Source organism: Vanacampus margaritifer, chromosome 14 (assembly GCF_051991255.1).
Source record: "Vanacampus margaritifer isolate UIUO_Vmar chromosome 14, RoL_Vmar_1.0, whole genome shotgun sequence".
Lineage (NCBI taxonomy): Eukaryota > Metazoa > Chordata > Actinopteri > Syngnathiformes > Syngnathidae > Vanacampus > Vanacampus margaritifer.
The window spans coordinates 15,592,985-15,737,163 of record NC_135445.1 but is presented as its reverse complement, the minus strand read 5'-3'; the positions used below and the strand labels follow the sequence as shown (position 1 = coordinate 15,737,163).

Sequence of the window (144,179 nt, the reverse complement as noted above, 5' to 3'; positions counted from 1 at the left end):
AATCACAAAAAATTATCACATTAATCATTGAATTTATGTAGATTAATCACACTATTAATTTTGACCATAGATTATAACCTTTAGCGTGACAGCGGATGGCTACGTTTAAAGTAGTTTGAGCAATAAACACAACTACATGTATTAAAGTAAAGAATTGAATAAATGTTTGTGTATCACATTTAGAATATTTGTTCATGTCAAAATATTGGGGTAATTTTTTCCCATTTTAAATTATGCAAGTAATTAACTGATTTGAAAAAGAGGAGGATGAGTGTGTGCAGTGGATCCAAAAATGTTGAAGACGTCCTCGTAACATTAAATGTCGAAAGAATTAACACATAACCGGTGCTCTTCAAATTTGGCGGGGAAAAAATGTTGATAAAAAAGCCTTTTTTTTTTACTAAGCGAATAATCGTGATTAATCAAAATAGTCAAATGTGATTAATCTGAAAAAAAAATTTTTAAGCCCTAAAGATCATGTGGCTGGATAGCCTAGAGGTTAAGGTTGCTACCTTTAGCACCAGTGTTTGCTGGTTTGATTCCTGTCAATCCATCACTGGTCTTTTTACTGTGGACATAAGTGTACCACAAAACTTTCAAGTATACTTAATAGTGTACTTAAATATACTATAAAGTATGCTTAAGTATACTTATTAATATACTTAAGTGTAGTTTTAAGTGTAAGTGTTTATTAATTTAGTCTCAAGGACTTTACTTAAAGTTTACTTTTAGTACAAGGATAAGTACACTCGAAAAATAAACTTAGGTATACTAAAGTATACTCTATATTATGTACTTCAATTATAGGCCTACTACTTTTTGGTAAGCTATATTATCATTGGACCAGATCAACATTATAAGTAAGAAATTGTTGTAAATGTTCTATCTGGATAAATAAAGATTAAATTAAATGAACTTGTATACTTACTTTTACTTTTTTTTTTCTTTCTACATACATGTTTGTTTAGCTTATAGCCTAATTATCTTACCTTCATCAGTAGTGTTTTGCCATCTCCGTCAAGACCGACGGTTTTAAATTGTGGAAGTGTACGTAAGGCAGAGGTGGGCATCGAGGGCCGAAGTCCTGCAGGTTTTGCATGTTGCCCTTCTCCAACACAGCTGATATATGATCAGCTCATCAGGAAGCTCTGCATAAGCCTGATAACGATCCTGTTGATTGGAATCAGCTTGTGTTGGAAGCGAGAAACTTCCAAAACCTGCAGGACTCCGGCCCTCGAGGACCGAGATTGCTCACCTCTGACGTAAGGGGTCATTGTGATCTTCGCGGTTTGTTTTTATTTGTCAAACACACACGCCCCATCCGCCCTGCTCGTCTAAATTGGACTGGAAATGAACTTCTAGCAAGCAACGACCTCCCCTGGAAGGAGAACATAAGAAAGTGACGCTAGTTTACTGGTAATTATTAGTTCTGTTTTTTTTTTTTTACGAAGTGAAACAGAAGCTTAAGCAAAGCGTGACTCACCCTTTTGTTGGAGCTAAAAATGTGTTTAGTTTCCTTCACTTAATTTGGTTGTAGATCAATCTCGTTTCTTAGTATCCGTCTCATGCTTGATTATGATGCTATTGCTAACCGTGATGTCATAGACGTGAGAACCTGCATATGTGCGCGTCAAGACTTTTATGCTCAATTCGCCGTAGTTTTCCTCTCATAGTGAAATACGTTTGAATTGATACCGGACCATCAATTGTAGCTGTAATTTAAATAATAATAATAATATTTTAAGTATAATAAATCGACAAGCGTCATTTTTTTTCCCTTTACCAAATGGCTGAGGTTAGTTTTGTTCTACTTTGTATTATGAAAGATTAGGAGGTATTTTGTCCTCCTTGCGTGTTCAAATATGAGGGTGAGTTGTTGTAAGAAAAATACATTCTTTGCAAAAATGATTTTTAATCAAACAAGAGATCTCTTGGAACATTCAACACTCAGGTACATCACTTAAGAACGTGGAATTTCTGAGCGTCAGAATGTGTCCCCTCTTCCGGGTTGCAGACGCTATATATAGTTTCTTAAAATCCGCCCCTCTGATCATTTCAGCCAGTACTTTTCCAAAGGAGGTGGCAAGACGAAGTCTAATGTAAACAAACGTTCAGGGGCAAATTTGGTGCATAAACTGGGACATAGTTGAAGGGTCTGACTTCCCCAAAACAATATCTCGCAAAACAACCCGAACTGGACATAACTGATAGAGACAATAATGTATGTGTATGTGTATTATTTCAAAACGAATTCTGTTTTCATTGGTGAGATGTGCGTGTATTTAAAACAACGAATTTCTGGCCCAATCAGTGTCTAGGCAGACTGTGAGAGCCAAATGTGTTTTGGCAAAGAAGTGCGGAGAAGGAACTTTTTAGACAAAACAACGTCGTTCAAGCTTAAGGTTAGAGCATACGAGGTCAACATCATGTGCCCTGCTGAGACACAAGATTTCTAATTCAAAGGTTAATATGGAAAATTAAAATGTTCATATGTGTAACAATAGTTGGTATATAAATTTAGGTATTAAAAATGTTATTATATCTTTCAGTCCGCCCTTTGGGCTTACGTAAACACTAACTAAGCCCAACAACTAAATATTTAAACATTTTTACCAAAGGATTCCCACGGGATCTTCATCATCATAATAGCAGGTGCAACACAGGAAGAAGAAAAACACCCTTTTAACAAGAGAGGACGCCCGTCATATGTCAAACAGTGTGATTCATCAGAAGATATTTTGTTTTTTCAGTTTTTTGTGTTTTTTCGGTTTTTCAGCAAAATAAGCATATCACATATAAAGACAGTGGGTTATGATTATGTCAAAAAATTGTAGCAGGGGATTTCAGGAAATTGGCATGGCAGTTAAGGATTAAAAGGAGTGTCATTGTGTATGTGCAATTCGGGACGCGATTGAAGACTTGTCGTCGTTTGGGCTAGGGAGGTTTTGTTGCTTGCGTTTTGTTGTTGTTTTTTTCAAACAGAGTCCTTCAGCTCTGCGTTTGGCTGGCAACCTGTCCAGGTTGCACCTTGTCTCCTGCCCGAAGCCAGTTGGGATCGGCTTCAGCACCCCCACAATCATTGTGAGGACAAGCGGTCAGGGGAATGGATGGATGAATCCTTTAGCCCACATCTACTGCCAGAGATGTAGGAATTCATCGAATTGGGGTTTGTTTCCTGAAAGTGTGGCTCATTTTTTTTTTTTTTTGCAACGCCGGGGAAAAGGGACACATTACTCCTATTTCCATTGGGTAATGCTCAGCTCGTTAGCTGACACTGGAAGCAGCAGTCGACTGGTTTCTCTGTTGACTCCCCCTGGTGGCTCGAGCAGTTGGTCAGGTGGCTCGAGCAGTGGTCTCTCTGAAGGTAATGGTTGAGTAGGAAGTGGACCCGGCAGGTCTGAAGGCCGGATGTTGAACGAACCAGGTGTCGGCGTCATTGGACTGATTGACCCCTCCATCACCTCAGGTCTGAGTGCAGGACATTTTTATTAGTCACTAATAAACATTTTATTCACATCCCTTCTTCTGAGAGAGAGCATTTTGGTAGTGTTATTAGTTAGGGGTTAGTAAATTTTTAGTAAAGTTCTGCAGGCCCGTCCTGTGGAAAAAATTCTGTATGTTGTGACATTCAATTATGATCCAGCCTTTGGCTGTTTTTTTAATGACCTAAGCACATTGATTGCAAGGAAAATAAAGATCTTTTTTAGCCAGTTCAAATCTGACAAGGCCAATTTTGTTTACAGAATGTGATTATTAAAATATGTTATTATAATACTTATTGTTATAGATATAGCATGTCAAATGTGCTTCCGGCCATTAAACAAATGCAACTTTCGCCTCAATAATAAAATCAAAAAATAACAACTTCCCCCAGGGCCCCAGGGATTAATAAAAATAGAAATGGAACATATTCACCTTAATTTGTCGTCTCTGCCGAAACTTACTCCTTCTCCATGGTCCAAAAAATTCCCCAAGGTCCTCCTATAAAATTCGTTCTCACGGACTATCTCTAATTATCATATTAAGACTAACTTTTAATTTTATATTTATTTTTTATTTCGCAATGACATACCCAGACCAACTAATAATTCCCCCTTCTGAAAAAGATCGCTTTAGAGAATTTTTCAGACTAATATATAAAGTTTTGCAGTACCTAAATTTAGCTTGTGTATTTATTTTAAAAAGAGGGGAAAAAGTTTATATTTAACCAGTAAATTCAACAATGCATCCCAAGCCAGTGTTTAAATTTGAAAAGAGAATTTGGGAAAATATCAAAAGACCAAGTTTTAAAAAATAAAATATAATAATTAAGGTTCAAATAAATTATATCTTATCTATATTCATATTAGCTGTTTTCAATTTCTGAAACTTTAAATTTACCAATATTATCTTTTGTACTTTAAAATATTGTAGCTTAACCAATAAATTTAACAAAAAATCAAATATTATCAATACATAAAGTTGCCCTTAGTTTTAATATTACCATTAAGCTTACTAGTCCCCCTGTTTGATGTTTGTCCAAAAAACTGACTGTTTTAAAATAGCAAAATAAACAAATCAGATCAAATCAAAAATAGACATAAAAAAGTTTTTAAAATATAAAAAATTTGTATATATAAAATGTTGTCAATCAATTAGTTAAATTTACCAAATGTTTTACTGTAAATGTTATAACCCTACCCATGTCAAAATATAGATTTCAGTGCAAACAGTCAGCGTCAAATCATATGGCCCGGTATCAGCAATTCAAAGAGAGCATTGTTTGTTGGGTGTGGCCTTCGTATGGCATAGTTCTTTCGTAGGACAGTTCTGGACGCAGGAACGCTTTGAAGACGCTTGTGCAGAATATTTGGGGCAGTTTCATAGAACAGTTCATTTGGCAGTGGAGCAGTTTTTCTTTTTTCACATTTGTATATGATGGCACAGTCTTTGTGGCAATAGTCGGCAGGAATCTCCGCCCTTCCATCTGGCGTTAGCAGGCTGCAGGTGTAGTCAGGTATGGCGGCATCTTTTTCCACCGCCCTGCTGGTGGTGGTGACAGGTGGCAGTTGCAGTTTCTCTGTGGGTGAGGGTTTTAAAGAGGTCTGTGTCCCGCCAGTTGACTTTGTTCCGAAATAATGACCCTTGACCAATAATCCTCACTCGACTGAAAACACTAAAATCTGCCCCAACAGTATTTAGGTTATAACATGTCAGTAAATATTAAAACCAAAAACTTATTTTATTAAAAAAATTAAATAAAAATAAAAATAATAAAAAATAATAATTAAAACAATGAAAGTTTACAATTTTAAATAATTGCTAATTATATGTCAATATTTGTTATGGTTTACAATATTTAATTTAATATGTTTTGCATACCTTCATAAATAATACTTAGGATAAAATAGGACAGATATACTCTAACAATTTACAAATATAGTTAATTAATAAGTGTGTAGTTTTCAATTAATGTTTTCTCAATGGAGGCCGCAGCCCGTAAAGTCAGCCTTTGGTCAAACGTCAAAGCAGGAATGATTTTAATTACATAGCACCTCAAATTATGTCAAAAATGTGTTTCTTCCAGATAGCTTCCCCAGTCTGTTTGTAATGAGACTTCAAATGTCGAATTCAAAGGTTAAATATATTCAGGAGAGATTAAAATTACTTTCTATTTATAAACGTCGGAGAAAAAAATAAATAAAAAACTCCTTTTAAATTATAATTAACACATTACTTCATCCCCAGGACCGGAACATGGCACTTTGGTGCGACCCCAATTGTCCTTAATGGGTGTGTCTCCTGATTCTGAAAAGATATTTAAAATTTATTAAACAATGTTCTCGCGCACAAACAAAATCATAAGGGAAAAAACAATCATCTATATAAGAATTATTCCACATTAATTGCCATCCAAGTTATTTGTTTTTAGTTATTATTATTATTATTATTAAAATAAGAGTAGAGACTAAACTATTTAATCTAAAACAATCACACAATTAACATTACCTTTTATAAAAACATTTTATTTGACCTCATTACAAAGATTGATGGCTGTTGGCATTTTTTAACCCGAGAAAGGGAATGAGTCATAGCAACTACAATCAGTCAAAGCCACCCATGCTCTACAAGCATAAGACATGCATCTAAATTTTATAATATCTTAAAACTATACCTCTCTATGTTATTTGTGTATTAATATTCGTTCGTTTTATAGCAAACATAATTTTTAAATATGACGTATTTGCACTCTTGAAGCCAGTTTAAGTATTCAACATTAGTGCTTAAGAAATTTATGTAAGGGGCTTATAAAATCAGTTACGGCAACAATTTATATAATGTCGTTCAATTATTTAACGCAGACAATTGCGGGTTTTAGCGTTAGAAGTTTTATTAGTAATTTTACCGTCTAATTAATTTATCCCGTTTAGCGCTTATTAAACGGCTTAATTTGTTTTATTACATAAATTTGTATTATACAGTTATTTTATTTGCAAAGCAACATTTCAGTATTCATCATTTTTTCAATACACTTTTCTTAAAGATACGTCCGGGACTCTCCTCTATATAAAATTACATACACTCATAACATTATTAACGGGCGGTCGCCGTGTACGCACATTCAAAGTTAAATTGCCGTCATTAAAACCATCGAACAAATGCCATATCTTATTAGAATAAACTAACCTTTTTCACAATATAATCAAGTCCCGTCGTTCAATATTAATTACATTTTAAGTCATTATTTAAACGGTATGATTAATCCGGAAGCTTTAATTCCGACTAGCGGAAGTCATATCAGGTCAAATCATTTAGTCTTATATCATTATTTAGTTATATAAATGGTTATAACTTCACAAAAATACCTAAAGCTAGTATTCTAGCATTATTCATTATTTTGTCAACAAGCTTTCGATCATTTCTGGCTTTTCTTCCACTCGAAGAAATTACAGATGTGTGTTGCACCAGCTCATCTAGTTCGTGACGTTTTTTCACACATGCAAGTTCAACGTTCTTCATCAAAGAGATTAGACACACTGCAGATTGTAATGACGGAAAATAACCTTTTCTACAGCCGTCTTGCATCCAGTCGCAAAGTTCTTTTTTTGTTTCTCGTTTAGCCTTTGTAGGTAAAATCCCTATAGCCACAGCGCATGCGTTCCCAATTTGTTTATCCAGCGTCATCCCATCTAAACTCAACGGAATCCCATTCGGGTCAAACCACTGTGTTTTGAGTTCAAATAGAGTGTCCATGTTTCGTCTTAATTATTAACTCAGGTATTTTATAGCTTATTGATTTGTATTATATTATATTATATTGTAAATTATCATAGTTCAGTTGTATTAATATTTAAATGAAGTGACGTCTCACTTATAACAGAATTAATCAACTGTTCTCGTCGCGGTCCCTTTAAGATTTTACCGTAACGTTAGAGTTTCTTCACTGATCAGACGGCATACACACAACGGACAGACAAGACATGTCGTTTTGTACGACATATCAACACATAAATATCCGGATGTCAACTGCGCTACCCCAGCTTCAACAGTTTCTTTGTCTTTGAATTTTAATCACGAATATTCAATAGACCTATTGGCTTGATCTAAAGCGTCGTATCAAATATGCTTTAGTCAGCCCGACTTACACGAGTTGAGTCAATACATCTTATCTCTTATATCTTGTCTAAGAATGTCAATATCCAATTATTCATAGACCTATCGATTAATCTTAAAACGGCGTATTAAGTCCGTTTTATGTCAATCTGACTTCCATAAGTTGAGTCTTTTGTCCCTAGAAAATGAAGCAGTCGATCCTCCCGCAGCTTTAATCGGCAACACTTATTCAAGGATCTTCGTTATCTAATTACCCAAGAATCTATTACTCATAAAAACAAAGTGTTTGTCTCTCCCGCGCATCAGGCAGGGATCAAGACAAAGATGCTTTTTGAGCCGACTTCTCTCAACTTAAATATGTATGGACGTAAAACCAATGCCCATACATCTACCGCTTGGTTACAACAATAATGTTTCCCCAGCTGATTTACTCTCAACTTCAACAACTTAATCTTAATCTTAACCTCATATACACAGACTTCAAATCAATTATCTACGTATCTATCGTCTGTAAAAACCAAATTGTAAAGACAAAATGTTTCCCAGACTGACTTACAAGCGATCGTTATTCTTAACCTCATATACACAGACTTCAAATCAATTATCTACGTATCTATCGTCTGTAAAAACCAAATTGTAAAGACAAAATGTTTCCCAGACTGACTTACAAGCGATCGTTATTAATCTTTATAACTCCAAAAAGATCGCATATCATCTGCGCATTTCCGCATACACTACCACGTCACCACGTGTATAGTTCAAACACCGTGGTAAAATCCGAAATCTGGGACTTTCACGTCCAAGCAAACGATTTCAAAATTCATCACTATTTTTCTTACACAGACTCCAGCCTCAAAATAATTTTACACGACGAATTTACCAGCCGCCGCGCCCTGAAACAGACAGAATTCCTAAAACGTGGATTCATTTGTCCACTTACCTTAATTATTATGTGGCCGTAGAATTCTGCCCGTCCCTGAACGCCCCGCTGGAAACTGTCGAAACGTCGGTGGTCGCCAATTGAAAGATTAGGAGGTATTTTGTCCTCCTTGCGTGTTCAAATATGAGGGTGAGTTGTTGTAAGAAAAATACATTCTTTGCAAAAATGATTTTTAATCAAACAAGAGATCTCTTGGAACATTCAACACTCAGGTACATCACTTAAGAACGTGGAATTTCTGAGCGTCAGAATGTGTCCCCTCTTCCGGGTTGCAGACGCTATATATAGTTTCTTAAAATCCGCCCCTCTGATCATTTCAGCCAGTACTTTTCCAAAGGAGGTGGCAAGACGAAGTCTAATGTAAACAAACGTTCAGGGGCAAATTTGGTGCATAAACTGGGACATAGTTGAAGGGTCTGACTTCCCCAAAACAATATCTCGCAAAACAACCCGAACTGGACATAACTGATAGAGACAATAATGTATGTGTATGTGTATTATTTCAAAACGAATTCTGTTTTCATTGGTGAGATGTGCGTGTATTTAAAACAACGAATTTCTGGCCCAATCAGTGTCTAGGCAGACTGTGAGAGCCAAATGTGTTTTGGCAAAGAAGTGCGGAGAAGGAACTTTTTAGACAAAACAACGTCGTTCAAGCTTAAGGTTAGAGCATACGAGGTCAACATCATGTGCCCTGCTGAGACACAAGATTTCTAATTCAAAGGTTAATATGGAAAATTAAAATGTTCATATGTGTAACAATAGTTGGTATATAAATTTAGGTATTAAAAATGTTATTATATCTTTCAATTACTTATCAGTAAGTTGTAACACAATGCTTTAAAAAATATATTATTGAACAAATATTCATATATGATCAGCACCGTGGCGCATCCCAACATACGAAAACATGTAACTCTTTTGTAGGCTACACACAAGACCTGCTGTATTGCTGAAAGTGATTAGTACAGAGGTGTGGTTATTGTGATCTACTTGTATGTCAACAGCCATTGAGGAGACATTACTCTTGTGATCTACCAAGCCACCAGTCCGTAGACTTTTCTGGAAATAGTTATGATTTATAAGATGTGTTTGTGAGAATAGCAACATTGTGTCTCCTATATGCTATATAAAAAAAAAGACCAATTGAACGATTACTGAGGTATGTCTCTCTTGCACAGGAAGGCACAGAGTTGCAGGATGAGAAGGAAGAAGAGAATGAAAAACAGCTTTTACCTGTTGACATGTGCTACAATTATGAGGAGCTGTGCTCCAAGCCATTTATCACACCAGAGTCTGACATACCAGAGAACCTCATGTTCCTCTCGTAATTATTTTGTTAACTATTTCAAACCCCAAATATATTTATATGATTGTACTTTGATGCCATGTAATTTCTATCTTAATTTGTTTTTCTTGAAGTCATTCATTTGGCTACGACTGTGGCCGGAGAGCAAACCTGCAGCTGCTGGATGACAGAACTCTGGTCTATATAGCTGGTCAGCTACTCATCCTACTTGATGTTTGCACCAAGCAGCAAAAATACCTGCGCTCATGCAGTGGTGCTGGAATTGGCGCCATTACGGTAAAGTATACTGGATAAGCTCATATCAGACCCCATTAACAAACCATATCTATGAAAACAGAATCTGACTGAACATAACAGTGATTTATTTTGTGTTGTGGTGAAAAGAACAGTTCAGGTTTGTTCAATAAAAGCAATTATGTTGCCACTCGACTGGGGGATAGTGTTTAATAGCAAGAGTGAAAATGAGAGCTTGTTCCTGCTAGTGATTAGCATTTGTTTTCACAGGTAAACCATGATAAAGATCATTTAGTGGTAGCAGAAAAGGGGCGAAAACCCATCCTGATAATATATAAATATCCTTCATTAAAAGCATACCGCATCCTAAGAGGTAAATAGAACCACAATCCATCATTTTTATCATTTATTTCCCTTGAGGGCTTGTGACCGATCATGTGTTTCCTGTGTCTAGATGGTACAGAGCTTGCGTTCTGCTCTGTGAACTTTAATAGTGATGGGAGTCTGCTGGGCAGCCTGGGCAGTGCACCTGACTACATGCTGACAGTGTGGAACTGGATGCAGGAGGAGGTGGTGCTCAGGTGCAAAGCTATTTCTCAGGAGGTTTACAGAGTGACTTTCTCCCCATACAACCCCGGCCTACTGACATCATCAGGATCTGGACATATCAAGTAAAGGATACAACGCTTACTCCACTGAAAAGCTATATGCATAAAAAAAAATTTATAGGCAGTTATAGCCAGGTCCCACCTTGTAATTTTCATGGCTCACAATAAGGCTTAATACATACTGTACACTTCCCTCCAAAATAATTGGAACACTGAGGTCAATTCCTTTATCTTTGGTTTAGAATTAATATATTTGGGTTTGGCATTCAAATATTAATATGGAACATCAATATTTGAGCTTTTATTTCCAAGTATTAACATGAAAGAAACCATATTTTATTTGAAACCTCCAATTTTGTGAGCAGGAAAATATTTCTAGATGCAAATTAAGTTTTGTTGCAATAGAATAGAAAGAATAAGCAATCAATTGTGTGGGTTTTTTTTGCAAACAAAAAAATATTTAAAACAAAAACTATTGAATATTCAAACGCGTTTTCTATGAAAAATAGGGCAAATGGGGAGAATACTGGAAAACCCCAAAATATATATAAAAAAAATCTATATTGAAAAATTAATCAGAGAACATGCAAATCTGTGGGTGTCAAACTGCAAGTATGCATGGGTTGACTGTTTCAAGTTATCACTAGAGAAGGTCGCTGTGGTTCTCATTAGTTCTTATTAGATGGGAAGTGAAGGAGGCAGACATTTCCCAAATATATTGTAAACTTCTTTTTCATATGACCGATTATTTGCAGGCCGAAATCATAATGACATTAGTTGTAAAATTTCATAGTATGTTAATCTTTCACATCGAAATTCCTTCTCTCCCCAGGTTCTGGAAAATGGCCAGCACATTTACTGGTCTCAAATTGGAGGGGCTTATTGGCCATTTTGGAAAAACTGCAGCTACAGATATTGAAGGCTACATTGAACTTCCTGATGGAAAGGTCAGTATCCTGCTGATATTTTTATTTTTATTATTATTATTTTTTTCATTGGCAAAATGTGACTTAGTTAATGACAAATACATTTAAGATTGATTTTCACAATTCTTTGGGTATTTTGTTACTCAATTACCTGATTATTGAGCCATCCATCTGCAGTAAATGAAAGTCATACTCTACTGGGTTATTATTAAACCTGCTTTGTTGAAACAAATCGTTTGTGTGCTTCACGACAACAAATTGTTATCTGACCACTGTCCTTCTTTTCAGGTGTTGTCTGGCTCAAACTGGGGCAACCTGCTGTTGTGGGATGGAAATGCTATTAAAGTGGAGCTCTGCAGCAAGGGAGGACATTGTTGTCATGCAGGGGTTGTCCAACCTTTTGCCTTAGAAGATGGACAGCTGATGACCTTTGGCTCTGATGGAATGATCCGGGTAAAATACATAGAGAGATTACCTTTTGTGCCTTGTGTTCAATTCTATATTTAACAATGTCAAAAGCAGGCAATGCTGCATTTCACAATCTAATGTTAAACAGAAATTTCACTGCGCCTTTGACCCTGCAGGGCTGGGACTTCGAGACCATCGACGCTGCAGACAGTAGCAGCGAAAACAGCAAGTTTGAGTTGGAGACCATCAATGAGCTTGCAGTTGGGCGCAACGTTTGCATCGTTTCAGTAGTAAAAAGCTCCCAGGCCGAATCTACTGTTTGGTTTGTGCAGGTCAGCAGACATCAGACACTTACTAAAATATGTGTTTCACATGAGCTTTGCCCAAGTGAAATGACTGGTTTTCTTTGTGATCTTGTAGGATTCTAATGGAGCCATTTGGAAAGTGGATCTTTCATTTACATACTCAGTAAGGTTCCCCCATTCTTAATGATTTGAAAATTAAGACATTTTTGAATACCCATCAACATATTTGCTGTGTATGATTTATTTTTTAACATTTTTGACTAAAATGGCCAATCTGCCATCTGTCTTTCAGTTCCAGTTTCCAGTGTTTTGTCCAAAATATCACAACATACCTTATATTGTATATCATTGATTTTGTAATCTGATTTAGTCAAACTTTCTGATACTCAGTTTATTTAAAAATCCAAATGAATGTTGAATTTAAAAAATCACTTCATACAATTTACATAAGCAAACACTGACCCTGATCTAGTGGAAGTGTTTACACTGATATTAAAAGATGGTTTTAATGTCTCTGTGAACAGACTCCTGATCCTGTGTGCCTGTATTCCAGCCATGCAGGGCCTATCAAAGGCCTTGATGTCTCAAAGAATAGTTATCTCATGGCCACAACTGCTTTGGACCGTGAGTTGGTATTTCTAATCTATACTGTACAATGTTCATACATACCTGCATACAGACAAACATTGTACCTTCCTACCTGTTCAACCTTCCTATTTTTGTCCAGGTTCAGTCAGAGTCTTTGACTTTCTGGCAAAAAGAGAACTAACCTGTAGCTTCTTCACTCAAGGTGGAACTGCTCTCCACTGGGCCCCACCTCCGGTAAGTGGAACGGTGCGGGATTTGTTCCTTCCCAATAGCGAGAGACAGACACAGATTAAACTGCCTCTTTTTTTTGTGTCCATTTCTAGGTGACTCAAACTGGAAGTTTACTGGTGACTGGCTTTGAAGATGGAGTGGTGCGCTTATTGGAGCTTTATGACCCCTCAGGCCTTCAAATAGTAACCAGGCAAAATGTCGAGGCTCAGCTGCGCCTCAAACAAGCCTTCAAACCTCATAATGCCGCTGTAACCACTGTCGCTTATGAACGTAATGGAACGGTCTTGGCCACCGGGGTAAGGAGTCTTAACTTCAATGGAGCATTCGAGAGTCCATCTTATGCTGACGTAATAGTTTCAATTGTTTCGCTCATCTCTCACCTCTACCTTAATCCTCAGAGCTCAGACTGCACTGTGTTCTTCTTCACTGTTGGAGAAAAATATGAGCCGATTGGTTTTGTCTGTGTTCCTGGACCAGTACAAGTGATGGAGTGGTCACCTCCTTCCCATGTAAGTCTGTATTTCATTTTGAAAGAGAGCACAATGTTGTTTTTTTTATGCAATTAAACAAATTCCTATTTTTACCTAGGCTGAAAACAGTCTCCTAATCTTGTGTCTAAGTGGTCATATTGTGGAGGTACCGTATCCTGCCCCTGAAACTCTGCAGACAGCCAAATCATATCAACTGCTTGAACTGCCCAGAAGAACCTTCCGCTTCAAAAGTATCAAATCTCGAATCAGGGTATTACATTAATCATATTTTATACATCAAGTTAAATAACACTTGGGAACACATTTTTTTGTGGTGATATGTCTAAGCTGTTTTTAATTAATTTTTGGGTGCAGAATCCAAAACTGATCTCAAGTTTTTGAGCTATAGGATCCCAGGTTTCTTAAAAAAAGAAGGAAATGTGTATGTATGTAAATAAAACACCAAGACGGAATAGTTACAATTTACCATATTTTCCGCACTGTAAAGCGCATCGGATTATAAGGCGCACCTTCAATGAATGGCATATCTAAAAACTTTTTTTCATATATAAGGTGCACCGCATTATAAGGCGCATAGAATAGAAGCTACTGTAGTGGCTGGGGTTGCATTCAGCATCCACTAGAAAGAGCTTACTTAACCAATATTGATCAACATATAAGGCGCATCGGATTATAAGTCACACTGTTGGTTTTTGAGAAAATTAAAGGCTCTTAGGTACGCCTTATAGTGCGGAAAATACGGTACAAGCTTTGAAAACTTAAAAAAAATAAACTTAAAAAAAGCATAAAATTAAATAGAATTTACAACGGTATTCCCATAGTTACAGGGTGAAGAGAAAAGCTAGCACACCACAAATCCTCTTAATTCCTACCATGATTGCTTTCTGTTTGCATATATTGATAGTACGTCTCAGCGTCTCAATTGTGACAAGGCGCATAGAATAGAAGCTACTGTAGTGGCTGGGGTTGCGTTCAGCATCCAATAGATAGAGCTTACTTAACCAATATTGATCCGCATATCAGGCACATCGGATTATAAGTCTAAGTATGATTGCTTTCTGTTTGCATATATTGATAGTACTTCTCAGCGGCTCAATTGTGACTGCACAAACAAGTTGCAATGTCACTATAGATGACATAAGCTAATCATTGGAATTTTGCTTATCTGGAAGGTAAACTGTGGAGAAAAAAACTTAACATGCTTGAAAAAAAAGTGACTGCAATTTTGTAATCAGCATTAACATCAGTTTTAATCAGCATCAAAATCCAACTTTTTTTTTTCTTCAAATTGTTCCCCAGTGTAATCATATTCATGCAACTCTTTTCTGTGTAAAACTCAACAACAAAAAAATACGGAGTTGCATGCGTGGTTTTCAGAGAGAGGAAGAAATAGCAAGACGACAAGAATTAAAGGAACAGCGAATGAAGGAACGAGAAGAAAATGACATGATGGACGAAGAGGAGGAAGAGGAAGAGGAGCCATTGCCCCGTATTTATATACCTGACCCTCCAAGTCCTCTTTACTGTGGTTTCTTCTCCCAGCCTGGCCAATTTTGGCTCTCAGTGGTTCGTGCACAAAAACTTAAAATAACAATTGTTTTTATGACCTAAAACAGAGGTGGCCAAGTTTGGTCCTCGAGAGCCACTATCCAGCCTGGTTTCCATGTTTCTCTCCACTAACACACCTGATTCATGAACAGGATCGTTATCAGGCTTCTGCAGAGCTTGCTGATGAGCTGATCATTAGATTCAGCTGTGCTGAAGGAGGGAGACATGCAAAACAGGCTGGATAGGTGCGCTCGAGGACCGAACTTGGCCACCCCTGACCTAAAACATCTGCAGCCACCACATATTCATAGGGAAGTATAATTTATCACACAGCAGGATAAGCAGTACTGTATTCTCTTTCAGTGGTGGGGCTAGAGAGTACTGTTTTTTTTTTTTTGTGTGAGAATTATTGCTGATAGGTAGCAGTTCCTTACCGTCTGTGCTGCTGAATTCAAAACAATTTCAATGATTTGTCTGTTCTTTAGGGAGGATTTGACTCCGGTTTCTTGTACCACTGTAAGTTTTCTGAGAATCAGGATGAGAATTCAGAAAAATGTCCGGTGGAGCCGTTTGACTTCCTGGCTATCCATAATGCTGATAGTGACCCCATTTGTTCAGTCACCTTCAGGTATTTTTTAGTTAAAATTCCGTTAGGTGTGATATATGAATAGCAAGACATACTTTCTGTATTTTTCATCAGGTCACAGTTATGTTTGGTTGTTTGCGCCACAGTTCCAACAGGCAGCTGATGCTCTGCGGCATGCACTCAGGCTCCATCAGAGCTTATCTTCTGGATCCTGACGATGACGCCTTAAGCTCCATGCAGACATACTGGGAACTGAGCATTCACGACAGCAATTATGGACACCTGCGGCACATCTGTTGCAGCCATGACGACCAGTTTGTGCTGACAGCAGGAGATGATGGCAACATCTTCTCCTTCAGCCTGCTTCCTCATGAGGAGCTGCAGAAAAGCTTGCAGAGGAAAAAGGCAAAGGTTCCTTCACCAAGGGTGAGTAAACACTTTCCGGGAAGAACGTCTTTTTAATTATTCTGTAGTTAAAAATTGGAACAATTCCTTTGTTTTTGCTGTATACTGAATACATTTGGGTTTCAGATCAAAAGCTAAATATGAGACAAAATAACTCCAGCTTTTATTTCATGGTATTTATTCCTAGATTTGTCAAACAACTCAGTCAGGACAGAGCACCTTTAGTTTGAAGCTACCCGCTTTTCAAGTGAATACAAGTATTGGAACAGACCTAAACAATTGACTTGTAGTGAATAATATTTTGGCATAACTCTTATTTGCAATAACTGCATCAAGCCTATGACACATTGACTTCATACCAGACTGTTGCATTCTTCATTTGAAATGTTTTTCCAGGCCTTTACCACATCCTCTTTCAGTTCTTGTTTGTGGGTTTTCTTCCTACTAGAGGTAAAATACATTCTCCATTGGGTTAAGGACCAGTGATTGATTTGGCCAGTCTACCCTTTTCTCCCTGATGAAGTCTTTTGTTGTGTTGGCAGTGTGTTTTGGGTCATTATTTTGTCCTGATTAGTTCAGATAATTTTGGGGGGGGATAAATTGCGATACAAAATAGTTTAGTTGACTTCAGAATTCATTCTCCAACAGGAAGTTAATCCATAATTAATTCATTGGCACACATCTTTCATCATCAACAGAATCTAGCTATTTAACCCTCTCCTCTGTCATTATGACGAATGTCGGGGCTCAAACAGTCCTTTGTGCATCAGTCAATCCTAAAAACTAAACAAGGAGCTTTGTAAAAACCACGCAAAATCAGTGAGACCTTAACAGTAGTCTGGATTTTGTCTTTATTTGTTTGACTTGAATGTGTTTATGACGATGCTCCCATTTTAATACAAATAAAAATTAAGATCCTGTATCTGACAATAAAGTCTATCTATCTATCTATCTATCTATCTATCTATCCATCCTTCTGCTACTATTATGAGTTATATTAAGCACAACCCAAAAAACAGAACCAGGTTAGGATCACGTTTTGGGTCGTTTGCGCGAAATTTGAGTGTATGTGTGCGGAGTAAAATGTGCAGGTCCACCCCCACGTTCAGCCACTCCATCTGCGCTCTGCAGCCAGGAGTTACTCCACACATGTGTAAGAAAAATGGTTGAATGTTGATACATGACTAGTTGTAAAATGTTAATTAAAAGTGACACAATGTTATTCTTCTAACAGGTGGGTATGGAGAATGAAGTGTTACCCAAAGACATTGATGATCCAGCAGCATACAGGTTGAGTATTTTGCAGTAGCCATGCCCTTGTTAATCAAATTAATGTTTATTTTGTGGAATACAGCATTTCATATTTTTAAATTTAAATGATGCAATGTATTGGAATGAATCCTTAACTTTAAGGTCCCCATTTTCGTAGATAGGTGCACATGGTGCTTGGTGTAAAAACGGTTGCATTTCCGTGCCGGAGCAAATCTAGTTAACCATATTTGGAGATTTGGCAAACACCGCTGTGCCCCACTGGGTTTTTCCGGTGGACCGAAGGCATTTCAAATTACATGCCACCGACGCACCCGACTATTTGGTAACAGAAACTAGACTAGCCTTTAAACCGGGTGAACCAGGTCAAAGTTGTGGCGCAGGTGATGTAACGCAATTTGGGTGGATTTTATTCAGGTGCGGGGAGACTCTCAGATTCTGTGATCCGCTGCTATGTGTGGTGGATGTCATCGTATTTCTCAATTTAAACATGACAATGACATCAACATGCATTTAACTCTCTGAATCATTGTAGAAATCCATCCATCCATCATCTGAATTAATTGAATGCAAAATAATAATAATTATTATCATCTTAAATATATTTTTAAAAGAAAGGGGGTAGCGGCCAACTTTACATTAGCCGCAAGTAGAGAATGAGCTTTTTGCAATCCCTTACAAATATACTTTGTGCGCACAGATCTCCTGTATGAATTCCAGTTTTTCCATTATACTTCCAACATGTAGACCTCTCCTACGCTGAATTTGAAAGGAATGAGGGGAGCTGCTTTGATTGCCCTAGAATCAAGTTGGCTGTGTTTAGTCCCCCAGACCCACAACGGCGTAAACACCCATTTCCAAATGCACAGTTCACACGTCTACAAAAATACCAAAAAACTCCACCCATGCACACAGTTAGATTGCACTTTACACTGAAATTTCACTGGGCAAGACAATATGGCCCTTAAACTCAGATTCTCCCTCCTTCCAGTATAGAGACGGCCAAACAGAAGCTCGAGAAAGACCGCCAACGTCGGGAAGCTGACAAGAAGATCGTAGCCAAACGAAAAAGACTTGCTTCGCTCCAGAACAAGTTTAAAATACTACTGAATGACAACCTTAATCTGCAAGAACATATTCAACTGACTCCTATGGTATACATGCAGACACTCGCTAGGGGAACAGTTAACATACATATTTTGCATAATTATTAGACATAAATTATGCTATTATTACATGACAATAGTGTACAGAGCTTTATTGTCTGCCACTGTGTTATACAGGAATCATGGATGTACTGTATTTTTACCAGCTGTCCTTTGGCTCGCTCCACATAGGCCATTAAGAGTCTCTTGGTTTTCTTGTAAGTAGGAACTGCTGCTAGACCAACGTTTCGAAGAGCAAGCTGAGAGAGAGAAAACGCGACGATTAGACGAAGTCCAATACCAGATGAGCTGGCGAGAGGAGCATTCCCATTTAGCGCTCAAAAAGCTACAAGACTGGTAATGTACTGACTAAATCACTAATAAGGCTTGGTTCACATGAGAACCTTTCTTTCACATACTGACATAACATCCAGCCTGCAATCACAATGAAAAGCCTTTTCGGCGTTTGTTACTTCCAGGTTCGGTGACTCTTCAGAGTCCAACATTGTCACTGTGTTCGCCATTCGCACTAACCACAGTGTCTCCACCTACCGTATTCCAAGTCTTTCTTCAACCCAGCTCGAAGAGGACAGCGCTTCTGATGTTAATGGGTCCGATGTGGTTGAACGTCAAAAACCCGTAGACGAAACTGAAAAGGACAGTAGTGACACAGATGGTGAGAGAGTTGTTATGTGTTTGTGTTATATTGTAACGCGCGGTGGCTGATCAGCCATGGATGGCGCTGCTGGATAGCATAAAAATTGGAGAGCAAACAAAGGGACTGGAAGTCCACAGGTTTACTTTATTAATAATAATTTAAAAAAAGGCTTCTTGGTATCACGATTAGGCGTACAAGTCCACAACATCAAATACATTGATGACCATCATTTCCCTCTGCTCCGGCTCACCTGCTCCCAATTTTAATGCAACACACACACACACTTGTATATACACTGGGTGGGGTCACATTCAAGGTGTAGGGGTAGAGTTCGCCAGTCGGCGAGCTGGCGAACTCAGTAACAGGGTTAGCTTTCACTAAGAACGCTGGAGTGACGACCGGGGCCTTTTCCCGCTGGGCCTGGGGTTCGAGGGTGCCGCCCGTCCCCCGGTGCCCCCATCTCCCCTTATGCCCCCGGTGTTCCGTCCCTCCACGCGGCGGGAGGTGGGGTGGGCGCGGGTGCCCTCTCCGCTCCGCTGTCCGGCCCCTCTGCGGCACCGATGCCTGGGTGCGGGGGATCTCACTCTGCTTCGTCTGTCCTTCCTTCCTTTCCTCAGTCTCTCCTTTGGTCTCTTGAGGTCTCCCTGATTTGTTGGAATTTGGCTGTTACTGGGGTTGGTGAAGGACTCTGGTTGGTGGCCCGGTGGGTGGTGTCTGGTCGGTGCTGGATTTCACTTTCCTTTCTTTTCTTTGGTCCTTCCTCGGGTCTCCTGACGGCCTCATGGCTCTGGCTGGGTTCTGAAGTGTTCGGTTTAGGTGAACGGTGTGGGATTTTTTAAATAGGTTTTAGGTGAACTAATGAATACACACTTACACGCACGCACACACGCAGATGCACATGCACATACTCACCCACATACAAAATAAAAAGTAATAAATAAAAAACATATATATATAAAAATAACAATAAAAGTAAAAGAGCAATGATGATGACATGTCAAATCGGTAAAATTACCGAATGAACAATACTGAGCTCTCCAGAAGAAAGAAAAAAAAAAGAATAACAAAAAGAAGGAGGTGCCTTGTGGTGTGGTGCCATACTGCAGACTGTTACAATATGTCAAATACATATTTTATTGCTGATGTGTGCTCCCCAGAGGAAGAAGCACCTCATACCCCTGTGACCCGTGCTGCGGTACAGGTGGCAGACCGGCAGGTTGAAAGGCTCCAAAAAGCTGCAGAGAAAGCTGAACAAGCACGAGCCAAGATTGCAAAGAGGAAAGAGGAATGGGACAAACTGTGAGTGGCATCTAACAAAATTACGGCTCTGGGCTAGAAGAGTTCACCTTAAGATCATGCTCTAGCTGTATCTCATGGGTTCCTTGTGGTATCTTAGTTATGCAGAAAAGCCCCATAAGGACTGTGAAGATCCACACGATGTGCAGGCCATCTGCGAAGCAAAAGAGGGCATTGGAGACTTGAAACTTAAAACAGACAAAAACTTCACCGTGCCAAAACATCTACGAATGAGTGCAGTCAAAAAAAAAGTTGAGATGATCCACCTGGAGGACAATGTAAGTCACATCTAAAATGAAAACTAAATGACATTTACAGCAGGTTTTTCTAAATGATTGCATTCATCCCACCAGATTCGTGAAAAACAGATTGAGATGAACAAAGAGATTGTGACCTTGCGGGACTCCAAACTTCTACTTGTATCAAAACTGCAAGCCCAGGCCAAACAGCTCCAGAGGGTCCAGAGTTGTTTGCCATCACAGTTCCACTACCAGCCGACCCCCGTGCCCACTCTACGAGCTGAGGAAGTACCAGAGAAGAGCCTACGATGCACCCGAGCCATTCTCGAGAAATACAAGGAGCTGAGGGAGAAAAGGTGCCAGAGACATGTTTCACGTCAGTAGTTTGAAAGAAGCTGACTATTCAGAGAATATTTGATATATTCAAACAGGTTAAAGAAAAAAGATCTGGAGGATGAAGAGGGTGGGATGAGTGTGGTGGATGAGCTGGAAAAGGAGATTGAAGGATTGGAAAATATATCAGATTTATCAGCAGAGGAGACCGCAGGGGAGGAAGGAGAAGAACTAAGTGAGGACGAGCTGCAGAATGTGGACAAGGACGCATTGCTTGACATGCAGGACGTTCTCCTGGAGCAGGTCTGTTTACGTTTTTATTGAATCTCAAGATCTTTAGCCGTAATCCATGAATTTATTGTTTTCGCCTTTACTAGATGAAGAGCTCAGTGGATCAATTTGATAAGGAGCACATGACGTGTCTTGAGAAAGTACAGATGCTGGACTGGAAGCTAAAACTTGGCAATCTCCGCCAGTTGACTCTCTATCAGGAGCTACTGCTGCTCAAGGAGGTGGACAAAAGTGAAAAGATTCTGCAGGACAAGCTTAACAAACGTCTGAAGGAGGAGGATGAGCTACTGGTGAGAAATCATTTGAAAGGTCATTTTTATCTTTAATGCTTGCAATATTATCAGTAACCACTAGCTCGGTTGAGTTCTTGAGGGAATGTCAAAAAGATTTGAGTACACAGCTGTGGAGTTTTTTCTGCTGGATGCGGATGAAGGTCTAATCTGTCCAAAATGGTTTCTAGTACTGTCTCGGCTCTGCCTAACCCATGTGATAATGTGTGACCCGATGGTCTCAACTAGATAGGAAGATGCCATGCCAGAAGGTCAGGTTACAGCGACACTACGGCCTAGCCAATTATTAAGAGACCTAATCTAATACATTCATAAGTCATTTTCAAGTGTGGACCGTGCCTGTAATTTTAAATTTGTATTTCTCACTTCAGAACCTTTGCTAGATTTGCGAAATTTGACACAATAGTGTTTTGTTTTGTTGTGTTTGTAGCATTCCTCTGTTGGATGAACCCAAGCAAACCTTAGTATCATAAAGCAGAGGTAGCAAATGAAGCACCTGTGGCTAAAGCCAAACCATGTCAGGGGCCTAGAATTGCCTCCTCTGCCTTTAAGCACGTCATTTCCATTTTGTATAATGCAGACGTGTTTGTCCCTTTTGTAACAGTCTGAGCTGGAGAAGTCTAGGAAGGCGCTGGAACTGAAACGTAAAGATATTGCAAAACGGCAGGAGAAAGAAAAATCAAATACTGTGGCCTTCCATGCCTTGCTGGGCGATGACAACAACTTTGAAGAGTATCTGACCAAAGTTTACAAGAAGAAGATAAAACGTACCAAGAAAAAGGAGGACGGTAGTGAAGGTAATGGGATGCTTTGATCTTAGAATTTGACCTGTTTGTTAAAATTATAAAATCCGTTTGCAGATGAGGACGAAGATAGCAATGATGACTTTGACGATTATGAAAACTGGGATGATGACGACGATGACGATTGGGACGGATTAGATGGAGATGGAGCTGTGGAGGAATGCCCTTCAGGTCAGTCTGTGTAGATCCTCAGTCATCCGGGTCATGGTAATCTGCAAAGTTTGAATCAAGGCAACTGGACTGTTTGCGTTAGTTGAAGACGTTCCACCAGTCCAAAAGGACTCTTCAGTTCTACATTTTTGGTGTGGCATGCCCTCAATGTATGTTTCTGGGTGTATTCCCTGGAAGTGGTCAACATAGGGTTTTGCTCAGTGTGCTTTGTGAAATGATCCCCATGCCAGCTACAGCATTATGTTGTTGGTTTCATTGAAAAGAGCTACAAGATTTCATTGATTTAATGCGGACTATTAAATTGCTCAACTAATATTTTGATAACCAGATTTTAAGTAATATTAGATTTGACACATGAGTCTGAATGAACAAAGGTCACATGTGGGGTTCCACAAGGGCCCATTCTTGAAACATTTGTATTCACTATCTACATGCTGCACCTTGCTCAGATTATAGAGGATCACAACATCTCTTATATCATATTTATGCAGATGATACACTTTACATTTCAGTGTCATCACATGGCTACGGACCAGAATTAGCTCCAGCTCAATCCAAACAAGACATCAGGGATTGTTTTTGGCCCCAAAAATAGAAGGTCCAAGATCAGTCTCTATGTAATTGAAAGGTACAAATCAAGCCAGAAATCTTGGTGTAATTATTGACCCAGACCTGGATTTCAACAACCACTTTTAAGATATTACTAAATCTGCCTATTACAATCTGAAAAACATAGCTTGAATTAAGGGTTTTCTGCCTCAACAAGAAAATTTCTTCATGCTTTTATTTTCAGTAGGCTAGATTACTGGCATGGTGTCTTTAAAGATGTTAATAAAAAAATCTATCAACATCTGCAGTTGAGCCAAAATGCTGTTTCCAGAGTCCTTACAATTAGGAAACTGGCCCACATCACATCTGCCCTGAAATCACTATACTGGCTTCCTGTTAGTCAAAGAGTTTTTAAATCTTGCTGCTGGACTATAAACCTTGAAATGGTCTTGGACCAAAATACATACAAAATGTACGCATTAGCATCCAGACCCCTCAGGTCTTCTGGTACTATTGTGTGTTCCAAGAACCAGAACCAAACAAAGTGAAGCAGCATTTAGTTCATGTAGTCCTCACCTGTGGAACAAACTCCCTGAATACCCGAGGACTGCTCAAAATGTCAGCTCATTTAAATCAGGGCTGAAAACATTATTGCGGGGGGGCAATTCCGGTCTTCGAGGGCCGGAGTCCTGCAGGTTTTAGAGGTTTCCCTCTTCCAACACAGCTGATTCCAATGAACAGGATCATTATCAGGCTTATGTAGAGCTTGCTGATGAGCTGATCATATGAATCAGGTGTGTTGGAGAAGGGAAACATCCAAAACCTGGACTACAGCCCTCAAGGACCGGGTTTGCCCACCCTTGCGTCTCATGAGTCCCTCTTTAATTTTTGAATCCCCATTTACACGCTCTCTTTTAATTTATGTAGACTGAAGCAAGGTTTTAATGTTTTTGATAAAATATTTTTTTATGATTTTATCATGTTTTTTGCAATGTCTTTAATTTATTGTTTCTTTTTCTGTAATGATTTTAATGTTTGATGTAAAGCACTTTGAGTTGTCTTGTACATAAAATGTCAAGTCAATTCATCTTTAATGTACAAAATGTGCATTGCAAGTAATCTTATCTTGTCTTGCCTGGATTTAAAAGTTCTGATAGACCAAATCGCTTATCTGTTGATCCAAAATAAAATTAAAGATGCATTGTTGATCAAAGATAAATAACAATAGAGTATATATAATAATAATAAAATTGAATTTGATCATATCTAAATGATTTTAATTGTTTTATTTGTCTAAGTAAACCTTAATTTGTAAATGTATCGCTGAAAGTCACCATGAGACACGTAAAAAATGAAGACTTGTTGGTGTGTCCATCTAGACCTACAAATAGTAGTAATAATAATAACAATACATACGTTCTCAAAGTGCTACAATAATAAAAATGTTAAAACAAGAAAATCTAGCTAAAGGTCGCAGGAACACATAAAACAAATTTATAAATGAAAATGTCTTACATAGAAAGGTTTTAAGTGCATTTTTAAAACTAGTATAGTAGCAATAATTACACTATAAGTATTGGTGTGCCACAGGGTGTGACCCAAAACTGTTTGACGACATCCTGGAGCTGCGTGAACGTCGCCTGGATCTGGAAGAGCTGCTGGCAGAGGAGAAGAAGAATGCCGAACAGCTGGAGAAGGAGTGTGACGCCTTTGTAAAGAAGGTCAGAGCAGGGCCATGCGGAGGGCGGGGCCAATGGGACGCCCACATTGGTGTCTTTTGGTCAATGAAAGTAATGATTAAAGAAACACTAAGGAACTTTTCAACCTTCATCAAATATTTTCGTAACTCTTTTGATGAAACATCAACTTCCAACTAGTTGAATGGTACCTTTGTCATGGCTTGAGAGCGTCTGTATTGCTTTTACTGGCACTAAGCAACTTTGAGGAGGGTGGCAGGAACCCTGCCACACACACACACACACACACACACACACACAAAAAAACCCACAAATGTGCTTATTACTTTACGGCATACACCATTTCCCCCTTACCCCATTTGTTACAAAGACTGAAGTCAATCCAAACGTCTATGCGTGATTACTGTTGTCATGGCAGAAGCTGCAAAACACGAAGAAATTATAAGTTTTGTCTGGGTAAAAGGACAGTTAAGAATCAGCATTGACCTGGCTTTCATGCGCTGGCGTGAGGTCAATGACGATGCTATGCGCTGGTCCTCATGGGAAATGTGGTCTTCCTTCAAGCAAAACACTACCGCTATTGTCCATATGGAGCCGCCAAAATCTATGAAAACTGAAAGTTCTCCAGTTATGCTTTAAAATACTAAGTAAACTAGTAAGACATGTTTTTTTTTCTTATACTGTATTAGTAAAATTCCCTAGATACATTTGTCAAGAAAAGTTTCAGAAAATGTACTTGATGCGTTCCATGAAATTACAACTCGGCTTTAGTCAATAACCATTTTGACAGTTTACTGTAGTGAAAAAGTCAAGGTTTCAATAACCACTAATACTGTCTGTTATAATAGTGATCTCTTATTTCCTTTTTTGAGGAGAATTCTTATAAGCAACGCACAATATGATTGGCTGCTTGCAGAGTTGAGCAAACGAACTGCCTCTTTGAAGATAATTGGATGCGAGTGCCTTTTTTCTGCTTCTCTGCGAGCGCGGAGGAGGCGGTACAGAGGGAGGTTAGAGGAAAGAGCCACATTTACAGTTACACGGGTGCCTTTTGCATTGTCCTTAAAACCCCCCACCTGTACACATATGTGCCAGCGTGTACTAGTTAGCCCAAAGGACAACATGAGTAGCCCACCGGTTTGTTCTAAGAATAACTCACCAGTGATGAGACACTGTGACTTGCTAAGAAGTGTTAAAAGAGAAGAATATTTATTAACTCATGAATTTGTTTTTTTTTGTTTTTTTTACTTTACATGGTACATGTTTCGTAATGTACCAAATATTCTATATTTTGTTTAAAAAAAATACATTGTGTTAAATGAACAAAAAATGCTGTTTTATTTACACGCATATTTCAAAAAGGGCATTTTAGATCAGTAATCTTAATATTATGGCACCACGACATTTTTGCTCATGTCATACCATCAGAATCTAATATCGACCCATGCCTAATTGCAACACAACATTTTTTTGTGTTCGCTAATTTTTTAACTATGGACTTGCAGATGAAATCAGTGAAAATCAGTCTTAAGGCAGCAGAGGATGACTTGGAGGAAGTCAACAGAGAGAAACAGCAGAAAATGAACCAACTAGATGTTGTGGTTCCTCTTCGGCTGCACCAGGTTAAGAAAACGTGTTGTCGCAATGATTTAAAAAAAAAAAAAATTTAAGTGTTCACAGGCGTCAGCGATATTAAGTCAGCTGTTGTCTGCTGGTTTTCAGATTGAGATTGACATCACTCGCCAAGGACCTTTGGACCTCAGCTCGGCGTTGGTGCTCCCAAAGATGGAACAACGACGGCTGCAAGAGCGAGTGAACGAGTTGGCTGTAGAGAAGAATCAGCAGACAGAAGTATACCATCAGGCCCGTCAGCAGCACATCAGGCTCATCAAAGAACGCAAAGAAATGGGCAATCAGATCGTGTGTAAGACCAAAAAAAAACATCTGAAGGCCTTCAGCTCCTAATTCTGGAATATTCACTTGAATTTGTTTGTAATTTTGGTGCAGCGCTGGAGAAGCTGTGTCACCAGCTGATGATGACAAGGTTTGGCAGAGAGGTAGATTTGGAGGTTCTGCAGACCCTGTGTGTCAACAAGACGGCTACAGAGCAGAAGCAGGAGAAAATGTTGCGAGAAATTGCAAATGCCAAAGACATCAAACAATGGGATGTAAGCTCAATTTTGCTTTTGTGTACGTGAGTCTTCTTGGATAAATTTCACGTTTCTGTTTTTTTTTGTCTGTGACATTTAGAAAAAAGTACAAAATTCTCGTGAGGCTCTGGTGGTGATGACAAGGAGCAACTCGCAACGTCTCCAATCCTTGAATAGCCTCTTTGAACAGAAGAAGGAGTTGGAGATCAAACTTTACACAAGACAAAAGAAAATTGTAATTAAATTACAAATGTGCCACCCTCAAATGTGTATGCATGTTCTCATGATCAGTGCTCCTCGAACATTTTCCACCAAGTACCACCTCACATACGCACCAACACCACGACCAACATTGAAATACAGAAACACAGCAGGTGTAAGTGTTCATCAAAAGTGACACATAGGTTTTATTCCTAAAAGTAAATGTAATAATATTACACGCTGCACCATTACAGGAAAAAAAAAAGTGTACTTAAAAAAATTATTTGATTGGAATATAGTACACATAAAAGTAAAAAAAAAAAAAAGTTCAAGATTAAATGGAAACATACCGATTTGAAAAAAAATCTACAAAATTAAATGATAACATACTGAACTTAAAAAGTAAATAAAATAATGCAGTGATTCTTTTGCTTACCACTAGAGGGTGGTATTTGGGTTCCCCACTTTGAGAACTGGTAGATGTATGAAAATTAAAAACAATGTCAACCGTATTTTGATATGAAGAAAATAGCAAAAATACATTAAACCAATCAACTTGAACAAATGTTTAGATTTTTGTGTGTGTGTGTGAATTTGAATCTTAGTGCATTTTATTGTTGTCATAACAGGGATTTCTCCAGGATTTTTTCTCTCCCAGGGCTAAAGGTGGACTTAACCAATGCATAGGGGGCTGAGGAAATAATTTATAAATCTATTTTAGAAGATCAAATAAAATGCTGGAGGGGCTTAATTGAGTCTACACAGATTTCTGACAGGGCTACAGTCCCTGCTACACCATCTCTGTGTCATAACATATCAGACTGAACCTCTGTACTTGTGTGTGCTCAGGGCAAGCATCTTCAGGCCTGCAGTATGCGAGCAGACAGAGGTCAGATCTGGTGTCTTCAGGAACTGGTGAAAAAGCAAGCCGAGCAGATAGAGAAGCTATCCAAAGAGATCACCGATCATGGATCTTCTGGAGGACACATGCTTCCCGCTGGCCATGTTCATTTACCGCCAATACCTCGTCGGTCCATTCCGACAGTCCATAGAGTCAGCAGAAAAGGAAAACTTATACCTGGTACTGAGGACACAAGTGAAAGTGAGACGGATGACTAAAAATTCAATTAAATTTTTCATTATTATGGGCCTGCTTACGAAGCAAATCACTACCTTTAACTGCTCTTGTTCAGTAGACAAATGACACAACCGGAGGACCACCCTTTTAAACGGAATTCCACAAATGCTGATAAAAAAATGGTCAGATCACACTAGGTCATTTTCAGTATTTCTTCTGTCTCCAACATGCACTTTTGTGTCACACAGACCTAGATTTGACTTCTTATTCACCTTTCACCAATGGGTGTGTGCTGAAACATTAAGTCCAATGTTAATATTTGATCATTTCTATTACTTTTTTGTTTCTTTTACTTTGCACTGCCAATAATTTACTAATGAAAGGAAATGTTGGAGATATTTCTCAATGAAATATATATTAAGTCATTCTGTTAGCAGTAGCAGGTGCAATATTTTCTCCCCCCCCCCCCCAATTTAATTAAACAAAACATTGTATACAATCTTGGCATTCTGTTTATTGACCATTAAAGGTACGAATGTAACATCAGTTTCTTATACATTTCATATGTAGTCTCGAGAGTAATTTGGGACAATAGGTGCAGTATATACCTGTTCCGCGTCCCATCCAGTGTCCGTCGGGGTGGCTAAAGCTCAACCACAACCCTAATGAGGAAGTGCTATAGAAATGGATGAATATCCATGATTGTGATTTGCTGGGAAGGAGCGACAAGTCCAGGGTATACCCCGGGTGGGAGGTGGGACACTATATACTATACAGTATCCCACCTCTCACCCAAACTCACCTGGAATACGCTTCAGCACACCCGCGACTCTTAACATGCAGGTTTAAAAAAAAAGGATGATCATATTCCATAAGTCTGCTTTTGCGCTTTGAATTTTCTATAATTATTACAATACCAGCTGTTAGCATTACATATGTGTTGTCGAGTGTTTCATTGTCTATTGTTTGTATTTGTGTCATGTTCAAAATATTGAAATCAAAGAGTTCCCATCCGTATTCTTTTGTGCTTACTGTGTTCAAGTTGCTACCTGATAGAGGCCTACTGTAAGTTAGCATACCAAACAATAGCTTTTTTTCTTTCTTTCTCATTTTACCCTTGACTACAGCCATGGTGGAATTTCCTTAGAATGTTCTGAATACAGTATGAAAGTGTTTAGGAAAAAGTTAGTATAGCAGCCAGGTGTTAGCCAACATAGTTCAGTATAGGTTTCTATCACTGTAGTATCTGTCTATTGAGGCGTCGTTATAATGGGTGTGTTAAACCAATCGGCAACAGAGACATGTGAGACACAAATTATACAGCAACTGTTATTATTGTTCAATGTCCTTTTCATTTTGCAGGAGCCAAAGTTAAAAAAAACTCCCAACTCTAACAAATAAAATGTTTACTGGCTGTCAACGGGTCCATTTAATATTGCTATAATAGTGTTATTGTTGCAATTAAGAAATGAATAGAATTCTAACTAATAAAATATTCATTAGTTGTGTTAATGTGAACAAGAGAGAGTGGGTGGCCAAGGACCAATTCGGCCCAACAGGAAAATCCCTAAGTCTGTTGGTAAACATAATTGAAGAATGCTCATTTTGAATGACCTCGGATTTATTTAAGGTCAACATGTTCATTCTTGTCCAAAATATATATATTTTTTTGTGGTAAACCTAGTCAAAAATGCACCTGCATTTACCTTCCTAATGAAGTAGAGGAACTTGGCAGATTTGCAACTGTCAAACCGGTGTGCTGCTTCATTGTAATTTTTACTTCCTTCATTGGCATCCACTTAATTTGACTACAGAAAAGTTGTCATTAATGACAGGAAAATACCAAAACCTGACCTGTTGTTTATGTAAAATGAAAGCTCTGAATTTTAGATATTCATACAGTAGCCGCAATACAATTTGTCACTTTGGAGTTTACGTAAACATTTAGCATTAAGACAATTATTTTCTTTTTCTTTCCAATTTATTTAAAAACACACCTTGAAGATTTCATTCATATTTTCAAACGTGTTTTTGTTTCAAAATTTTAGTTTACAACCTCTTAATTTTTACTGATCCACCGTCCCCCCTTCATCCAATATGTTTCTTAATTCTTACTACCAGTGTTTGTTTTTTTCGGTTAGCAGTGAAAGGTGTGAAGTTTCATTTTCAAGTACGGATTGGTTTGACTTTTGTATGGTACATCAAAAAACAGGACCAAGAGCTTTTACATCCCATATTCTTTATATACAGTACGTACAACAGTGCACCCAACAGTCCAAACTCCAAATCTTTCAAATGATGCTTATTCAAACATAGATAGGTTAGAAAGTCGCTGTTTGACCACTGCATGTTAAGTGGTCTCATTTGTTTTAAAACACAAACAGAAATCCACCCAGTGGCCACCCCCACTCAGAGGGCACTCAGTTCCTGCGTCAGCCTCTCCTTCTCCAGCTGCAGCTCCGCGATGCTCTGCTTGTTCTGCTCCAGACGGTCCTCTAGCCACTGAAGCAGCGGTCCGCTCACCGCCGACATCTGGCTGCAGAGGTTCTTGGTGAACACAGATCCGTTGTGGATCTTGGTGACCGGGTCCAAGTGGGCCAAGCTGTGGATCTTGCGGTATGTATCCTGTTCTTCCTGACACAGAATCCGCGGCAGCTCCACGGCCGACTCCAGGCAAACTTTACCGATAGCCTCGCGCGGGACGACGTGGATGGGGATCTCCACACGCTCGTACTCGGAACCCTTTTGGGCCTGGACCGACTGGAAGCAGGTGTACAAGACGCGGCCCGTCTTGGTGTTTTTGTCCTCGATGAAGCAGGAGAAGATGAGGCCCACGAAGCCCTGATCAAGCATTTGGTACATCGCCTGAGTCCGGACGTCGACGTGCGAGGGCCACACGGTGATGTGCGGATGGGAGTGGTACCAGCCTACCACTCGCATTGGCCTGCCCGTCATGTCGGCCAGCCTGTCGGCCTCCGTGGAGGCGGCAGACAACTGCTCCGGAGAGATCTCCACCCGGTCTTTCCTCTTGTCTGAGCGACGGAGGATGATAACGGAGTGGATGTGGACGATCCGGGTGACTTCTACCTCTCCGATGCACAAACCCATCACTTCTTCTTTCTCCGTGCTCAAAGCGTGATTCATACACACCAGGAAGGCGTCCGACTCCAGATGTACCGCGCTGACTGCCATTCTCTTTCTTCAAATTAATGTTCAAACAAGAACGGCGTTAAATGCACCAGCCACCATAGAAATGGGAAACACGGTTTACTTCCGTATTTTCTTGCGCTACAGTTAAATAGGTCTGAGTTGACGCAACGATCAGTGAAAGGTTCCGCTCACTAATTCCTCAGAAAATCTCACACAATCCCTGTACAAAATACGGACGTGTTTATTATATAGGTTAGTTTCTTCAGCAGCAAACATTTTAACATAACCGTTGGTTTGCAACCCTGGCTGTCACTGAAGTTGAGCAAGATTAACATTAAATTAGTTGTTTAATAAAAATGGAGCAATCTTTAAAATGTATCAATTCGACATTAAAAAAAAGTTTTTCTGGTTAGACTATATGTAATAGAGTTGCATCAAACCATAAACATTTGAATAGTTAGGCTCCATAAAAATTAAATAATAAGCGCATTGTTGATGGTTGAGCTGGATAAATTTGTTTTATCATGATTTATTAACCTCGTTTTTTTAAACAACAACTACTACTAAATTATTTGCCATTTCACCCCCAAATGTGCCTAAAATCTCCTTAACTAAATTCAGCGATGATCCTTAAAATTAGTCTAAATTTCACCACTAGATGTCACGCTTGGATTTAGTGGTTGTGCATAACGTTCATTTGCCAGACTTCTAGCTCTCTTCAACTCTGGGCAGGACCAGCGTTTTTGAAAAGCGATGGCTGATGATGATGATGATTTTTATAAGGTGTGGCCTTTTTTTAAGTGTTTTTTTCCATGAGTCCCACCACAGAGGAGATTGCTGAATGATCAATTATCTGCAATTTAGTTCTTCTGAGCCCAAATCACAAAATAAATCAACAAAATAAATGCAACCAATACTTCTGTCTGTTCTTTTAACATTCTGTCTTGCAATGAGCAATGTTGTTGCTTGTCAATGGGCCCCACAAATCTGTCAGCAACCAGGAGATGTGTCCACTGGTCAAGAAATATACAGTAGACCACTATAATGCAATCACTGATTGCCATGTAAATATAAATAACAGTGTCAGTTCTCTCTTTTTTTTAATTTTTAATTTTATTTTATTTTTTTAATTATTATTATATTATTATTATTATTATATAGCTACCATCAAACTTGCTTTAATTGTTTATTCTGTGACTTGTAATGCGCACGGGCTTATCGGCCGTACTGCTGATTGTTACAGACTGACAGTCAATCAGTCCAGAGACTCCAAGGTGTATATGGAGGACCAAAACTGCCAAAATAAAAAATAAATAAATGTTATTCAAATGAGGGGGCGGTCCTAAGCATGTCTTGGGTTGGAATCCGTCGTTGCAAACTGCCTTTCATTGGTCGAGTGAGGAAGTCTCGCCAGCTTGCATGAGAGCTCCAGCAATGGGCGACTATCTGGTCCTCTAGTCTGTCACCACAACTTGCGGCTTGAGTTGCTCGACAACAAGTCGAGGTGACAGTGGACAAGTTAGTCGTCCATTGCTGGAGTTCTCCAATGCAAGCCGTCGAGACTTCCTTGTTCGCCAAGCCGCTCACTCGACCAGTGAAAGGCAGTTTGCAACGCTTAGGACCGCCCCCTCATTTGAATTACATTTCGTCCTGGCAGTATAGACAAAAACTGCCAAATTTGAAAATAAATAAATGACCAAATATATAAATGACTAAAATTGAAAATAAAAACGGATATAAGAAATATAATTCAAATATTAAATACATATGTATTTATGTATGTACAACTGTCGGACACGGGTTTTGCTGCAATCTAAAATATGTGAGGGAACTTTGAATTTTTCTGCTTTTTATTTTTGAAAAGAGGAGAAATACTAGACTGCAAAATCAGTGATTCGCTGTAGTGTCTTAATTTGCCCAATCGACCAATGATGTCATTGATCAGCTCCGCAAAATAAAACATTACATTTTATATAGGCCTATATCAGCGTTTTATTTTATTTTTTGGGGAAGATGGGTTTTATAGAGTAAGGGTATAGTTCCCAGGTCCGAGATCCTTTTTTATGCGATCCAATGGGAAAGTGTGTCTAAACTTTTGACTACTGGTAGGTATGTAAATATGAAATGAGTATGCAGTCTTACAGTAAGTCTGTGACACAGACATGCAGTAAGTCTGTGATACAATTCTTTCTGTATTAAAATAAAACACAACCTGTCAAAGCTGCTTTCATGTCTCCATGGCAATAGGGCGGTCACATTTTAACCGCGGCTTGGGATCAGCATGGACGACACACAGAAGCACACACTCAAAGGTGAATTCAGTTAAACGCACTTGTCTTCTGCCCAGCGCACACTTGAGCACACACACATGCAATGTGGTTTAGTAAAGCTTTGCTTGGACACATCATGCAAGGAAGGGTGGTATCCATGACAACGGAGATGCAACTAACGCAATTAAAAGTTAAAATATCATATGAGGAGCAGTCAGTAGAAAAAGCATGAAGAAAATATCGTGTTTGTCAGCATTAAGATACATTACATAAATACAGATTTTTGGGTAGCGTAGAAATGGCACGAGATAGGAAATGCTTTAAAGCTCAGTACTGCTAGTCGTACAAAAGCAGTAGGATGGCACTTCATGTGATGAAGTCAGAGTCAATAAAGAGTGAGTGTTCAGGACAATAAAATACCATATTCCCCATTGCCAGTACCAGTAAACAAAGTATCTGGCCTATATATACTGCATGGGTATTACACGCAGGCACACACACACATACACACATTGCACATTCCTACAGATGCATTTTCTATACCTATAATTAAGAGAAAATCAGTAACGTCTACATATATTTCCCAGCAATCTTGACTTAGAGGTAATGTGATCATACAGCACCATAACACTAACGTGCAATTACTTCCACTGCCATGCTTTGTCAATACAAATATTAAAGTAATATCATATCAAAAATGTATAAAAATACAGTTAAAAAAATCATGTCCACCTACATCAGCATCAAAATAGTTTCACTGACTGCATGTCAACACCTGTTGAACACTGAAACAGATAGAAATGACTAAGAAATGGCTGAGCACTAGGACCCTGGCAGGCCCCTCACTTTATTTCAGCTGTTGACAAATGGTATTTCCCGCTGAAAACGGAATGGAATACCGTATTATTAGTTCTACTATAAATTCTATTTTAAAACATAATTAAAAACATTACAGCTAACTCTGGAGTGACACTTCCAAAGAGGAACAATAACTTGTCTGATTGCAAACTACAAAGTACAGTAATGGTGTTCTCAAATGATTTTTCAAACTGCTTTCTGTCTATTACATTGCTATTTATGACATTACATTTCATACTATTTATTCTTACGTGAATAATAAAATTCTCAACTAATTTGCCAAGAACTAGTTGATATTTCGCACTCTACCAAACGCATGGAGAGATAACATTCAAGTTTCCGAGGTGTCCTTGAATGCGTCAACAACGTCAACCCTCCACCCCAGAAAAAAGCAAGCTTTCCTCCATAATTCGGAGGTCCACTTGTTAGTGTGTCCCTTAGTTGAGACTTAAACCGACTTCTGTGCACCTCGGCCGCTCTGTGCGCGGAATTCCCTCTCCATAAAGAACCGTGGGAGCGATGCGACGTCTTGGAGGAGGAGAAAGAGGAGACGAACTGGCCAGAGAGCAGCAGCCACCTGCGAGGGAGATCTGAGTTTGTTTCTCGAACGTCAAAGGTAAGACCACGAGACGAAACGTCTTTACAATCCGCTCGCAGCGACTCACACGCCCGATACTGCTGCCTCGTTGACGGGGGGTTGTTTACTGGAGCGTTTCCGTGTTACTTGTGGCTTGGAGCATCAGTGGAAGGCAGGCGGCAGGCTATGAGTCATAACCCGGCAGGCGCAGTGATGATAGGGGCTCAGCTGTGGAGTGGAACAGTGGCTCTGCAGCATCTCAAAGCCAGTGTTTTTTTCTTCTTCTTTTTTTTGCGTGTGTGTGTTTTTTTTAAATGCCGCACATGCAACGAACCGACGTGCTTAAAAAAGAGAAAAGAAAACAGTGATTCCCAATTGACAAATATCAGAGCAGAGTGTCCTTGCAGTTTGCTTTTTGCAGTTTATGTGGAATTTATCTTTGGACTGAGCTGCAATTAAGGAAGGAAATAGATATTAAATATTGGATCAACAGTTGGGTCTTGATTCCTTGTTTCTCTCAAAGTCAGATTTTTGATAATTAGGAATAATTTCAAATATATGTTTTAAGTAGGTTACTGTGGCATGAAAAAACAAAGGTAACTGTGCTTGATTCTAACAGGAAATCCAATTTGTTGCAATCTAGTTTTTATCTACAGGACTGAACTGTTGTACTGCATTACATTGTGGGAGATAATGTAAAATCAGCAGAGTTCACATTTAACAAATACTATAAAGTGTAGGACATTTGACAGTGACATGTATTTTTTTCCACAAACATTGTGACTGATTATTTTTGAAAAGTTTACTGCACAGTGTCATTTCACAGTACTGCATCTTCATAAAATTACAATCATGTGCTACAATGGGACTTTGACTTGTTGCGAATAGTCTAGTTTAGGGGTCTCCAAACTTTTTCATTTGAAGGCTGCATACAGAAACATTGAAGGATGCGAGGGCAGCTTTGAATTTTTTTTAATTTATGAAACACACAGAAATCAAGCTAGCAACCAAGCAATTATATTAATTTTATTTTATTTTCAGCTTTTTATTAAATGTGATAAGACAAATTAGTTCAGGATTTTGAAGATTTTAGGATGGCTGCACTGTATCCCACTAGTCAAGATCAGATCATTGACCAAATCCCATCTCTACATTCAGAACCAAAAAAAGCACAAGGCAGAAAGTGAAAGAAACAATTTTTGATTCTAAAAGTATCTTATTCACCATTGTTTTGAAGATAATTTATTATTTTAGTCATTATATTTTATTTGCATCTTTGCATATCTGGAAAAGCTCTACAGTATATCAATTAATTTATTAGTGGTGGCATCCCTTCTTACTCTGGCCACCTCCACCGTTATTTATTTATTACTTATTTACTTACTTACTTACTTATTTCAAACAAGCCTTGTGGACCGTGTCAAATGTCATTTTTAGTTATATGTTGTGCCGCAAATGGCCCCTTGGCCATTGTTTGCACACCACTGATCTAGCTCAGGTGTTGTGTGCTGTGTTGGCCATCTCAAGTACACAACACACTATAAGAACAGTAAGCACATACTTAGAACAATAAGTATCTACTTTTCTTTTGGGGAAAAATAAAAATGTCCAAATGTTCTGAGCTGGTGTTTCTGTGTCAGGCTCGCACGCGTACACACAACACAGATGTCCCCCATACGCTATGACAATAATCAGTAATTTTTTTGCATTTGTTGTCAGACTCAAGGTTTTTGTTGACTCCTAAATCTCTGGATGGAGATTGAATGGGTAATTAGTGCAAGCTTCCTATATTGGGTTGCTAATGCAGTTGGTGTCCCCTGAGCTTTTTGCAGATATGCTGTTTCACATCTCTAGTACAATTTCAAGATGGATAGTCATTAGGGGTGGGAATCTTTGAATGTCTCACGATTCGATTCGAATGGGTGTGCGATTCGATTCAGAATCAATTTTCGATTAAGGACAATTTTTGATTCAAAATGATTTGATTGACAATGATTTTTGCTTCAATTTATAGATGTTCAAGGAATTGTAATGATCTATTCCAGTCTGACTCGCTAATGCTAATTAGTGCTCTACTCGCGGCACTTTTATCTCTCAAAAGAACGGCTCTACGTTGGGAAAAAAAAACTTTTATCGGAATAGCTTGATCCAGACTTTTTCCTTCTACTCTCTATTGTTGCTACAACTTAACAGTGTATCAGACCCCGTGGAACCACACTGCCCCTAAGTGGCCAAATCGGGTACAACATGAACAGCGCTCCAAATAAAGGCACACACAAACAAAGGGAAAACAGTATAAAATAATTTAAATAAAATTGATTTTGGGACATTTAAAATCAATTCTGAATCATACTAAATGAGAATAGCGATTCTTCTGAGAATCGATTTTTTGGCACACCCCTAATAAGAATTGTAACTATAGCAAAATATGGGACAAGAGTCAGGACACCCACACACACTCACACATAGTGTAGTAGTTGGGATATTTCCTGGTTATCTTCCATCCCGAGCTTTAACCTCCTTCCTGTTGTCGTCTGACTTTGTCTTTTCTTCTTCCTCACACTACTGCCACCTGCTGACTAATGACCAGGAACAGCAGGATTCAGTCTTGAAGATGATTAATGCATAGGAAGAAAGACTTACACGAGGTTGTGAGCACATGGCCACTCTTGTACTCCTCAGGTCAAGTGCAGTCCGAGCGATAATACTGAGTTTAAACAGAATTAATTAAGAGAAATATGTATTTGAAGAACTAATCTGGGAGGTTGGATTAATGTTTCTTTACATAGGGGGCCAAGGCATAACTATGTTTTCACAAATACTGTACAGTATAAGGTCAATGGCTAGCTGTTATGTGTCTTTTAAATGCTGGACTGGCGGGACTTATCAACTACATTGATTCTGAACTGCTTCTGCACTTACCACATGTAAAGCCACTGGAAAAAGTATGATTTCCCCAATTACAATATGCTCTTTTTGCAAGTACACAACAACTTTAAGCTTTTCAACAATAGTAAAGTCATGTCATGTGTGGATGTTTACATTGCGACATGAGAACATGGTTTCTAAAGACAAGCAAAAGCAAAGAATGCCATTGAAAGTTCTTGATGGAGAACACATTTGTCCACTTTTTCTCCCAATTGGCTGCATGAGAGGCTTGCTATTTACTAGGTGCAGTTTGTGGAACTTGTGAAATGGACAGACAACGGATGTGCCAGACAGAATGTTTGTCCAGTCACCTGCCACGTCTATTGATAGCGACTGCCCACCAAACCGCAATTGGCTTGTTGAAACGATCGTGTGAAACAAACTCTAATGTTAATTTTTAGACTGAAACTGACAGATTGATTCAGGAAGTTATCTTTTAACTTTGGTTTAGAACCTCTTTCTTCACTAACATTATTCTCTATTCAAAAGTGTAAAATTTAACCACAGCACAGAATAAAATTGAAACATAAAAGTTTATGTTTTTAAATTAATTTCATAGCAGTACATTTCTATTCCATTTACGACTGATTTAAGGCTGTCAAACCATTTGGCTAAGAAAGAACCATTTCTCATGTTGCACTTAATCTTCCAAAGGTAAGTGAAAAATGGGGCCAACTTTTCTCACAGCTGATGAATAAGGCCATGTATACACGTAGCCGGGTTTTTTGCAAACGGGAGATATTTTTCTGCGGCTTGCCCTGTCATCCACACGTCCGCGGGGATTTTTTCCATTACAAACAAAGTTTTCTTAAAACTCCGGCCAAAGTGAAGATTTGTGTATTTCTCTATCTCCATGGTCACGTGTGTCCATCAGTAAACAAAGTTTTACGTTGTCCTCTACACACGTCATTCAATCACATACCTCAAGTTGTTCAAAAAAAAAAAGGGGGGCGGGGGGGAAGGCGGCGTGGAAGCTTTTTAAAATTTTGTATTTGTCCTCTTTGTTTTCCTCTATGGTCCGTTTATGATGTACTCATTGACTGTTGACAAGTATTTTTTTTTAATGAATTAAAAAAAAAAGTCTTGTGGGCGCTGACAGCACTGATCCGCATATATACAGATCAACGGATGACAGTCCGTGCTAGTATCACGTATGGAGAAGTGACGTCAAGAGATGAGCGGTATTTGGCTAACTACTGCCACCTAGAGGCTTGGCATGGATCTCATTGTAGGCCCAAGTTGTGGAAGTGGCGTCGCCAGACGGAGGCGTACTCTGATTGGATAGGATTTGGGGAACTGCTGCCACCTTAAGGTCTGGAATTGTTATATTTTTCCCTTAAAGCATTAGAAACGTTATCGAAGAAACCCGAAGTTTCCGACGTTGTGAAAGTGCCCTGAAGGCACCATTTTTCTTGCGTATCATGATTAGCAACTAGCAAGTTTGTACCGTATGTTATTCTGGTTATTCTGTTATCCCAGAGTCGCCTTTAAGCTGTTTAATGGCATCCCAGTTTGAGTTAACTACAAAACTAAACTCACGACAATAAGAATAACTCCCACTGTATATTTAAATACAAAACATGCTTCGTTTTTAAAACATCGCTAGCCTAGCGCTAATGCTAAAAGCGGAGGGAGGATCCCATCCAAATGCTAACCGGAAGTTAGCACCAACTTCGGTAGTGTTTTTCCTTTAAATAACGAATCTTCACACACAAAAGGCGTGGGAACACATACCCACAGGTAAGATAACACGACACAAAGGCACAAATTCGGTATATGCCACAAAGGAGGCGGGAATTCCGCCTTTTGTGCTCCTCGTTTGCGCGTTCTCGTCGACGTTTGCGAGTGTGTTAGTAGTAGTTACGTAGTGTGTCTGTCTCAGTTGTCTGAAGCATTTCAGAGAGTTGAGATGCGTGCGGTTGGGGGGCGCAGGAGTGGAGTGTGAGTGTTGGAACGCGGTCATCAGTGGACGGAAACGACACTGGTGTGTGAAACCCGGAAGTCGGAAGTCCGTGGCATCTACCCTATTCTTCCCAATGTGTGAAAAATTTGCTATTTTAATACAATTCAATCGTAACTTTATTCTGTACTCACTTTAAGTGTGTACAGCATGGATGCACGGCACCATACTGCCCCCAAGAGGCCAAAACACACAGGAATGGTCAGTATTTGTTCTTACTGTTTTTTTCAGTTTCTATTGTTTGAGTATATTTTATTCTTATTTCACGTTCTTATTTTTATTTTGTCATTCTCCTTCCAAGTTATATTTAAAGTTGGTATTTCATTTATTCAAAGCATTTATTTTCTCAAAATTCAAGGATGCAAACATCCAAGGATTTTTTTGTCTTGACACACATTTTCACATGACATGGCACGAAATAAATTCCCGAGGTGTACCAGGTTAGCCCAGTAAGTCCCAAGACTTGTGAAAATAACACAAGATAAAAAAAATATAAAAGAAAATGTTAATGCTTAAAATAAAAATGAGTAATAAAAATGCAAGAGGCTTGAATTTCACATAATATTTACAACATAATTTGTGCTTAACAAAAAGTGCAGGGATGAATGCACATGATGCTACCATGACATTTTAAAGCAGTTGAGCAGCCTTAGTAGTTGAATCAATACTAAATTTTGAATTCACAAATTGTTTAATCAAATAATCGTGATTGCTATTTTTCCAGCCCAATAATGTACTCTAACCATGTACAGTATAGCAGTTGTAAAGAAGTCAGAATGGTTTTATTATTGACACACATCTGTGGCGGCCGTGGCTCATGGTGTAGAGACGATTGTTCAGTAACCAGAAGGTTGGCTGTTCCATCCTCGTTCTCCCCAAGTCATGTGTCTTTGTGTCCTTGGGCAAGGCACTTCACACACATTGCCTCCAGTGCTACTCACGCTGGTGGATGGAAGGTGCGAATGTTTGGTGGTGGTCGGAGGGGCCGTAGGCGCACATTGGCAGCCACGCTTCCGTCAGCCTGCCCCAGGGCAGCTGCTGGCTACTTAAGTAGCTTACCGCCACTGCAGTGTGAATGTATGAGTGCATGAGTAATGTATCCATTCCATTGTAAAGCGTCTTTGAGTGTCTAGAAAAGCGCTATATAATAATAATAATAATAATAAATAATCCAATGCATTATTATTATTATCTATACAATAACCTTACATACTTCATGAAATTTGTTGATAAGGTCATACTATGCACTTGTCATTCAAAGCAGAGTAAATCTTAATAGTGAAAGTTAGGAAGGGGGGGATAGTTTTAATATATATATATATACAGTATATATAATCCGCCAATTAATCGGTAATCAGCATTTTTTTCTGCCAAAAATCTGTATCGACATCGGCCTAAAAAAAATGCATATCGATCGGACCCTGCAATCAACCATTCAACTTATTTAACATGTATACATTAAAATAGATAGAATAAATAGCACTAATTGGAGAGAATACCAAATATGTATTGATTGGAACTAAAAGCATGAGTTTGAAGCTTTATTCCCAACTATAGACATTCATCTGTCTATCCACGTTTTCCTAAACCAGACCTCCTATTATTCATTTTTTACTTAATGGATTCCTTAGTCTCTCCACAGTAGGTGTGTGTCCACCCAGGATCTTACCAGGAGTTACAAGGTTATTGCCAGCTAAGCATTACCAAAATTGGTGGCGTTTAAAGCCCTTTGTCTTCTTGCATTTTCATTTTTGAGTTCCCTCTGTTGTGGTTCTGCTTTTGCAGTGTGCTAACTGGTGTTTGAGGCCGACGGTAAGAGCGCAGCACGGCACAGCTGTGTGTTTCCATCTGCGCGGAGCTCCTGCCTTGATGATGTGTAGCCATAAACATTAAAAAGCTGCCTCAAGCCAATAAAGGATGCGCTACTGTACCACCACCCAGCAATGCAGGAAGCATAGCAATTGTTTCTGAGTAATTTGTTTCTTCTGACATTCTTTTCCCTCCTGTGTTGGCTTGTATGTGCGGAGAGTGGAACACTGAGGCAAATATGCTGATATAAAATAATAGAATTACAAATAAATAGTTGACCTTGAAAAAAAAATTGAAATCTCAACAGAAAGAACAGGAAATTAATAAATCAGGGTATGAAATTCAGAAATGTGAAAAAAATACTTGCAGATCAATATTGGAGCTTGTACTTGTGCTGCCTTGGAAGTACATTTTCTTCCCCTCAGCTGCCACTTTTATCTTCAGTCGTAAAGCACCATGATTACAACTTCTCATGGAGCGGCACTCCTTATGAATAAGGGCTTTTTTTTAATGACTCTTAAGCCTGCATGTTGACCTATAGAGCACTGAGGGTATCGTGCTGAAGATAAAAACTCTTCGTCTCCAAGCAGCCTGTTGTTACTTGTCTTGTTCCGTTACCATTTTTTGCCCCCCGATTCCGATACCCAGCTTTGCAGTATCGGCCGATGGCGATACTATACTGATACCTAAGTTCGTTTTTTTCTCAACATGAAAAAGCTGTCCTGCCATTGGTTCAGAGCATTCAAGGGCCAATAGGATATCTTAGCTCGGCATGCAGTGAAAATGTCACACATCAGTGATTGTCGTGCATGAGCAAGAGACAAGATGCTGCATCCAAAGTCCTATATTAGCGTCAAAATTAATGGTATCGGCATGTTACTTGTTAGTACTCACAGATACCGATACCACTGTTTTAATGCAGTATCGGGGCCTCTGCCGATACCAGTATCGGAACAACACTAGTCTGATTAACTATCACAGTTTTATTTTTTGAATTAGGTTGGTGCACAGCTCCTAAATAGTTTGTAAGATTGCCAATTTGATTCCTTGCAGTATAGTTGAAGTATACTTTTGCAAGTTAATGAGACCCAATTGCTTTGTAAAGTCAGGAGGCACATACACCAAAATGAAAATTCATGGCCAAAGGGTAACCAGTGCCGAAAACCGAAACACCCATAATACTGTACTCTACCTTAAAAAAAAATAACAAAAATTCCTTGGCTGGGTCATTCTCTGCACTCAATTGGGCATCATGCCCTACATGCAATGTGATCATAAGTGTGAGCTCTCTGGCAGTCCTCGGCGGCCAAGCAGCCTTCTGCTCACAGGCCAATTATCGGCTGCCACGGCGCCGGAATTTGGGCTCATTTCCCCATGTCGAGACACTACCTTCGTTCACTTCAGCGGGCCGTCAGCGCAAAGTAAAATTTAATATTTTCTAATTTAAAAAATCATTTTGATGAAGTATGCTGACCATGAATAGAATCAGGCAAAACATTCAATTGCTTTTCCTTTTTTTTTTTTTCCTGGAGAGCTCAGTATTGTTTATTTTATTTTATATATATATATATATATATATATATATTATAATTTTTTTGTTTGTGGTTGATTATGTGTGTGTGCGTGCGAGTCTGTGTGTATTCATTAGTTCACCTAAAACCTATTTAAAAAAATCCCATACTAATAATATAATAATAAATTGCCAAATGCAGAAACATCAATGTAAGTTATCACGATGTGGTGGTTCTCACTAACAGGCAGAATTAAGTAACCAGAATTAGGTTAAAAAATTCTATATACGTAGACCATGTTTCCACATAAATTTTGATATTTGGTATTTATTTGAGGCAGATATTTTTTCCATTAAAATGTGATTTAAGATTTAAGAATTGTTTTTTTTGCGATAGTAAGGGCTACAAGTGTAGATTGAAATTGTTTATGTGGTAAGTCAGTTGTTGTTAGGTCACCTAGCAAACACAAGTTTGGCGATAAAGGTATCCTACAGTCCAACAATCAATTGCTTTTCCACTAGATGACAAAAGGTGAATAACCATAATTAGCTTGTATATCCACTTTTTGTGAATCATTTTACAAAGTGGTGTGCTGTGAGAGTTCCTCTGATGTGAAATATGTGCCTTGGCTCAAAAGAGGTTCATTCAAAAAAATAATCATTTTTGAGTTGGAACAGGTGCCTTGATAGCTGTTATGTTAGCTGGCGTATGACGCAACTGGGGTGGAAATTGGGGAAAAAAAACAAAACAAGAGGCCATCTTCGAGCACAGCCCAAGCAAACTCCAGCTCAGACGCCAAGAAAACTGACAATTTTATTTGAGCGCATGTACTCGCACGCGCACCATGCATGATCTTGACACAGAGGTTGCAGTTACACTTTAGGCCAGAGGTGGCAGTCATGAGTAAAACAAAAAAAAAGTGACAAACTCCGCAATGCATCATTGGAAGACATGCTTCTTTAGACTTTTGATTTCATTTGCTGTTCCTATCATGTGTTCCATCATCAATGAAGGTAATAGAGTCTGTTTCCCCAAAAATCATGAGGCCAATCCATGACAGGACCTCCACACAGATGCGCTTTATATTTGGGATTATGAACAGATCATTTCATTCTCTCCTTTGATAAAGGTTAATCTTTCTATTGTCAGTCTTTAAAACTTTGTTCCTGTACTTTAGTTCATAAGTCTTCCTAGAATAGTAGATTAACTCCTGCCCTCTTGATGACGCTAGTCGCTATGACAGTTCTTACTGAATCATTAGAATCAGTTCATCTAAAAGAATCTCGCCATCGTTAATCCGTCAATATATTTCAAGCCCAAGCAAACTGTAACCGTCAATCTGTCACCATGTTTACTTTTGAACTTTGGGTTCCACTAATTAACCCACGTCTGCAGATCTCAGATCTTTACTGGGTTTATCTTCAATCAGCATTTCTTGAATGTATTCATGACCATAAGCATTCAGTGATTTATAGACCAGTAGCAGAATTTTGAAATCTATTCGACAGCTCAGCCAGTGTAAAGTTGCAGTTGATTGTTTGTTGTAAATCAGTTTGAACAGATTTCACGATAGTTTTGAAAGTCAGGTGGTATTGAGTCAAGACAGCTAGTGGAAGGTTTCAACTGCCGAACCAAATCTCTTATAGTTTTTTGATCCACTGAATCAAATTCTGTCATGGTAATTGAATTATCCCTGGGTAATTTTAAGTTTAATGTAATTTTGCTCAATTTTGCTGGTTTGTGACTGTTAGACTTGATGGATTGAACTTTTTCACTAAAGTAGAAGGCAAATTCATTGCATGTATCTGTTGAGATGAGTTCTGGTGCTATTTGATTTGGGGGACTTGTGAGTTTATCAACCACAGTAAATACAGTGTGAGTATTGTTGAGGTTCATACTAATGATTTCAGAAAAGTGTCTAGCTTTGACTCTTTGTTGAAATTACAGAGACATTTGTGGGGTTTCCATCCAATTGTTTAAATTTTTTTTAAAGCAAATTTACTGATAATGTGCAAAACGGACGTGTCACTTATGCCCGTTTTCATCTGTACTTCTTTTGTGAATATTGAGAGGGGACTCCGCCGCTGTAGGTGGCGGTATACACCATAGAGATGTGATCCTCCATTAATTTAAAAGAAAAAGAACAACAACAGACAGCGACAGTAATTCTTGATAAACCGTAGTTTCTTTTCCATCTAAAATTGCATTAATATTTGCTTCTTTAATTAATTCCCAAAATATTTCAGTTTCGTTATCCCCCCAAACATACCTTACTTTATCGTCTGCCATTGCTTTGCGACTACAAACGTACGTGTGACGTAATATCCAGTCAAAACGTGTGACGTGTATCCAGTCTTGTCACCGTTTAATCGCAAAACCTGTTTCCATAGGCAAAATTTGCATTTTCCTTTTTTTCTCGATACGCTTCAAAATCCACCCCTTCTAAGTGCAGAAACTTTTTTGCAAATTTTGGGCCCTTTTTTGAATTTCTAGCGCTTCCTTTCAGTTTTATTTTCGCATTTCTTGAAAATTAGAATAAAAATGGTTGGATGGAACACTATTGCACGAAATCTTGTCTGTACAGGTCAAAATGAACTTGGAGTTGGGTTATTCTCCACTTTTGCTCCGCTTTCCTGCACTTCAATTTCAAAGTTATTATGTTTTCGTAGCTCACTTCCAAAGTGTTTTAGGTCGGCATGAAATGATCTTAGTAATAGGAGCAACAGCATCCAGGACATCTGGGATTTTTACAGGTGAATTCATTCAACGGTCTCTGCATTTACAGTTGGTGACAAAGCCATTCATTTCATTATTATATTGCTTGTGTTTTAATTTATAGGCTATATCTAAATTAACATGTATACATCCTAATGTTTTGAATTAATAAAAATAATTTTGCTGCTTTTGCCGATGATTTAGATTTTTGTCGAGGTATCATTTCGGTACCGGTGTTGAGGTATTTTATGCAGGTATGTCAAAGTAAAAAATATTGGTATTGTGACAACACTACAAAGAACACATAAAAAGGAGATCTGAACGAGCCAGATGTTGAACCTCAACAGATGAAATGTCAACACCTTTCGATTTATTAATCGATGACTATTTGGACATTTGTTTGAGTGGGCGTGGCAACTTAAAATTTAAAATAATTTGTGGACCCAGATCAGATATTGTGCCATCACTGAAACCTGCGTCACTTCTCTGGCCCAATAATCAAAATAATAATAATCATAGTCATAATCATCATAATAATTGGTAAATTGTCTCAGGCTTTGAACACAATTTAGAGTTCATTCACTTAGAAAGCACTCAAGTATGAAAGCTTGATGTGCAGGTTGAAAAAGTGTGTGCGTGCGTGTCAAAAAACAGTACAATAATGTAAAAGAAAAGAGAGTAGCAAAGATGAGAGAGAAAACGATTAAAGCATAAGGGAGAAAAGGCTAGTTGCCTGGTGACAGAGACAGAACGACTGAAAGGAGAGAAGGTGAAGAAGGGATACAAAATGAGGAGGAGGAGGAGGTGTGGAGATGTTTTACAAGTGCAGAGAGTTACTGGTCACGATGCTGCTGCTGTGACTCCTACTGCACTTGCTTAGGAACTCTCAAAGGAGGAAGACAAATATGCTATTTGTCTTTAGCCGCTGTAACTGTCAAATTGCGCAACTTCCAATTGCTAACGTACCGATGTAAATAAGCATATTCATGTGTGTCATTCCAAATGCTGTGGAGTGATTCTGTTCTCAACTCATAACTTAAGTAAATGTTAAAATTTAATGTGAAACAGTATGAATATTTCATGCCACTATTATTGTGGTATGAAAGTATCAGTTATCACATCCGAATTACCACAATATTGCAAAAACACAACAATATAAACAAACAGCGACTCGCCTTAAAGTTTTATATTCAGTGCAAAAATGCTGCAACAACATGTAAGGTCCCTCAAAAGGCAATAATCATCATAGAAATGAGTCTAAATATTTTGAACGTTTCACCCTCAAATGGCTATTTTTAAATTTTGGAGCATACTTTATATAATATACGGTATCTCAAAATATCGTACTTGTTTTTTAAGAGTTCCTATGCAAAGCAGCTTTTTTTGTGGAAGTACACAAATTGACTGCCCCTGTTTTGTTTTAGAAAATAATGGAATATTTTATTACTGATCAAAAAGAAGAACAAAAAACACACTCACACACACAAAACACTAACAGTGTCTTTTTATAAGCTGCTGTGTGAATGCAAAGTGCTGGGTGAAGGCCCACTGCCAGTTCCTATTCACACACACTGCAGCTTAATCATTTACCCTTTTGAATTCTGCACGGTTACCGTGTCTGTACCGCATGTGCAGCAACTACGCGTGTCCTCGGGATCTTATTCAAAAGTGTATTTATAATACTCCACTAGCTGTTGGTTTGGATTTCAATTTTGAGTTATGGGATTACGTAATTTATTTCAGATGTTCACATTAGATGTATACCTTCCTGGAGGACTTTTATCCAGCTCATTATCTTGAGTGACACACTTACACACCAGCAGTGTGTTTCAACATTGTGACATACTTGCGTGTGCGAATGTCCGCTGTTTTAGAACACATTCAGTAGCATTTTAAAACACTTCCAATTTTGAGACAGTGTTGTGTTTTTTTTTTACATGATGATGAAGTACAAAAATCACACCACTTGTTTAGACTGTTTTTGTTTAAAAATGTTCATGTACTGTATAAACGGAGTCAAGATGTTTCTTTGCTTACCTCTGCCAAGTTCAAATGTGCAAGGGCTAGTGGTATTGCTTTTTTAGATGCTTGTTTTGTTAGTTAGCCAACTTCACAACAAGTTTTGGGGTGCGACTGGAAGGGTCCCGAGGTTGATGCCCCTCTAGCACATTTTGATGCCCCTTCAGCATGCCCGTAAATAGGCGGGGGACATTGTAAATTGGCTGGGGGGGGGGGGGGGTGTATGCCCCACCCCCACTCAAGTGGATGCCTTTGTCCCATTGCCCCCCAGCTCCCCTACTCCTACACCAGAAAGATGACCACAGCATGAAATTGTTGGCATCAAATAACAAATAAAAAAAAGTAATAACTCCAACTCTTCGCTTTGTTTAAATATCTGATCATATGTTTATTGAACAAATGCTCTTATTTGCAAAATGTTGATTTTTCTTTTAACAAATTGTTCAGGGAGCTCTCAGGGTCATCAGCATGTCTTAAAAAGTTAAAGAACTTAAACAGAAACATAGCTCCTTATAGTTTTCTCCAGTAAATAAAAAAAATCCCAAATTTCAAAATTGCTGAAATGTTAAACTTTTACTTATGTTTATTTCAATTTGAAACAAAATGAGTGTAGAGAGCAGCAGCATCTCTTATAAATTGAACTGAAATCAATCAATCAATCAATCAAATCAAATAAAAAATATATTATATCATAAAAATAAATTTAAGTTCGCTGAAGTCAACAAGTTTAATTGATCTCATATCGGGTGTCAGATTTAAAAAAAAAAAAAAAGGCCAATGGCGATATCAAAATCACGAATATGGACGCTGTTAATCGGCCCGACTTACAGTATAATCGGTCCATCCCTAATCTGGACCATGAAAGAGTTTGAACAGTATTCATTGTACATTTCTGAGCCCACTGCAAATGTTTTTCTTTGGCATTGCTTTGGGAGGACAAAATACAGTTTAATGCATGATTGCAATCTTTTAGAGAATCCAGCGTTGAGAAGGTTGTGGGCTACCAAGAAAACAGCAGCCACAAAAACCTGTTAGCTGCTCATCAGTAGCCTTGTCTGGAAATATTAAACCTTTGCTTGACAAACATTCCTAAATATTACTTTATTGGAATGAAACTATCCAGTGAATCACACACAAATTATTTCACATTATGCTGATTTTAATGACGTGTCCAGTGTTCCCTTTGCAAAAAACTTTCATCAAGAATAAGATCATTCTTTTTCCTCATTCTGTTTAAAAACTGTGACTTTTTTTTTTGAATAATGTGGAACAATCTTCTTTTCCTCCTTTAATTGGGATCACTTGAGAAATCATCCCAGAGAACCCCCCCCCCCCCCTCCCCCCTCTTAATCACACACACTTTAAAGTCAAAAAGATATTTCCCCTCAAACGAGTTAATCTTAATACATAGCTGCCTCCAACATGTAGACACGCTAATTTTCATATGTGCGTGGTTTGGAGGAGGAATCCATAATTCATGACATGATGTTGAGTAAAGGGTGAATCCACAGAGGGACAACGCAACTTCCTGATAAACATCCACCTCATTTCCATCCGCTCTTGGTTTGGATTTTCCAGTCTAGTGGAATAAAATATTCACACATATTTGAAGATGTAGTTGAGTTGCCAACAAGCGGTCTTCTCTCTGATTTCTTAATGGATACAGCAACCATTACAACATGCTGGTTGACTTTCGTTTGCCACCAGCAATGCAAGAGCAATACATATGGAACAATTATCCGTTTTAGTCCAAATTTAAACAAAATATTAAACAATGTTTTTCATACATTCAGTGATTTCCAACCAGTGTAGTGTAGAGATAATCAGGTGTGTCGTTGGAAATGATCCAATTTTACATAATTGATCTGAAAATTAGCACTTTAGATACGGTACATGAAATTTCACCCCCAAAAACCCAATGATAGACCTTATATATATCCCAATATAATAAAATAGGCATTAATACATCTTTTGCCCTCACAAAACCTTTAAAGACTATGCAGGTAATGTTTTCACTTCACTTTTTGGCTTAATCATTTACAATGAACTTGTTGGTTCCGAAACACACATGGTGAAGTGGGTCATTTGCTGACTTCCGATCAGTTCTGTGGGTTCAGTTCCCACTCAGTGACTATGTGGATGTGACTGTGTGCAGTGTAGAAAATGGCCGATGTTGGTTATGATGACACTCTCTTTTAGTCTAGACACACTTCCAAGAACACCCTAATGAGGTCGAGTCATTTTACATTTACAATGTGCACAAATTACAGTGAAGGCATCACTTCATAACCAGAACGTTGTGTGCCTCGTTGGCTGCAGTGCATTCTGATCTAGTCTCATTTCAAACCATCTTTTTGAATGTTGCTGTTTTAAATTGTTTTGTGTGCAAGTTAATATGGAATAATAAGGCAATGAAAATACACATCTTCAATATCGCTGCTATGTGAAAAACATTTATGTCCATTTTTGTCTTTTGTTGTTGTTGCATTTTTATGTTTTTGGGATGAAAATGAATGCAGAAATAGTTTTTCACATAGCAGCCATGATTTATAAAATAGATGGAGTATCTGTGTGTGAATGGGAGGGACCCAAGTGGAAGAGTGAGGTTACAGAGACCAACATGGTGGAGGAGTTTAAGTATTTAGGGTCAACAGTCCAGAGCAATGGAGAGTGTGAAAAAGAAATGATGAAGCATGTGCAGGCAGGCTGGAACGGGTGGAGAAAGGTGTCAGGTTTGATGTGTGATAGAAGAGTTTCAGGTCAAATGAAAGGAAAGGTTTATAAAACTGGGACGAGACCAGCAATGTTGTTTGGTCTGGAAATAGTGCCACTGAGGAAAAGGCAGGAGCTGGAGGTGGCAAAGATGAAGATGCTGAGGTTCTCTTTGAGAGTGACCAGGATGGATAGAACCAGGAATGAGTATATCAGAGGGACAGCACATGTTTTGGAGAGGCTTTGGAGAGAAAGTCAGAGAGGCCAGACTGAGATGGTTTGGACATTTCCAGAGGAGAGATAGTGAGTATATTAGCAGAAGGATGCTGAGTTTCCAAATGCCAGGCAGGAGGTCTAGAGGAAGACCAAAGAGGAGGTTTGTGGATGGACTTAAAGAGGACACAAAGGTAGTTGGTGTGAGAGCAGAGGATGCAGAGGACCGGGTTAGATGGAGGCACTTGAATCGCTGGTGTGACCCCTGAAGGGAAAAGCTGAAAGGAAAATAAGAAGCGATGATTTATAAAATAAAACACAGCCTTTTCTTTTTTTTCCACCAAAATGTTGCACTTATGCTCAACACTGTCTATCACAAATATTTTCAACTTGAAATAAAAGTCATAACACACAATAAACAAAAAAAGCCACAAAACTCAATAGACATGAGAGGAATATGATGAAATGAAAGTAAATAACAAACACATGACATGACTCAAAACAGCCCTCTTTTCATGCTGTAAAATATAAAAGAAGCCACCCCAGTGTTATGATGACTTCTTCATCCTAAACTCTCTCCCGCTTTCTCACAAACAGTGCAGACACAAATACAGTAGAGACAATAAATAAAAGGCAGGAGGTGCATACATGTTTTAAACTGTAGCCACATCAATTCTTTTGTCCTGTTTTCCCATCAGCATCTTTTGGTTAATCTCAATGAAAAATGTATTCACAGTATGTGCAAAGTTTGTGTGTTTTGTGTGAATGTCTTGATTAATGGAGAAGTATAGTTGGCTTTGCAAATATAGATTTTATGACGTGTTTAACAGTTTTTTCGACATTTTAGTAAAAATATAAAGCTTGAGGTTGCGTCCTACTGTAGACAGAGACTTGAGCCTTCTTTTTCGTCTTTTTGAGTGAAGACACTTTTATCTGTCTTCGATAATCAATCAATGTGTTGCTTACGACGGCACCAGTTTAACTCACTTGGTAATTCTACGTATCAGCATTAGTCATCAGTCTTGGCTTGGTGACTTCGTTGTGGTCAGTAAAGAGCATGACGATCAGCAGGTGCGCTACAATGACCTCCATTGTGCAGGCTGGACTTCACATTGTGTTCTTTGAGTCACATAATGCCTCCGAATGTCACATAATAATAGATGCCGTTCTGTTTGTGAGAAGCCGTTGTTGTCTTGTGACTGACTTCCAGCCTGATATATACAGTGCTGCTCCAAGAGGTCCTGATGATTCAGCTGGTAATAAGGTTTCAAAATTACGTTTGCAATCTTCGTTAACTACTTCCATTGTCTGATCGGAATGCACAAATAAAAGTTCAGCTACCTCCTGAAAGTGCAGAAATTGGACAAATTGCTTAGGCTAGCGATGTCTTACTGTTTGTGCGCCTGTCTTTTTTTATGGCAAAATCTAGTACCAGAGACGGTTCTATAACTGTAGTAATAATAATAATAATAATAAAAAAACAAAACATATATTCTACGGTTACACCATGACCGGGCTGGAGTAAATGGTGTTGGATCACCATAGACCAGGTTTAAGGAAGCCTGGTCCTCGAGAGCCACTGTCCCGCCTGTTTTCCATGTCTCCCTTCTCCAACACAGCCGATTCAAATGATTGATCAGCTCATCAGCAAGCTCTGTAGAAGCCTGATAATGATCCTGCTCATTGAATCAGGTGTGTTAGTGGAAGGATGGAAAACAGGTGGGACAGTAGTGGCTCATGAGGATCAGGGTTCCCCAACCCTGCCATGGACAAACAAAAATGACAAAAAACAAAGACACTGCTAGGATGCATGTAACTGAGGTTACGTCTACCTTGATGCAATCTAGTTCTTTTTCTTTTGCACCTTTTTTCCCCCAGTGAAAATCTATTCTTTGTGTACTTTGTCAATTGTTATTGTTTTTTTTCTTCTCAGCGTTTCTAGTGGAATATTATTACATACAATACTAGGGTAAGCTCCCCTAGCCTGCATTGCATCCGCACTATTCTCATTCGGCCGTCAAAAGGGATAGCAGCAATTACTGTGGGGTGGCCAGTGAACCATAATCTGATGCCTGCTGTGTATGTGTGTGTGCGGCTGTGTGTGTGTGTGTTTGTGTGTGTGTTTGTCTTACCACCTTCCTGTGAGCTCATTTCCATGTTAGATGTGCATCTGTGCTCTGTTCAATACATTAATAAGACCTTTCCTGGTTCACTGGGAATTGTGACTTGCCATCCTCTAGTCGAGGTGCAACATGTTTGTTTGATGTTGAAATCTTAGCACATTGTTGTGGGCCCCGATGCCCTTTTCATGTTACAGTAATGGGAGCAGAGGGATTGTAACTGTTTCCTTGCTGTAGTTGAGGGCAGTTTACAGCAGCTGTTCCCGCTGATGTGATGGGACTAAATACATGGCAATGCTCGAACTTGGCGCCTCAAAGCGAGAGAGTGTTCAATATTCAAATGTGGTGAATGCGGTCTTTGCAATTTTCACATTTGCTCCAGTGACTTTTTGTGTCTGCGCTTGCCCATAGCACACATCTCTTCAACATATCATGCGGAACAAAATGCTACTGTGAACTATCCATTATTTCGCATGATGTCACTACTGCAGGGTTCACCAATTCCGGTCCTTGAGGTCTAGAGTCCTGCAGGTTTTGGATGTTTCCGCCCACTAGCACACTTGATTCATATAATCAGCTAATCAGCATGCCTGATCTTTAGTATAAGGTGTGTTGGTAGGCGGAAATATTGAAAACCGGCAGGACTCCAGACCTCAAGGACCGGAATTGGTGAACCCTGCACTGCTGGTTATGTGGCCAATGACAGGTTGACGCGCTATACAAGTACAGTATGTAGAGAATGTCCCAAAAGTACTAATACTTTTACACAGATAAAAGATTGAACTTTATTGTAAAATTCTGTCAGATTTTGTAGCTACATTATGCAGGTCTTCCTACAATTTCATGTAAGGGTAGCATTGCAGATACTCAATGTGTGCCCTACTAGTTACTCTGCAAAAATGGATGCAATAATCTAGCTCTGTCCACTCTCTGCAGCATATCCAAAGTGCACACCGCTTCAGTGGTAACATTTTTCAACTCATCCAGTGTTCCAGGAAGTGGAAACTTGCTCTATGATAAAATAAATTTGAGTCTGATATCCCCCGACAGCGAGATGCCATTGTGACAGTGCACCGTCTTCCTCAAAAAGGTAGTCACCATAATCGGCAGCAAGTCTTGGTATTACATTGTTTCCCACAGATTTGCAATCTACTCGGGTGGGTGGACTTTGGCGAGGTAGGGGGGGTATATGATGGGATGGGATGGGGGAGGTTTCAGTTACTGTTCCTACGTCTCCTCTAGCCTCACGATCCACAAGTGAGTGATGACAAACTAACGTTACATGCGGTATATCCGGTTGCGACACATTATTTTTCTTTTTAGATATATTTTTAATAAATTTTCTTGAAAACTTCTTGGGTGGTGGCCAGTTTACTGGGGTGGCCCGCCCAAGTATTAACATGGTGTGGGAAACACTGTGTTACATCAGGCTGAATAACATCTCCCGCTAACTTTGACCACTAGCAGTTCATCACTCAAATAAGACAAAGACATAAAGTGAATTGATTGATTTGGGCTGTTAGACTAAAAATAAAATACACTTAAACATTTTTGACGATAGGGAATTTTTGGATTCCATGTACTGTATCATTTATTTATATACCGATTCTGATATTTGGTACAACAAAATAAAGATAACACTATTATTATTATTATTTTATTTTATTTTTTAACTAAAGAAATCTACAATAAGCATCATCAAAAAACAATTTCCACGAAAAATTGGATTTTGCCCCCCCAAAATTAAAAAAAATAATCTGTGAATAGGTAATAAGTGGGGGTTCAGTGGGGGCTCCCTTAACCCTAACCTAACTTAATAAAAATTGAATTGATTAATTTGGGCTGTTAGACTAAAAATAAAATACACTTAAACATTTTCGATGATAGGGAATTTTTGGATTCCATGTACTGTATCATTTATTTATATACCGATTCTGATATTTGGTACAACAAAATAAAGATAACACTATTATTATTATTATTTTATTTTATTTTTTTAACTAAATAAATCTACAATAAGCATTATCAAAAAATAATTTCCACGAAAAATTTGATTTTGCCCCCCCAAAATTAAAAAAAATAATAATCTGTGAATAGGTAATAAGTGGGGGTTCAGTGGGGGCTCCCTTAACCCTAACCTAACTTAATAAAACTGCTGGAACGGCGTGTGTGGATGTTGGAATGCATGGTGAGCAGCGAGCGAATCTAGTGTGGTGTCTTGCCAATGAGCGGTTTATAGATTAACATGGACCAGTGAATTTGTCTGTGCGAGTGAAGAGTGGGCCAGTTGACCAGGGATTCCATTTCACAGTGGCGGGTGTCAAAGGAAGCACCAGTGCTTGAGTAGCCAGTCATATATCCAGCATGTCTATTTTGTAGAATGCTATTGAAGCTCATCTTTATAGTAGTGCTGGATTGGCTGGCAACCAGTTCACGGTGTACCCCGCCTACTGCCCGAAGCCAGCTGGGATAGGTTGCAGCACCCCCCTTGTGAGGAATAAGCGGTTAAAAAAATGGATGGATGGGTCTTTATAGTACATCTATAAAGTCATTCTAATGAGACACAATTTAGCAGAAAGTGTTTGTGACGATTTATTTCAGTAGAGAGCTTAATTTAAGTTTAACTTTCGAGAAATGAGTATTGATGTTTCAAAAGTTAATGAACTATAGAGGCAGATTGTAGGATATTTTAGCAGATCATGAATTGAACAACAGAAGTTTTAAGAGACAGAATAATTCAAGGATATTTTGTTTGCGGGAGTTTTCTGTGAAGATAATAAATGTAGTCTTGCCTATGTTCAATGATAAATATAGCCTGGAAAAAGCATTTTGAATATGCTGCCCACGGGCACCAAAAGCACCCAAGGACCACATGAGTAGTCCACGTGCCTGTTTTGAAAGTAGTTCAACAGTGAGGGGACATTGTGATTTCCAAGGAATGGTGTAGATGTGATCTTTTAAATTTGTATTTATTTATTTTATTCATTTTTTTAGATAAGATAAGATTTATAAAAATGAAGTGCCACACACCTTGTTAACTCATTCACTGCCAAAATTAATTTGAACTATTTCTATTAGTTAGTTAAATTTTTTCCACTTTTGTTAACCAGAGTATGAAAAACCTAGAAAAAAATTATTGTACATTTAGAACAGATCTAAAATTTGTGATTAATCGTGAGTTAACTAGTGAAGTCATGCGATTAATTACAAAAAAATGTAATCGCCTAAAGCCCCTAATTTTTAATAATCTTTAATTCGAAAAAAAAAAAAGTAATTTAAATAATTCTTAAACATTTTTAATAATCTTTTCTTTTTTTCTTTCTTTTTAAAAAAGGAAAGAAAAGATTATTAAAAAATTCGGGGCGTCAGGCGATTACATTTTTTATTTATAATTAATCGCATTACTTTACTAGTTAACTCACAATTAATCACTAATTTTATATCTGTTCTAAATGTACAATACAAACAATTCTAGGTTTTCATACTCTTGTTAACAAAAGTGGGAAAAAATGTTAAACTAATAGAAATAGTTCAAATGAATTTTTGACGTCTATAGTATAGCCGTTAATGGCAGCAAATTAGTTAATTCATTGTTGTTAATTATTGTCAGTGTGGCTACAATCTATTGTCCATTGTGAAATGCTAACTAAACATAATATTATTTTTCATTTCTGTAGCAGAAAGTAATCATACAATAATTGCCTTTTCCTAAGAATCCACAATATCTGCCCACTGGCTGACCTACAAAACTGTTGTAGAATCATGATGGAGAATGGTGGGCAGTGGTGTGGGGAGGTGTGTCTTATCAAAGCGACGGTTCTCCTGTTGTAATGCCAAATTCCACCATAGGGTTTGACAGATGCTGCACACTCAATAACATATAAATAAGGTAATTTAAGCAAATGTGTTATTTCAGATGTGTAGGTAACTAGACCTTCTAATTAATGAGTGCACAAGAAGATTGGTGACACCTTGTCTATACAAAAACTATGATGTTGTAATTAATTTACCTTCGGACACTCTGCCCTTTTATAGTCGGTGTAGCTGCTTGTGAAATTTGAACAAAGATCAAACTAATTAATTGTAATATTGATCTTAAGGTAGCACAGGTTGGTGTGCTCAGAAGCTCTGCAGTGGTGAAAAGACTACTGAAAGATTGCTTTGTCCTGAATATTTGTATAATCTGATTGATCTGGTTGATAAACGGTTGTATTCCCTTGGAAATGTCATCTAACTAATTGGAAATTAAATTACATAAGATAACGACCTTTTGGACACATTATCATTGGCCTTAGGTTATTTGTTGCTGTTACTTGTGCAACATGTGAGTTGACTTGCGTAACAAATACAGAATGTATTTCCTGCTTTCAAAAATTATCTGCAGTCACATTTCAGGTCTTTTATACTGTACTTCCTGCTTTACTACTTCACCTGCATAACCCGAGGCTGCTCTCCACTACACTTGCTCCAAATGATTATGTGCGTGCGCGCGCGTCTGTTTGTGTGTTCACCACTAGAGCTAGTTTACCATATCCTTGCCCCACCCTCTAATTACACAGCACAGCAGTGGTAAAGTCAGACAGAAGGAAGAGACAATAGCAGAGGAGGAAGGAAGGAAGAGGGGGAAGCTGAAAGACAAACCTTCAAACTACTAAAACTCAGTAGGTATAAACAAAAATCAGATGGTTAGCTGGATGGCGCAGTTGAAGAGTAAACATGTCAGTCAAAAAAAATTATGAGATATTTGTCTAACTAGGCAACACAATAGAGTACATTATTTTGTTTACTTTAAAATTGTAATCCTTCCTTGTTGTCTGTTCCAGTAGTTAGTTTTTTCCCAATTTTATTCAGTTATAGAATTGTAATTCAACTGGTTCATTGTACTGCTTTATCTACTTATTGAATTAGCGAGTTAACCACCACAACAGCTACAGCAAGGTGGTTGGCCGCTTTAACCGAGTTATTCATCCTTCCCTGCAGCCGGCCAGCAAGTCAGCTGATCAGATAACTCGGTGGTGCTGCGTGTGGTGGTGGGGGGGGAGTGGCTGTTGGCTGTTGGCTGTTAAAGTTCCTCGTCCTCGTCTGCCTCCAGCTGAATGGTAGGCAAACAGTTAGTTGGTGTGTGTCGATGCGAGGCTGCTGGTCAGCTGCTTCCTGATGCCTCCTTTCCCCCTCCAGGACCCGGCACTGTTGAATCAGCTGAGGACCAAGTGAGCGGTAAGTTGGGCCTTGAAGCCACGGAGATGGATGCATGTGACAAGCCACTAGATGAATGCAGGGGAGGGCTGTTTTCGAAAGGTAGCAGGCAGCGAAGACATAAGACACAACTTGATTGTTTTTATATCTGTACAGGAACATGTAAAATGTGTGTGTGTTTGTGTGCAGCTGTGGAATCTGATTACGCCCTTTTCTTTGAAAACGGCTGATAGGCTGTTTGCCTTTTGGTGTTGGAACTTGCAAGAAACAGACCTGCAGGGACAGAGGCTGGTCATGAATGTTCTCTCCAGTTGGGTCTCGTGATCAAGTGATGATATGCAGCAAATAATGACTCTTGAAACGGTTTGTGAGGTTTAAGTTGAACAAAATGGGTGTGTCAATTTTGGAATTGGTGGTCAAACTCACTTAGCATCATGCTGCTTTCTTTATTAATCATCAATTTTGCATCACTGACTGTAAAGACACTAGAGTTTTTGTAACGTGATGTTAGGTTAGTCTTTCACCCAAAAGTGTTCAAACCAGTCAAGTCACACACAAAACGATCCCTTAAAAAGACAATACTGTATGTTTCTTATAGTGGTCGCCGTTAGCTTTGGTAACAATGTATGACTGCAGTGCTACTAAGTTGTATAATAAGATCGAATACTTCCTATCTCATCCTGCTAAATTAGGTCACTAAAATATCAGAAACACCTTTTACTTTGATGCGTCGCTGTTTCTACACCACAGACATGATCTAATTACAGTAATCAGATTAGACATAATCAGATACTGTGTCTTCTTGCAAGTATATTTAAACAAAAAATGAATCATGCATACAAAATAATCAGCACTGCAATAACCAGTATGTTGGAAATATTATTTTTTTTAGTTCCCTCACAACAATTTATAAGACGTACTGTATTTACATATATAAGGTAAATCTCAGCATGGTGAAGGAGTGCTTGGCTGCCTCAGTTGATCGGTTTGGGGTTTGAAGCTCAGCTTCTCGTGTGTATGTTTGCAGGTTTTCCCTGTGCTTGTGTAGTTTTTTCTCCTTCTGAAGAAAAAATCATAATGATAATAAAAATCCATCCATAATAAATATCTGTGATTATAATAATAATTATTTTTGTAATAACAGTGGTAGTAATAATAAATGTATATAATAAATAAATCTAATTTCATACCGCATGCATGTATAAAATTGAGTGTAGGGCAACTTAAACGATGGAGAGGGCTAAAAGTTTTCATCAGCGCTTCTTGCACATTTCCTAAACAGATGTATGACAAAAAGGCAATTTTTAGTACAAAATATGTGCATGTCTGTTTTTTAATTTTTTTTATTAAACCAATGTACATAGGGTTATCGTAATAGATTTACATTTTCTAAATATCGCTGCCATTGGACTGAAACCTTGTTCCCCCCAAAATGGTCACTTTTGAGGAGACCTCAAAAATAGCATGTTTGTTCAACCATTAACATTGTATCATCAAAGAGAGAAAGACATTTTCAACAATTCTACATTGGTCAATGATTTGTAAAAAATGACTGATTGGCCTGACCAATGGTATAGATTTGTGAAAAAATATGAAATTTGCCAAATTGTGATTTATGAGATTTTTGCCTGACGCCAGCAATATGCATACATAAAAGCTGCTTAATTACCAAAAAAAATGACCACATACACATAGAAATCCCCATTCAAACATTGCACAAAAACTGACAACAAGACGGCCGACATACGCACCAATCGCTAATGCTAAATGCTATCTTGGTTGACTGTTAAACAGCACATCTCCAACTGTCTCCGCCTGGATCGCTTCCAGCTATCCTGCACGAAATAAGTAGCATACTATTGATAATGAGTTGATGTTTGTGCAATTACAACTAATACCATAGCAAACCCCAAAACATAACAGCATGCATTATTGATTTTCTTGTTGTAACAAGTGGTTACTAACCACCATTTCTCCTATGCCCAAGGGGTACTTGCATAATATGTGTTTTGAGAACTGGGAAAACTATAATATCAGCTGTGTCATTCCATTGTTGAATTGGAGTGTGCATCTTGTTATGCGTGTAAGCAATGAGTGAGGTGATGATGACACTAAACAAGGAGGCAACAAATAAAGAATGCAGTTGGTAACTGAATAGGACACAGTAGACCTATTATTGTTGGCTTGCTATGTATTTTTCTCACTAAACGGAGAGATGATGCTTGGACTCGCATTACTGTTACTTGTTGTGCACTGCAGTTTGTATCAAGCAAGGTCACTAAATTCAGCTCATCACTACTAAACTAGAAGTAACGTGATGAACGATGAATCCTTCAAATAGTTCGTCTATTTTTTTTCACCAGTTTCAGAACATTTTCCTTCACTGCTCGTGATGCAGCAAATGTATAGTGAATCATAAAACACTCATTTGAAAAGAAAATGATGAAACTCTCCTTTCGCATAATGTATGCAATGCAAACGTTTCTTGACTGAATTGTTTTGCTTAAGGTGACTGGCAATCTGGTTCAATGAGTAAAAGTAGTCAGTCATAACAGTCAGCAGCTACGCAGAATAGAAGTACAGGAATACTTTAAAACAGGTTTGACTGCAGAGAAAAACACATCTGCAGCATGTTGTCTTTGAAGCCTGCCAATGTTAGAAAAGTCAATAGCTGCAGGAATGACAGGAGGCCTGAAAGTGTTTTTGAGTAACTCCTGTTGCATCACATTTGCTTTTGCATTCTCACTTGCTCTTTTATGAGGTATTTAATAGTCAAGTTATAGTCAATATAAATGAGTCACTGGTCCCTCTTCCCATTCAACTATACAAATACACCTTTATGTTACCATAATACCAGGGTCAGATCTGTTCTTAGACACAAATAAGAATTTTAATTTTGAAGAAAAATAACCCAAGCACCTACAAAGACAATTAAACAATTTGAGTTTTATTTTTGCTTGTGGAGGCAGCAGCCACAAGCACATCACTAAACACAAATACCTCGAATCAACAAGTTTGCAAAGCATTTTACTTCTGTGAAGACCTCTGGGAAGTCTTCTACTTATTGCTGCACTTATTATTTAATTTTAATTGATCTCTTTCTATTCTGTTGTTTCTTTTTCTTTACTGTAAACTGCAGCTGGACGGAGTCCAGGAAAAAGTTCCCCACGGGGAAAATAAAAGTATATCGTATCGTATCGTATGTGTGCTGGTTATCAGAAGAAAAGGCTGATAACACTATAGCTATCTATCGCTAATCTGTGCATCACTGTTTAAGTGTCATGACATTCTGATCTTATGACTGAGCAGAATTGTTGCGTTAATATTTAGTGCTGTTACTGGTGTATTAATTATTGTTCCGCTACTTACTTTTTATGCTACAATTTCCATAGGCTTGAAAAGACTCCGCAGGTGCCAGTATTTACAAGTATTTTTTTTTTCCTTTTTTGGGTGAACAAATTACTTTGATTTTAATCTTCTGTGACTTGTGTCCATTTGTTAGTGTTGTTTGAACATAAGGGACAGATGTAGGCAGCCGTGTTAGCAGCTCACACTAGCTGCAACAGGTTCTGCAGATTATTTTTTTATGGCCAGTGTCTATCTTGCTGTGTTAAACATAGAGCAGTGGTCGGCAATTTAGTTCCTTTTTTTTTTAAGAAAAAAATACTAAAAATGTCTCATTAGTAGTAGTAATGTAACAATATTAATCGACCGCAAAATCAAGTCAAGTTTATATATATCACATTTAATCACAAAAGAGTCTCAAAGCGCTTCACACACCCACAACAAATATTAACCACATCCGCTGATCTTGCCACAAGAGGGCAAGGAAAAACAAAAATAAATAAATAAAAACTTCAGTTGAAAAATAAGAAACCTTGAGAAGGGACCTTCTATTCACATTAATTCTCTCTCTTTTTAAATTGGAAGTTTAATGTATGCTCCTTATGTAAACAAGTTATTGTGCACATCTGGCTTTTGTTTGCTCGCGGAAATAATCTAGTACAGCAGCCGTGGGTCACTTTGGACCGGGCCGCACATGCAGTTGAAAGAATAAAAAACGTACTGTACTTCCGGTTAATTGATTAGCCGAGGCTTAAAAATATTTTATTTTGAAAAGTGACCAGATTCTCTCTGTTTACGATGGACTTTTGACCTATGTCAACATGCTAATTATCTCAGTTGCGTAGTACTGATGCTAATCGACAAGTTAGCAAACTGAGTAAAAAACAGACATATTAGGAAAGTTTGTTTGCAACGGAGAAAAGGCCCAGTGATGAGACAACACAGGAGCCTATGACTAAGAAGAAAAAGAAAAGTGCATGGACTTACGGCTACAGGTGATTCCCACGCATGAAGGGTTCTGCGGCGAACGCCTCTTAATTTAGCGTTATGATGAATGAGTTACTCATGGACTTTATATTTGTTCTGAGGTGCTTAGTTATGTTGGCGCATTTAAGGAGGGCGATGCTAATATAGGTACATAAAAATGTGACTTCACATTTATTGTCATATCTACAAAATGCCCCAGTTTTTGTGTCGCTCGTATCATTCATAAGCATTACCATAGTGACCTCACCATATTTAAGCGTTGTTGAAACCCCTGTTATGGCGTTTGTGCTGGTACTACAGGTACATACAAATACATTGTGAATTTGTGTTTGTTTTTGTAGCCTTTAATTAATCTGCCGCCGAACAGCAACCCCCCCCCCCCCCCCCTCGATTTCCTGCCTCAAACATCATTCACAAATGATTTATATAAATGTTGTGAGGATAAGCCGTACTGATAATGAATGGATGGATGGACATAGCAACCAACAAAGTCAAAGTCCGCTATAATGAATGTAGGCTATGAATGAATGACGCGCACTTCATAAAACGCAATCATACCTTGTCGTAGAAGCGTGTCGGCGGTCCAGTTACAGTGCTGTGTAATCCAGAGACAATCTTTAATTCCATTCTGTTGAACCATCATAACATTTTGATTTCATTTATGTGATCAAATCATTTGATTTGAGACATAACATCCATGATGGTATCAAGTAACTTGCTTATCACAAACCACACAAAATTGAAAATAATCTTTTAATTCACACAAAATTATTAAATCAAATTTCCCAACGCGGTATTATGACCTCATTTAAAGAAATACCACAAAGAGCAACAATAAAATAACCAAACTATGGCTGATGCCATTTTCATTTGTTGAGAGGTCAAACTTCCAAAATCGTTCAAATCTCGGACGATAGCCTTACCTGACTTTTCAATGATATTTTAACAGCCCCTGAAATTTTTAGGTTCATATCTTTTTCCTAAGGTACTGGTTGTTATGGACATTTGAAAGATGCAAATACCAAAACTTTAAACACGTTTTTCTCAAAACTAAGGTTTTCTACCTTCCAACATTAAAACTGCTTTAACTTTGTCAATTTTTTTAGGTACGTCCATGTATTATAGATCATTTTAAAGGAAATTAAGTGCAGAATTCAAATATATCAATATCTCAATTTAGATTTTTTTTTGCACATGAGGACCCTTTTGCCAGAGTTAGTCACAAATGATCAAATATTGCGCTTCATTTCAATACATGTGGGATGGGATACAGTACTGTACAGTACTGTATATGGCCTTTTCTGTGGCTTCCCTTCTGATCCTTAATTTATTAGAGTTTTGACTACCTTTGTGGTTCAGCAGTGGACAAGACGAAAAGATCGGCATAGAGAAAGACGTTAGTGTGCCACTATTCTAAGAATTGCACAATGAAGACACAAGAGGGTGTTTATCCTACACCACATGCTGCAACTCGTGTCTAATCACCAGGGAACTCAAGTTATATTCATAACATTTATTTTCAGTTTTTCTGTCATGGAGACACAAAGACATCTTTTTCATATTCCTCAAACTTAACCCTCCAAACACAGTAGAATAATGGTTGTCTTGCAGGCCAAACTATTGAGCAGATGAGCCAGTGACTTTGTGATGAGGGTCAAAGGTCAAATGATTTCCAATTTCCCCTTTAACAGCTTGGCCATAATTGGAAGTAAGGTGATTAACTCTTAAGGATAATGTCGACTTCTAGATGTCCTCCAACATTAAAGGAAGGAAGAAGACGATTACAGCGTAGTCTCAATTTAGGAATGTCCCTGTATACGAACAATTCGAGTTACGCACTAAATTTTTGTAGTAAATTTTTTTAATTAATAAATATGTACGTGCTGTTTTCAGTATAAAACGTGTCTTGGCATGAAGTAGGTCACTTCTTGCACTGCATAAAGCTATTAATTTAACAATGATATACAGTACAAGTATTTGTCGTAGTTTGCAGTGATGTATAACTGCACTGCATCATATTGATTGCTTTATTAATTAAAAACTCAGCAACCATCAATTTCTGCCTGCTTTCGAGTTGTTCTTCCTGGAACTGCATCATCCATGCTGACCTTTCACATCCAGCTGTGGTAGCTTTCTGTTGTGTTTGTCCTGCTGTGGGATTAAGGAGGGATAGAAGGAACTGGTTGAGACGTTTAGATCTGTAATGATGCCATTAATGTGCTACTATGCATGTTTGCACTGTACTGAGCCAAAGACAGTATGAGGTCTATGAACCATGAAATTTTTAGATGCACTATAGAGCTAGACGTAGCAGTTTCTTTGGACCACAGCTGCCCATAAACCAGAATGATTTAATTTCTTAAAAAAAGGAGAATTTTACGTATTTAGTTTTACTCATTTGACCATCTGATTTTAGATGTGTTATGAGACTTTAAAGCGGAAGTCAGGTCAAAAATTTTCCTTGCGATAACATGTCTTATGTGTTTCCGGGGAGTTCTGTGAAGGGGATTTTCAGGATTATTGGGGTACCGAATCCTCTGATACAGGGAATTTGGTTTCTGTAGATCCGGTGCAAGAGTTTAGAGTGCGTTTCTGGCATTAAATCAGAGTTTCCAGTGAAGCTTGGACTCCGCCATGGCTGCCCTTTTCACCGATTCTGTCCATGTTGTATTTGGATAGAATTCCTAGGTACACCCAAGGCATTGAGGGGGTCCGGTTTGGTGGTCTAAGACTCTAAGTACTGTATTACTTTTTCTTGGTTTTGTTGGCTCCATCAGGCTGCAATTTCCAACTATCATTGGAGTTACTCCACAGCTAAGCGCGAAGCGGTTGGGATGAAATTCAGCACCTCCAATTCTGAGGACGTGGTCGGGGATGAGATCCTGCTTCAAGTGGTCTTGTTCAGAAGTGAGGGGGAAAATGGAGCGGGACATCAACAAGCGGATCGGTGCAGTGCATGCAGGGATGAGGACTCTGTATCAGTCTAAGCCAAATCAGAAGGAGCCAAAAGGTGAAGCTCTCAAATTATCATAAATGTCCCCACCTTCACCTATGGTCACGAACTATGGGTCATGACCCAAAGAACAAGATCACAATACAGTCAGCTGAAAAGAGTTTTCTTCAGAGGATGTTTGGGCACACCCTTAGAGACGAGAAGCTCAATCATCAAGGTGCTCTACTGTGCACCTCCTCATCGAAGGGGTTAGGGCATCTTGTTAGGATGCCTCCTGAACGTCTCTCTGGTGAGGTTTTCCGGGCATATCCCACTAGGTGGAGACCACTGGGAGGACTCAGGACACGCTGGAAAGACTATATGTCTCGGTTGGCCTGAAAGTGTCTGTATGAAGTGGCTAGGGAAAGCAAAGTCTGGGCTTCCTTGCTAAACCTGCTTTCCCGTGAGTCGACCTCAGATAAGCAGAAGAACATGAATGGATGGGTGGATGGACAGTGAAAATAGATCTGGATTTTTACCCAGTTGTCCCCATTACATGAAGAAGAGTCATTAACTATGAATGCAGTTCATTTAAAAATAGGGTCAAATGGACAAATTGACTTAAGTAAATGGAGGGTTAGGAGGGGGTGTCTCTGTGGGACATCCAAAGGGTGCACACCATGAATTAGAGCTATTGTTTCAGAATTGTAGGTCTTAATGTCCACCTATACCAAAATAAAATTTCCAAAGTAGTTAGACAAATGAGTCCTTGCCACCATCTGCTTAGACATACAGAAATGTCCAAAAATGCAGTAGCTAAGATTAATGATTTTTTTGTTGAAAACATTGTGAAGGTGTGAAGAAATCCTTCTGCTCTGAAAAGCTCCAGATTGGTGAAGCAGAAGGACCCAGCGGGCACTGTCATCATGAATGCCTCAGTGTTTGGTTAAGTGGTTCTGAAACACTGAAAGGTTTAAAACCGCTGAGGAAACCCAGAGGAGGTCTGGACAAAATAATTAAGGGTTAGTCTTCATTCCCTTTAGCAGTTATTGATTATTGACTTTGGGAAGCAGATTGGTGCCTTTAGCAAAGACCTTCACTGGTGTCTTCAGAGCAGAACAGTTGTCTGCTTTGCTTAAGGTGATCTCGACTCTCGAGGACGCATCAGCCTCGGTTTCTCTGACAAATGTCAGCTCTCCTTTTCATGTGCAATTGACCAGTGAGCACTAATCATCAATTTGAAAACATATACAGCTATACATCTGTTTGTATCCAGCACTTGACTGGTCTGTAATGTTATCATACCAAGTTGGAAAATACAGGAAGGCGTGTCCTCCAATTTGTTCTGCTAATCATGTTCATGAAATCTCTCTGGACTGTTTTGTCAATAAAAGGGTGACTGTAAATGCAACATTGATTGGTGATCAATACGCACACAGACACACACACACAGCTAAACATGGACAAATACTGATCTAATTAACAAAGAAAGTCCAAAATGCTTTATTCTTAGAATTTAAAAGTTATAGATCTGTTTTCTTTTTTTCTGTTGTATTAATCTAGAAATTATGATGGGGGAGGTCACCACATCTTTTTCTTTTTCTTTTAGCCACCAAAGCAATAATTCTACTTCATGTTTCTTGCTAAAGGGATCTTTCTTTTTTTCTTTTCTTCACTCTTAACAGATTTTATAAGCATATAGTACCGTATTTACATTTGGTTCTCCCAATTTTCCATGGCATAATTTTCAAATTTTATTTGCCTTTGAAAATAAATATATAAAAAATGAAATACAGAGACAATTGTACAGACTGAATATAACGATGAGGTGATAATACATTTATATTATTTCCGGTCATAAAAGGAACTAATGAAATGTAACTTCTCCATGTATTTTTAGAAGTAAGAACAATGTTCTTATACACAGGAATGACCTTTATTTCACATTTTTATATAAAAAGATATGATTGACACTGCATTTGTGTGAAAATATGTGATGTCTATGCACTTGGATAAAGCTGTTTTATTTCTCTGCGTTTCTTTCTTCATGCGATCTTCTTGCAACAAGCCCTGACTGGCTTTGTATGATTTGTCCATAGAGCTGCACATTGTGTCTGCATCTACACTGCTGGTTGTTTCCATCTCCCCTGTTGTGTTTGATTCTTCATGCATTTTTAATGTCTCTGTGGTGCTTTATGGTTTTGTTCTTCCTTGTTATTGAGATAGAAGATTTAGCTTGCTCTTGGGACTGCTTTTTCTACTATGAGCTCTGTAAAAAAATCTATGCAGCAGTATTTCTGATAGCCTGTAAATTTCTGATATGTGGGAGATGGTGTGGAGCGTGAATTTAGGGGTACCTCTTAGTATGATGTTGTAAATGTAATGTATTGTCACCTCACTTAGATTACATACAAAGTACTTCCACCCTCATAATTCAGCAATACATCAATTACAGTATTGCTGATCTCCAGTAAGACATGACAACATCCCGTATCAGTAGACTACCCACTACATTGACACGATCAAGATTTTTCAGCCAATCAGCGATCGTGTCCGGGAAAAGATTATATTAATCGATCACTGTTACAATCAGAAGATAGATCAATATATCTATTAAATAAAAAACAAAAAAATATGTTTATATTTAGTCTACAGTCGACCGTCGCCATACGTAGGTGATAGGGAATAGCGAAAACCCACGTATGACTGACATCAGTTGAAATATTCAAAAATGCTGGTAAACAATAAATACAACATATATCGTCTTATTTCGTTGAGCAGATCAATGGCGTCATTGATCAATCGGGCGAATCAAGACATTACTGCCGATCACCGATTTTGCATAAAATACTAGATGTCATCCGATCCCGATCCAGCCGATCAGATCGGTGTAATGTCTACTACTCACATTTATTCACCCTCTTTCATGGTTCTTTTCATGAAATCAGATGCCACATGATAATTGTTAGATTACATGTATACAAAAATTAGTCATTTATACAACTTTACTTACAGATATGAAACTGAAATCACTGCAGCAGTTATTATTATTATTATTATTATTATTATTATTATTATTATTATTATTATTATTATTATTATTATTAATACTACTGCTACTAATACTTCTACTGCTACTTATGTGTGTGTGTGTGTTTTACAAAGTAAACTTAATTATCAGTAAGGAAATTGGAAGTTTTAAACATAATGTACATTTTGACAGAAACACGACAGTCCACACACAGTGAGATGGATAAAAACACTCTTCTGCATTAATGGCGTTTTTTTTTTACAGCGATCTATCAATGACTGAAATTGCGAAAGTGCCTTGAAATATTAAGAGCAGCCTCTCCCTTCTTCAATGCCATGTGAGAGTTATAAGGAGCAGTGGTACACATGCATTCACAATTTCTCAATGTTTATTTTCAACATTTACTAACGTTTATTTAGTTTTGTTTCAACGTGTTTAGAACCAGCACTAATTCATTTATGCTGATTGCTAAAAAGCTGAGTATTGTTGTGTATCTGAGACTTAGTTTTCCAAAAAGTCCATTTCAAGTATACAAAACCTAAAGCCTAGTATGCTTACGAAGGCTCTTGACGCTTTTCTTCAGCTTGACAAGCTGGCCGTCCCCCTCCTGTCGTCTTGCATGTGCCTGTCATCTTGAAAAGTCTTATTTTATCAAATACTAATGGGGTGAATAATTTAGCTGTCCATCTTACCACATGCCCTGATCGGTGCGCTTTCAGCGTGATCTGAGATAGGCCGGGTACAACACATAAAGATAATCGGGTTGCTTTTGTTCCGTTTTTTGCCACTTCCCAACCAAAGATGTCAAACGCCTGACAATCTTCTGTTTTATAAGATTACCCTCATGTCTGAGGTGTGTTATGAGGATTTGTCCCAGTAATAGGGTCAAAATGAGCCGGGCCGACAATCTTAACTAATGAACATGATCAATATTTATGACCAAAAATCTTTACTTTTCTTGTGGGGGAAGCTGACGTCTCCCGAGCCATTTGACTCCGCAGACTGTGACGTGACGGAATGTAGCCAATCAGAGGAAGCGGCGGTAAATAAAACAAAGTTATGTCTTGCCCGTTGTCCATCCATAGCTTATTCTGCCTCACTTGGGTCTCGGGTATACAGTACATCTTTGGACAGTAGGCGGCCTACTCAATACCGCTTTTTGTATAAATGTCCGTTCCCCAGACGGCAAGAAGTAGGTATTTCCTTGCCAACATTGCCTCGCCTATGGTCTTCTTCGGAAACACTCGGCAACCACCGGTGCATAACCGGAAGAGCTCAGTCGTCTTTATATTTGTGAGGTCCCATGTGATCACGTGAGAGCTCTCCCTCAGAGGGCTAGATTCTTGACCAGTGGTGGAAAATAGTCTTTAGATGTGTGGGGTGCTGTGTTGAGATTATCGGAGCACCCAACTCTTAAATGCCCTTTTGTTGTTGTTGTTTTATTTTTATCTGTGGGGTATGCCAAAGATTTTGAAAAATCCTTTCTTATATGTATGCTTGTCCTTAGTGTGATTGTGAGCAGTTCTGCCAGTTAAACTATGGCCTCTCTCTAATCATCTGTTTCAGCTGAGTGAATTGGAGTCGTGTGATAGTCCATCCAAACATTCCCACATTTAACCCTGAGGCCATCGGCAGAGAAGAGAGAATCATCTCAAATACGCTACATTCCTCTTCAATCAAACTGTTATCCGTACTAATAGAGATCAGTCACGACTCCCTTTTGGCTTTGATGGAAGTGGAATAGTACAGACAATACTATTAGTTTTAAGACATTTTTGTCATCACATAACACTGGTTGCATCGTCTTAGGTTATTCATTCTTTTTAGGTTATTCATTCTTTTTTGTAACAAAATGCGGAAAAGTGAAGCACTGTGAAAACTATCATGATGCACTGTTGTTAAGCAGTTGAAAATGTACATGGTTAAAAATGTCTGTGTGTTAACCCGGGTCTGTGTCTGTCTTGTCCAGGTTTCTATTGGTCATCACTATGACTGATGGGGATTATGACTACCTGATAAAGCTCCTTGCACTGGGAGACTCTGGCGTGGGGAAGACAACATTCCTGTACCGATACACAGATAACAAGTTCAACCCCAAGTTCATCACCACAGTCGGCATCGACTTCAGGGAAAAAAGAGTGGTAAGGCCGCCCGCCTCTAGCAAAAGCAGGATGTGTGTCCATGTTTCTTGTCTCTGCCAGTCATTTTAATGGGTTACAGGTATATCATAATATTAGGTCTTCCTTATAGATGATTGTGGCTTATTTTTGTCATATCTGATGCAGCAATAACATTTACAATAAAACCCTTCTCGAACGATGAAAATAATGTACTGATTTAACTAATGTATGCATATCATGCTATGCTTTTTTTCTCTCTTTATCTCGGTGACCTTTTGACAAAATTGACTTGTCATTTTGGGAGATTAACAAATTGATGTCATTTGCATGATCAGCCAACTATTGGAATCCTTCAGTTCATTCTGTGGCTGTGGTGTTTTTCTTTTCAGATAATAAACAGGTTGTTGTTGTCACGTTTGTGTATTGTGAAAATAGCACAAGTTAAACAGATTACATGGGGGAGTTTGGGATCTCTGTTTGGAATCATGTGACTGTTCTAATTTGGTAAAGGTGAATACCCACATGGGAATGTTGCTAGTTCCCAGCTGTCTTTATTCCCAGGACTGACTTATGTAGATGCTGGTGTGGCTGTACACGCACATACACATACACATGTGTATTTATACGTATACATATCATATTCATTCACATGCTGCAACTTTTCATTTTAGATGCTCATTACATTTACTGCTTACTTAGTAAACCAAAATACCAGGAAACTTATGCTGTAGTGTAGTCCAAGGATGTCCAAGCTTTATCCTTCAAGGGCCACATACAGAAAAATCGAAGGATGCCAAGGGCCTTTTTTTTTTTTTTTAACTTTTATTTATCAAGGACATCACAATCAGTCAGTCAAGCAATTAAAGTATGTTGTTTATATAGGATATATATAGGATTTTTCAAGATTTTGGTGTGGTCAGAGACCTTATAACCCACTAGAAAACATCTTCCCCTCTACTGAGCAGAAGGCAAATTCCATCCCTATTTTCAGAACCAAAACATGAGCAATCTGTTATAAGATGACTATTTTTAAAGTAGTTACTTCGGAATGATTCATGTGATATGCTTACAATTTGAACCAAGACACTCACACTTAAAAAACCTGAATGTTGTTACTTTGTTTGATTTTAAATAGTTAATTTGCATTAGAGCTTATTTCAAAAAGCTCTACTTGTATATAAAACATTTTTAGTGACAAACAAATGTTATTTTTAGTATACGTCACAGGCTGCTTAAAAATGGACAGCGGGCCATTAATAAACAGTGGCAACGAACACCGGTGGTGGCATCTGTGCGTGGCTAGCTGTAGCTCCTAGCACCTAGCATAGCGCCCAGCCTAAACGTGGACCATTTTTCAGCCGCATGGCAAAAAAAAAAATGGAGCTCAGCAGGTCCTCCTGCTATTGATAATGTTTAGATCATAATACAGCGTTGAAACGAAAAGTATAAATGTGGCTATAAGAAAATAAAAGGGGCAGCTTAATGCAATTTACCTTGAGCAGATCAACAGGACCACTTTCTGAATGCACACATGCGAGAGTGTAGAGAGGTGGAGCCTATAATTACTGTATACCACACGCAGGATAAAATGAATTTGTGACATATGTGTCGAAACGTCAACTTTCGAATAAAAAAAATTAACAATAAAATACAAATTCGTATATATTTTTTTATTAACTAAAAAATTTATAAAAACACAAATAATGCAGCGTATATAATACTTTTTTTGTGCTCATGTACAAAGTACAAACATGGTGAGTATGGGACGTCACATCAACGTCCATATTAAGGCCATGGTTAGACGTCATATGTCAACCTATTTTGGCGGTCATATGGACGTAGAAATACAGTCCACGACCGGCCGACGTGATTTGGAAACGATCTGGAGGTCCATTGGACGTCGGATGTTTAGAGGATAGTTTTTCCCAAGTTATCTATTCTACATTAGATTACTCCTCTTTGCGACCTTTATGGACTATTCAATAAGAAAATACAGTGCTTTTAAATGTACAATTAATTTAGTTTGCTTCTTTCCGTCTGGCAGACACTTCAGTATTTCTGATAATTACAATACATTTCTGCTGTAAACTCAAGTTCAACCACTACGATTCATCACTGGTCCTCTACTCAGTCTTTTTATATGAGAATCTGGTATTAACTCACTTGAGAATAACAGTGAAAGGCACTGTTTTTTTTTTAAATTCAGAAACTGAAAATGCTACCAAGATCTTTATCCGACTGATCACATAGTCAATAAGAGGTAACGCTCAAAGTTCTGATGCAAAACACAAAACTCTTCATCTTCATCTTTTTTTTTTTCAGCTTTCCTGAAAATGTTAACATACAATAAAACTTATCTGGTATATAACAGGTCGATATTCAGTAAAACAAAAATGCTGCTGCACGCTGCTTCTCTTTTAAAAATATTGCTTGCTGGTCTTTGTCAAATGAGCACAAGCACAGCATGGTTTGTCAAATGTATGTACATAAAACATAAAAGACAATATAGATAACAATACATTCATAAGTAGCTGGAAATTTTCTGTACTATCTGTACCACAAGAGCTCACTTTACACTGGTATTCATCATACAAGCACACTTTTGCTCCCTCTTCTTGTAAATGCTGTTATTAGATGAGAGAAGGGAGAAGTCTCCAACGACCCAATTTGAGGGCGCCATTTTGATAGAGGTCGATGACTGAGACACTGAAATTGTAATCTTGGACTCATAGCATGCGTGATGTCACTCTGAGTAGGAAAGTAAACAGCCAACTGTAGTTTTCTAACAGCTGATAGTTAGTCCGTTGGTGAGAAACACACATACAGAAAGAAACATTGGTTCAATTCTCATTTCCCATTTACAGTAGTTGTCTCTCTTACTTCACTTGACTACATACATTTTAGCATCAGAAGAAGAGTGGAACTCTTGTAACACACTGCCAACTCATCATCTTTGATACAAACAAACGTACACATTTACAATAAACATACTTGGCCCTGTTCATTTTTAAGGTAAAGATTTTCATGATTTATTTTTTTTGGTCACCTGGTAAATGTTACCACAAATTTCCCATGGGATAAAGAAGTGTATGGACAGACTCTCAATCTCACTAGTGACAGTGACGCTGTCTCATTTGTGACAGTCAAAGGTGTGAATGATGCCCGAGGCTTCCCACAGATACACAAACACAAGCGGTGTCTGTGTTCAGGCCTGTTGAGATACCACTTCCTTGAAGTAGTCTACAGATGGAAAATGGAGAATTTTGGACTCATGGATTAAATAGGTCACCTCCCACTCCATGATTGCCAAGGAAACCAACGAAATGATCACATAGCCTGCCAGTAAAGTGTACTTGGATGCATTTGGTAGAATATCCTCTGAACTGCTGTATGTATCGACATAGGGTTTATTTAGTACATGATAAAAAGAAGTGCAAATGGATTGAAATAAAGTATTTCGTAATGCTTTTGTAGATGGACACTTCTTGATTGCAAGAGTGAAACAAATCAAATTCACTCCCAGCCATTTTCACTGAAGCAATCCCCTTCACTCTAGGCTGCTTTACTGGATTGTGACTGATTTTGCAAAGCCCACAGAATATTTTGTTCTATTGCTATAAAAACATGGAACCTACAAAAAGAAAGATTAGAGTCTCTTCTTTCATCAGGAAAAAAAAAGTATATTACCGTTTTGCAGCAATCAGCATAATAATATAGCTAAGTTTCATCGTTATTCACAAATCTATTTAGAATTGTGAGTAAATTAACTTTTTTTCAACATGGCCGTGGTTGATCTCTTATGCTCTGCTGCCTGCTGGTCGTTTGTGTATTTTCTTCCAGCATTAGCAGCTAACAGCTAGCCGCTAAGCAAGTATGCTGACGAGCCTTTGGACTATTTTTCAAAGGCAGTTTAATTGGTGAAAATGACTCAGCACATATTGATGATAACTGCCTGACACAGTTGCATTTCATACAAATCCATTTTTAACAAACCAGGCTTACACAAGTGTGCTAATGTGGTTTTGATGTCACTTTGTCTCTCAGCCCAAAATCTCACTTACTAATGTTACTAGAGAAGACAAGACACAGTTTAAATTCAGTTCATTTAGTTCATTATTAAGTGAAATGTTATTTGTTTATTCATAACACAAAAAAACATTTAATGTTTATCTATATACTCTATTGTTCAATAGAATTTTCATTGTCACTCCAAATGCCAACATATTTGATAGCTGCAACTCTCATACCCTTCAAGTTAGCATACAAGCGTACCTACTGCATCACACATGTTGATCTCATTGGCTTAAAATGGATTTCATAAGAAAAACTGTCTCAATCCTCAATGATTTGGGCAACAAACAGTTAAATAATCTATTCAATCCAATTAAATTCCTCATCAATATTACCAATATTTAGGATGTGGTCACACTTCATAAGATCCATTGTGAACATTTCCTTCTAAAAATTGTGGAAATTGCTCCAATTGGTAAAACTGTAACTCAACAGGCAACCCCCCCTTCTTATTCTGGAATGTGATGTTTGTTGGACAATACATCACACACAATGTCCAATCAGGTTGCACCATTTATGCATGAAACTTTGGACGAGGAAAATTCTGGTATCATTTCATAAAGATTTCAAACCAAAGAACCAAATTATCAAATTATGAATACTACTATACATACCTAACTTATGCGTCCAAACCTAAGAATATTTAACCGAAATTGGCATTTCTCCTCAGGTGTACACAACTTCCAACCCGAATGGAATGACAGCAGGAAAAACCTTCAAGGTTCACCTACAGCTCTGGGACACAGCTGGACAGGAAAGGTGGGCTTTCTTGAAACTATTATTTGAGGAAATTGAGTCATCCAAGCTACATAGGCTCAGGTGCTTATTCTATAAAATGCATTTTATCATCTTGAGTCTTATATTTGTCAACACAATACAGTTTTAAATATACATTTTTTCTATCTACAAATAGTTATTTGGTATTAGGATGGGAAAATGAAACCAAAAGCATCAAAGCCACTCTACCACCAACAGAGATGACTCATAATATGCCTCATAATGACTGGATGCATAAGCACATCATATTTTCTCGTATTTGACGTATACGTATGCTGTGTTTGCTTGTAAACAATTTAGTAGATTATTTATGTGTACTCTGCATAATGTACAGTATGTGTGTGGTCTTTACTAATTAAAAGGCTTTGATCTGTTAAATGTTTTTTTTCAAGTATAGATGACTCACATAAGGATGACTCAGTCACTTACATAAGTTTTTAATTATACTTTGTAGAGCTTTTTATGGCAAAGGGATAAACTAATCACACAGAATCAATACACCTACGTACAGTACATCTGGCATATATTGCACTGCCTCTTCATGTGTTCGTGTGGAAAGTGTTTACATTTAATACCTTCAAGACATTTACATGTAATCCTTTTTTTTTTATAAGTATGTGTTTCATGAGAGTGCACTTGTGTTTGATAATACATATTACAACCCTTCAAAAATTCACACCATCGGCATGGACTAACAAATATCACAAATAGCATCTATGCTATTTGTGATGGATATTTGAACACAATACGGCCATACATAGACAATATAAAAATCCAGACCGGCATAGATCGTTTATCTTCTGCAAAGATGAAATAATATTACTGCCCTGAGAAACTGTTGTACGCACGAGTCTATCTGTCTTATTTATACTGCCCCCTGTTGGTCAAGATGCATACACCAGAAGAAGAAGCCCAAATGTGCATTAAAGCTACTGAACGTAGAATGTTCCATTTCGAATCGCTCCTGCCACCTGCTGATGAAAAATGAAACTGCAATACCGTTCTTCACATACACGCCACGCACATTACTCACATCTGCAGACAGGGCGCGGGAAATTCTAACCCGAATCCAGTCTGAAAATTATTGGCCAAAGGCTTGCAGGAGTACAAATTGTGAACAGCTAAGGTGTTAATCTACTAATTAGAAGGCATTCCAGTCATAAATGGTCAAATAAAAAGCTTATTGTAAAGTTATTTTTGAGAAAAAAGTTCCATAATGCAACTTTAAATTGAACTTTAATGACAAAGATATGGACGTATATCTGTGCTATCCGATTCTAAATGTGAATTAATAACCTTGTATTTTATTACCAATAAAACATTCAATGTACATGTATAATACTATGGAAATTAGCAAAGGGTTGTAAATGTATCCAAAACCTAATTGATGGTCAAGCCTTGTTTGGGCTTGTGTTCCAGGTTTCGCAGCCTGACTACGGCGTTCTTCAGAGACGCCATGGGCTTCCTGCTGATGTTTGATCTCACCAGCCAGCAGAGCTTCCTCAATGTCAGAAACTGGATGAGTATGTTGTTGATGTCACAGTCACATATTTTTTTTTTTTAACTGCATTGCCTTTGTGTCAAATCACAGCTGGATACAAAAGTGGAAATGTTTGGATAAATAAGAGCTCAATTGGTTGCTTGTGTTGCCTTGCAGGCCAGCTGCAGTCCAACGCCTACTGTGAGAACCCAGATATAGTCTTGGTGGGAAACAAGGCAGACCTGGCTGACCAGCGCGAGGTCCAAGAAAAACAAGCAAAAGAGCTGGCAGATAAATACGGGTACGTCCACAGGATGGCACTTAATAGAGATTAATAGTACATTAGTGATGGATGTCATTTTTAGTTGACAGTGGCAAAATGAGATGGCTGAGATGGCTTAAAAACAGTGCTTAATTCATATTCCACAAATGCAATATTAATCAGAATGTCATGTTTAGACTAGTGGGGATGCATAGAACAGAAGATTTGTTCTTGATTTTTAGACTTTAAGATATAAATTAGGGGTGTCAAAATGAGTGCGTTCATTTTGAGTTAATGTAAAGTTCCTTTAACGCACCAATTTTTTTGAACGCACCATTAATGACTGCCCCTTACTTGGAAAGCCTGTACTGGGGGAATTCCAGTCGAAACGTCCATGTCAAAATTTTGCAGCAATAAATTTGCAGTAATAGAATTTCACAAGTTACTTCATGTTAAATATTAGATAGCTCTTATAAATATGAAAACAAAAATGCACCAAGCGGTTACCACTGTCAAATGCAATTATGCCATCTAGTGGCAGAAAATTAACCTCAACACAAATCAATATTAGTACAGTACATCTTTTTTAATTTTAACTCTATTTTATGAGTTATTAAGAAATTGCTGTATCAATAACTAAAAGATTCAGCCACATTTCTATTAGTTTTTTTTCCATTTTATGTTAACTTGAGTATGAAAACTTAGCGACAAATATTTTATTGTACATTTAGAACATATATAACATTTGCGATTAACCGTGAGTTAACTATTGAAGCCATGCAATTAAATAACAATTTTTAAAAAATATAATGGCCTGACATCCCTACTATAAAAAAAACCTTTGCAAACTTGTTGCTGACAGGATCCCATATTTCGAGACGAGCGCTGCGACCGGGGTGGAGGTGGAAAAGGCGGTGATCACACTGTTGGACCTGGTCATGAAGAGGATGGAGCAGTGTGTGGACAAACCGCCTTTGGAGCCTTCTAATGGCACGGGGACCACAAAGCTCTCCACTGCACAGCCCGATGAGAAGAAATGTGCATGCTAGAGCTCAACAGCTCGTTCAGGAAGTGACCAAGTGTGCTCTCAACTCGCCAATCTTTCGCTGTCTTTCCTCATCTTTGCTTGCATGCTTCTTTGGTGTCATCTTGTTCATCTCCTCCCATCCACACACAAATAACCTTATTATCTTTTCCACTATTAAATTATGTTGCCTAAATGCCTCAATGGGACTGGAGCAACACTAGTTCTCCCTCTAATGGTTAGTCAAGGTACTGCAGTGTGAATTCAGCTTTGGATAGTTTTCTATTCTGGTCCTTACTGCTGCTTCTTAGTGGTTTTAAGTGAAATGGTCTTATCTTTTCATCACTTTAAAACAAGGGAAAGGCTTCTTCCTGTTTTGGTTGCCTCTCTCAAACCAGTTGAAATTTAATCAGCAGGCCCACTCAATTCATTTCTTTTTGGGTCAGATTGAGCAGCCTTGCATCCCACCTAGAGGGGGTGCAATACATGTTGAGAGTGATATAGATTTATACTAAACCATGGATTTCATGGTGGCCTAAGACTGTGCATATTTACATATTGGATTCGTTTGGATAACATTTTGGAAAAATGAACCTGGAAAAAAAACAACATTGTTTTCAAACACATTTGGAGTTACTGTAGGTGTTTATCACTGGAGAGTGTTAAAAGTCTGCCTTGACTACTAGCAATGTATATTTATTATTTTCCCATAATTACCTATTTATATCTCCACGTGAAACAGCTGCAGTGATGTTTTTTCTTGGTTGCCATGTCTAGATTTTTTTTCAAATCATTTTCCATCAGATAAATGTATCTAACTTTCGATCATTCAATTTTTTGGTGCATGTCAACCATGTACCTAAAATCATGACACCTATCTGCCTTACATTATGGAAAATGCGTGTTGATTTGCTCAAGAAATGAGAATCACCTTTCTTGCTTGCTTTCTGTGTATTCATTGCTTCCCCAATGATGCATTTGTACGGCTTTCAAGCCGAAAAGTGTGCTGAGACCAGTGGCAGCCAAGAGTCAGCAGTTTGTTGTTGCTTAATCCTCCCTCACATGAGTTCCACGGCACTTTTAGGAAGGTTGATACATAACGACTTCTACAGTATATACAAGAATACATGGTGTGTTTTTGGTGTGTTTTACACAATGGAATTGTTGGAGAGGTTAATGTGCCCTTAAGCTTCGGCTTCACTGTGTCACCTTTAATCTGCCAATGTGCCAAATCAAAATAAAAAGAGACAGTTCACACAAAAGCATTTCTTTTCAACGACACAAAACCTCGGATAAAAACTACTTTCACATTGTGTGTGTGTGTGTGTGTGTGTGTGAGTGCCAACGTTTGATTGAGTGCCATATAAATCTCAATAAGTATGGCCACCTTACTGAGTGGACATAAAAAACAGTATAGACAAACAACCATTCACACTCACATTTATTCACACTTTGGGACATTTTAGTGTCTTCAGTGAATCCGATGCATGTATTTGGTATGAAAGCCTCCATCTTTTGACTTCACTTCTCGTGAGATTTTCTCATGAAATACTTTTTTTTTTAGCTCAGGCTTGTGTAGCTTTACTTTCTCCCACGCATCAATGATAACCACCCCCACCCCCAAACAGATACTCCAAAGCAAATATGTGATCTAAGCCTCCCTTCACGTATTGTTTGCTTCGTTCTCCAACTTGTCTTCTTGACTGATGTACTTGATGCATGTTTTCCATAAACCTCAATCTTAAGTGTAGTTTCAATATCCTCTTGAAAAGTTTACAATGTTTAAGGAGTCATTTTGTGCCTGTTACTAACTCTTCTCTGATTCTCTGTAAAGTGTGTGAGCTACTCAATATGTTGATGTATTATTCATTCTTGAAGTACAACACAGAAGCAGAAGGAGAGGATTACATTGTTTTATGTGCCAGATAAAAAATATAAAAAAATCAAGGTACCTCTAAGAGCTTTTATTTTTGGAACTCTTCTTTGTGTAAAAAATTCTCAGAAGACTGCAGTTAGTAAATGTTTTGTTTGATGCTTGTGTGCGATTTCTTTCGATTTTCTTCTTTTTAGGTTTGTAGCACCGCCAGGCAGCATGTTTGAAATCATTGAGAATGAAATGACTGTGATGCATTTGGTGTTGCAAATAAATCTGTTAGTTTTAAACTGTGCATTTTTTGTGGGGGTTTCGCATGCAATTCTAAACTATACTAACAACTATAAAGTTACCATGTTTAAAAAAAAAAAAAGGGGGGGGGGGGCTTCCCCAACAAAGGCAATGGGTTGCTGATTTTGCTCATCTCCCACACTTAGAACTGGCAAAACCTGTAAAACTACACACACACACAATCATTGTTTGTCTTTTGTGATGCGGGTAGCTGGAAAAGTATCAAGCTGGAAGGGTAACAAATCAACAATTTGAGTTCATAACTTCAAATTGTCTACAGATGATGAACCACAAGTGAACTCTGTGCATCCCACGATTGTCTGTTTCCAGGCTCTCCCTCCCTATCAAATTCTTATCTTAGAGTCTCACCGTCAGAGCTGTAATAATCAAAGACGCACACTGACACCTGCTGGGAAGATGTTTCTTTACAAATATTATACAATATCCACTCGTCTGTCAATTGAGGCTTAAAAGTAATGCTTGGCTTAACATTTTTTCTTTTTATAGGCGTATCTTATTTTAGGTCAAATTTCCAATTTTATTGCCCAACAGAGTATAAATGAGAGGAAAGTTACTTTCCTGTAAAATACTTCAATTTTGTATTTGGTCACTTGACTAAATAGTGATTATTGGATGATAAAGTCCATCCATCCATTTTCTTGACCGCTTTTCCTCACAAGGGTCGCGGGGGTGCTGGAGCCTATCCCAGCTGGCTTCGGGCAGTAGGCGGGATACACCCTGAACTGGTTGCCAGCCAATCGCAGTGGATGATAAAGTGTTACTGACAATTGTAAGCTTACGTAACAAGTCAAAATGGCGGTCTTATGCTGCATTCGAGGATTGCATTTGAAGACGGATTTATCCCACTCGGAGTGTCCGAGTTTTACTTTTTTTTGGGGGGGGGGGGGGTGCTCCGTAAGGTGTTTAAACAACAAAAACGGCCATGTTTACGATGTAAGGTGTTTTTTTTTAAACACCATGTATACTAAGGCTATGTTTTAACTACCATGTATAGCATTTAAAAAAAAAAAAGACCATATATATTATAAGGCGTCTTTTTTCTTTTTTAACGACCATGTATATACTGTAGTAAGGCACTTTGTTTTAAACGACCATGCGATTAGTAACCTTATTTTCCTGTTTTCTGACTCACTTAGGATTCTAGCTGGTGATGTTTATTGAAGATGCAGATGTGCAATTGTAAAATGACGTACTATGTATACAACGAATGGCCGCCTGGGCACCCAATTCCTTCTTGCTTGGGGCCCCTGGGGAATGTTGCTAGCCACTGTGTATGGGCAAAAGCGACACACCGTGGAAATTAAACTTTGCATTGCGGAAATATTCCAAAAGTTCAGAATTGTCAATTCCCAATGAATGTTTTGAGTATTTTTAATGGGAGTTTGATTTTTCCACAGACACAGACATGACACTGTTGGTGTAAGCTGGAGAAACATTGTCACTTTCAGACAGTGCAGCCTAGATCAGTGTTTCTCAACCCAATATATATATAACCCAATAACCTAAGTGGGCATCTCGGACCGTGCGGGGCATTATGGGTAAGGGAAATTTTGGGGCTACCAAACAGTATTCGAAACTAGCGGAAAGCAACAAAGGAAGCTATGAAATGGGACAATTAATTAGACGCGTTGCGCACTTCGCTTATAGCATCCTTTGGTGCAGTACGGTAATGTCACCAACAGATGGTGCTGTTACAACGTGCTGTTTCTGCTTTTCTGACTTTTTGCACAAGCTGAGATAAGGCTGGCAGCTTGCCCATGTAGTACAACAGCACTTACAACAATTCTGCAATTTTGTCATTGAAATCATGGGGTTAATTAAATTCAAAAAGAAAATCAACATAAAGACCAGACTAGAGAACTCAAATTTTATGTAATTACTATTATTATATTCTTCATGTGTGACCGCATGTACTGAAAGCCCACACTGCAATTGTGCCACAAGTAACTAAATCAACTAAATTAATCCTCAAATGAGAACATTATCTGATTATTATTTTTTAAATGAACCAACAACAAGAAGTTTACAGTGGAGAAGAATTTATTCAGGAAACTTCTCACCAAAGACAGGGAATGTGGAATAACAACAATAAATATCCAACATGAAGAGCATAACCAGCATACATGCTTACTGACATGAAAAACAAAACACAACAAAACAAAAACAGTAGTATGTTTTAATTTGTTGTAAATAATTGTAGTAGTTTCTTTTAAGGAATGCAGAAAGAACAGCAATGAAAATATGGCATCAATTCCATAAATCAAATTGACTTTTCTTTCTAACAGCATAGAAAGTAAATACACCAGTAAATGTAAACAAAATAGACATAATGCTGACATTATTTGAATATTAGGTATAATATACTGCATATATGTAAAGACAGCTTACTTTCTCTCTGAGCCCAAAGGAGGCAGTGAGTTAAAGTATCAAAGAAGGCAAAATGCAATGGCCAAGATCAAAATATAAGAAGTGTCATTCTCCTCAGACTCACGGTATCAATGCAAGCCTACTTTCCCCCCCATGTTAAAACTTCACAATACAGTCTGGATGTTAAAAACATCATAAGCACATAATGATGTTGATGTTGATGTTTGAGGCACAGCATTTAAAAAATAATAAAAAATTCAGCAGTACACCTCCCAAAATATTTAAGGCACAGCGTTACAAGCATACTTGACATTTTTTTTACAAACCTGTTTTGCCCAACAAGCAATTAGCAATGCAACTTGAACACAACTTTTATTCATCAGTATAAATTAATTTGTAAAAGTTGTGTGAATCTCGCGCTCGGCACTTTTACAGTGTTTTGTCATAACCCTGTAATGTAGTAACAACCAGTAAGACCAACATAGTGACAACACTTTTTAACATAAAAAAAACCCTCCTTAAAGATTGTCTGCAAAATGAACATGAAAAACTTTTTTTATACTGAGCCCATTTTTTTCTGAGACAAATTATCACCAAGTAGCAAATGAAAATTTACTCAAAGTCTATAACCTTTTTATGCAACTGAATGGTTTACAAAACAACTTCTGAAAATGTAATAGTGGGTTTGTACTTTTTTGTTAGGCCCATTTGAAACTCTACCTTTCAAAGGTGACTTTGTCATCAGGACAGTAATAAATACATTAGATTATTCTGGGAATATTATTGTGGAAGTACTTATCGGAACATACATTCTCTTAACTTTACCAATTAATCCAAAACATTCAAATGTTTGTAGTTATAGAAGAACAAAAATAATATAATCGGTTCATACTTGTGGGTAAGCTCGATGCTACACTCACTGGCCACCACTTTAGGGACACCTGCACAATGTAATGATTTAAAAGAACTATACTGCTCTGTTTAGTTTGTTACGATTATACAAACTACAACCACACACACACAAAACATATTGTTACATCATTACCTCTCTAACAGTATCAACCAAAACGGAGCATTTTACCTTTGTAGAGACAGTTTGAGAAGTAACGCATGCATTAGACCTTGTGCAGGTGTACTTAACTCATTCACTGCCATTGACGGCTATAGACGTCAAAAATTCATTTTCATTTTCATTCATAACTATTTCTAGTTTAACATTTTTTCCCACTATTGTTAACAAAAGTATAAAAACCTATAATTTTTTTAAAATATTAGAACCGATATAACATTTTTGATTAATCGGGGGTTAACTAGTAAAGTCATGCGATTAATTACATTTAAAAATTATAATCACCTGACGCCCCTAATTTGTTATAATTTTTTTCTTAAAAATTTTTTTTTTTAAATATTTATCTTATTATTATTTTTTTTTTAAAGAAAAGGATATTAAAAATTAGGAGCATCAGGTGATTAAAAATTGTAATCGTAATTAATCGCATGACTTCACTAGTTAACTCACGATTAATCACAAATTTTATATCTGTTCTAAATGTACCAAAAAAATCTAGGTTTTCATACTCTTGTTAACAAAAATGGAAAAAAAATATTAACTAGTAAAAATAGAATTTTTGACGTCTATAGCCGTCAATGGCAGTTAATGAGTTAATGAAGTGTCTTTGAGTTTATGTTTCAAATTGATAACGATCCATAAACAAAGTTATTGATAGTGATACAAAAAATAAAAATACATATAATTATAGTACATGGTCAACATGTACTATTTGTTTTCTGAAACCTGCGATTTCTGTGTATGATATTGCAACACAACTAGAGCTCGTTTACAAATAATGTTACGCTTGGCAAATGTGACTCTCTGCGTGATGTCAATTTGAAAGAAGCACGCATGCTTTCAAATAGAATTGGGGCCCATAAATACAAATAAAGTTGATCCCAGAGAACATGTGTGATATCTTCTGATTGTGACACGTGCCCTCACCCTCAAACATATTGACGGTGGACTTTCAAACCTCCGTGACCTTACTGGTCGGCTCCGGCGCCTTCTCTTCTTTCGCTTCTTTCGCTTCTTTCTGTTGTGGCGCTACTTCATCTTCATCATCAACGCTGAGGTCCAGCCGCAGGTTATCCAGAGTCTGGCGAATTGTCAGAGTCTCCTTACGCCTAAAAGGGCAAACGATGACACTTTGACATTTGTTTCAGAAGACTCACTTACACCAGCCGCCCGCAACATGTGGACTCTCGCAAGGAGGGAAAAGCACAACAATTCAAAAGGCTACAAGAACATCTCGAGGCAGCTCGATGTTCCTGTGACTACACTTGCGCATATTAATCAGAAATTTAAGATCCACCGGACTAGTGCCAACCTTTCTGGATGTGGCCGTAATTGATGATACATTGAAGAGATGGATAAGAGTCATGGTTTGAAAAGATTTAATTTTCATTTATTATTACCACTCAGTGTGTGTTGAGAGTAGTGTTAATTTCATTAACGAAAACTAAACAAAAATATTTTCGCCAACACACATTTTTCACCGGACTAAAACTAGACTAGACTAGACTAAAATTCTCGTTAATAAACAATAACTCTCTGGGACAAAATCATTATGCATTTTTGTCAACTAATAAATGAGATGGAAATGTACTTCACTTAATTAAAAACTGGACTAAAATCTATGGAGATTTTAGTTCCTCAACAAAAACGAGCCAAAAATTATTTTTGATTTTGTAAAATCCTGTCTGTGACACTGTCATGTGACACGCCCCCTTTCAAATTTGCAACTAGAGAGTGCAACATGCACAAACACATGGGACATACAGGAGGAGGATTCCCGGTGAACGGTAAAAAAAAAAAAAAAAAAGAAGAAATAAATTTTAGTTATAACGTAACATTAATCCAGTGGCTACAACGTTCCAACAATAATTTTAATCCAACCACTAACTAATGTTGGCTAATTAACTAGCTCCTAGCATGGAGCCATAGTAGCCACTTGTTGATCTACTGTAATTGTGTGTCAAGTTGTTTTTCATCAAAAAGATGAGAGAACATTTTAGGTGAAATCATTTTGGATTCGAAATGCTCAACATTATCTGCTGACAAACAAATATACGGAGCCAAAAATGATTGTCCTGACTAAAACTAGACTAAAACTGTTTTTGTTGACTAAAACTAGACAAATCAAATTATGGACTAAAATGCTATTCTTATAGTTGATTAAAAGTTGACTAAATAAAAACGGGATGAGGTTGACTAACTATGATAACAAATAAATATTAACACGTATGATTGAAAGTGGACTAAAATGTCGAGAGCATACTTAGTTTGCAGGTGTTGGTCAAGCAGCTGCCTCTGAAGCCGTCCGTTAGCTTCCCTCTCCTCGGCCAGTTCCCGTTGACAGTGACGCAGTTGAGCGTCCCTCCTGCTGGCTTCCTCCTCGGCCTCGTTCAGCTGACGCTTCAGCGAGCGGATTCTCTGGGCCATCTGCATGACCGATCGACAGAGTCATTGGGAGTGCATCAGGGATCAACTCTAAGCCCCTTTTCTCTTTGCAGTATTTAGGGTCCCTTCACTATATATTCAGATTTGAATGTTTTTCAAGAACGCTGTCAGCTTTAAATGAACATTATTTGACCATGTTGTGTGTGTGTGTGTGTCACCAGGTCTTTCTGCTCAGCTGCTATCCTGTGCTCTTCCTCCATTTGATCGGTCAGCTCATTGATCCTCCGCTCCAGTTTACCAATAGTGTTTGAAAGAACGGCTTTGTTCCTACCAAGAACACAGATATCGCGATATCACAGCGATATGTTTTCGAATTGATTTTTAAACATAAATTTTTTTATGGGAATATTCAACAAAACGTCTTACTTAGGGTTAGGATTCACACATTAAGCATGGAATAATGTTCTATTAATGGAACATTAAGCCTTAATATTTTATATCAGTGCTGTTCAAACATGAAACAGACTGCAACCTGTTTGTTAAATGCAGTGGCTCAGTTATAAGGCTGAATTTTCAGATAAATAAATACATTTTCATACAAATCTTACAGTGTATATGTACAAGTTTATTGATTTGTATTTTCTAAATTTGAGTAAAAAAATAAATAAAAAAACCGCAATAATCAATTTATAGATTCGCATCGGGATCAATCGGTATCGAATCGAATCGTGACCTATGAATCGTGATACGAATTGAATAGCCAGGTACGAGGCAATTCACACCCCTAATAGATACCAACACACATTTGATGCAATTATTTTACAGAGGGGGGAAAAAAAATCCGTTTGATGCAGTACCTCTCCTCAGTTCTCAGAACATTCTCCAGCTCTTTGACACGACTCTCCGTCTTGGAGATGACGTCCTCCAAAGGTTTGGCGCTCTGAACCTCATCCATCTCCAGACGCAGTTCACGATACTTCAGACAGACAGATACATTTTGATAACACTTGCCGTAATGTGAGCGCTATGAGATCGCTTTTTTTTTTCTACTTTAATGATCAGATAAGGCTACCATCTCAAATGTGCTAATTTCATCAAGGTAGAAAAGAGGCTGTGTATAATATGCAAATCTATATAATATAATATGATAAATCAAAATGAGTGTGTTAATTTTGAGTTAATTTAAAGTACCTTTAACACCACTAATTTTTTTCACGTGCGATTAATGACCTCCCCTTACTTGGAAAGCCTTCACGGGGGGAGTTCCAGTCGCATGCAGCAGACACGCCCACGTCAAAACTTAGCAGTAATAAATGTAATAATAATAATGCATATATTTGTGGAGACTGTGCAGAATTTCACAAGTTACTTCATCATAAAGATTAGATAGCAATGAAAAGAAAAATGAACTGAGCTGTCACCAACGTTTGTTTTTACAGTACATCGTTCTAATTTTAACTACATTTTATGAATTATTAAGGAATTACTGTATCAATGACTAAAAGACACAGCCATATTTCTATTCGTTTAACATTTTTTTCCACTTTTATATTAACAAGAGTATGAAAACTTATTAATAATATTTTATTGTACATTTAAAACAGATATATCATTTGTGATTAATTGAGTTAACTATTGAAGCCATGCGATTAATTTCGAATAAAAATGTGAATCGCCTGACAGTCCTAAATATAATATAATATAATATAATATAATATAATATAATATAATATAATATAATATAATATAATATAATATAATATAATATAATATAATATAATATGCAAATCCCATACACACACCTGTCTTTCAATGATCGCCTTGTCAGTTTCCAGTTGGTCGTTCAGATCTTTCTCCTGAATGAGCTTCAGCTGCAGCTGCTCAGTCTTGACAGGAAACATGAACATGTGTCAAAGAAAATTCCGCAGATCAAATCAGAAATAATAAACGGTGAACTGCAGTGCAGTGCAGTTTGCGTACCTGTTCAATAGTTCTCTTTTGCTTGGCGGCCCATCTCTGCTCACTATCATGCAGCTCCTCCACATCACTCTCCAGATCAATCATTTTCTCCTAAGAATAAGAAATACAACCTTTTGAAAGTAACTATGTCGGGTTCATGACATGACCTTATCGGCAAAACACACGCTAGTTATACAGAAATGGCACAGATTCGCTATGTTCGGAAATAGTGACATGATGAATTTTGGGGATTATGGAATTTGCACACTGATTGCTAAACAGGATTTACATAATTAATACCCCATTAACCCCAAACTGTTGGTATGCATGGCTGATTAATTAAAGTGGACATCTTGGTTTTCAGTCATTAGGTCATGCATGTAAATAAATCCTCATAGAATTATTATTATTTTTTTAAATAGACACAGGAACAAATATGTTTTTTATAAGCGCACATTTAAACTTTTCCACAATCATGAATTTTCAGTGTCCCTTGTCAATTTATTTGCCAAAACATAATATAATCATAAAATGGCACAGTGGCCAGACTATCATGACAAGTAGGGGTAGGAATCTTTAAGTCTCATGATTCGATTCAATTCCGATTTTTGGGTGAATCGATTTTGATTAAAAATGATTTGGTTGACTGATTTTTGCTTCAATTTATAGATGTTCAAGCAATCGTAATGATTTACTCCAGTCTGACTCGCTAATGCTAATTAGTGCTCTACTCGCGGCACTTTTATCAGTCAAAAGAACGGCTCCACGCTGCAAAAAAAAAAAAAAAAAAAAAAAACTTTTATTGGAATAACTTGATCGTGACTTTTTCCTTCTACTCTCTAATGTGGCTACAACCTAACAGTGTATCAGACCGCGTGGAACCACACTGCCCCTAAGTGGCCAAATCGGGTACAACATGAACAGTGCTCCCAATAAAGAAACACACAAACAAAGGGAAGACAGTATAAAATAATTTAAATAAAATCGATTCTAAATTGTACGAAATGAGAATCGCGATTCTTATGAGAATATTTTTGGGCAAACCCCTAATGAAAAGGTTCAAATTTCAGTTTGAATCTTTCTATTTGATACTTTTGAACGTCAAGCTTCTAGATAACTGTCAATATATGATTCATGTAAGCATATACTGTATGAACAACAGTAACAAAGTCACAATATCAACTTCAAGATTATGCACAACAGCTAGAAAAACTGATAGTTACAAACTTCACCCAAACAGCTGATGGATGACCATCTGACTTTCAGCAGTCATAATCAATCACTAAAACAGCCTTTAAACTGCAGGAAAACATGCTCGAAGCAGACCAGGTGAAAGTTGCCCATGTTTATTTGATTTATTTATTCTTATCTCCAGTCGCTTTAATTATTGTAATAGTGTAGACTGGACTCCCCCAATAGAGCATCAAACACCTGCAGCTTGGGTTCTGACCAAAACAACGAGATCACAACATATTACTAGAGAATAGATTTTAAAGTTGGGATGCTAGTGTAAACATCACTGAATGGTTTAGGTCCTGAACACATGAAAGAAATTGCTCATGGAATGTAAACCCAGTATGGCTGTGAGGTCTTCAGACTTCAGTCAATCGGAGCCCAGAGTTAAAAAAGAAAACATGGTGAAGCAGCATTTTGCTGTTATGCCGCACGCAAATGGAATAAACTGCCAACTGAAGTGAAAACGTATAAATACTTTTAAATCCTGGTAAAAAAAAAATTAAAATCTCCATACCTTTTAAAGCATTTTTAAAAAGCAAATTATGCAAAATTATGTTCCTCCAATGTACATTCTTTTAGTAACTTAAGATAGGTTTTATTTCTTTAGCTGCTTTTAAATGTTGTTCTTTTAATTATTTGAAACATATTGTGTACCTTGTTTATGAAAAGCACTAAATAAATAAAGCCGCCTTGCTTAAAATACCCCTGCCAATGTGATAGGATGCAGTTTCAGACCAGTGCAAAGTATACCGACAACAATGACAACATATTTCCATACAACCCAAAGTAAGCTTGTCCTGATCATGGTTGTGGGTGAGCTGCAGCCTTTCCCAGCTAAGTTTGAGCAAGTGGCGCTATGCACCTTGGACATTTTTCTGAATCTGAAATCAGATCTGAAGGTATTCCATCAAAGCAAAATCCCAAGTGATCGGAATACCTGAGCTTGCTTGACTTGTTTGGCCAGGTCCTCTTTGGCCTGCATGGTGGTCTGCAGTTCCACTTGGAGGTCGTACACGGTCCTCTCTGCCTGCTTGCACTGCAGCTGGAGTCGCTCTCTCAGCTGGATCTCTTCCTCCAGCGTCTGCTCCTTGTCTATCAGCTTACCGGACACCTGCGTCACGCCCGTGTCGTATTGTCACACACAAATATTCTTCCGGTTATAGCGCCTAGCCTTTCGCGTGGTCCGGACTCACATCTCCTTGCAGCCTGATGACGAGCGCATGGACTCTTTGCAGCTCCTGCTCCTTCTCCAGCAAAGATTCCTCCAACTCCTCCATCCTCAGTTGGGCATCCTGACGCAATTTCTGCTGAAGATTCAACTCCGCTGCGGACTGAGAGGACGTCTGCAGGGCCTCGGCCAGCTGGACACACAAGTCACACATGGCTTGATGCCACTTTTTTTTTTTTTATAATACCTGCAGAACTTTTGATATAAAAAAAAAAAATCATTCAATACAATGACAAAGAATGACCTGTATTTCTGAAACTGCCTCAGTATAGCGCCAACTAGTGCAGAGGAGGACTTAGGGATGGTTATCGTTCAGATTTTAACGATATCATATACTCATATCGATACCGCTTATTGATCCGGTGACTTAACGGTTAGAACGGTTTAGAAAAAAATAGAGCAGTCAAATAAAATGTTTAAATCAGATTAATCACATATTAAAATTTGGATTAATCATGATTAATCACTTAATTAAAAAGGCTTTTTATCAATATTTTTGCCCGCCAAATTTAAAGACCAACTGTTATGTGTTGATTTTTTCAACATTTATTGTTATGCGGACGTCTTCAAAAAAAAAAGTATTCACTGCACACACTCATCCTCCTCTTTTTCTAATCAGTTAATTACTTGCAAAATTAAATCAATAGTTTGACATGAACACATTTTCTGAATCATTTATGTAATGCTTTACTTTAATGTTTATTGCTCAAACACAACCTGTGCTACCTTTAATGTAACCATCCGCTGTCAGTTTAAGGATCATCTGTGGTCAAAATTAATAATGTGATTATTCTGCGTTAATACATGATTAATGCAATTTTTTTGTGATTAATCAATTAGTTAACACTTTAACTTTGACAGCACTAGAAAAAAAACACCAAAACAAAAATATTATATTTAACACTCTTTTTTTTTTTAAATGTTTTTTGTTTTTAATTACTTGATGTATATGTAAAATAAAAATATAAAAAATATATATTTACAGAAAAGAAATACGATTATACGGTGAAGCATGATATAAAAATTACTTATTGTAAAATGAAACTATGCGGGGCAAAACGTTTGGAACATGAAAAATCTTTTTTTGTGAGGTGAGATGTACATTTTCTATGTTTGTCTGAGGACTTACTCGAAGTCAGATTTTTTTTGCCTTTAGTATCAGGGGCTGGTATCTACAGCTTCTACAAGAACCCGGTACCAACAAATAAGGCCCGTATCAGCTTGATACTGATTCCTGTACTGGTGCTCGCCCCTCTAATCAACATTACTTACTGTATATTAATAGTAAACGTATAGAAACAAGTTGGACTTGTATGAACTTAGTCATAAAGAGGTAACAAGGCAACGTTCTCTTGTGGCCATTTTCCGATCAGTAACTAGAAATTAGAAGAATTGAAAATGATCGTAATTTTATGCAATTTTAAGAGAACTAGCTTTACAGTATTGGGATGTATAGGTCTTTCTTAAAAATTATCTGTCTTTTTTTGGGGGGGGAAATGTTAGATATCAAAAGTACTAGTGGTATCAGTACTTGGTATCGGTGACTATTTCAAAAGAATAACCATAACTTCTTCTGTGTGTGCGCAATGCGGTCTCTAAAAAGTTGTGATATGATTAAAAATGAAAAAAAAAAGCTTTAGCTTGGGTCATGTGACGTGTGTGTTAGTGCACCTCCGTCTCCAGTCTGACGACAGTGCTGCTGAGTTCAGACGTCTTCTTGCTTTTGCTGTCTTTGTCCACTTCCAGCTCCTCCAGTTCTCTCTCCGCCAGCCACAGCTTCTCTGCCAGCGTCTGAGAGTGCAACGTCTGCTTCTCAAGGCTGTCCTGCACGCGCGCGCACACACAAACACACACACAGCAGTTTTGATTAGATTCAGCAGAACTGCAGATGTATATAACGAGTTAGTAGATTCATATCAACACAAAAGCGTGTTTTATTTTGCGCGTACCTCAGCATCCTGGATCTTGTTTTTAAGGGACTGCTGGAGGAAGCCGAAGGCGTATTCCTGAGTGTTGGCCTCCACCATCATGTCGCGGGCCTGCTTCACCTCGATCTGCACGCATGAACATCAGTCACTCACCACAGTTGTGTGCAGATCCACGGATGCGTTTTGTACCTCCATCTCTCTCTGCTTCTCCACCAGAACCTGATGGCCTCGCTCCATCTCGATCATTTGTTCTCGCATTCGCTTCATTTCATTGGCCAGCTGAGTGTTGGTCCTCAACAGGTCTTCGTTGTTCACCAGCAGGCCCCGCATTTCAAACCTGGAGGCGGGTATTGTACAGTCTTTATCGTTTCTATTCTATTCCGGAACGTTTACACAAGAAATAAGCACGAAGTTGGTTGAGAATGATCATGATGAGATCACCTGATCTGGTTCCTCTCTTTCTCCATCTCGACACTCTCAGCCTCTAGGAACTGGTTTCGCTGGAGAGGAACATGAGGTGTCAAACAACAGCAAAATGGTGTTTTAAAAACTATTTGGTTGGACACTATACAATAACGTTTTGGTATAACAATTCAAAACTGAGAGGTCATTTATAATATTTTGGATACCTGAGGTCCAAAATATTAGGGATATACCGATTATTGGTGCCGGTATTTGGCATTTTGACAAATTTCAGCATCGGCCATTTTACAAATTTGAAGGCCGATAAAGCTGGTATCTCACAAAGCAAATTTAGGGTTTTCATTAGGATTTGTAAGATAAGTAAGTTCTTACTTGTGGCAAAGACATTGCGAACATATTCAGACAATTTTTTACTTTTGAAACCTTTTACGAAAACCCCAAATTATTATTATTATTATTAATTAACTACATTCGCATGCATTTGTCGCTCAGTGACATACAAGGAACTTTTCATTTATGGATCTATTTAAAATTTCACTTCATAAAAAAAATATGCTAACACTGGGAACTATTTTTAAAAATTAAAACAAAATGTAATTAATAAATTATGTTGAAATTTTGGAAAAACATTTACAGTAGAAAACTTAACGGAACTATTTACTTGCTTAATTTTTAATTTATCTTAACACATGTTGATGACCCTGGAAAATCCCTGGAATTTATGTTAGATTTTTTTTAAACAAATCTGTCAATTCTTTATACGTTCAAAATTATTATTATTTTTTTTTTACGCTAATATTTTAACTTTTACTGCAAATGAATATCATCTTATTTACATGCATGCATATATTGATATCGGTATCAGCATTGGAAAAAAACATTTTGATCTATCATTACAAAATATCCCCTCCCATACCAATGCAAAATTGCTCATAAGGATTCTGATTGCGAGGCCCACCTTCTGACAGTTGTCCAACTGTTTGGTCAATTCCTCAATAAAGTCTTTTCTACTAAGGCCTCCCATTGTGGAAGAGCGCATGCTGTAATGGATTGGGATCACCTAGAGCAAAGGAAGCGCAATAAACAGTACAGTAATTCCACATGATAAGAAGCTAAATGTAAGTTCAGGTCGAATGTCACAATGTTTGTTTGGTAACATACAGGGTTGGGAACATCGTTCCTCCTCTTCAGCAGATTATCGTAGGCCGAATATCGCGAGCGAGGGGGGATGACCCCGCCCCCGCCCATCGGCACAGGGCTGTTGCTGCGACTGTTGAAGGTTTGCAGGTTCAACTCTGATGTGGCGGGAGACATTCCACTCTGGATGAAGATGGAAGTGAGGTTCAGTCAAGTTAAGCACAGTCTAACTCCTTTTTATATCTAAATACAATTTTTAATCGATTACTTGGTGAGATGTTTGGCCTGATCTCCCTTAATTTTATGTATGTCTATTTATTTTGGGAATAGAGTTCTATGTCTGTATTGTTATAAGCATATGTTTCAAGCAAAAATGTTACAAACCTTAAAGTCATTTGCTCGGTACATGGGGTTATAATCAGCAGAGGCGTTCACATTCATGCTGTAGGGACTGTTGAACACTCGAGGGCTTTCAAGATACATTGCCTGTGAAAAAAACAAGAACAAAAACATTTACACAGTTGTTATATGGCAATTATTTAACTCTTTATCCAGGAAAAATATGCATATATTGCTTTACATATTCATTCTAAAGTGGGAGAAAATAGATGAATGGAAACAGCCAAGAGGATACATGAAATCTGTATTTTGACCAACAGGTGGCAGTGTTTGACAACAGGTAAGGTGCATCAGACAACATCCATCCATCCATTTTCTTCAGCCATTGTCTTCTTTACGTTTAGCAGGAGGCTACCCCAGCGGATTTGACCGGCGGTTTGCACCCAGAACCCGTCCCCAATCAGTTGCATGACACATACGGATAAATGGCCACACACTCACATTCACACCTGCATGTGGGCTATTTAATTATTTATGCATGTTTTTGGAATGTGAGAGTCTGGATTAAAAAAAAAAAAAGGCTAACAGGGTTTAGAATACACCGCAAGGTTATTATAGTTAATGAAAATGAACAAAATAGCCAAAATTAGAATTAAAAAAAATATTTTCGTCAAGAAAATATAAATGATTTAAATAAAAGAGAATAAACTGAAGCTATCAGCTAACTAAAACCAAGTATTATTATAATGAAAATGTCCTTCACTTTCGTCTTTGTCTATTAATACCTTACGATATTTCAGGGTTAATTTTAAATGTAATTATTTCAGTATTGCTGCGCAGGAGGAAGGTCAAACAGTCGTTTCTAAATTGTACTTTACTTTATCACATAACACTTAGTGAGATTTTAAAAAAAAATGCACGACAAATACTCAATATATTAGAAAAGAACGAGAACTGTTACTATAACCAATTAACCCCTTCAGACCCATAGATGGTCCCAGTGGACATGACATATTTGTATGTCTAAACCAATAAAATGCATAATTGAATTCATGATTGGATCTTACATTTGCATGATGTTAATGTTAAAAATGTTGCATATAAGCTTATAGGTTTACAACACGTTACAGCCATATTATCCTGGTGTCCACTATAACAACTAAAAACATGAGATAACCCCCCAAAAACATTTCCATGTTGTTCTTATGTGGGAAAAGAGTCAAAATTAGCAAAAACAAATACATTTTGCCAAGCAGAAAAAATGCGGGTCTGAAGGGGCTAAAACTAAATTAAAACAAATCATAAAAAAAATAATAGTAAATTAAAACAATTATGAAAACTATGTGAATTCTAAATACAAAAGTCAAAATGAAAATATAAAATCTATAATGAAAAATTCAAAAATTATTATAACCCACTTATAGGACCTATTAGCTGTACTGAAAAAAAATGGTGTGTTGAATTTATTCAATTTTATTTTGTAAAGTAGTTGCGCAAAATAAAACCATTTGGATCCAGATAAATTTTTTTAAGTAGAGTTTACATCGACTTAAAATTTTTATCTGTGTCCAGATGATTTTATTATATATGATAACTACTGGATGAAATAAAATGGAGTAAATTCAACAAACATTTATTTTTCAGTGCATGTGAGAAAAATATGTCATTCATCAGTAAAGACAAAAAAAAAAACCTTCACCGTCCATCTTGCCAGTCAATGCCAGAAAATGTTTGTTACGGCCCCTTAGAATTGTCAATCACTCTACAGGCCGACCCCCTTTCCCCACGCCCCCCTGCATACATAAATGCTCTCCCTTCTGTGAGTCACACACATATACCCTCCAAAACACACACACAGACACACAAAGGAAGGGCACTGATTAGCCCCACCCACCCGATCAATTTCAAAGTCCCGCGAGGCGACTGACTCCATGGACCCTTGGAAGTTGTTGATCCCCGGCCGAGTGGTCTCCCACCGGGACAGCCTGGGGCCGTTCTCCCCCTGTGACCCTCCGCCTCCCGGACCATCTGCATCCTTGCCACTCAAGCCGTTGCTCTTCAGATCGTTGTCGAGGAACAGCTGATATTTGGGGCTGGGTGGCACGGTTCGAGGAGTGGAGGGCTCTTCCTCGGACAGGCTGTCCGACTGCTTGTTTGATTCGCTTTCAGGCTCCTGAAAATAAGAGAGGAATCGTTTTGGTTATCATATGCACACGGGAACGTTATACCATGGAAGGGTGATTTTAGTGGTCGTGTGCTGATGTTGTTCAGCTAAAATGAAAGCAGTTGCATTTTATTCCCACATGTTACTACTGTGGACTTTAGTCATGGTGCTGAATGCTTGAATCAGTTATTCCGTGTCATGGAGACCCTGAGAATTGTTTTCCTATAGACAAACCGATATCCAAAATCCTGCTTCATAACTTGCTGAAAACAGCAGTACGCCACAGAATTCATAAGTACAACACATGGATTGAGGATACACGACTCACAAATGGATATTCGGCGTTCAAGTGAAATTTAAGAATGCACCTATAGTCATTCCAAGGAATCAAATGGTAATTTTTCAGAGAAGTGGCCACTGACTTTCCGTTTGGAAGTTTGTGTGCCATACACACTCCCTTCCCATGTCAACAAAAGACAAATAGTAATTGTCAGACGTCAGCCGCATCACCAAGCCCTTCCATCGTGCCGACCAATAGAATTCAACGCGTGTAGTCCTCATTCCATATCTACATGAGAAAGAGCTTACACTTCAATTCCACTTCCTCCAATTTAAATTCAAATTCAATTCGACATCCTGTGGGGTGGAGTCCGTTCAAATTATTCCATTGAATTTTGCTCAGCCACGACAGACGTAGATGTCCTTAAAAGTTAAGAAAAATAAATAAAATAAAACGCAACACAAAACAGTGTCACAGAGAACAGCAAATTGTGCAAAAAGTACTCAATGATTGAACAGCTGGGCAAAATTTGGAGAAGGTCAAATTAAGTTCACTTGTAAAAAAGATCGTGCATCTTATGCTCATCCTAAAATTTTACCCAAAAGTCCAACATCCCTAACATTTTGTAAGTAGCCCATATTTGAATTTTTATTTTGAAACACACCCAAATACAAAAAGGTAAAAACATAAAGATAAAATGGAGGGAGCTGCGACTTCTGTAGTTTAAACACAATGAGTAGTGACTTAGCCTGGCTTTAGGGCTTTTGACTATTTATTTTTTCAAATATAACCTTTATAATAGCATTTGTTTTCTGATGTTTTAGAATATTTTTGACCAAGACCGATGTGCCTCTCATTCTGGATGGAAATGTGAATAATTTACATGGCATGTTAAATGGAAAATCCATAATTTGCCTCGAAGCCAAAATAAGTCGCTGCTTTGCCACAAACATCGAATCAACACAAACCCAATCAGGAACTTTAAAAATCCATTTGACCACATCAGCAGTAAAAAGGTCATTTGGGGATAATCTACAATGAAAACAAATCTACAGGAAGGACAGGGGTGAGGAAAGAAAGACTTTAAATCTATTTGATCAGTTTGATTATTGACGACATGCTTAGAATCTCCTTGGTAGTCCATTCCCACTTGTTTACATGGGTTCTTTTTTTAATTTTTTTTTTTAATTTTTATCGTGCATTTCAAGAACATGCAGTGCCATGCTGTCATTTTGTCTTCATGCAGCATGCAAGATTTTTTTCCATTTTTTTTTTCCTGCTTACCGATCCCATGCCAGAGTCCGCCACCGAATCTCTACCAGAGTCTGCTGTTTTGTTTGAATCTGTCCTCTGACTGCTGCCCCCTACTGGACAATCAATACTTGCAGTTATCGGGCTAATTCCAGTGTCTGTCTGAGCAGAACCAGCGGCTCGCTGAATTTCCTCCTTGAATGGAGGCGTCACAGAGATGCTTGGAAGCGGACTATTAACTGCCAACTTGGACTTAGGAGATAGGTTTGTCTCACAGGAAGTGAACTTTTGAGCTCTTCCTGCTCCTGAATAGAGACCCAGAGTAGACCCGAGATACAAGTCACACTCTGGACCAGAGAATTTACTGATAAGGTCTTTGACGCTGCCGCTTCGCTGCAGATTTGAGAGGCCTGCTTTCCTCTGACTGGCTTTCCAGTTCTGCTCGGCTTCTTCTTTGTTGGCTGTCTGCTGTTGGCTAAGTGGCGATTGGGAGGAAGGAGACTCAGGTGTATGCTGAAAGAGGCGAACACAATAACAAGCCGCCAAAATCAAGTTAAGGATTAGCAGCAGACACACTGCACAGCATTTCAAGTGCAGGCCACAACAGGCAGACAGTTTTTAATAGGGATGCTCGAAACTAGGGCTGTGCAAGTAATCGAAATTCAATTACAATTTCAATTATTACACTCCACAATTACAAAATCAAAAAACATTATAATTAATCATTTTGAGATGTTTAAATTTGTATACAGTATTTTTTTTTATTTTAAAATGACTAATTTAACAAATCCTGTTTGTTCCAAAGGAATAATTATAGAGCTTCAAATCATTTTATTTGTCTTAAAATTTTTAAATTTTTAAAAATGTTCTTGTTTTGTACCAAAAAAAAACCAAAACATTTGTGATTCCAATTATAAAATAAACTGATTTTTTTTTTCCATAATCGAGCAGCCCTACTCGAAAGCACTTTTTAAAAATATATTATTACGAAGACTCAACTCTTGAGTAGTGACTAATACTGATACCAAGTACCAATAACACTAGAACAATGAAAAGAATGACAGATTTAAAGAAATACCTCTAATACCTATTCTTATGAGGTTAATATAGCATTTACCTTAAAATTACATGAAACAAATGGCAATTTTCTATTCCTCTATTTGATCATTTCTCATTCCTGATACAGTGATATTTTATTATATACTATAATATAATATCTTAAAATTGGTATTTGATCTGTTTTTGATGAATATGGGTGCATAAAAAAATATTTTTTTTCTGGCATTGTTGAATTTCAAAGTGACTGTTTTGTTTTGTTATCAACTCTGGTTTGAAAATGATGACCAAATACACAATTGCACCTTTCTGTTAAAGAGAGAAAAACATACATTTGTCACTGGAATACAGCGGATAACCTGCTACTGGCGAGGGAGTAACCGAGACTCACCTAAAACGGTTGGTAATGGTCTACAGATGCCACGTGATAGTGGCAAAGCATTATTTCCATTAGATAAGAAAGGGGTCACTAATATGGTGCCTGAGGGCGCCAGGTAGCCCCCAAGGACCACATGAGTAGCCCATGCGTCTGTTCTAAAAATAGCTCACCCGTGATGGGGCATAGTGAATTCGTAGGAATGTTGTAGTAGCGATAATTTGAAAATGTAAATGTAAACACCAAGATGGCGCCTAAGCGATATATTTATTTATATTTGACACGGCTACTATGTTTACACTATTATACTGAAGTATTATTTGTACTTTCTAAAAAACTTTGTGCTGTTACAGGTTAAATATTACCTTTAAAGTTAATATAGTTTGATCCTGAAAACATTTCCATTCCTTATGAGAAAGTTAAGGTTTATTCTTAATTTCAGCAGATCAGTTATAAACCAACATCCAGCAATATTTGAAATACATAAATGTTTAAATCATTTCCTTAATATATTTCTATAAATTCCTAAGGGAAAAAGTAGTAAAAACACTATTGAGAATGAAAATAAGTACCGTATTTTAATGGGCATTTCCGAGTTTCTAAAACCGGGACCTCTATCTTATCCCCTCTATCTCTACTGTTGTTTGTTTAAAAACTACACAATATTCATGATGACACGAAACCCAGAGTGTGTGCATGTGTGTGTGTGTGTGTGTGTGTGTGTGTTCTAATCCTGACATAAATCCCTCTTGAGAAACTGCAACATCTGCTCGCTCATCTAAAAACATCTCCCAGCGAAACAAACACCAGGCTGTCTCTCACCGAAATAATTCGATAAAAGAGGTAGACTCCAAAGTCCACTTAACTTAATAACTCAAAAGAGACGAGAAGAAATGAAAATGGCAACATTTGTCACTGTTTTTCGACCAACCACTTGACTAAATCCAACTTTGATTAACAATCACGACAACGAGGCCAATGCCACTTAGAGAAATGAAGTGGCACTATTCCAAAGGTTTAAAGCATGGTGTGGCCTTAATCCAGGGACTCGCCTGTGCGCCTCCCCGTGGGACGGCGAGGCGTGGCTGGGATGGGATGGGAGCCGCGGCGAGCCCTGGGAGGACGGAAGCTGGGGTCAAAAGGCTATCTGGGGTTTGGGATAACCGCCCATCACCACAGTATTAACATGTTTACAGGAGGGAATAGGATTAATTTGAAGCTGATTATTTTAATGTTATTTTCACCCTGTGAACCAGCCACTCATTTTGACATGGACATGGATATCACGATGGTTTCTGCGGTCGCCCCCTTTGAGAACACGTGTTTTTAAGATGCACATTTCCGTTCATGACAACGAGATGGCTTATAATCCTTCGGGGTTTCTGCAGTTACCCGCGAATCTAATTTAATGTGTTTTTAATGATGTTTTTTGATGCACCTTAAAACTAATTTAATGTCCACGTCGCACTGCATATACACACACGAGCATACACGTATACGTACATACAGTTTATACAGGTAAATGCATTTACAGTTAATATATTATAATTACCCATTATATATATATATATATATATATATATATATATATATATATATATATATATATATATATATATATATATATATATATATATATATATTAGGGGTGTGCCAAGAAAATCGAATCTCAAAAGAATCACGATTCTCATTTTGTACGATTCAGAATCGATTTTAAATGTCCCAAAATTGATTTTATTAAAATTATTTCATACTGTTTTGTCTTTGTCTGTGTGCATTTATTTGGAGCGTTGTTCATGTTGTACCCGGTTCAGCCACTGAGGGGCAGTGTAGTTCCACACGGTCTAATACACTGTTAAGTTGTAGCCACATTAGCGAGTAGAAGGAAAAAGTCACAATCAAGCTATTCCAATAAAAGTTTTTAGTTTTTTTCAGCGTGGAGTCGATCTTTTGAGTGATAAAAGTGCCGCGAGTAGCGCGCTAATTAACATTAGCGAGTCAGACTGGAGTAGATCATTGCAACTCCTTGCACATCTATACATTGAAGCAAAAAATATTGTCAATCAAATCATTTTGAATCAAAAATAGTTTTTAACCAATAATCAATTCTGAATCGAATTGCATACCCAAAAATCGGAATCGAATCGTGAGACATTCAAAGATTCCCACCCCTAATATATATATATACATATAATTATTATTTTTTTCAAGGTTTTCATACTCTAAATTAAAACAAAAGTGGACAAATGCAATGTGGTTGTATCTTTTAGTTCGTTGATGCACTAACTTTATAGGAATTCCTAAATTAAAAAAAATATATATGTTAAAAGATATACTAAATAGTTAAACGGAGTGTGAAACATTGACTCATAGATTAATGTTGAGGTAATTTTGTGCCACTAGGTGATATTATTGTTTCATGTTGGATGTTGGTGACAAGTACATTACATTTTTCTTTTCAGATTCAGACCAATTGGTATTTGGAACATGAAGCGACTCGTGTACCCACGCCATTTTGTTAATTGTAAATTAATTGTAAACTAGTGATTAGTCCCCACAAATTCTTATATATTTATTTGTAATTGTTAAATTGTGTTATATCGCCTCCTTTGCACAACATTGTATGCAAAATAAAGCATGCACAATGTTTTTAGCAAAAAAAATATTTAAATTTGCAATGCCTCTAGACATCATATTTAATGCCTTTTAATACTACTAATTAAGGCCTTCATTTAGCAAAACCTATTGAATTACTTTTTTTGCTTTTTAATGACTGACGAAAACCCTGTCCTTATATTATATATATCCGCACAGAAAAGTCTGGATTCGAACGTCAAACTTCAGAACTGGACTAGACAACTTGATCAAATCTTAGGGGGAACAAAAACAGTTGGTAGGACTTTTTTTTAGACTATACATCCACTGTGTCCCTTATCTTTAACAAATTAAGAATGCATAGTAATATTTTACGGGGCATTTTGTGAAAAAAAAAAGAAGAAGAAGAGATTTTTATAGCTTCAGGACCATCCTCAATCTTTCTTAGTGCATGTGGCCCAAACAAAGATATTATTGCGCCACAAGCAGGATGCCTCATACAGGCTGCGAAGAATCCTTGCCGCCATGTTAGTGTTTAAACTGGTGGCGAGCCCTGTTAACTGCATGTTCCGTCCTCATGTCCTACCAGCCGTGATTGTAGTGAGTCAAATTTGATTAGGAAAGAAAAAGCGACGGGAATGTTTGCAGGGATTTCTTTTGATGGTCGACTTTGTTTACAAGGCACCCGCAAAGAGATTAAAGTCATCTGCACAAAAGACAATTGGAACTATAAAACTTTTTTTTGAAAGTTAAAAACAATCCATTTTATCAACTGTCAAGGCACATCCATCTGTAGCCAAACGAACTTTTCATTATTTGGGTGTTTGTGGCCACCTGACTGCAAAATATATTGCAACTCATGAAATTGTTTTCCTAGAATCTATTTCAGGGATTGTTTTATTTATTTATTTTTTTAATATATGTTTTTACCTTTGAATAATGCTTTCAGAAGTTATATTTATTTCTGCATCATCTTCCTTTCAAATCACATTTAGATACTTTATTACATGCAACCCAAAATGTATATGATTACAGGACATTTTTGTTCCTGTGTTCATCAAGACATTTTTTTCCCTCTCATAATAAAACCTTCATTTATTACCAACTAGATTAAATCTGGCCAAATCCAGAATCTCTCTTTATCCTACGTGGGAATAACAAAAATGAGCTATCATTGGATTAAAGCCAGTTTTACTAAGCCTATTTAATGAGATGCATCTCAATGATAGGTTAAATAAGGATAATTTAAATAAGGATGAATTTAAAACAGGATAACTGCACATCAGAGCGCAATTTAGGAATTTTAAATAAATAAATACAGTAAATCTGCTATTCTGATTAGCAGATGTTCTTGGATTTTTTTTCAGCCAACAGCTCAAAAACAATGAAAAATGCAGAACAATTCCTCCAACTAAAGAGGGATATTTAAAAAATAGATGTTATTTTTCCCTTTATTTGCAATGTTATATTGTATCCATTATAAGTGGCATTCAAGTATTGATCCTTCACAAAGGCACATGTACGTGTGCATGTGCGTGTGTGGTTTAACACAAGTGCACAAATCCTGGATATATATCACTGACCTTTCATTAAATGGAATCTCAATATGTTAGATTTTTCTCTAATCATTGTGATGTGTGATTACACAAATCTTGGCTCATTTTCTAACAGATTAAGGCCAAATAATCTGATGAACAGGTTACAAAGCCTCTCTTAGGACCGGATTGGCTCATCTAGATTAGTATGTCCAAGCGTGAGACTGCGGGTTTGAACGGCCCGAGCTGCCCTTCCCACTCAACTGAGCAGCATGCAATCATTAGCTTTTTACTTTATGAGCAAATTATTTTGGTATTTGAATAAAAACAGCAACAGAACTAATCATGTGTTTACACAGTACTGGTACTCCTCGTGTCCTTCAGGTCAAAATGACCCACCTTCAGTTGTCCTTTGTTTTGATTTGCATTTCTCGGAGGAATCATTCCATTTACCCAACAAACTGCAGTTTAGTAAATAAAGTACTAACATGAAAACTGGAATAAATGTGGATTTCATTTTCTGATTATTGCTATAATAATGACCTCTCTGGCTGTGCTCTCTTTATCTGAGTATTAACAGTAATAATGAATACATTTTATATTGCGGTACATCCAGGGGCGCTGCTATGGTTGTCACTTTCTGGCCACACCTGTAGCCACCCCTATACAAAGAGGAAAATTATTTGTGATTTTTTCTACCATTTTCACACGGATGCAGTATTTTTATTCCCATTAATACTCTGCCACAAACTAATTCATGTTAGCTGCATATAAAGAATTCATATACAATTGCTGTGACTACAAACTTTCAAAGAATCTGTCTTAACTTATTCACTGCCGTTGACGGCTATAGACGTAAAAAATTAATTTTAACAATTTTTATTAGTAAAACATTTGCTCCCACTTTTGTTTACAAGAGTTTGAAAACCTAGATTTTTTAAATTGTATTAGAACAGATATAAAATAAATAAAATAAAAATATCGACCAATGGTCTAACCTCCTCATAAATCACATTTTAATGGAAAAAATATTTGCCTCAAATAAAAACCAAATATCAAAATTTATAGAAACATGGTCTACGTATACAGAATTTTTTTAACCTAATTCTGGTTACTTAATTCTGTCTGTTAGCGAGAGCCACTATATCGTGATAACTTACATTGATGTTTCTGCATTTGGCAATTTATTATTATATTATATTATTAGTATGGGAATTTTTTTAATGGGCTTTAGGTGAACTGATGAATACACACACGCACGCACACACGCACATACACATACTCACCCACATACAAAAAAAATAAAAATAAATAATAATAATATATATATATATATATATATATATATATATATATATATATATATATGTGTGTGTGTATATATATATATATATTTATATATATTTAAAAAATTAAAAATAAATAAATAAAAAAAAGAGAAAAAAACTTTTATTTATTTATTTTTTTTTAAAAAGGAGAGCAATGATGATGTCAAATCGAATGAACAATACTGAGCTCTGGGGAAAATAAAATAAAATAAAAGAACAGATATAAAATTTGTGTTTAATCGTGAGTTAACTAGTTTTCATGCGATTAATTATGATAAAAAAATGTAATCGCCTGACGCCCCTAATTTTTAATAATTTTTTCTTTTTCTTTTCTTTTTTTTAAATGAAGAGATGATTAAAAACAAGAAATAAAATTTCTTTTTTTTTTAAAAGAAGAAGAAAATATTATTAAAAATTAGGGGCATCAGGCGATTAAATTTTTTCATCTTCACATTCACCCCAAAGGTTTTCTGTTGTGTCTGCACGGTGCTGTTTGCATTGACAGTCTTTGCGTTTAAGCTTCTCTGCTTAAACTCTGATGACACTTTGACAGCTTTCCCGTTATAATAAGACTCAAAAGCATCCCCCCCCACCCCCTCAACGTTACCTGTCACAACTGTGTCAGCCATTTACCTTTTTTTAGGGGAAAGATGCTAAATGTGTGTGTGGGAATGTGCGTGTTTGTTTGTGTGTGAGTCAGACAGAGCCAGATGAGCAGGCAGATGTTTCCTCTGTATCTACTCCAACTGTCTAAGAAAGACTGACAACAGCTGGATCCATGCCAGACACACACACACAAACAGAACACAGACACACTGTGTTCTGTTTGAAAACACATTAGCTTCTTTATGTATATGTAACATTATTTTAAAATTGAATTATTTGTGAATTTTAGTTGTTGTGAAATTGTGACAAGAAATTGTGGCCATTGATTGACTTTTGGGATGATCCATGTGTGTTTTCTGTTCAAATGCAGTGCACATAGCTTACATAGCATAAATATATGGTTGAATATACTTGTGTGTGTGCAAGCATTTGAGAACCCTGACCTAAATCCCACCACACATCTGAACTACAACAAAAATAGTTAGCCCCAACTCGTGATGTCTGACCTGTGAATCAATTGCTGTTTTTTTTGTTGTCATGTAATTTCACAAACATGATTAAAAACATGATTTTGTTAACTAGTGAGTTTATCACCCTACCATGTTGTTTGTCTCGTTCTTCTCTTGCATAGTGGGCCCACTCGGGCGGTTGCTGCTGCAAGTCTCTTCTTCTTCTTCTGGCCTGAAGAAGAAAGAGACAATCAAGATCAGACAATCTGAAGCAAAATGTCGTTGCGATGAAATAGGTCCATATTTTTCATCAGATTTGTTTTTTAACCAATCATGTTCAAATGTTTTTTCGATGATATCTTACTTTAAAATAGATAAAACAGGCTAAGATCACCCTCAAGGGCTTTATTTTCATACACAGCACATCTGCACCATGACACAAAAGTCGACGGATCCTGATTTTCATATAAGTGCAAGGGGGAGTGTCATGGAAATGTGCCTGGCAGTGACTATTTGGGAGCAGCAAGTCGATCTAAATCTTAATCTTGCTCAGACAGCTTGTCAAACACAACATATTTAATTCATAAATATGTGAAAAGTGAGTATCAAGCCCTCTGAATGAATGTGTTATTAAAAAAAATGGAAACCAACACACAGGGCAGCAATTGGGGGCATGAACGTGCACGGCACTTCAGCCATGTAGAAGCTCGAGTGCTTTAATAGCACACTGCATTTTAAGGGATTGAAAGGAACCTCTTTGATTGGCCATGATTGAAGTCGGCTATGACCACTCCCACAGCGTCGCAGTGCTCCCTCTCACATCTCTGCCAGCCTCGGCTGACAAATTTGAGGGCAATGAAGTTTATGGTAAATTGTGGTATATTTTATGAGTGGAGGTTTTATGTCATGTATTGTAAATGCAAAATTGGATTATTGATTATTATCGAATTGTGTGGTATGGCCTTCCTAACGCATTCACTCCAAGATGGGTGGATTTTGACTGAGGTCCACAGAATATTCAGTTCTATTTCTTCTTACATCAGGAAAAAAGTATATTTCTATCTGTTTCCATTTTGCAGCAATTAGCATTAGAATAAAGCTAAGTTTCATCATTATTCACAAATCTGTTTAAAACAGGGGGGAAAATAGCTTGTTTGCAACATGGCCCTGGTTGATCTCTTATACTCTGCTACCATCTGCTGGCCGTTTTTGTAATAACTACCATTGCTTCAAGCATTCTCTTCAGTTCAGATGCTGCATCAAAGCCTTCTGTATGCTTCAGCATAAAAAAAATAAAAACATTAAACACGTATACATACGTCTTTGGGAGCATGGTAATATTTAAAATAGAACGTAGTTATACTATTTTGGGAGCAAATGAGTTAATAGATGCATATTTTATAATTTATATGTACCGCAATGTTGTAGATTTTAGTTGAGAATTAGCACCAGCTGTAAACTCTGTATGCATTATATCAGCTTTAATTTAATTTAATTGCATTGTCCGTGTTTTTTGCATTTTTATTTTTTTGGGGGTAATGATGAAAAAAAAAACATTGCATTTGCTGTGTTCATTAAAGGTCTACTTTGCTTCTCTAAATGTCAAATAAGAATTGTAAAATGTTTATGTTGTTTACCTGTGTTTGTTTACTCTCCGTGTGAAACAGGTCAGTCTGTGCGTCTCTTCCTGGTATGTGTGTAAGTCTTGTGTCAGAAGGTCACGGAGCGTGCTCAGTGCCTTCTTCTGGAACACAAGCTTCTCTAACTGGACCAGACAAGCAGCAATTGAGGGCTGAAGCTCCTTACAAGCCCTCAAATGCAACTGGGAGGGAAGGTAAAGGAGGGCAGTATTTTACTAAAAGTAATAATAATAATAGTAATAATAATACACTACACTAATAATAGTGTAGGTTGAATGTTCTTCTCTTCTTACTGCTTACTCTAAATTGACAATAATCACAAACACTTTTTTGTCAGAGGTTGACAGCACATGTGAGGTTACAACACTACTTACACTAGAGGATTAAGTTGTACATTATATGAATATTCAGCTAATCCATACATTCTACTGCAGCTATGTTTTGTTTTCCCCAGCCATGTTCACTCACAGTGGACGTCTGAAGGGTTGGGTTACTTGTGAATTCCTGCTGGATTTGTTTCTCCTTCTCGCGCAGAACAAACAACTCAGAGGTCAGCTGCTGCAGACGGCCTTCAACGTGTCGTTGTCTGATGACACACACGCACAAGAGGTTTCCAAATGGAACACTAACTTGCCACTTCACCCTCGAATCAATATTCATTAATATTACAAAACAATAACTAAACTATCTTTCCAACTTTTTCAGTGTAAGCATAGTTCAATTACTTCTGGATTTAAAAAACATGCATTTGCCACCTTAACATTATTGTGAGTTAGGGAGTTATGGAAGTAAGCAGTAACCATTATATTATGTAATTTTATTTCAGCATTACTTCTTAATGCCATTACTGCAATGACTGCTATTAATGAGATTTGGGCTTGAGTTTTTGGTTGACACAAAAATTCTGGCCTCAAACGATAATGAACAAATAGGGCTTCACCTAATGTTATTAAAATACTCAATTAATATGATGTTTATTTGATTTATTAATTGCCAAATCAGATTTAGCAAAACATTCTTCAATTTCCATCAATTTATTCAAAAACAGGATATTTTTGAAAGGGACATTCATTTCTCAATGTCGTTACTGGTATGGTCCGTAACATGTCAAAAATTTGGAAAACATGTTGATCATTGTTTGAAAAACACCTGTTGGCAATGAAGAGGACTAAACATGAGCAATACATGTAATACAAACACATATTTCAGTGTTTACAGCATTTTCTCTAGAATGTCATTCACTATACTGTAAACCCACTAACCCTCTGTCTATCCATCTATCTATCTATCCATCCATCTATCCATCCATCCGTCTATCCATCCATCCATCTATCCATCCATCTATCCATCCAACTGTCTATCCATCCATCCGTCTATCCATTCGTCTATCCATCCATCCATCTGTCCGTCCATCCATCCATCTATCCGTCTATCCATTCGTCTATCCATCCCTCCATCCATCCGTCTATCCGTCCATCCATCCATCTATCCGTCTATCCATTTGTCTATCCATCCATCCATCCATCCGTCTATCCGTCTATCCATCCACCTGTCTATCCATCCATCCTTCCATCCGTCTATCCATTCGTCTATCCATCCATCCATCCATCTATCCGTCTATCCATTCGTCTATCCATCCATCTATCCATCCGTCTATCCATTCGTCTATCCATCCATCCATCCATCCATCATCCATCCATCCATCTATCCGTCTATCCATTCGTCTATCCATCCATCTATCCATCCGTCTATCCATCTATCCATCCACCTGTCTATCCATTTGTCTATCCATCCATCTATCCAACCGTCCATCCGTCTATCCATCTATCATCCACCTGTCTATCCATCCATCCTTCCATCCGTCTATCCATCCATCCATCTGTCCGTCCATCCATCCATCCATCTATCCGTCTATCCATTCATCCATCCATCTATCCATCTATCCGTCTATCCATCCGTCCATCTGTCTATCCATCTATCCATCCACCTGTCTATCCATCCATCCTTCCATTCGTCTATCCCTTCATCTATCCATCCATCCATCCATCTGTCCGTCCATCCATCCATCCATCCATCTATCCGTCTATCCATTCGTCTATCCATCCATCCATCCATCCATCTGTCCGTCCATCCATCCATCATCCATCTATCTATCTATCTAGAGAGAGAAAGGGGGAAAGAGAGACTTTACATCTAAGTTTTTCATTTAAGTTTTTAACTGTCATTCAAAACTGATCTTAAGCATTCAAGTCTTCATTAAAAAATGTGGAATGTGTGACGAGTGAGGAGGGAAATGATAAATCGCATAGAAAATGTCATAATTAACAGTAAAATGTGTGCGTGCATACGTGTGGATGTGTGAGTGTAGTTCCAGTGCATTTACTGTACATGAAGGGATAAAAACACAGGCATATGCCACATGGTAAAACAATGTGTGAAATGCACGTGAAACGCGCACACGCACACACGCACACATTCCGCCAGCTGTCAGCTGTCTGATTTGGTGCTTTCGCAAAATAGGACTCCATAATTATATGAACGTATGTGACAAACACATAATTGCAGGTGAAAAATGTGTGGGAGTTGTTTATTTCTTCATTTTTATGCGCTACTTTTGGCCTATCTCACCACTTGCAGCCTGTCACAGGAATCATTTTCAACCATGTAGTATGTATACATTGTGTGTTTATTCATAAATTGCATGTTGTATATATCTATAAGAAAGTTTTTTGAAAAAAAATCTTGAAAATGTTCAAAAATTCTAAATAGTAACACAGCTACAGTTGCATGTTTGAATGAAAAAAATCTAATTCCCTATAGCCAAGGTTTTTCCATCTATGTGTTTCTGTTTTAGGAAAAACTATAGTGTGAAGTCTGCCCCCAGTTTGTCATTGATTCTTTGATACATAACATGCCAACACATACCTAAAAATAAATGCCACATGTGGTTATGAGAAATTGCTGATTACGTCATTCTTGCGTTTCCTCCATTAATTACACTTTATGGAGATGAAAAAGGGGAAGTCAACTCAAACATTTTCTTTACAATATGTTCTATGAAGCTCCACTAACTTGTCTAAACATGGTAATCGGATTAATACTGCGTTTGTGGAATATGAATTAATCTGAAAAACAAAAACAAAACAAAAAACATCCATTTCTATCCATCTCAAGGGGCGGCCTTTTTGCCACTTGCTGTTGACTGAAAATGACATCACATTTGCTCAGGGCTCAGGTAACGACCAATCATGTTTCACCTGTTTAATGAGTTTGGTCATGTGATATTCGCAAGCTGAGTTGTGATTAGCTGAATCCTGAGCACCTGTGATGTTTTCAGTCAACAGCAAGTGGCAAAATGACAACCCCCTGAGGTGGATGAAAACAGGTGTTTTTTTCTTTGCTTAATTCATATTCAAAAATACAATATTAATCGGAATGCCATCTTTTTTTTTTAGGCTAGTTGGGGTCCATTAAACATATTCTTGCAAACATTTTGGGTTGACTTCCCCTTTAAGAAGTTAAAGCAGGGTGAAAAACAAAATCTGTCTCTTTTTTTTCTGGAGAAAAAAAAAGAAGAAAAACAAACAAAAAAAATCAGTTTTTAATGTTTTGTATTATATTGATAAATATAATGATTAACTGGATGTTTCTAGACATGATACAACAACAATGTCTTATGTCTTATAGACTCAATATTGAGCTGCTAAACACCACTTTGTTTCACGTTGGAAGCCGGATTTGATATCATTTTAGGTAAATACAAATTGTTAATGAATTGTTGATGTTTCATTTTGCTGTCAATAAGTCTTGAACTAAACCCGCATTAAAGGTTTGGTGCAAATGAAAAATATCTATGTAGGTTACAGCTTGTTTGGGATTGTGTTCTTACAAGACAGCAGATTTTTCCAATTTGTTTTCTTTTTCTTATCACCCCTACAAAGAGACTGAACAAAGTAACTTAAGAAATGTGTCGAACGGGATGAAGTCACAGGATTACTCCTGACTCAAGCGTACACTAAGACTCTCTAAGTGTTACACACTGCCAAATCACTTTTCCTACACTAAACATGAACTAGGATTGATGCTGTCATTATGGCAGAATCGTCCTTAAATGTAGAGGAAAACCCTTAAAAACAAATGACAATAAGTGTATTAGGAGTGAGAATCCTTTAGGGGCGGGCCATCGTAATCGGTACAGTTCCTCTATAGTTCTGAACTTGTTTGATCCAGCCTGAAACATTATGTCAGTGCATTAATTCAAGGGCTAAAATTCCAGGGCAATTAGGAGATTTCCAGGAAATGTGTCATCAAACTGTGGGAGTCGGGTGGGCAGACTTTGTTGGCACACCTTAAATCCAGAGCTGTGTTGTAGCCTGCCGTGACTGTCAAGATCTATCTAACGTGTTCTTCTGCCAAAGTACCTGTCATGGCAGGAGCGTAGAGAGACGGAGCAAATAGGGTGAGGCAGATATCACCAACCAACAGCAGAAAATTCACTTAAAACACAATAGGGCCAGGAAAGGGCCAATTTGGAGTTAAATAAACATGTTGTTTTTTTCTCTTTAATGCTGCATCTGCTCCATTTTCCTTTTTTCGTTTTCATTTCATTTATAGGAATCAGACATGCTTTGGAGAGTTACTTTTAAAAATGCTCTTTTGATTACTTTCTAACCATAACCTTTTGAACATAAAAAAATGGCAAAAGTGCTGTATGCAATGACAAAACTGCTTTTGTTGGCATGCATTGCTGCTAATAAAAAAAGAGTCATTTTCACATCAACTATAGTTAACTGTTGACATTTCCTACTGAATTCTTGTGAAAACAAGTTGTGGCAAAATGTGAGCAATCCTTATTTTATTCAAGGTTTTCCCAGATTTGACCTTAAAACCAAATTATGAATGTAAGTCTTCCTTATGATTTATGCAACCACAAGTGATTCGAGTTGTTCCGCATTGCAAAGCGCCTGCGGTAATTAACACAGTTATTGGCCAAATAAGGTTCACGAATAACAAGTATGAACTGTTTCTCCTCCGAGGCGTTCGATGAGCTGCTCTTTGTTATACAGAACGGGAAGAATGACAAAAAGAGATGAGATGATCATCACCTTGTTTTCTTTCACTTTGCGCACCTGGGTGTTCATTTTGTGATGATAGCTTGTTGGATACAAAAAGGCTTTCTTGTGAAATGAAACAGGTGTGGGGGAGGAGCTTCTTCAGATGATATGACAATATTCATCTTTATGTATTTTCTATTAGGGTCACAGGAGAGCTATTAACCTATTTTTGTGCCCAGTCTAACTGCGTGCCTGGTTGGCGTTTTCTTTCATTTGGTATTTCCATAGATGGGTGCAGTTAGAAAGGGGTGTTTGCGCCATTGTGGGAGTGAACACAACCGACTTGCTTCCCCACCAATGGAAGCAGCTCCTTTCATTCTCTTTAACTTCAGCACATGAGACTGTCTTTGATATGGCGCAAGAGAAACTCTACTCACTTTCTACAAACCTTCTTGTTTAAGAGTCCATGTCTGTTAGTGCCAGTATAATATCGCAGACGTTAGGACAGTGGACCTTTATGCACACAATATTCCAAAAAATATTGCCTCGGTTCACGCAGTATTCTTCGGTTCGATCCGTTAACGTGGATTGCTCAGTTGAGCTTTTTCTTACTCTGTGTTAATGCGTCACACATTTCAAATATCTTTTTTGGGGCGGGTCTATTGAGGATAAGCAGTTCAGAAAATGGAATGATGGACAGATTTCACTCAGTATTGCTCAAAAGAAAGTGAAAAATGTTAGCAAGAGTGTTATTGAAAATCCTAATCATATTACCGTAAGAAAAATAAGGAAGTAATAGCTATTTATGAAACATGGTGTTCTTGTTGCGCAATCTACCATCTGCACTATTGTTAAGAACAAAGAGGCAATAAAGGTAGCAGATGTGGCTAAAGGAGTGAATGTTTTGACAAAAGAAAGACCAAACAATGGAAGAGAGAAAAATCATTGTTGGTGTACATAAATAAAAAAGAGCTCGGTGCCTAAGACAATGCTCAGTAATTTGCGAGTGAACATTTTTTTTACATGAGCATTTATTTATTTTTACTTTTTAACTACACACTGATAAAAACAAGGGAAATCATTTAATTCTGATTCAATTTACTAGGGACTGAGGCATCGACTCATTCATTTTGTGAACCAAGTTTGCACTGTTTTTATTTTCCTTTTCAGAATGTCTGCACTATAATGTATGTGTATGGAAATTGGCTGGTAGGGGATTCAATACGATTCTTGTACATGGGATGGGAAGTAAATTTTTTTAAAATGTAATTTGGTTCCATTCAGTGGGATTCAATATGGCACAGCTATAAAAGCTCTCCAAAGCCCAAACTATCAAACCGATTTATAGCTGGTGTACATCTCTCATTAAGATGATTCAATACATATGTCGATACATTTCAAAGATGCAACGATTCGTTTCGGTTGGTCAAATCAAAACCGATTTACATCATTTTTCGTATACAGGTAGACCAAATGTGTCCCCGTAAGGTATCCTTTCATCAGCATTACTGCTGAGGAAGTATGCCAAGATCTTAACATGGAGAGTGCAGTATGGAAATGTGATCATTGGGTGGGATTTAAAGGATTGTGAGAAGGGATAACGCAGTTTGTAATTAAATCCTCCTGCAAATAATTACTCAACCTGCAACGTGACAACTCAAATCGAAAGTGCGACAAGATTACACAACACCGGCATTCAAAAAGCATCATTTAAATGTTCAGAAAATGGAAAGTAACATTTGGAATTGTAGGAAGTAATTACAGTACTGGTACTTTATCCAACTATGGTGATGAATAAAAAAGTCAAGCGAATTTATTCCTAAAATGTGGGAACATTTTATGTGATAAAACCTCAAGGTCTCTACAAAGAATGACAACACACAAGTGAACTTTGGACACAGTACTTCACTTGCTTGCCTGGATTACAACACGAGTAATTAGACTAAATGTACTTAAAGTACAGGCAGGATTCCTGCTGCTTTTTCTAGTAAAGCATAAACCTGCTGCGGTTACAAGATACAATGGAACTTCCCCAGTCTCGTTTCAGCTATGTGACGGAACCTTACAAAGCCGCAATGAGCTGCCTCCTAACAGGTTCAAACACAACACAGCCAATCCTCATCTCAAACTAAACAATCAAGAGTTGCACTGAAGCAGAAATGTTGTTCATGTTTAAACATTTTCTAGCAGAATGTCTGTCCCTTTTGCCAAAAATATATTCAAACATCTCAACATATGGAAGCCTTGCCACTGTATTTTTGGTGGTAAAAAAAAAAACACGACAGGTAAGCACATCTTATAACACTTAGTAGCTTTCACATACTCCATAAAAGTTCTGCACTCACTGCGTCTGTATGTTGTTGAGCTCGTATTCAGTCTCTGTCTGCAGCTGCTGGAGGTGAAAGGTCAACTCCTTACTTAAGACAGCAAACTTCCACAGCCCTCCTCCAGCGTCCTCCGCAAACGCCACACCCTGAAACAAAGAATTCGCATGACTATACAGTCAAAGTTGCACTTGTTATGAGTTTTAAATGATCTAACTTTTTTTTTTTTTTGGGTGACATCAGCGACAACCTCCAAACGGCTCGAGTCAAGGTCATGAACACAAACAAAAGTACAGCCACTACACTGCTGTATGTGCCGTTTTTTTCTTCCAGGTTCATGTTGTGCTCCCCCTTTCCTCATGTTAACTTTTCCTATCTAAAAGAGTCGAGGCACCGCTCATTCGTTCTGTCTCCCCCTCTTGGTCATTGTTATGTTTGACTGTGAAGACAAATACCCTGTTTGTTTTACATACAGTACTTAGCCATTAAAGCTGATTCTTATTCGAACACTGGTAGATGGAAAAAAAAACTATGCCCCAAAAAAGTGGAAAGGCAAATTTTTTGACGAAATTTAAAGGAGACCTGAAATGAAAATGGCCATATTTTTTTTTAGGTTTTTGGTCATAATATGCATTCCGCCATCCTGACTAAGTTCTCGGAATTGTGAGGAAAACGACCCATGTTTCCTGTGTCTATGGCAGTGTGTGTCAAGAGAGAGAGCGGGGACTGGCTGGTCTCACTGCCGGCCAAGTGGGGACCTCTGCTCTTTCTCTCACGAAGGTTCCACCGCCGCCCGACCGGGGCCTGCCTCGCTGCCGAGCTGCTTGCGGAAGTCGGCGGCCGCGGAAGCCGTTCCGCGCGGCACCGGTCGCGGAAGCCGCACGGCGCCGGTCGCGGAAGCCGTTCGGCGTCGACCTTCGCGAGAGAGAGAGCGGAGACTGGCTGGTCACACCGCCAGCCAAGCAGGGCCTGCCTTACTGCCGGCCGGCTCCGTGGAAGGACTGCCATAAAGGTGGCATTTGGTGACTATCTATTGAAGCTGAAGCGCAAAAAAGAATTTAGCCTAAGACAGTGTGTAGACCGAAGCAGGTGGGGCAGGAGAGCCTTGGCCACGCCCAACTCATTTTGTAAACAGAAGCGCTTGAAATCAGGCGAGCTTTGGCCACGCCTACCAAAATCCGTCCGTTTGAAACTGGGCTCACAGTAGACTCTCTGGTGCAGCCTCTATTTGAACAAAAGCATTTCACAATTTTTTTTAATTTTGAAACAGTATTAGGGCATCCAGGATGGATTTTGTTGTTGTCGCTGCAAAGCTCATGTTAGGACACCTTTAATGAACTGGACATGGACAAAATGATCCAACATAGAAGCTCATCTATTAAAAACAGTGGAGATAATGTCATGGCTTACGCTCGCACTGCGTGTTCTCGGAATGGGTCCGCAGCGGAAAAATTAAACATAATTTAAAGAAAGGCACTGGTAAAACAACATAGGAGTTTATCCACAAGTAGTGGAAAGTTTAAGACTAATCGGTAAGTTTTAGTCTGTCTCCAAAATTAAACCTTATAGACTGGTGTCAAACATTTGTTTTTGTTTTTAAATGCACGTCAGATTTAAGGTTATGGTTTAAGTCGATCCAGTCAAAAAATGCATCATGAAGAAGAAGAAAAAACTAATAAGTTACACCTGAGGACCAGTCAAACTATGGAAAAAGTGTGGCTTATGGTCCAAAAAATACGGTTATTACATTTACAAAAAAAATAAAAAAAATACATAATTGCTGCTGAATGCTGGATAACTGGATGCAAAACGACCAATCACGGCTCAGCTTCAAAAACAAGTCAGCCATGATTGATCATTACCTGAGCGCTGAGCAACTGTGATGTCATTTTCAGTCATCAGAAAGTGGCAAAATGGCCGCCCACTGAGATGTATAAAAATGGGTGGATTTTGCCACTCAAATAATAATCCGAAAATGCAGTATTAATCGTAATTTTGTGTTTACTCTAGTCGGGCTGCATAGGACTTATTATTGTGAAGAAAATGTTTGGGTTGGCTTCCCCTTTAAGTAGCAGTAAAGAAGATCTGCCGAAACAAGCAACAAAAAGAGGCTGTAGGTGAAAAAGTAAAAGCATCACAAATGTTAACAAAGCACACAACATTCCAAAAACAACCACAAAATATTTCATCAGGACAGTAAATAACAGAAAACTACACTTGCGAAACATTGTCACAGACAAATGTGTCAGATTGCGAGACGTTAGGCAACATGGTGAGTAAAAGCAAAGCTTGCCATGAATCACCAGCTGAGGGAGAAAAGAGGAGAGGGCGGACAGACTGAGGAGGCAGGAGGTGATCACGGAGCCCAGAGAGCAGAGCAGAGGCATGAGGACATGATGTGGGCGGATTCAAGTTGGTGGAGGTAGCGTGGGCGTGTCTGAGCTCGTCGTGGTGACGGAGTCCTTCGATGGCGGCTGTCGACTGAGAGACAGCAGACTGGATGAGTCACCCTGGCAGAACATGCTGATCACGCTCAACGCCTGTGAGTCATGTGCTCAAACATGACCGGCCGTCACAAAACATATCAGACTGAAACTGATTAAGTTAGGAATACTTGCATTAGTGGTTAATATTAGAATTAGAGTGTTATAGTATACACTCATTATGTTAAAATGGGCGGTCTAATTACATTCCATCCACCAGCGGTTCTCAAACTTTAGTAAAAATAAAATCAGCTCTGTGAAAAGTGACTATTTCGGAGGTGCAAGGCTTTGGCCCGATGCCAGCGATATGCACATTTGTATACACAATTTAATTGTATCTAAAAAAAAATAAATAAATAACATTTTATTTTTTTTCTTCTAAATATGATTTTTGGGGAAACCATATTGTTATTAACATAAGTTTATACTGTATTGTGGACATGTGCATTTTCTTTAACAACGGGTTTTTCACTTTTTGTACATGAAGCAATATCAAAGTGACCTTGACTGATAAGCCAGCTCGGAACAGACTGCTTGCTTTCTTGTCTAGCTGACCCTCCCTTTCACCTCCCGAAACCTAACCAGTCTGCAATAAGAATCTTCTCATGACATGTCAAATCTGTAAAATTACCGAATGAACAATACTGAGCTCTCCAGAAAAAAAAAGAAGAAAAAAAAGAAGAAAAAAAAGAATCTTCTCATGATAATTTAGGGAGCACACTCTAACAGATAATTTCGTGTAGACTGCTCTTTAAGCCTTGTGTATATTTGAAGCTTGAAATATAAAGAAACCCAAAAGACAAATTGTTTCCCAGAGTGTTTCATTCATCTCACCTAACTACTAAAAATTCCAACAATATTTTTTTAGTAAAATAAAATAATAATATACATTATTATTATTATTATTTCACAAAATGTCTTAATGCCAAAATGTTATGGTACTAGTCAAATTTTTATTTTTAAGGGGGGAAAACATGCACATTTGAAATTATTTACAAAAAAAATCATAAGCGTATGAGAAATAAAGTTGTTCCGTGCACAACTAGTGGTTGTCCTACCACACTTTGAGAATCACTACCATATATAATTCTAACTTTGCATGCATGATTGTGGATGAACACAAAATACCCCAACACATCTATTTTTGAAGTTTTGAAGGTCACAAATAAATCTGAGCCAATCCCAGCTGACTTTGGACACATCCTAGATTGCCAGCCAATCACATGACACATACTGTAAATATGTAAGGAGGTATACAGTAGGTAATTAGACTACAGTTTGGTATGCTCTAAATCGGACAATATGGCCTTGCAGGCCACATTTCTTTCTTTTGCAATTCACCGGGACTGCAACTAATGATTATTTTACAGCACCACAATGTTGAAAATGCCGCAAAATTTGTACAATATGTAGTTAAATTAAAGATATGCCCTAAGCATGTTTTGCTGTTTGAACCTTCATCATAAGTGATATCATCACATCACGCATGATTGCATAAGTGCAACCAAAATGAAAAGTGCACCTTTGCCAGGTTGGAAAACTCACACTGTATCTGATCTGTGTCCAGCCGACTTCCAGCATCACTTATGCACATTTCATTGACGTCTAACATGTCTAAGAGTGGAAGTGATATTTTGCCGCCAGCAAATAAATCCAAGTCAGTAAACCGGTCTACAATTGCCCACGTCACATGCACAACCGAATACATCATCCGCAACGGGAGATTTTGCAAGTTACACAGACTTTATGCTCACTGATCTCATGCATGGCCAATGGCCAACCGCCCTGATTTTAAGCGGAATGAGGTGAGCCGCTTTGATTGGTCAGCTGTGTTCCATCCCACAACAGCATAAAATGTCCTTTCGTGGTCAAGCAAAATAGCAAAAAGAAAAGAAAAAAAAACTCCACCCATGTACCCAGTTAGACTGCATTTTGCGCTAGACTTAATAGGGTCCTTGGACTTAAATAATAGGGACTTAAAAATAATAGAAACATATAGATGCATAACATATGGAGCATATATTAAATACAGTAAAGGTTTGGAATAACTTCAAGTGCCATAAATTACCTGTTGGTCCTCTGTGATATCAGAATGTATAATATGCACTTTTTCTTCTATTAGCTGCCGTAGTTTGTTGAGAGAAGCTGGGAATTCTCTTCTGTTTTTTTCAAACGCTGGACACTATGAAAAAAAGATTTTTTTTATTACAATATTTAGATTCATTCACATTAGTTTTTACAAAATACTTCAAATGTTGAACCACCGGTGGAAATTCCGATGTTCACTGCTGGATAAATAAGGATTCCACCGTGGAATACTTATTTATCCAGCAGTGAACATTTCTTGTAAAGAAATCTACTGAATCCCTTTGTGACGTTAAGGTATGAAATAATAGGGCAGCTAAAATGCAGCAAATCCCTTTTTCCAAATAAAACACAATTTTAATGAACACTAAAGAGGATGTCAGACATCAGAGACCAACTTAATAAATAGTTGAATGTCCCACCGGGATCCAACAGGGCTGATACACAGAAGCACAAAAATAAATACTATACATTTTTATCTAACCTATGAAGTGAAATAATGACATTGTGTGATTGTTGATTCTATTTCTGATAATGATGAAGCCAAGCTAGTCTGCCTATAGGATCATCTTCAAGAAGGAAGTTAATTAATGTACATATAGAAGACTTACAGATGGCAATTAATTCCTCGCTCACAATATGAGTGATGGCATTCACAACATGAGTGGGCCGGATGGTCGTGACACATTGAGATAATGATGTTCAACTTGAAAGACAGTTATGATATCATTAGGTATATTGTGCCATGCACATAATGTAAACACTGGTATTTATGGACTATGTATACAGTTGAGTATGTTGCTATGCATGTTTTTATCTTAACAAGGAAAGCTTTTTAAAAAACTAGTTACTAATTAAATACTAGAGATAGACCAATATGTGTTTTTTTTCCCTTCAGGACCATTACCGGTTATTAGTATAGTCAAGGAGGTTGATGGAACCAATATTTATTTTCAGTAAAAGGCAAAAACAAAAAAGGAAAAAGAAGAAAAAAAACATAGGAACCAACATTTTTAAAATATACATTCCAACTTTTATTTTTTTTAATGGCTGAAACCGCTAAATAAATATAAAGCATCCATATTAGGCCCTGTTGATAATTGGTCGATCCCGATTTTTGGTTTGACTTCATACCAGGAATTTGGACATACCAATTCTGCTTTGGGAAATGTTGCCTAGTAGGGCTGGGTTAAAAAATAAATAAATCAATATATCGATATTGAATCGATATATTGACTGAAAACCATGAAATGATACTTTTATTACGCCCCAAAACATAAATTAAAGTGCCTTCTCGCGTTACGGGGAAATTTATTTTACAAAAAATGAAACCACAGAAATATTCATGTTCAAAAACTCGTTGCTCGAGCGTTGATCCAATGTGCCCTTCTGTTATGCAGACTACCACAAAAGGAGCCCAGTGTTTTTGCCATTTGATTTACATAGTGCTGTGGTTGCAATCAATTATTATTTATTGTTTTGATCAGGTCATGTTCAATAAAATATACATGATTAATGTAACTGCATTGGATTCAATTTTAAATGTAAATATTCTTTTTTCCCCCCACACTAATGCACCAAGTAAGAGCAAGAAGTTAAAGAAAAATCAGTCCTTCAGCAAGACAAGTATGTTCCAAACCGTAAATACCGGTTGCTACTTACTTCCTCCTTTTTTCCGTGAACCCTTTTAAACAGGGTGTCAACAACGATGTCAACAAGTCTCTCTCTCTTGCTCGCTCTCAAAGTAGGAATTGTAATCCCTTGAAATTATACCCATTTTTAATAAATGTACCTGGAATCTGATTACATGCTTTTTCCTGTAACTGTAACGGAATACAGTTAATTTTTGTTTGTAATCTGATTACATAACGGCGGTACATGTATTCCGTTACTCCCCTTATCCTAATCCTGAACTGATTCGAAAAGTAATGTGAATCGAATCCAATCGGACCCTCCTGAATCGAATCGATTTAGGGAATCGGAATCGATACCCAGCCCTATTGCCAAGTAACAGTAGAAAGAAAAATAAATGTTTCTCTAAGACGAGAGGTTGTGCTGATACACTGAAACTACTGCAGAATCCTCATTCTTTCCAAACGAAACTTGCAATTAAAAACTCCAGAGATATTATTTAGTAAATGAGAAAAATAAACTTTTTCCATGAATGTCTGTGAATTGGCAACATTAGCACAAAGACACCCATTAGGTTTGAACCCACAGGATTAATGAACGATTACCAAACCTGCCTCATAACAAACAACTGCACTCTTGAACACAAAAGCAACCCCAACAAATGCAGTATCACTCAAACTTATTGTTGCCACGAATATTCAAAGTTGAATCCGTAAAGTTTCATTTCGGAATACTCACTCGAAGAAACGGAGTGAGTGAAGAATTCATGGTGACAGGATGACTTAAAAGTAATTTCCTGACTGAGCACAGACCACTGGGGCTTGTTTGCATGGGTGATAGTGGGTGGGCTGCACTTCTGTGTACATGGAGACGACCCTAACGACAACCTCCCAAGCCACTACAACAGACAAGCATTGTCAGCAAAAGACAGAACTGGCAGAAAGAGAATGTAACTTGGCCTTTGTTAATAAATATAAATCGACACTATGACTTTTTCTTCACCAACAAAATTGCACAGAATAAAGCAACTGTATTGAGGATGACCCCCAAAGCTTTCTCAAAACATATGTCTTCATTATAGCTACAACAGACAACAAAATGTACCAATGAAAATAGGAACTAACTCATAGTATGAAATCACCTCCAAATTATGCGGGATTAAACAAACAATGATTAATTTGGAAGATAGTGCGGAGATCACAGGTTTCCAGTCAGCAGCCCCCGCCCTGTATTTTGGATCCCCACCCCAGGGTGTGTCTCCGTGCAGCCGGATCACTGAGGCAGGACGCCAGATCTGACACACCTTAACAGGCAGGTAGCTATGATGTAAGAAGATCTCACTTCCCTTTTTTTGTTGACTCGTCTTTTCTGTCCTCATATCTGCCTCTTGATCGACATGCCCGATATGACGTGAACACTTGCGAGATGAATAGAATAGAAGAAACCACTCTAAGTACTTAAGATGTAGTCATACTAAACCGTGATAGTACGGGTCAGTTTAGGTCTGTTTATGACAACGAAGCAAGTTACGTCAGAGGCAGAAAATGATGTCAAAAACAAAACTCCTTGGAAATAGCTACAATAGTAGCCGGGCCATCAATAGTGAGTCACTAAATGTTGACATATATAATCTACTACCATACAGCTAAAATGAATAGATTAAGGTCATCAAAATCCAGGTGAACACAAAAAGCATCAGGTCATGGGGGTCATGTTGGAGATAGACCAGTGCAGTGACGACCTAGGACACGCTGGAGAGACTGTCTCTCGGCTGGCCTGGGAACGAACGCCTTGGGATTCTGTAGCAGCTGGTTGAAGTGGCTTGGGAAGAGGGAAGTCTGGGCTTCTGCCCGCGACCCGACTTCAGATAAGCGGTAAATGATGGATGGATGGATATCCTCAAGTGGTTAATGTTCAATTACAAAGTAGTCTATTTTTTTCATTTATAAACATTCCATCCAACCTTAAATTGATTAACTAAAGTTGCAACAATTAATTGACAACTAATTGATTATCAAAATAATTTTTATTTCCTTTCAGAGATCTTGTTTAGCGTAAAATTGTCCAAATGCTTGGAATTTCTGCCTCACCAGTAAATAGTATCAGATTTATATACAGTAGTTCACCATGAAAGCATAACAAAAAAAATAATAATAATTCTGTTGACATTTGCAAACGTGTACGTGAACATTTTGAAACTCAATGACAAGCGATTGTTGTTTGTGTTTTCTGCATTGTCAATTGAAAGTGATTTACCCTTTTTGAATTAAGAGATAAATATTAAGATGTTTTTTTTTAAATCGGTTAAAATTAATTAATTAATTAAGTAATTAAAAAATCAACAGAATAATTGATTATTTAAATAACCCTTATTTATAGCCTAACAATTGATACACACCGCACTGGACACTTATAAAGGGTGTGTGCGGTTACCAATGCTAATTAGGATCAAACAGGGGATTTAGAAATGCAGGTACGAACAAGATTGTTTCATAAATCCTCAAACAAGCGTTGTAAATAGCAAAACGTCTAAAAAAAAGTATTTGTGTGTCATTTAACCTGTATAATATTATACAAATGAAGAATGACAGAAAATGCAAGAAACATTTTTTCTGAAATTCAGTCCCCGTATGCAAGCAAATATATGATACTTTCATATATTTCCACTCCAGCGTGCTTTCCTCATGACTCACATGTCTGGCACGTCACTTGTGCGCTGGTGCACTCTGAACCAGTAAGCACTTGAAACTGGGTGGGAGTGGAAGCAGATGCCCGCCAGGGTCATGTATAGATCACGGTTAACACTTTTAATAAGCAAATGTCTGTGAAAATGTTCGCTAAATCTAAATAACAAAGTAAATAGGAATTGTGCTTGTTTTCAAAACAATCTGTTAATGAGCTTCCATTTCATGATCTTGTGTGGTGTAATTTTTTTCCCACTGTAGTCATTCTTAACATACAGTAAAACAAAAAAGAAAGAAAGAAACAGTAGTAGTCTACTGTGAATTGTTGTGCAAAAACACGAGCTGCAACATTTTCTTCACACTATTTAAAAACAAGGACAAGCATTAGTAATGTAAACTTGTCCATTACGCTTTCCTCATTCAATTGTGAAGCGAGTCTGTGTAAGGCACTTCTCAGTAGTCAGTGCACACAGCAAAGTTCTCACGGTTGCCCCACAACAGTTTTGGGGGAGTGAATGGGAACCTTCTTTAAGCAACATATTGTGTAGTGCAGACAATAGACAAACACATTCTTAACACCAGAAAAAGAAAACGATGACATGTTTATATGTAATTTATGCTTAACATGCCAACGGAAATTGTTTCATGTAGAACTGGTTGTTTGGTATAGTACGGAAAACCCCCAAAATATAAGCTGTTTGAATTGAAACTGGCACACACGTTGAAAGCTGTGATTTTAAACTAACCAGTTCATCGGTGTCAAGCAAGTACGGTCCTCTTTTTATAGCATCATGATATGTGAAGGGTCAATTATCATTAGATGACTTCATCATATCAGACAAGTTTATTGCATCATTATATCCCAGAAGAGAAAATATTTGGAATTTGTTAGAACCGTTTGCCATTTTAAATGATGTATTGTCCTCACAAGCAGAGGTGTAGTCCAGACCCACTTCTTTTTCAGTTTATCCACTTCTAGATTCCCCCCCCCCCCCCCCCGATGCACACCGTTCAGCCATGGTCTTCCCTCTGCCTTTAATTGGCTGGTACCCTAAACTTATTAGATTGGCTAACTTTATGCATTTGATGACTGATGAGCCAATCAGAAACAGAGTAGGCCACACAATGGTGACCCAAATTTTAGCCCAGGTGAGCTGATTTGCCCTCATACACAGAATACTTGATCGTGATGTGGGTTCGATTCCCGGGGCGGATGCTGCTGGTTACACACGAACTACATGCTCGAGATAAAGAATGGGGACAAATAGTTGAAGACAGCACAAAGCAATACTGAAGTCTAACCAGACAGTTTTTTTCACTATTTTTGTTTATTGTTCACTAAATATTGTAATTTGTTTCATAACATATACTCAAGATAAATACAGTTTATATTATTTCCGGCTGCTTGTGTTACCAAACTGTTATTATTGTGAGCAAGTACTAATGATAGATTTTTAATTTTAATTTTTAGGACATTTTTTCTGGACTACCCCAAAAAAAAAATGTATTTAAATTTTTAATTTTTAGGACATTTTTTCTGGACTACCCCAAAAAAAAAATGTATTTAAATTTTTAATTTTTAGGACATTTTTTCTGGACTACAAAAAAATAAAAAAAATAAAAAAATAAAAGGGGAAAATTGAGAGTATACCCAGTTTTCCAGGGACCACTGCTCACAAGCTTACACAGATTTTCATAATCAGCCCAAAAAAGAAGTAGCTAAAAATAAATGAGAATTGTTCCACTTCATAATCATGTTTGATTAGCGGTAGTGTTACTAATGTATACAGATTGAGCAGGTTCAGGCATGCATAAAAGATACGTTGTGCATTTTAAACTCTCACCTTTTCATATTTTACATCATTTCAAAAAGTAGAACATCGACAAACAACAACAACAACAACATCTACTCTCCAAGCAGTGCAGCTCCCACCAAGCCGGCACCCACTCGGCCCTCTGACGAGGCTTAATGAGTAATAAGCACTGGGTGACCACAGTTTTGGAGTCAAGCCAACACTCCCAGATGCCAAATTGAAGCCTGAAGGTACTGCATAATGCAAAACAACACTCATTAAAACTTGAAGGGGGAAAAAAACAAGGCGCTATAAAATGCAAAAATCCACCAAGATGCATTTCAGGAGAAGCTTGGTGGCAATTTCTCCACAACGCAGATGAATAATTACAACGCGCAAACAGCCATTAGGGGGAGAAATTACAACATGGGAAAATGGGTTTCATGACCTACACTATATGGATGGAGAAATATGTTAAGGGGGATGGAAAGGCAAAAGAGATGGAATAAAAGTCAAGGTTTGCTGAATTATTCAGGTTTGAGGTAAGCAAGTTTATACAGTCTGCATTTTCAGTTTTGCAAAGAGGAAGGTTCGATCAGGGTTCATTCAAGATTGCAACATTTGCTTAACGTTCGCTAAACATTCACCAACTTTTTAAAATGTTTTTTTCTTTTGTCTAATTTTGACTATATTCAAAATTGCATTGCGACAAGAAAAAACGTTACAAGTCTAGGCAAATGTCTGCCGAACGTTTAGCGAACACTGCAACCTTGGACGAACCCTGACGAGAAATCAACATTCGTCAAAGATGGATGTGTCATGAAAATTTGGAAAATTAAGAGAATGCTGCCTCTTACGCTGTGTTTCTATACCAATGACTTGGAAGCTAGGCTGGGCGAAGATCCACCACTTTCATGTGATGTCAGGAGTTGCCCCCATAAATGAGTCCATCAAAACAGGCTAATTTCAGGAACAATACAGTGTGCATGCCCAAATCATACTCCAAAAATATTAGAACCAAAGTACCAAAATTCAAACACAATCAGCTTCTTCCTCTGGACGTTGAATCGGTGGAGGCTGAGGTCTGTGGATCTCACTATTCTTCATCTATCCTTCCTTCCTTTCCTTAGTCTTTCCTTTGGTCTCTTGAGGTCTCCCTAATTGGTTGGAATTTAGATGTTTCTTTGATCCTTCCTCGGGTCTCCTGACAACCTCACGACTCTGGCTGGATTCTGAAGTATTCGCTTTAGGTGAACGTTATGGGATTTTTAATAGATTTTAAGTGAATTAATGAGCACACAGTCACATGCACGCACACACATTCTCACATACTGAGATCTCTCTTAAAAATATATTTTTTTACATTTTTTTTTAAGTCCCAATAATTTTTTATTCATATGCCTCCTAAAGAACAAACTTTTGATGTCACTTAGCATACAAAAACCTTGATTGATTACCACCAAAATCTTTGTTTACATGTATACCCACGCTCACTTCATATTCCGAAAATATTAGAATGTATTAGATGTAAACCGTTGCCTATGAAGAGGCAACATTGGGAGCAAACTCCCACGCATAAAATCCAAACTATTGTGACTTTCATTCTATTATTTTCAGAGTATGATTTGGGCATGCACATGTGCACATTAATGTTGTTGAGAATCAATCACGGTTTTCGGACGTAGAGCTTTTCATAGAAGGCTCATTACAGGCTCTCAGGCTTGCTGCAGTTTCCAGTCACTGCCACAGTAAATGTCTTACAGCAACTCGTTTTTTCCTAAATATAAATCTAAATTAAGACAATACTTAACAACGCCATATGTCATTTTATACCAAAATAGACCAGGAAAATAGTCAAAAACTAAAAGTGGTATGTTACAGCATGCATTACGTCACAGTGATTAAGGGAAGATGGCGTTGTTCTGGGAATGTCATTATTTTGATACTGAATCGGCTTAAAGGTACAGTCCGATGTTTTTCCATTGCTGTTTGTAAACACAACATTCAAAGCTGATGCTCAAGGAAGCTGAGGACAGAAAAGTGTGAAACCAGTCCACCAATCAGGAGCGGTGGTATTGTTCATTCGGTAATTTTACCGATTCGACATGTCATCATCATTGCTCTCTCTCTCTCTCTCTCTCTCTCTCTCTCTTTTTTTTTTTATTTTAATTTTTTTGTTTGTATGTGCATGTGCGTGTGTGTGTGTGTGTGTGTGTGTGTGTGCATGTGTGCGTGTGAGTGTGCACTCATGAATTCACCTAAAACCAATTAAAGATCCCATACCGTTCACCTAAACCGAATACTTCAGAATCCAGTTAGAGTCGTGAGGTTGTCAGGAGACCCGAGGAAGGATCAAAGAAAAGAAAGGAAAGTGAAATCCACCACCGACCAGACATCACCTACTACCCACCGGGTTACCAACTAGAGTCTTTCACCAACCCCAGAAACATCTAAATTCCAACAAATTAGGGAGACCTCAAGAGACCAAAGGAAAGACTGGGGAAAGGAAGGAAGGATAGATGAAGCAGAGTGAGATCCACAGACATCAGCCTCGGATTCAACGACCAGATGAACAAGCAGATTAATGTAATGTAATGTTGTAATTAGTAGATAAATGTTCATACATTTTACACGTAAACGTACACTCTAACAAAGATTGCAACAGAAGTGTCGAATTGCGTGTTTCAAATCACATTAACGAGCCAGATAGTTAGCGTCCACACCAACTGCACGAACACACAGCTTAGTTTTAAAATGTGCATTTGACTGTTTAATGGGGAATTTTGTCTTTGTGCTTGGAGTTTTTCACTCGAGCCGGAGTCATGAAATGACCGCATAGCTTGCCACTGCGATAGTCATTTGGTCCATGATAGTAAACATAGTAACATAACATCATCACAGGGTTTCAATATAAAATGGACTGTGTAAAAATAAGTCAGTTAGCGTGATCAACAAGTTTTACCTTTGCATTACGAGGTATATTGTCCCCCCCGGTGTGAGCGTAGCATCTCGTCCCAAAGACTCAGTCAGCGACAAGCTTTCAAATCAGCCCCGGTGTAAGAAGAAGAGACGGCATTGACTACATAATGGTATAGGTCGTGCGCTGTGAATTCCGGCAAAGTCGGCGATTTGATTAACTTGGTAAAAACAGCAGGCGACAGACAGAAGGTAAGGGGCTGTTTTCAAACTAGCGATCTCCAACTTAAGTAAATATCGCGCTCTATGAGTCCCGACAAAATGTGCAACTTCGACTGACAGGCGAACTTCGGTTGAAGTAGTAGATTCCGTGGCTTGATGGGCAATAATAACTTTTCATTTGTAAAATAACAGTCGCTAAGTCACTAAGTCGCTTCGGGTCACGTCCACTTCCATTCAACAATCATTTCCTTCCGCCGTCCGTCATAGGGCAGTCACGTGACGTCGGTGCAAATGGTCAATACCTCTAAACTGTGTTTAAGGGAATTAGATGCCATTGATATTTGCACTATTAATGTTTATACACACTGCCTAAATGAATGATGGACAATGACTTTTCAATTGCGTGTTGCTTGAAACAATGACATCACTACTCCAAAATGTGCTCTCCAACAGAATTGTTAATTAGTAATATGATTATTAACTAGCTCCCTAACTCTCATTTCCATGTAGCTAAAACTAGCAGCAGTTAATATTTGGCTTCTGACTGACTGCAGGGTAATACAAACACAAAATAACAGGTTTGTTAAGTCAGACGTACTGTAGGATTTAATATAGGATGGCCTTTTAGGCGGGCTAAAACAAAACAAAACAAACAAAAAAAAAACTTATTTTTCTGAACATGCTATCACAGATATCAATGTTGAACTATACTTTGCTTTAAAACATTTTGGACAATCTTAATTACAAACAACCTGGGTAGGGTATTTTAATGTTCCAACTTGACTGTAGAAATTCTTCACAGAAGAGTGAAAGCACTAAAATGGAGACAACTTCATACTTTCTATTCCTCCCAATATTTTTGCCAGTACGATGAAGCTTTGCCATGGGTGATGTTTCAGTCTATTTCACTAATGCATGAAGCAAGTTAAACATCGTCTAAGAAATTCATTCATCCAAGTTGGCTTACCTTCACAGTCCAGCTAGCACATTACTGCAATGTAAACAAAGTCTGCTCTTGGTTGGTTTGTAGATTTGCTTTCATGGTAGGGGGGGGGGAGACAGGACTGCAAAGTTTTTTGTTGACATTAGAGGCATTTGTAGCCACTTCTAACAAGTAGCAAACTAATCTGCACAGAATTATTTCTTCTGTGACTCCCTTGTAGCTTCATTCTCACCTACCAAACCTATTTGCACGTCTAAACTTCTAACCTCTGTCCCACACTGAAATCCCAGATGATTCATGGGTAATATTGGTAGTAAAAGTCAAAGAACCTCCCTTCAGATCCTTTCCCGGAGATAAATAAATCATAAATTCTCAAAATGCATTGCATTCCAAGCGTTGTTTCTTCAAGCTCCGCACCCGCTTTCGATTTAGAAAAGATTTGTAGCATCGCCACGAACCTTGAGAAAGTTATGCTAGCTTCGATTTAACTAACCTTACCCTAACCCCTATTCGATACTATGCTATACTTTACTATACTATACATGCCCACACTGAACAGACACATATGCCCCATTTTCATGATAACATTAATAAAGATTTTGTATACAAGCTCAAAATTATAGTTGACAGCCAAGACAAACTAGACTGGCACTAATATTATTTTGGATCGACAACCTTAACTACCTTGCTAACCAACTTCAGTTTTAGCAAAGATGGTGGAAAAAAAGAAAGAAATACAGTTCATGCTGTTACCTTCTCACTTATCCAGTTCAGCAGCTTAGAGCAGAAGAACCCTCAAACCAATAATACACAATGACAAACTATGCCGGCATGGCTATTTTAACACATTGCAGGAATGTCGGATGGGAAATCAAGCATCCTCATATCGGGTCAATATAAACAGCAACATTAATTACCGATGTAAAAATAACACTTCAAAATGTGGCAGTTTGATGCTAATTATTTGTTGGGCTGCTACATACCGGTAAGTGAATGAATCGTCGACTAAGCATGCGGCTCTTTCCATAAATCGCTGTTTGGATAGATAACAGCTATTAAAAGCTACGGGGCTGTCAATGTAATAACAGGGTGTAAGCATTAATGAGTGATGGGCTGCATTTACAGTCAAGAGCAGGAGAAGGACTGGTACATATTGTGTTTTCATCACAGCCACGTCACAGAGTGACAATGCTCAATCAGGCAAAAGCATGAGATGCAGAGAAAGTGGGCTCGAAGACATCCCTGCACATTTTTACTCTGTAAAACAAAAATTCACATTTCACTGAGGGAGCCTTTGTTTAAAATTGAACACACGCGCACACACAGACACACACGATCATCAAATATTGCAAATATTTGGTGGAACAGTATGTGATGCTAGCGATCCAAACTATTTCATGTGTGCTAGCATTCTGCTCACGCCCTCATTTCTAACATACCTTGAACATCCATCCAACTTCCTACTTTCCATGATTCACCCTTGACTGGCAGATTAGGCCATTATGTCAATTTCAGTCCAACTGTGATTTCATTAGTTCTGTTGTGCAAACTTCAACAGATCAATATGAAGGAAATAAATCACGTAAATGATCTGGAAAAAAGTTAGGGTACAACTGGACTGGATAGTAACGCTTAAAATGAGAAATCATTCAAACTGTACACATTGTAATAAAAAAACATAAACACAAAACACTTGCTCTTGTAAAGAGACAGACAGACATGACTTATAAAAAGTCTACACACCCCTGTTCGAATGTTATTGCGATATAATCAGACCAAATAAAATAATTTCAACACTTTTTCCACCATTAATGCTAATGATAAAGTTATGAGTGTGCACATCTGTGCGTCCACGTTTTCTCAGTTGTTTATATGTATATGTATATATATATACAGTATATATGGTTGGAATGTGAGTAATTAATATGAAGGTTTGCTAATCGGAAGTATCTTAACGATATTTTGAGATATAGTCATAAGAACTCAAACTGATTAGTGTCTTACCTGTATCCTCATTTGTGATCATCATTATGAGCAGTAGAGTGAAACTTATGCTTGGTGACTGGATTGAACCGAGAACATTCTCCTGCTCTACATGAATTCCACAGCATTAATGATTGATGGGCACCAAATGCCATCTAAGGGTGTTTCTCATACCAGAAGACTTGACATTTGAAGTATGATAAAAACTGATGCAGCACATAATGGGCGGCTTGTTCACTTAGTGACCATGAGCTCATCCAGCCCGATACCGCATTTGAGGATATGAACATTCATATCCTTTCAACCTACAAACCATCCAATGACCATTGAGGAACATGGCAATTGCAAATGCCCAGCAATTACATAATATATGATGCAAACATCCAATTAGATGGTAAGGACAACATTTCTCAGGTCCAAATACAGCAAAAATGTGGTTTGGATCACAGTTTTATTGTGACATATTCATATGCCAATCAATATTTATTTTAATTTTTTAAATCGTGTAGCAGAAATGTGTGCACTCATGCCCATGTGCCTGAATGGTGTGACATTCCGATTACAAACACAATAGAAGAAGTAGAGGAGAACGACAAAAATAACAAAGACACCTTAAGCCATCCTGATAGATGACAGACTGGCAACACCCTGAATGAAAAATCAAGCAAGAGGCAGCGCTTGCACGCCACAGCAGAAAACTGTCACAGTTACTACAAAATGGGCACTTAAGCAAAACATCTATTTCCTATTTTGTCTAATTATTTTCTGCTTTACACACTAGGTGAACTTGTAGGTAAAAAAGGTAACCTTAATAATAAGAACTCTGCAGTGCAGTGCAGTTCAACATGACTCAACTACAGCTACAGTTACATGAATATCTTCCTAAATGAATAATGTTTGAAACAGCTCTTGTGCAAGTGCGTGTGTATGGCAACTGTTTGTAAACCGTCACCACATGTAACGAAATGTTGCATCCTTACCTGCAACATGCAGATCAGACCAAGTGTATCATATTGTATAAAAACATGGAGACAGCTAAGCTCTGATCCAAAAACAGGGAGAAACCATTGACGAATTCAGACTGTGTAGTTTCGAACCCCTTTTTGAGAAATAATGTGGTGTGTGAGAGAAGGGAGAGAGCAAGAGAGAGAGAGAGTGGTTGGGGGGTACAGGAAGGAGTGACGGTGATCGAGTGGAACAAGAGTCAGAACAAAACGAACAACAAATAGTTACTTAAAATTGAGAAAATTCATTACTGTCGTTACCTTTCTATACGGCATAACACCAAATTTACATGTGACTCTTGATAATAAGGCTTATTTGAATAGCTCAAATTTAAATACAGTACAGTGGGTGTGTGAGGGCCAAGAGTTGTGCTTTCTCGTTGGTCTGGTCGGTTAACTGTACTGAAGTCAAGGGAAAGAATGCGGGCCCATTAAACACAATAAAGCGACAGTGAGAAATACTGTGAGAGAACGAGAGAGAGCGAGAGAAAGGGTGTGTGTGTGTGCGCGTGTAAGCGTGAGAGATGCGAATGAGGACCAATCCCTACACATCAGCAGATATTTGATACTTGTATCTTATATTAATGGCTTTCAGGCAGAACAACCAATGATATGCGTATACATTTAAATCTAATATACAGCATGACTAACGATAGGTTTATGTAATAAATGTTCGGTTTGTAGTATGTTAGAATTGCATCAGACTGCAATGAGTTTACAATATTCTATTCATGGTCTTCTGCGACATGAGTGCAAAAAAAAAACATTTGAAACAATTAATTTGCACAACAAAGGCTATTTAATTTTTATTTTTATTTGCTTTGCGGAGCAGTTTTGTGAATTTATTTTTTTTTTTTTTTGCACATTAAGCCCAATAACCTAAAGCAAGGGTTTATTATAATATACAAATATAATTTTACATTTTATATAATCAAGAGTTTTAATTCCTTAAATTTACATTGTGTACAACAGCACACTGCCCGTGAGCTAACCTAATAGCCGTTAATTTGCGAGCTAGCCGGTTAGCTCGCGGGCTAATAACAGCTAATTTGCGAGCTAACGGTTAGCCCGCAGGCTCACCGTTCACCGGCACCCTAACCCACAAATAGCCGCTAATTTGCGAGCTAACTGTTAGCTAGCGGGCTAACCATTCACCCACACACTAACTACTAAATAACTGCTAACTGTTCTCCCACACGCCGGGATAACTCCCAAATAGCTGCTAAAAAAACGGCTATTAGGTTAGCCTGCGAGCTAACCGTTAGCTTGCGGGCTAATAGCCGCTAATTACTGCTTATTGGCTGTTAGCACTGCACGAGCAACCAATCAAATGGTGCTGTGGGTGGGCCAATGCTGCAGGGTGTCAACAGCAGCTGACTCGCCCGTCGGAGCAAAAATAATAGTTTTTAATATATCGGCCATCAAAACAAAAAAAGAGGCCGATGTCGATAATAATAAAATGCTGAATATCGGCGCCGATTATCGGCCGGGACAATTATCGGTCTATCCCTAATGCAAAACCATTTATTTGAACCTTGCACACATACAAACAGCTTAGCAATGTAAAATATTATGTTAAACAATCAAAAGTGAGCATTTTTTTTTAAATCTTTGTTAAGGCAACATACAGTATTTAATCTACCTCTTGTGTTCGAGCTCAGTGGACCAACATTTCCCAACATTTTCTATGCCCTACACTTGTAGAGAACTTTTAATATTTACTACGACTACTACTACCACAACTCAACACATTTCAACATTAACAGACACGTTTTGACACTAGCTAAGATGCAGTAAAGAGCCAAAGGCAGACTTCTAGATGCTAACAGCTGATACAGAGTTGACTTTCAGCATTCCTCAACTTGGGAAAACACTTTCACTTGCATGACTGATTTTCGCGTCTGCCACTGCGAGAGGACACCGTGACAATGTTTCACCTGCAGAATGCCGAGTCTTTATACAGCAGCACATATCTGTCAAGCTGTTTTATGATGGTAATCAGTGTATTATGATTGTTTTACACTCTTTTGTAAATTCCATATGTAGACACATTAAACGTGTAGACACAATTAGTTTTTTCTATAACGTGTTCTAACAGAACCCAGTCGTGGCATAGCCCAAAGGTGTCAAAGAAAAAAGAAGTGAAATTAAAAATGTCAAAGTTGGCTGCTTTCCTGACTTGACATGTCTGAACAACTAACTGAATTATTGTTCTTTGCTTGAGTGGCATTAACGGCCAAACTCTCTGCCATAAGAAGCCAGAAATGCAATTGTGTACTTACAATAGATACACAATAATATATCAACATTGACAACTAGCTATGATATTTGCATCTATTTTATAACATGCCATATAGTTTCACTCTACAACTCAAATGTGTTTCAAACCAACAAAGAACAATTCAGGTAGTTGTCATAAGCTCAGTATGTAGAATGTGTGGCTTCACGTGAGCTGAAGTAGGGGACATTAGCGAGCCCCCTCCCAGGTGAGATAAAAATTCCTTTTGTGCAGCTTCCTTATCGGTGCACAGTGCAGAGTACAGTCAGACTCGCCCTTTGACTCAACATAGAGCTTCGCTTTGAGGAAACAATAATAGCATACTGCATATTTAAGCCACTGAACAAATGAAGATGATTCTTGAATGGTCCCACCTATGCCAGAACGGTCTCAGTAGCTTACAACCTTCCACTGTCGCAGCTAAACTTTAGGGGGGGGGGGGGGGGGGTTCTCCCCAGTCACGTTAACATTAACAATCTCTCACAATGTTATTATTATATTAACAAGTGATGTTAATTTTGTTATTAGTATTATTATGTGTGGGATGTTATTGCTACCCCGAGACCAGTCATGATTATGCAGTTCTATGCCAAAGAGAACATAAACAGCAGTGTTGACAGCGTCATCTAAAAGTGAATATATCTGATGGCATTTTTTTTAAAGTGCATCTCTTGTACTGGATCTTATTTCATTCTGCAAGTGGTTGGTGTGTCTGTGATATACAGAATAGGACTGAAAGTGTCCACTGTAAACAATTATGCAATTCCTCTGTGGAATCGTGAATAAAATTAAAATAAACTTCTGAAAATTCAGGTCAACCCCCAAAACTATTACGATGGCATCTGCGTCTTCCTCCGTACTTATAATCAGCCATGACAACTTTCACAGTTGTTGAACGTCAAAGTTTGCATCTCACGCTTAAAGAGTTGTGTCTGCTCAGCAACTGTCTATCCAGAATACGTCCTAAAAAGTTATAAGTCCCGACCGGGTCACGCCAGCAAAAGCCACGTACCGAACGCCACCAAAACGAACTTCACTTGTCGCAGCTGCCAAGTGAAAACTCTTCAAGTGAATGCGTCAATAACTTCTTACCAGTTGCCGGTCCCTCTGCGGTGCTCTTCTGCACACTGACAGGCTGCACTACTTCGCCTGTCAGAAGTTTGCGTGGTAGGTGGGGCGGCAGGCTGCACCTGCCGCATTCCGCGAAAGCGTGCGGAAGGAGCTGGCGTCTCCGGAGGCAGGTGACGTCACTGACGCATGCTCAGTGAGTGTTGCTTAACCAGGTATCGAATGAGGGAAGAATGGAGAAAAGCCAATGAACCCACTAGAGGGGTTATCTATCTATCTATCTATCTATCTATCTATCTATCTATCTATCTATCTATCTATCTATCTATCTATCTATCTATCTATCTATCTATCTATCTATCTATCTATCTATAGGGGCAAAAGTACAGAAATTAGAACATACTATGGTAACAGTAGAAATACTGAACTCAATTTCTTTACTTAAGCAAACAAATTAAAATGTACCTAAAGTCCAAAAGTATATGTGCATTTTTGTTGTTGATTATATACAATATCCATTTCCCTAACTTGGCAAACCAGACAATAAACTGTGCAGAATATAGTTGCCTTCTTTTGAAAGTAATAATAAGAATTATGGGTTTATACTGAACTAGCTAACCACGCCCTGTATAAGCAAAACAAAACAACATAGCAAAAACGCTAATAATAACAACTGGAGAAAAAAAACACTTTACTTGCATTTTTAGTTTTTTTCTAATTAGATGGGGAAATTGTTTTAACTCCCGGTGCTTTTGATTTTTAGACAGGACACAATGCATTCCACAAATGATTCTTTGACAACATAAAACAATTCTTTAAAATACTGCCACAGAAGCGGTCTCCCTTCCTTCTCGCCGAATCTGCTACCGTTGTGGTTAATGTTCTCTTGTTCACGGTCCTCCATGTTGCTGCTGTCACTGCCAGAGACCCCAAGATTTTAATCAATCAAGATCTTAACCATTGTTGGCGTAACGTCACTCTCTTTATGTCATTTTCACATTGTCTTGTCAACCGTAGAGGTTGATTATCCTAATTTGAGCAATGTGAGGAGTAGAAGCACAGATACTGTTCGTGTTCGAGCAAAAGTAAAAAGTCGTCATCAGAAAACTAAATTATACACATTGAACACTTCATGTACTGCATTTACATGAACAGCTGGTTGAATGTGTTTATTGCAGACTAGTAACACAGTAATTGTGGTGGTTCAGGTTATTAAGGTCAGAAAAGAAACATATTCTTGTAAAAAGAGTTTACAGGTGAGGTGTGGAAGCTCCCGAAGTCAAGTGTTGGTTAAACAGCAGCAGGTTGCTAGGATGTTGGCCTGAACACAGAATTGCGTCGTGTTACTCAAAACTGGTAACCACGCCTGACATTCTTCCGTGCATGAGCTGGAGAAGCACACCCATTCAACAGGTTGATACTACTTAATCTGAAGAAATAAAAATGATTTTGAATTGTGTATTTTGTCTTAAAAATTTAAAAGGATGTTGGGGTACTGGTAGGTCAAATTGACAAAATTTTGCCCTTGAAATGTATCATTAAAAGTAAAAAATGTGGCAACAAGAAGCATCATCACCGCTCTTTAAAATACAATCTAATATCATATACTTAGGGTCTCCATGGTAGGGATGGACTTACTTTTTGTTCTGCTTAGTTTAAAAACGTGAATAATGGCATAATTACAGTTGAAACGTGAGGAATAATTTCACATTATAATACATTAATTGATTTGATCACAATATATTTTGTTAACTTCTCCAATTTCCTGTTTGGAGATTCTTTGCCAGGCCTTCATCACAGCAACCTTCACTTGCTGCTTGTTTCTCTGTTCTTGATGCCTTCACTTTCATCTTAAGAAAGTAAAAAGCATGCTGGATTAGCCAGAGATCAAACAACTAACATGACCATTAAAGACTGATATTTATTACTCCAAAAAATTCACTGTGACTAGTTGTATCTGCAGGTCATTAACCAATTCACTGCCATTTACGGCTATAGACATCAAAAATTAATTTGAACTATTTCTACTAGTTTAATTTGTTTCCACTTTTGTTAACAAGAGTATGAAAACCTAGAAAAATTATTGTACATTTAGAACAGATATAAAATTTTTGATTAATCGTTAGTTAACTAGTGAAGTCATGCGATTAATTACGGAAAAAAAATAATCTCCTCACGCTCCTAATTCTTTTCTTTTTTCTTTTTTTTATTAAAATTTTTGTATTTTTAATAATCTTTTTTTAAAGAAACAAATATTCGAATTCCAAGTAAAACAGAAGAATGAAAGGGGACAGAAAGAAGTAAAACTTGTTTTATCTGCCCTTGACCAAAAAAAAAAAAAACTCACGATTAATCACAAATTTTGTTTCTGTTCTAAATGTACAATACAAAAAAATCTATGTTTTTATACTCTTGTTAATAAAAGTGGGAAAAAAATGTTAAACTAATAGAAATAGTTCAAATGAATTTTTGACGTCTATAGCCGTCAATGGCAGTGAATGAGTTAATGTGTGCCATATTCAACAAATGCTACAAAACGGATGCCAGCTTCACAGTGCAGATCTGTAACGGGACAAAATATTCATTATAAAAAAATCATGAAAACTTTGTTGAGTCAACAGAAATTGTGGATTCTCTAATGGTCAATTTAGCGGCCTGATCCCAACCCCACGTGTTTCCATTATTGAAGGCAAATGTGACGACATGCAAGATACATGTGGTTGTGTCACCTGTTGTTCAGGGTGTGACTGGAGTGAAATTCTGAAGTTGGGAGCGTCCCACAAACACAACCTTTACTCACACTGATAACTCCCTCTGCTGCAATCACTTGCGCGAGATAGCTGGCTGATTCATTTCAGCACTTATGCAGGCAAACAGCTTGCTTTTGTGCAATGCGTAAAAGTGCTTAGTAGGTTTCTTCTCCTGTTTTCATCTGTTAATTCTCGGCAGTTGTTTTGGTCTTGAACTTGACGAGAACCCTTTAAAAAAAAAATGATTCCAGTAACAAAACTCAAAGACATGAGTTCAAACTGAACCCCTGATGGGATTTACTCATTCATATCATTTATTTAGTCAGGTGTTGCAGACTTATTTTATTATTATTTTTTGGGGAATTACGTTTGACAAAAGCATATAATCCGACGACCAACCAAAAGCAGCAAAAATATATCACTCAATATTGGCAGTGGATGTAAATGATATCATAATTAAACAATGATGCCATGGTAAACCAACAGAGAATTTGCTCAGGGTTATACTTATCTCTAGTTGAGTTCTACAAAATGTTGAGTTGTAGTGTTATTGTTGATCCAAAACTACACACATAAAGTATACTGAATGTATTATAAAGTGTTAATTTGTAGTATCAATTATTTGTAGTAATGTAGTATCAATTTTATCATTTAGATGTCGTCTCGGTTTTAGTACCGTTTCAATCACGCTCGTTAGTTTTTATTATAATTAGTCAACTTTAACCCACATTTATTTAGTCAACTTTTAGTCGATTATAAATCTAGCATTTTTGTCTTTATTTTAGTCCAAGAAAACATACTTTTATTTGTCTAGTTTTAGTCAACAAAAACTGTCAAAGTTTTAGTCAGGACAAATATTTTAGCTCTGTAAATTTGTCAGCAGATAATGTTGAACACTTCGGATCTAAAACGATTACAAATAAAATTTTCTCTCATCTTTTGATTAAAAACAACTTCACACACAATTACAGTATATCATCAAGTGGCTACTATGTCTCTATGCTACGAGCTAGTAAATTAGCCAGCATTAGTTAGCTGTCGAATTAACATTATTGTTGGAAGGTTAAAGCCATTGGATTAATGTTACGTTATAACTATAATTTACTTCTCTTATTTTTTTTAACCTTTCACTGTGAATCCACCTCCTGTCTGTCCCATGTATTTGTGCATGTTGCACTCGCTAGCTGAAGATTTTAAAGGGTGTGTATCACATGACAGTGTCACAGTAACAGATTAGCAGAGACAACATTTTACAAAATCATATAATTTAGTTAAGATAGTTTTTGTTCATGAACTAAAAAGTCCATAGATTTTAGTCCAGTTTTTATTAAGTGAAATACATTTCCGTCCCATCTTTATTAGTCGTTGAAAATGCATAATGATTTAGTCCCAGTCATTGTTTAAGTTGTATTGTTTTAGTCTAGTCTAGTCTAGTCTAGTTTTCATCCGGTGAAAAATGTGTGTTGATGCAAATAGTTTAGTTTAGTTTTTGTTAACGAAATTAACTCTAATCGGTAAATAGACTGCTTTTATCTAAAGCGCTTTTTTCTTCAAATGCCTCACTCACCCATTCACGGACAAATTCACACACCAGTGGTCAACTACTGCAACACAGGGCGCTACCAGGTCCACCGGGAGCAAATCGGGGTTCAGTGTCTTGCTCAAGGACACTTCAACATGGTCACCAGGGGTGAGGATCAAACCCACAACCTCACAGCGCCCCTAATTCAGTGTTATGTTAGTGGTATGACATTTTCACAAAGTTTAATTAAAACTGTCTTTTGTTTATACAGATAGATAAGTAGCCGACACGGCAAAATTACCAGTGTTAGCTTAACACTGAGAATGTTAAATCGAACACTAGAAAAGTGTTTGTGTCCACACCGATGTGTGTAAATGTAACCCTTTTGTGTGTGTATTACTTTATTTTACACCGAACCAGTGTTACTTCAACACTGTATTGTGAAAAAAATCTACACTGGTAAATACTGAGGGGTGGTGATAAGACTCTCAACTAGTATCAGTGTTAAAAAAAAAAATCAACTCTAGCAACCTACACTTAACGCTTGTGTTTTAACACTTAGGAGTGTATTGCAATTTACTCCAGTAGGTGTAGAATGTTGTGTATACAGCCCCTTCCCCATAATAACAAGAAACAAGAAGTGCAAGTTTCACCAAATATTTATATTTATCATCAGGCACATCACTATTAACACTGATGTCACTTCAGTATGTTTAAAAAAAAAAAAAAATTACAGTATGGGATGTCACTCTTTTTGTAAGAGTTTTGCCCATCACTACAATCCACCTTTTAAAGAGAGCAGGTAGCTGGAATGCCAAACAGTATGGCCAGCCTTATCTCAAACAATTAGTTGACTGTTCAAATAGATTTGGAAACAGCAGAAAAACAGCTATTCATACGAAAGGTGAGAAGGTCAGTAGATAGACGGTAAAGCAAACAATACTCATACTGTCGCCGAGGTCACCACACTTGTCATTTCAAGTGATTTCGCAAGTGCCTCGTGCAATCCAAACAAAAACATCAGTCGTAGAAAAGATGTGTTCTGTTACAGTAAACTGGCCTGTAGAAAAAGGGAAGTTGTCACATTTGAGTTGCATTCCTATGGTGGCTACACAATGCATTGTGGGCAAGTTCAAACGCACAGTTAGTCTACCACTTCTGTACGCTAATGCAGAAGCAAAGTCAGAAATCTAGCCATGGCAAGGATGAGCGCTGGAGTCTTTAATAGTGGCATAATTGCTGATCTGGAGCACCCGTTTGCCCTCAAGAGGTGGGAGTGGCTGGCAGAATGGAACAGTGGTGTGCCGAGTGCGAGGTAGCGCAGAACTAGATCTCGCTGAATGTCAAGCTAAGACATCATACATCACTGTATCATGCAGGCCTATTACCTGATTTTGACAGTGAAACAAAAGAAGGGAAAGAGGGGCCACAGCCCCTACAACATGTCCCGCGTTTTTCCGAGGCTTCTCCCCAATTTGGCATGGCTGGAGCTCGTCATCAGCAAAGCGTTCAGGAGTCACCTATTGTAAAAACTCAAGTCACCTCAAATGGCTGCTCTCCATGTGGAGGAGAAAGATCCGACTTTGGCCCACCATGATGATCCTAAACATCCTCATCTGCAGGGGCCACATTATGGAACCATCTTATACCCCTGTAACTTCTAATATGTTCAGTGTCTTGAATGGCTAGTAAAGTGAAAATTCCTTCAGATCAATTAAAAAATCATTAACAACTCATAAACTTAAGGGGACCACATTTAACTTAATATTTACGTGTTCTTCTTTCTGTTTCATTTTCTATCTGCCTGATAAGTTTTACAGCATGTGTTGAGCAATTGATATTTTGTAACCAGTATAAGACAATAAAAGTGTGTCCTGTCGCATGCATCAAAACAGAACATATTGTAACTCGTGATTTTTTACATGAATTAACCATGATTGTTGTGCCATAAAGCATTTCTTGCACAATTATCAATGGATGTGAAGTCTCACGTTGTTCTAGTTCATAGGTGTCAAACTCCGGTCCTGGAGGGCCACGGTCCTGGAGGGCCACAGTCCTGCAGGTTTTGGATGTTTCCGTTCTCCAACACAGCTGATAAATGATCAGCTCATCAGCAAGCTCTGCATAAGCCTGATAACGATCCTGCTGATTGGAATCAGCTTGTGTTGGAAGAGGGAAACCTCCTAAACTTGCAGCACTGCGGCCATCCAGGACCGGAGTTTGACACCTCAGTTTGATGATGTGTGAAATGTTGCCCACTTGGCATCCTTTGCCGCTTGGTCATTCTGGAAGGGGTAAATTCTCTGCATTCTACTATTTTCAAGTCAAAATGGCCGTCTTACTCTGTGAAAAAAAAGCTCTCCGCTCATTGAAAAGCATTTCAACTTTGGATTGTTGCAATTTGATTTGATAATTTTGATTTGAAAAAGCAATTAAATGTCATTTGACTACGAAAACAAACTGCCTGCAGAGGCAATTGCTATATGAACAGAAATTGGATTTATGTGGTCGAAAATTATATGAATGTCCTTACAAACAACCAAGAGGCTCTTGTACATTATTACATTATTAAAAATTAAAGAATCAAGATAACTTTTGTACACAAGTAGTTCTTAGGTCATCTGAATATTGTACATCATGCTAATAATGTAATAACTGTTCCGTAGAAAATTTTAATATGCGACTTGAGAGCTAAAACATATCAGAAGACTAGCATATGGCTCGTTAGCTAGCACAGAGCTGTGGTGGTTTGATCTCAAGTTGAGTTAGCCTGCTTGCCAGTCTACACTTTATTACAGTTTTTCTCCATAGGTTTTTCTTGAAACTGAGATGACATTTTCAAAACTGCAAGCTCATTTGGCCAACCAGACTTACATTTATGCCTATAACTAAAATGATATCTAGCGCACAGCGTAAATGAAGAACCAACTACTGTAACACTTTCACTACACAGTAAATTCTGCTGAGTAAATTTGACTCTAGAGTGGGACAAAAAGACCCAGTTTTAGAGTAATATTTACACTTGGAAGAGAGTAAAATAAGGAATTTAAAAATAAATGAATAAAAGCCACTCAAGAGTTGAGGAACAAACTCACGACCTTCAGCTTGGGAGACAGCCGTTCGACGCCCTGAGCCACGCAGCTCCTGCTGTGTGCTAGTATATCACCAGTGTCAGCTGGAATCTTCATAACTCCGAGATCAAAAACCTCTTGGAGCTAAGCAAACGAGTGGCGTAGCTCAGGTGGTACTGCGGCCGTCCCCCAACCTGAAGGTTCCTCAACCCTTCAGTGACTTTTATTTTTTTGGGTCAATTCTTTATTTTAATTTCTTCCAAGTGTAAATATTACTCTAAAACTGAGTCTATTTGGTCCCGCTCAATATAGAGTCAAATTTAATCTACAGAATTTACTGTGGAGTCACTATCGTCACCTTCCTCCTCTTGACCATCCATATGCTGCTCTTTGTTTGGCCAAAGGTTTTCAGCAACGCAGCG

General features: G+C 37.8%; 5 protein-coding genes across 11 annotated transcripts; 2 read left to right on the top strand and 3 right to left on the bottom strand.

Annotated features, from left to right (window-relative positions):
* The first annotated feature begins 1,069 nt into the window (after positions 1 to 1,069).
* On the top strand, positions 1,070 to 29,359 carry LOC144063838 (cilia- and flagella-associated protein 44-like). Of its 4 annotated transcripts, none has more exons than XM_077585738.1 (34): positions 1,070 to 1,416; positions 9,715 to 9,860; positions 9,956 to 10,118; positions 10,347 to 10,449; positions 10,531 to 10,747; positions 11,517 to 11,631; positions 11,899 to 12,063; positions 12,195 to 12,350; positions 12,439 to 12,486; positions 12,848 to 12,947; positions 13,051 to 13,145; positions 13,235 to 13,438; positions 13,541 to 13,651; positions 13,731 to 13,883; positions 15,011 to 15,199; positions 15,667 to 15,809; positions 15,914 to 16,193; positions 17,407 to 17,462; positions 18,433 to 18,595; positions 18,813 to 18,943; positions 19,066 to 19,262; positions 20,402 to 20,543; positions 20,641 to 20,818; positions 20,894 to 21,135; positions 21,211 to 21,415; positions 21,490 to 21,693; positions 22,298 to 22,490; positions 22,554 to 22,667; positions 24,807 to 24,937; positions 26,419 to 26,535; positions 26,636 to 26,837; positions 26,921 to 27,081; positions 27,164 to 27,298; positions 28,114 to 29,359. In XM_077585738.1, the coding sequence occupies exons 2-34, from the start codon at positions 9,778 to 9,780 to the stop codon at positions 28,381 to 28,383; spliced, it is 5,166 nt and encodes a 1,721-aa protein (XP_077441864.1). In that variant the 5' UTR covers positions 1,070 to 1,416; positions 9,715 to 9,777; the 3' UTR covers positions 28,384 to 29,359. The 4 variants fall into 4 exon arrangements, with proteins under 4 accessions (XP_077441864.1, XP_077441866.1, XP_077441865.1 ...); XM_077585737.1 differs by lacking the exon at positions 1,070 to 1,416 and adding an exon at positions 1,629 to 1,795; XM_077585740.1 differs by lacking the exons at positions 1,070 to 1,416; positions 27,164 to 27,298 and adding an exon at positions 1,508 to 1,795 and having other exon boundaries at positions 26,921 to 27,103.
* Positions 1,893 to 8,527, bottom strand: LOC144063842 (uncharacterized). Of its 2 annotated transcripts, none has more exons than XR_013296638.1 (3): positions 7,044 to 8,527; positions 3,916 to 5,059; positions 1,893 to 3,468 (listed from the first exon to the last, which is right to left on the bottom strand). XR_013296638.1 is itself a non-coding variant. In XM_077585747.1 (3 exons), the coding sequence occupies exons 2-3, from the start codon at positions 7,231 to 7,233 to the stop codon at positions 4,719 to 4,721; spliced, it is 531 nt and encodes a 176-aa protein (XP_077441873.1). In that variant the 5' UTR covers positions 7,234 to 8,057; positions 8,170 to 8,527; the 3' UTR covers positions 1,893 to 4,718. The 2 variants fall into 2 exon arrangements, 1 of the variants encoding a protein (XP_077441873.1); XM_077585747.1 differs by having other exon boundaries at positions 1,893 to 5,059; positions 7,044 to 8,057; positions 8,170 to 8,527.
* A 1,205-nt stretch (positions 29,360 to 30,564) lies between the features above and the next one.
* brcc3 (BRCA1/BRCA2-containing complex, subunit 3) lies at positions 30,565 to 31,648 on the bottom strand. Its single transcript, XM_077585746.1, has one exon. It carries the CDS (start codon positions 31,532 to 31,534, stop codon positions 30,752 to 30,754), a length of 783 nt encoding a protein of 260 aa, XP_077441872.1. The 5' UTR covers positions 31,535 to 31,648; the 3' UTR covers positions 30,565 to 30,751.
* Positions 31,649 to 34,975: 3,327 nt separating this feature from the next.
* On the top strand, positions 34,976 to 80,572 carry rab27b (RAB27B, member RAS oncogene family). 3 transcript variants are annotated; one of them, XM_077543022.1, is made up of 8 exons: positions 57,768 to 57,845; positions 58,165 to 58,283; positions 58,363 to 58,401; positions 70,645 to 70,816; positions 75,537 to 75,625; positions 77,063 to 77,166; positions 77,301 to 77,424; positions 78,248 to 80,572. In XM_077543022.1, the coding sequence occupies exons 4-8, from the start codon at positions 70,664 to 70,666 to the stop codon at positions 78,432 to 78,434; spliced, it is 657 nt and encodes a 218-aa protein (XP_077399148.1). In that variant the 5' UTR covers positions 57,768 to 57,845; positions 58,165 to 58,283; positions 58,363 to 58,401; positions 70,645 to 70,663; the 3' UTR covers positions 78,435 to 80,572. The 3 variants fall into 3 exon arrangements, with proteins under 3 accessions (XP_077399146.1, XP_077399148.1, XP_077399147.1); XM_077543021.1 differs by having other exon boundaries at positions 58,165 to 58,401; XM_077543020.1 differs by lacking the exons at positions 57,768 to 57,845; positions 58,165 to 58,283; positions 58,363 to 58,401 and adding an exon at positions 34,976 to 35,236.
* A 2,044-nt stretch (positions 80,573 to 82,616) lies between these two features.
* Positions 82,617 to 138,264, bottom strand: LOC144034206 (uncharacterized). Its single transcript, XM_077542790.1, has 26 exons — positions 138,168 to 138,264; positions 137,669 to 137,735; positions 137,239 to 137,331; positions 136,439 to 136,466; positions 119,875 to 119,988; positions 115,345 to 115,472; positions 108,414 to 108,531; positions 107,943 to 108,127; positions 106,456 to 106,537; positions 98,394 to 98,873; positions 96,560 to 96,838; positions 94,711 to 94,812; positions 94,351 to 94,509; positions 94,148 to 94,249; positions 93,208 to 93,266; positions 92,956 to 93,103; positions 92,788 to 92,892; positions 92,510 to 92,662; positions 90,804 to 90,971; positions 90,548 to 90,721; positions 88,396 to 88,485; positions 88,218 to 88,301; positions 87,273 to 87,391; positions 86,634 to 86,742; positions 86,294 to 86,457; positions 82,617 to 85,139 (listed from the first exon to the last, which is right to left on the bottom strand). The coding sequence occupies exons 1-26, from the start codon at positions 138,262 to 138,264 to the stop codon at positions 84,983 to 84,985; spliced, it is 3,564 nt and encodes a 1,187-aa protein (XP_077398916.1). The 3' UTR covers positions 82,617 to 84,982.
* Between the last annotated feature and the right edge of the window lie 5,915 nt (positions 138,265 to 144,179).

Coding starts and splice junctions, on each gene's coding strand:
- brcc3 (XM_077585746.1), bottom strand. CDS start 31,534: ATGGCAGTCAGCGCGGTACATCTGGAGTCGGACGCCTTCCTGGTGTGT.
- rab27b (XM_077543020.1), top strand. CDS start 70,664: ATGACTGATGGGGATTATGACTACCTGATAAAGCTCCTTGCACTGGGA. Junction 75,626..77,062: donor GACACAGCTGGACAGGAAAG/GTGGGCTTTCTT, acceptor CTTGTGTTCCAG/GTTTCGCAGCCTGACTACGG. Junction 77,425..78,247: donor GAGCTGGCAGATAAATACGG/GTACGTCCACAG, acceptor TGTTGCTGACAG/GATCCCATATTTCGAGACGA.
- LOC144034206 (XM_077542790.1), bottom strand. CDS start 138,264: ATGAAAGTGAAGGCATCAAGAACAGAGAAACAAGCAGCAAGTGAAGGT. Junction 136,467..137,238: donor GGGAGACCGCTTCTGTGGCA/GTATTTTAAAGA, acceptor GTCAGTGTGCAG/AAGAGCACCGCAGAGGGACC. Junction 86,743..87,272: donor GTTCTGAGAACTGAGGAGAG/GTACTGCATCAA, acceptor TGTTCTTGGTAG/GAACAAAGCCGTTCTTTCAA.
- LOC144063842 (XM_077585747.1), bottom strand. CDS start 7,233: ATGGACACTCTATTTGAACTCAAAACACAGTGGTTTGACCCGAATGGG. Junction 5,060..7,043: donor GCAAGACGGCTGTAGAAAAG/GTTATTTTCCGT, acceptor CCTCACCCACAG/AGAAACTGCAACTGCCACCT.
- LOC144063838 (XM_077585737.1), top strand. Junction 9,861..9,955: donor GAGAACCTCATGTTCCTCTC/GTAATTATTTTG, acceptor TTTTTCTTGAAG/TCATTCATTTGGCTACGACT. Junction 13,439..13,540: donor GAACGGTCTTGGCCACCGGG/GTAAGGAGTCTT, acceptor CTTAATCCTCAG/AGCTCAGACTGCACTGTGTT.